The 144,179-nt window shown below is 41.5% G+C and overlaps 1 protein-coding gene across 11 annotated transcripts; it reads left to right on the top strand.

The window, feature by feature from the left end:
- Window positions 1-43,011: 43,011 nt before the first annotated feature.
- DTNA (dystrobrevin alpha) lies at window positions 43,012-132,040 on the top strand (the record flags this gene model as incomplete). 11 transcript variants are annotated; one of them, XM_082014514.1, is made up of 21 exons in its annotated part: window positions 43,013-43,079; window positions 48,125-48,205; window positions 71,559-71,772; window positions 79,787-79,872; window positions 81,398-81,552; window positions 86,631-86,736; window positions 89,265-89,431; window positions 91,898-92,022; window positions 97,353-97,433; window positions 99,330-99,419; window positions 105,809-105,886; window positions 106,506-106,598; window positions 113,490-113,577; window positions 116,028-116,143; window positions 117,519-117,632; window positions 120,899-120,995; window positions 122,466-122,486; window positions 126,563-126,722; window positions 129,514-129,603; window positions 130,139-130,307; window positions 131,059-132,040. In XM_082014514.1, 21 exons carry the CDS (start codon window positions 43,013-43,015, stop codon window positions 131,255-131,257), a joined length of 2,397 nt encoding a protein of 798 aa, XP_081870640.1. In that variant the 3' UTR covers window positions 131,258-132,040. The 11 variants fall into 11 exon arrangements, with proteins under 11 accessions (XP_081870639.1, XP_081870640.1, XP_081870637.1 ...); XM_082014511.1 differs by having other exon boundaries at window positions 105,788-105,886; XM_082014512.1 differs by lacking the exon at window positions 99,330-99,419 and having other exon boundaries at window positions 113,490-113,581; window positions 116,023-116,143.
- Window positions 132,041-144,179: the final 12,139 nt, after the last annotated feature.

Here is a 144,179-nt window from a genome sequence, read left to right as displayed (position 1 = left end):
AGGATCTATTTTTTTAGCGTTGCGTTTTTGAGGAAACGTAGGTTACTGTAGTTCCATTACACCTGCAGAACTGAGGCTCTAGCAAGAAATCAATAAGCCCTGATGACTTAAACGCTTACCGTTCACACGGTCTGTGTCTCTAAAATGTGTCTCATGTTATGCATTTGCCAAGGCTCATTTAAGCAGAAATTGGTTTGCTTGTTTTGTAGGAGCATTCTCCTGCAAATAAAAGATCATCTTGTCAAGAAGTTTTCTTCTGCTACTTCTATTGCCAATAGTACTGCCTCTCTTCACTATCCTGCTTTGCCTTTTCCTCCCACAGCATGTCTCAAAGTGCCATGTCTACATGGTTTTTGAACGCCTCCGGTGATGGTGACTCCACCACCTCCCTGGGCAGCCTGTTCCAATGCCTGACCACTCTTTCAGTACAGAAATTTTTCCTAGTATCCAATCTAAACCTCCCCTGGTGCAACTTGAGGCCATTGCCTCACATCCTAGTTCAGCCATCTGAGCTAATTTTGGCCAGGATGCACTTCCATTTCCCACGCAACATTGCACACATAAATGAGTCTAAGTGAGAGAAGGTGTGGATATTATGAACAAGGTCCCAACTCACAAACTTGGAGCTCTTTGGATATTGGTATGTGCAGTAATTAGTCATATAGCCAGATGAAGGGATTCAGATGTCCGATTGCAGTGCCCTCGACTGGAAAATGGAGAGCGCTTCCTCTTCTGCACAGTGACAACGTTCACTGAAACAAGATCATTACTTTACAATAGTTAATGATTTCAGATCACCTGTGTCATTCTGTCCTCTTCTATCTTTCCTTTTGTTCTCTATATAACTATGTATTTTACTGTACTCCCAACAGGAAAGTCAGGTTTGCTTTGGTTACAGTCATGTAAAAACCAGTACTGTGGTTTACCCACTGTTTGTAATCACATTTTGCTTAAAGGTTTCTCTAGAAAGGCTTTTACATTCATCACAGTGCTATTCCTCATACTTACCTTTCATGGTAATAGCAGAAAAGACACAGTTATACTTACACTCGTTGCTGATGGTGGCCTATTTAGTTAATGTCACTTCTTTCTGAGTAGCATTAGATTTGCTGAATCTGTCCATTTTTATTTTTGACAAATTAAAAAAAAAAGATGCACTAAGATGCTTTCAAAGAGATTTAAGGAGAGGGAAACCACTACATCCCAGTGCATGAATTAAAAAAAAAAAATTCAAATAGGCTCATAAATGAAAATTGAGTTGTTTTTATTTAATAGTTGCATCTCTGTCAATGCAAGATTTATTGGTTTCCAGTCCTCCCAAGGCTTATGAATGTGCTTAATTGGACTCACTTGATTCAAAAGCAGGGTTTCTTCCACACTGTGGCGCGGGGCCGCAGGAGCTGGCTAAGCTGTGAGCCTCACTTGTGTTCACATCACCAGCTTTGGCTTCCCCGACGTGGGGGCACGGTGACCTCCAGTAGCGTGTCTGTTCAGAGATACTTGCTTTGCTAGATGTGATGCTGGGCCTTCTAAAGCGTGAGTTTACATCTGATTTGCTTGCTTGACGTCAACCAGGTAATGGAGATATACTCTGCAAAATATGATGGGTTAAATGGCAGAAGTTTTAGGCTGGTACACATGGCCTTATGTGTGCTTGGCTTGTCTGTGATGGAGGTGGAGACTGCCTTGGGCCAGCACGAGCAGCAGGGTAGTGGACCAGGTAAGGCAAGGTCCAGTCTTTGTTTCTCTGAAGTCAATGTCTGAGAGTGTGGGTCTGGGTCCACTCCATAATGCTGGGACCAGTGAGGTCCTGTGAGCCCCATAGTCAGCAGGGCTCTTCTCCCCGTGTTAGGGCAAACCTATAGGGAAACGGCTGGCTCCGTGAAAGCAGTGAGGGGATGGAAGTATCTCAGACACGTTACTGCCTCCTACTGATCCTCCACATTTATTAAGGCAAGTTGCTGAAAAGGACAGAAGATGGCTATTGGCAAAGCACTATAAGTAAACGCATTTGGGGTAAGATAATAAAGTAATATGTAAAATTACATCAAAATCTGGCTCTTTTTCTCCCTTCAAAAATGTAGATGGGCCATGAAGTGTAATCAAATATTAAAGTAAGAGTTAAAAATAGTTTTACTTAGTGCACTTCCCTTAATCTCTTGTCCATGTTTTTATATCAAATTCTATCACTACTTTCTCTCTCCTCTGCTGTTATATTGAAAAGCTGCACAAACAGAAGTACAAAGTGCCGTTCAAACCATAAAGCAAACAAAAGAAATAAAAAAATATTTCTTTATAGAATTATTTTATTTGAAGTCATTTTAAGTATCGCATAATAGTAGCATATTTGAAAGTCAGAGAAGTGATTTTTTTTAAAAAAAAGGTTGATTGTCTCTTTTAAGGACGGTTCATATAAATATTTGTGGTTCTTTATAGTAAGAAGCATAGTCAGACAAAATCCTGTGCAGATTACTGTTGCTTGAGGGCAAAATAACTCTCATAGCATTCAGGGAGGCATGCTGTTGCAGCCCCGTAGCAGAATACACGTGCTGCCTGGCAGCACGGTAACATGGCAGCAAGCTTGAAAGGACACGTATAAAAGCAGATAGGTAGGAATTTGTTCTTGTTGCCATGGTGTTTGGACACTGTTTACTTCACCTATCGTCCAAGTCTGGTTCTTTCCGTCTCTTCTGGAAACCTGCAGCTGTAACCTATAGCCAGGTTCAGCCCCAGATAGGCAGTTAGGGCCCAGTAGCATATGGAGAAAAAAATTACTGATTTTTTTTTTTTTTTAATAAGGTTTCTGCATTCTTGGCTGAGGTTGAAAACTCCAGATGGTGAAGTGTGCATTATCTGTTCAGCAGTGCTCCAGATAGCCAAGCCCCACCTAAGCATGCCTCAGCTGGTCGCTGGGGCTTGCAGCCCCGGGTTAGCAGCAGGGACCCACGGAGATGGGTGCTGCTGCCTGCTGGGTCCTGCCAGGCAGGACGGTGCCACTGCTGCTTCCTCTGTCCCCAGGCCTCGGGAGAGGCAGCGGAGTCCTCCACCCTGTATTGAGATTCTCAGCTCCTGCAGGTTGGTGGGAAGAGAGGTTGGGGGGAGATCAGGGGTGGTCCTGGGGTCTGACCTAACTGGTGACCTCTTTGCCCCAGTCCCATTCTACCTGCCAGACCACAGAATTGCTCTCAAATGATGATGCTTAACTGTTGAAAATTTGTGGCAGCTTAATGATTATCGTAGAATCATATAATCTTTGGGGTGGAAGGGACTTTTAAAGGTCGTCTAGTCCATTCCCCCTGCAGTGAGCGGGGACATCTTCAACTAGAGCAGGTTGCTCAGAGCCCCGTCCAACCTGGCCTTGAATATTTCCAGGGGTGGGGCACCTACCACCTCTCTGGGCAACCTGTGCCAGGGTTTCACCACCCACACTGGGAAAAATGTCTTCCTCATATCCAGTCTAAATCTGCCCTCTTTCAGATTAAAACCATTGCCCCTTCTCCTATTGCAACAGGCCCTGCTAAAAAATCTGTCCCCATCTTTCTTATAGGCTCCCTTTAAGTACTGGAAGGCTGCAGTAAGGTGTCCCTGGAGCCTTCTCTTCTCCAGGCTGAACAACCGCAACTCCCTCAGCCTGTCCTCATAGGAGAGGTGTTCCATAATCCCTCTAATCATTTTTGTGGCCCTCCTCTGGACCCACTCCAACAGGTCCATGTCTTTGCTACCTGTGCTGAGGGCTCCAGAGCTGGATGCATCTCAGATAAGGGGTAGGATGAGCTCTCCACATCAGTTTCCCTTGTAGTTTGTGTCAACCTGTGAATATAAAATGCCAGGTTCTGGTTATAATAGCACTCATATATATAGCACACTTCCCTTGATATCCTTAAACTAACTGCAACAAAATGGATCAGACATGCATATCAATTTTAGCTTTTCAAGTACTAATGTCATGGTACTATTTTCAGTGACTTTGGTTTTATCATGGTGCCATTACTGCCAGTGGACTACTGTAGTTGAAAGGTTGTTGGCATATCCTTTGTAATTTTGAAAATAAAATATCCTTGTCTCCCTCTGGCTGAGTGGTTAAATCACACTACAGTGGCCCTACTTGATAATTTTCTCATGAAAGACTAAAATCCTAGGGTTAATTAAAGCATGGAATAAGTATCTAGGGAGGCACATATAAATGCTAACAGGATTCCTGCCACATATCTGCAGAGGCAAACATCACCATGTATATTTTATGCTAAGCTGAGGACAGAAAATCCTTAGATCTCTTACAAGGCAGAATTTTTATATTTTGTGACAGATGTAGCCAAAAAAACCCCCAAACAATAACAAAATCACACAAGATTTGATAGCAACGGTACATAGATATATCCCTAATAATCACAGGGATTAAACATTCTGGAAGATTATGTAAAGCTTTGTATTTTCAGGCATCTTAATACCTGTTCCTGTCAGAGGAACCTAGATCTAGGGTCAGAAAGTGGAGGACTGCTGTGTCCGACTGAAACTGCCGGGGAAACTGTAGCAACCAGAATTACCTCCTGGTAACGTAATCTGGCCAGTGCTGCAGGCTGGAATGTTATGGAGAAGAACTGAATGGTCCATAATGATAGCTGATCATAAATATTGTTTGGCTGTGAGTCCAGAGGAGGCCACAAAAATGATCAGAGGGATCATGGAACACCTCTCCTATGAGGACAGGCTGAGAGAGTTGCGGTTGTTCAGCCTGGAGAAGAGAAGGCTCCAGGGACACCTTACTGCAGCCTTCCAGTACTTAAAGAGAGCCTATAAGAAAGATGGGGACAGATTTTTTAGCAGGGCCTGTTGCAATAGGAGAAGGGGCAATGGTTTTAATCTGAAAGAGGGCAGATTTAGACTGGATATGAGGAAGACATTTTTCCCAGTGTGGGTGGTGAAACCCTGGCACAGGTTGCCCAGAGAGGTGGTAGGTGCCCCACCCCTGGAAATATTCAAGGCCAGGTTGGACGGGGCTCTGAGCAACCTGCTCTAGTTGAAGATGTCCCCGCTCACTGCAGGGGGAATGGACTAGACGACCTTTAAAGGTCCCTTCCAACCCAAACTATTCTGTGATACTGTGGTGCTGTGATTCTTGCCTAAAAGCTCTGGTTTCGAGAACATCCACTGGCACTCACCATCTGTCCCCTGCACCGCTGCGGGCACCAACTCAGAGGGAAGGGTGCCACCTCCTGACTGTTACCCTCCTCCTCAGCTGGCCTCCGTTTTCCCCCTGAGGTTTGTTTTTCTGTAGTGGCTTGACCCTCTTTAGTTTATGCTGGTTAGCTGAGGTAAGGGGAAGTAAATGAAAGTAACCTAGAGCTTTTGGCAGAAGCCCCCATTGCTCTTCTGTCAGCAGCTGTTTGGACCACTCTGTAATAAGGGGTTCTGCAGAGGGTCTCTCCAGCCCCTGGGTCGCCTGGATTAGGTCTACACTCCTGTAACTGATTTTGTTCGTTTTTAAAGAGGTTAGGGTTTGTCTACTTGAAGCAGCGCCTTAGGAGGTGTACTGATACCATCTGCTTTAAGCATCCAACTTGGATGCAATTCAGAGGACAGTGTTAAGAGCAGCAATTCCCTGTAACTTCATTATAGAGAGGCAGGTGTCTCTACACAGGCAATTCAGGTCATTCATGTTAGACGCTTAAAATAGAAGATACACAAATTCAGATCGTCTGCTTACTTCACCTAGTCCACTGCTTACATCTATTTGTGTCTGAAATGTGATTTCTCATTGAGCCGCGGAAAGAAACCTTGCACTCTTGTAAAATTGCCTGCCTAATATAAAAGAAAAAAAAAAGCATCCACATTAGATCATGACCGTGTGCCCATTACAACACGTGTGTCCCCAGCACACGCTAAGTTGCCTGGGAGGTGGTAGAGCAGGACGGCCGGGTAGCTGGTGGGGGGGAGTGGGAGCAGGAGGCTGCCGGGCAGGACCAGCAGCAGCCATGTTGCTTTCGGGTGAGTGGTGAGAGCCCGGTGGTTGGGCTGATTTAGCCCAGACAGTTTTTGAGGTGGTTTGAGCCTTTGTAGAAACATGTTAAAGTATAAATGAAGAAATGTGTTTTGAATAAAACCCTGTATACAGGTGCATAGAAGTGACCATAGTGGTAGGGAACCTAATTGCTCACTTACGGATGTTTTTTAAATGTGTCCTTTTGCGAACCATTAGAAAAGGGACGTTTCATCAAACAGCTCCCTGGCCCCTTGTGCTTGTATGTTTGTTCCCATGCTTTGGAAGTGCTCAAGCTGTCACTCTGCTGCATAGCTGTGGTCCAGTCTTCAAACATTTGCTCTCCCCAGCATTGTAGTGCTGCTTCATTCGGAAATCGCTGGCCTTGTGTTCACTGCCATAGTAACCGTTCCCTGGAAGGGCAGCAGGACGAGGCAAAGAACATGTCAATCACCCGAGAGAGAGAGAAACTGTGAAGCCAGACCTGTCAAATTCTTGACACGGGTGGCAAATATTTGACAATGCTTTGTGGTGGCCAGCGGGTTGTCCTTAAGGAAAGGAGAAGTAAATAAGAAATTCAGAATAGTGAGCAAAAAATTGCATGAGTGGCTCACCGGTATTTAACAAGGGATTGCACAGATTGGTGCCAAGTGAGCAGTCCTGTATGGAAGAGGATGCTTGTGGCAGCATGGGGAATGCAGGTCAAATCTCCCAGTTCTATAGGTCATTCACAGCCAGCACACTCACCTTGGGGAAGAAGTAGGAACGATGGGAAAGAGGCTGGAAGTGACGTATATCCGCCTTGCGTCCTTTCTTTCTTCCTCTCTCTTTTTCTCTTCCCCTGCCCATACGTCTGGTTCTCCCCAGTCGCTCAGCAAGCCTGTAGGAGCCGGCTGAGAAGCTGGCAGGCTTCCTGCCTGCGGCCGCAGCGGTGTGTGCAGGCAGGGTCCCCGTCCTTGCTCTCTGCCACGAGACAGTTGCCTGTTTGGCTTGGTGTGAGGGTGTACCTGGGTGGCACCCGTCCTCCCGGCCACCCCGCGGGCCCGTTGCTGGGATGTGAAAAGCGAGGCTGAGCGCAGCCTTCAGACTGAAGAGTTTTTGTTCATTCTGACCTGTTTTGGTGAAAGTGCTTTATTTTGCATTCAGAGTTTAATTGCAACCCAAGATACGCACCGAGCGAGAAAACCCGTTCATCAAGTAATCAAAATAATTTTTCAGGGCACGGTGGGTTCTCGCACCATAGGGCTTGCGAGGGCTTTTGGCTGCCAGCAGTGTGCACTGCCAGCTACGGGATATTTGGATCCTTGGGGAGGAGGAAGGAGGGGCTGTAAAGACTTTGGTTGTCACAACCCTTTTTTGGCTATTAGGAAATTAAGGCCGCAGTGCCGTAACACGAACGCTCTGGCCACCTGCCTCAGTGCGAGGTCTCCCTCGATGCCAAACTGTGCTCTCGCCTGTCTCTGCACGCCGCCCCCCCGGCACGGCCGGAACAAAATATTTGCGGTGCCGTGACGTGGCTCAGCCGCGGAGATGTTTCTGCCTTGTGTTTCCACCGCTCTGGCCTGAAGCGTTACTAATTTGAGGGGGGCACCCGCGTCAGCGTAAGCCCAGCCTGGCTCGCCGGCGCCGGCATGGCAGAGGCTGGGCTCCGCAGAGCCCTGGGGCTGTCTCTGCCCTCCCGTGCTCCAGCTGGCAGCGAGCTCCTGCGTTCTCCAAAGCCATGCTGGACCCACCCTGTCCTGCATCTCTGAGGATGAGATCCAAGCAGCTGTGTGAGGCCTTGCTGGGGTCCAGCGCGGCGGGCCGGGAGCCGGAGCTGGCACAGCACCTTGCTGATGCCCTCGGGAGCCAGCTGGGTGCCCTGCGCCATGCCCACCGGCCCTGCCGAGACACACGGGCCGGCTCAGCCGGGATGCGGCTTGGGTCGATGGGGCACAATAGTTCTGGCTCCTTGTGAAAGCAATTGAATGGGGGAAACAGAGTGAGCGCTGGCCTCTGATTAAAGGAAAGCCTAAAACTGTGATCACCTGTGGCTCAGAGATCAGACAGCGAACAGACCCAACCACGGGCGCTTACTTTTAGTATCTTGCAGTCTCCTGGAGTCTGCAGCCTGACCTTCGGCCATTTGGGCAGCACTAGGGAGGCCTTCCCTACCTACTGACCCAAGCAGCTGCCCGGTGCCGGGGCAGGGGTGCTGCGAAGGCAGGGCAGAGGAAGCCACGCTGTCTGTCAGGGAAGCAGGGGCAGTGAGAAGAGATGTGATTCCCTCTGCCCGTTCCTGCTCCGCTTCAGAAGTGCCGGAGCGGTGATGGAGCCGCGCTGCTACTCCGTCTCTTGTGCTCACACCGCATTTTAAAGGGCGAGTCGAGTCCTGACTGCCGCTGCAGGCTGAGTTCCTCCAGAGGGAGTCAGTTCTTGTAGGAGCCAGGCTTTACCTTTATTTTGCATGGCTTGAATATTCTGTGAGAGGAGCAGTTCTCCCACAGCAGTAGGAAGAGAGGCTTCTAGAAGGCTCAGCAGCATTTCTGATGAGAAAATATTTTGATGGAAAAGTGGCCATTCATCTTACAAGTCCAAATGGTCTTGATGCCCTCTGTGTAAGGCAGCCCCTGGCTAACAGGTGTTTAAAGAAAGGCAGAGTAACCTTGCTTTGAGTACGTTTGACATTGGCTCGATCTCCTGTTGCATTTTCCAGGTAGTGTATTAACTGACTCTGTTCCAGAACAGTAAGTACGCGATGATGCTTCAAGCCATGCCCGACCTTTTCCATACAAAAATAAGTGCCACCTGGAACCTGGTTCCCACCTTCATTAGGAGCACGTTCCAGGTGCCTACCTGTGTTTATAGAAGAATTCAGGGCTGTTCCTTATTAGTCACAAGCACAGTTTCTAAAACTGGCATGCTTTTTCTGCAGGTCCCCTGAAGTTTGTTACAAACCCATAGGAGTGAAGGAGAACTGGGTTTGGTGGGGGAACACAGCAGAAGAGATAAAGACTGTGAAAGCATGAAATCATGAGTGACACAGGAGGCTGCTTTTAGCCTTGGGACACCAGAGCGGACATGAATTATTGAAGTGATGGCTCTGTTAATCTTTGTGTTGTCAGCCCTTCTATAAACACTGAGCAGGTGCTGTATGTCCGCAAGTCCTGCTGAGTGGGAAAGCCCTCTGGTCAGGGAGTGGGGAATCTGCTGCTGCTGGGGCTCCAGTCTGCAGCTTCAGCTGTGTGACCTGCATCATTTGTTGGTTCAGACAGAGAGATACTGCTCTTCAAAAGCCTGTGTTTGTTTCTTTAAAACAGGTGATGTCCTTTAATAGTCCCTCAATATGTTTTCTTCTTTCCTTGTTCACATGCAATTAGAGTGAAGTCACTAAAAGTGTAGAAGACAGACTGTAATATTAATAGATGTGCATGGAAGGTTTGCTTGCCTTTCAGCTTTTGGGATTTTTTTTTCAATTTTGTGTGTAAAGTACTTATCACAGAGTTTGCAAACGACTGTGTAACAACTGAAGCTCAATCACTTTATACAATTTCAGGATGTGCTTTATGGCCTATTTGTTCTCCTGTTTGTCACTATTTGGGGAAGAAAATTCACCATGTGGTAACAATTAAGAGGGTATGCGTTGAGTAATTGTAGAAATTGTTCTGAGGAGAATCCTCTTGCACTGTGTGTTTTATCCCTGTATCCAGAATGCCAGACAGAATTGTAAAAGTGAATGAATAAATAAATAAATAAATACCTACTTCAAGGCAAAGTAAAGTGACTCCTCCAGGAGCCTGCATTGCTGTTTTCCATCCTCAGAGGTCTCTTAGAACAGCTGAAGCTCTGAAAATGTACAAAACTGGAGATCTGTGAACTCCAAAGCCAGCCTTTGCTGGCAGCTATGATAAGATACAGATTCCACAAACAGCTTTGGCGGGTCCTGTATGAAAATAGGGTAAAAATACTATAAATTAACTTGGACAGAGTTTGACTCTACTCATAAAGCAGTAAGAGAGAATGAATTAGTAGTTATGATTTATTTATTTTTAATTTTTTATTTTTATTTTGGACTCTAACAGGGTGGGTCGAGATCCATGATAGTAGTAGCTGTTTCTTCTGCATCTTCCATCACATTCAGACAAATGGAGAACTGAGTAGAAGAGTTGACCTTTTGATGATATAGTTGCAAGACTACATTCTTACTTAAGATGCTCCTGGAACGATAGCATCTTTCACACCTTGAACAGAGTTTTTATCTTGGAAACGAGAAGCAGTTATTCCAACTCAAAATGCCTAGCAGGTTTTGGGGGAGGCTGATTGCTGGGAAAACCCCATTAGGACCACTTCAGAAAAGCCTGGCACAGTTTGTATGGCACATATCAGGTTGCCAGTTCAGTCCCTGCTCTTGAAGAAACTTCCTGCAGGTGAAAAGCCTGGCTCCATTGCATGTTCAGTCCTTTTCAGACTGTTGAAACTGCTGGAGGAAGACTATGGCCCTGCTTCACAGGAAGAATTTTCTCAGAGATGCATCTGCAAGACTGGGACCTTCGAGGTGGTCATTCATGTATTCTAATACACTTCCCAAGGCAGACTTTGAGTCGTATTACTAAGATGTCGCAGCAGTGCAAGAATTCATTTGAAGCCGTAAAGCATCAATGTTTAACTCAAAAGGTTCTGCTATGGTTAGTACTCATGTTTAATGCAGTAAGGCAGTGTTAATAATGATTATTTAACATTTTCCTCATAAATACAATTCTGTTCCACAAGCAAACAATTCTGTAAAAGTTTTTTTCCAGGACAAGAGGGTGGAAGTGCATGGCTGTTTTGTTTCTGAAGGTGTAAATCTGGTGTTTGTCACCTGTACTGGCTCTGCAGCTGTACTGTTGCATTTCTGTCTGCGGAACATGATTATGCGATTGCAGTGCCTGTGGAGATAGGGACCTAAATTTTGAAACCAGTGAATGGCAGGAGCAGAAAAATAATGATCAGCTGTTTAAGGGATTAGTGGTGATTTCATACTATTAATTCATTTATTTTCTTAAAAATAAACCCCAAGTCCCCCAAAGCAAAACGCACAGTTTAATAGTGCCTTTCTTTTTACCCTTTGCCACGACGTAACTCTCACAAGGTGGCATGATTCTATCTGGATTGGATTTGCTGCGCAAGAAAACAACCCTGACTTTTACCGGGTGGGTGGACAGGAAAAAAAAAAACCAACTTTTTGTCAGTCTTTTGTGTTGCAGCAGCTGGATTCATTGCTGCTATGGCAACACACCACATGATGAGGTGTATTAGATTGCTCTGCGCGGAGCACGAGGGGGAAAATGAGCACAGCTCCTTGCAGAAGGTAAAGGTTACGCTGGAGTTTCTGCCGGAGCGCTGGGGAAGGTCAAATGCTCCAGTTCCCAGCACGTGCTGTGCTCGGCAGAACGGGGTAGCGTGGCGGTATTAAACTGCAGACCCAGGTAAGGTGCAACTGCATCGATTAACCCGAGCTCTTACCCTCCTCCATGTGGCAGCAGAACTTCCCAGAGAGTTTCCTCTTAGTTTTTCCAAGTGTGTTTTTTTAAACTCACTTTGCTAACGTGACAATGTGAATACGGTTGTTTAAACTGCTAGAGAGACTCTCTTACTGCAGAGAGAGCAGTTTTACAGATTAGGAGGTGATTTCCCTCAAATCAGTGCAAAACTGTATGTAGATTTTTGCTGTTGTTTTAGCTTTACGTCAAGGTGTTGAACAAAGTTTGGTTTTGTTACTATCTATATATGGTTCAGAACATCTCTCTCATCAGTCAGAATTAAAGCCTTCACCTGCTTAGTGATTTTTATTATCAGTATTTTTTAACAATCTATCTGCAATCTTTAGCATTTATTACCATTTCTTCCTCCCTCTTGATCTGCTGCATCAGGGTGCCTGAGTCTTCTTGGAAATGAATTTTCATGTCATTTCCTCCTTCAGATTTTATACTGCCTCCTTAAGTCTGGCAGTTTTGTTAATACAGTTAACCAAACTTCAGTGCACCTGTAAGGACATGAAAGTGGAAACAGGGCCACAGGATACTATGTTTTTTACCTGTTAACCATTTATCCACGTACAGGTAAATAGAAATAATTCATGTCAGCATTGAATTTATCTGTTTATTCAAAGAGATTATTATATCAAATGCTCCAATGTTCTCTGTGCATCTTTTTTTTTGCTTTTACACATCACTAGGTTAAATGTGACAGGGTTTCTGGTAGCATCTGTTAGGTGGAAGAAGACATCAGTACTTTAGAAAGGGAAAGGCTGAGGGACCAAAACGGTAGTGGAGAGGGTGGAGAGCATGTGTGAAGTTCAAGTTAGATGGTTCAATACTTTTCCTGCTTCCCACAAGGTATTTCCAACATTTTGAATACTTTCTATTATCTGCAACTTAGAACGTATTCTTCCTTATCACCGGGTTCCTGCTTTTTTCACCAGATAGATAGCTGCTTTTCTCTCCTGACAGTATAAGAGGTGTTTAAGAGCCTCAAACTTTTGCTCCGGAGATGATTCTGCTTGTCAGATAGCAAGAGGCAGAGGCAGAAATCCAAGTGCTTTTTGTGCTGGTTTAGGAACGGTGGTCAGGCTAAAGACTCATCCACTGCCTGGTTCCATCAGAAAGCACAAGACACACAGTATGGATGTGTGTGTGAAGCCAGTGCATGGGAAAGGCTTCAGTGTGTTTTGTGGTAGACAGATACAAAATATGAGGAAAAAATGGCCTGGCCCACTACTTTTACGTAGGGCATAGCAAGGCTGTGAAAATGTGCTGTCTTTCTCTACTGCGCTAAGTAAAAGATTTGAAGCGACCTTTCTGTTTCTCCAGATATATTGAGATCCCTGGTGATCCAGTGTTTAAAAGCTCTCTGTAGGCGAACGGGCAGCATTCCTGTGGAAACTGAGGACCAGCGTGAAGGTCAGCCTTCCCCCCACTCACCCCTTTTAGTGGTGAGAAGCGACAGCCTGAATTACGGTATAACTAAAACAAGTCTGAGTGGTAGGCAACTTTGCTGCAAGAAAAGAGTAAGTGTGCTTTATGCGACACTGCAGGTCCTGCATGGTCAGAGCTCAGATTTAAACGAGGCTCCTCCAGCTGTAATGAGGCGACTTTAACAGAGGTGAAGAAAGAAGCAGCTCTCCTGCCTTCCAGCTCCCAGGAGAGAGTTTGTGAAATAAAGAAGTATATAAATGAGCAGCCTGTTAATGATCCCAGAACGAGATGGGTTTGCAAGGAGCTCAGTCGGGATTCTTGAAAGCAAGGATTCAGAAAGGGTGGAAATCTTTGAAGGGGAAGATTAGAAGATCAAGCAAAGTAGGACAGTGATTTAGCTCTGATTCCACCAGTTCAAGCAGAGCAAGGAAAATCCAGACCAAACTATCTAAGCAATCAAAGAAGCTTAATCTATCCAGATTTAGGGACCTTGTTCAATTGGGTGAAGGAGGAATGTAACTCAAACACCCAGGAGCTCTTTATCACTAGTACAGCACATCCGTTATGGCCCAAAGCATAAGGCACCAGGGATGCAAGTGATCCATAGCGTACGTATCACTAACACACTAACTGACTGTCAGAGTGGATTTGTCCAGGGAATTAAAAAATTAAGGAATCTAGCTAAAAGGAGACAAAACACCCTCTAATAAGTACTTCCCTCTCCATGAGTTTCATTTGTCTTTGGAATCAGAGCTGTGATCATTTCTTGCAAGGCAGGGAGAAAAGGAAGTGAGAGTCTTAGGGCCTTCATTATTAAGCAACAACAGCAAAACAAGATAGAAGAGTGTCTAGCCAGTTGTCTTTGCTAGAGCAGCAAAACGATAAGAGATTATGGAAGTAGGGGTATGGAAAATGATATTCTCAGTGAAGCTTGGTGAACCAAAGGAACATGAGCACTGTCAGCAAAAGGTAGTTTCCTTCACCAAAGGGAACACACTTTGCATGATTTTTCGAGACTCTACAAATGTTCTTAAAGATGACAATCCTGGTCATGATTTGGTGAAGAATACTGCATTTTCAAGTATCACATTTTGTCCGTTTTTAGGATCTGTAAGTACATATGAACCTTCTCCCTTGGATTTTTGTTCTACTTACTTTCTACTGTCTCATTAGTCATAGAATCACAGAATAGTTGGGGTTGGAAGGGACCTTTAAAGGTCATCTAGTCCAAGCCCCCTGCAATGAGCAGGGACAGCTTCAACTAGATCAGGTTGCTCAGAGCCCCGTCCAACCTGACCTGGAATGTTTCCAGGGATGGGGCATCCATCTGGCAACCTGTGCCAGTGTTCCACCACTCTTGTTGTGAAAAATTTCTTCCTTATAACTGGTCTGAATCCATCCTCTTCTAGTTTATAATCATTACCCCTTGTCCTATTGCAACAGGCCCTGCTAAAAAGTCTGTCTCCATCTTTCTTACAAGCTCCCTTTAAGTACTGTAAGGCTGCAATAAGGTCTCCCTGGAGCCTTGTCTTCTCCAAGCTGAACAACCGCAACTCACTCAGCCTGTCCTCATAGGAGAGGTGTTCCATGATCCCTCTGATCATTTTTGTGGCCCTCCTCTGGGCCCTCTCCAACAGGTCCATGTCTTAACTGTGCTGATGGCTCCAGAGCTGGATGCAGTACTCCAGGTGGGGTCTCATGAGAGTGGAGTCATTGAATCTTTTGAATCTTTTACAAAACCTTTAAAACAAGGTACAGCATCTTATATGTCTATAGACTGCACAGTGTATTAATACCCAGTGCTAAATGAAACCTCTGAAAGGTGCAGTAAAACAAATAATAATTCTTTGTAACATGTGGGTGCCTCTTGTGTATGGACCAGCTGAGAAAGTCATGGAAGACTGCTAAAATGTACTACTGTACCATCAGAATAAATTCACTGTGTGATTTTGCTATTCAGATTTTACCCACCATTAAAACTGTAACTCGCTAGTAATGTCAACAAATCTATAAGAGATCTTGTCTGCCCACTCCTGCAGATTAAAATCACACAAATTATTAACGTAATAATCTTTTTACTGGCTTTGGATTCATGGAAAACAGCGGAAAAGCCAAACTGACTCCACTATAAAAAAAGAAGAAAAGTTAATCCATTGGACTGACATGACTGTGTGTCAGCCTCGTGAGAAGAAAGAAATCTGAGATCTTGATTAGTAGGAATCAAAACAGACACAAAATTTTAAGGCTTTATAATAAGCTGTGTATATGCCTTGTATGCAAATAATAACGTAGGCAAAATTCCAATATGGAACAACTTGCAGTGACTAATTGATGTAGGGATATGTGCACAGTAGGATCAGGCCAGTCCCTCAGCCATCAGATGGCCGAGATATTTTTCTAGGGATAAATATGTACAAGGATGATTACAGTAGCAGATGCTAACTCTTGGAGCTTGGGCTCCACATCCAAATGTTCATCTGGCTCAAATCAAAATGGGCAAAAGCATTTCCAAAGGGAGAGCTCACATCTCCAGGGGCACATCTCGGATCAAGAGTGGGTGTATTGACAGCAGTCCAGGGTGTCTTCTTCACATGCAGCAGCTGTGCTCTCAGGGCCAGTTATTTCCAGAAGGTCCAGCGCCTAAAGCACTTAACATGGAGAATTAAAGAAATCTGTTCTCTTTAGAAGGAGGTCCGCTATGAAATCATCCCAGAAGTTGATTCAGTTCTTCATAGAGCACAAGATCTTGATGCATCAGGATGTTTAACTTGGATGTCTGTAAGGCTAGCTCCAGTACCCATCTCGGTGTTTAGGATGTGCTAAAATAGGTCAAACACACATAACAACTTGTGGAAAATGAGTCTCTGGCTCCCTGACTGCCATGGCCACTGAGAAAGGAAGGGAGGCTTGTGTATGAAATGCCTCAGGGAGAGATGTAAAGCTGCCACCTGGCCACATTCGCCTGTGATCAAACTTCCTATAATTCTTCCTCTGAGGAACTTGCCTTCAATATTGCCAAGTCCCAAGTGCTCACAGATCACGAGTCTATACTACAGAACAGTCATGAGATGTTAGAGCTACCCTATTTTGTGGCTCGTTGCATGTTTTCTGCAGCCATGAACCGTGGAGAACTTCTAAGTTCACTGCAGAGCAAAAGAGTCTGTTCACCCCCTGCTTCCAGTAGTACAGTCTCTTAAGGAAAAAATGCCAAATGTTGTGACACCCTTAGAAGAGATCCTCTTTTCCTGATGGAGCAGTAGCGGTACAGCCAAAGGAAAAGCTCTCTGAGGTGGGTAAGGTGGGCGGATAGTGCAGAGACCCTAAAACTTAGAGACCTGTTTGGGAACATGTGGCAGTGATTACTTTCAGTGAGGAATTAACTTGCTGTAAAAGAAGGAGAAAACGGCTTCTTTAACGAACAGCTCCTTTAACCAACAGCTCAGGCATCTGGTGGCCCTTGGAGATGTTAGGTCTTTGAGTGGAAAGCAAGCATAGCTTCTTTCTACAGAGTTGTCCCGCAATAAACCTGTGCTGAGCTAGTCTTTATCTCTGAACATCAAAGACTAAAGTTTCTGTCCAGATCCTGTCCTAAGGAAAAGCTCCTCTCTGTGATGCTACTACCTCCTCCGTCAGCTTCAGGCTATACTAATTAATTAATCTATGGCAAGACTCCTTCTCCCTCCTTGCCTGTCCTGTGTAACTTAACCCTCATATACATGCTTTTGTGTGTGCATATACACACAGACACACTTAAAGTGAGTCATGTATGTCGCTAGACACAAATTATTGAGTTTGAGTTAAATTACTTTGGTTTTCATGATTTCCAAAAAAGAAAAAATGGCTGAAGAAAAGGTAAAATGCCATTAGCTCTTTTACTGAAGTGACGTAAGAAGTGCTATCACATTGGGTCAAGGAGAGTAAAACAGGCACAAACTGCAAGTCTCCCCTTCCTTTTACTGAGCAGGTAACCTATAAATTGTGCCACACCGTGTGCTGATCTTCTGCCACGCTGACGTGACTGTGGCTGCCTCTGAGGCTGACCACACTCACTGCCAGCTGCAGCCCGACACTGGACTGCAAGCAACTGGATTTGCAGGGCTGAGAGGCACAGTGCCACCTAACTACTAACTGCGATGAAGGATGCTATTTCTCACACATTTATGTCATGGAGTGAAGACTAAAAGCCTGTTAGTTGTCTTCAGTTACAGGTATTTTTGTGTGGAGTGCTGCTTAGAATGAAAAGTGGCAGATTAGACTTTCAAGCACCCTTTGACAACGGCAGCAAAGCTGAGGGTGCACTGAAGAATGCTAATCCTGGAAAACTAGGAACATCCTGATTGTTAATCCTGCTGAAGTTAGCAGAGCAAAGCAGAAGAACGGGTGGGGTTTTTTTTTCCTTTTCATAACCCCTAGGCTTCATAAATGCATCACACTTCCTTATTGTCAATTTGCCTGGGAAATCACTGCTGACATCTCACCTAGGAATTTATTATCATTCTAGTCAGGCTATCTTTCACTTATATTGAAGATTTCTTGGACTTCTACCAGCCTTAAATTATATTGAAAGTAGGTAGATGAACATTTAAATTAAAAGGTTAATTGAAATCGAAAGATTGCACTGGCACAGTTAATTTTTTCGGTTAAAATGTTTATTAGCTTAATTGAATATTTACAGAACCAAGGCAAAAAAAATTATGCATGTGTTTACACACACACACAAAAGTAAATGTACTTGTATTCAAAAGATGAATAGCCATTAATAACCCTTAAAACCAATAGTCTGTAAGAGTATATTTCCAAAACAAGGAACATTTTTCTGTAGCCAAAGACCAAATTTTTTATGGTTTCCAATCAGTGACCAGTTTCTTTTATGATTCTTCAGGATTTATGAGCACACTGAAGTCTTCAAAGGTGTGAAGAGAAAGAGCTTACAGTGTACAAATGCTTGGGCCAGCAAACGCTGGTAAAGTCTTCTGCCTGACAGAAGATGACCAAATGTATGATTCTTTTGTCTTCTTTGTGGACTTTTTGAGACTGATTAGCAAGATCCTTGTGAGGAAGAGTTGTTAGAGAAATCTGCTTTTTTTTTCCCCCAAATTGGAGAGTGGTCAGGCTCTGCTGGAGGCAGGAAAGGGAAACACTGATTCATTCTGGCTTTCCTGGAAGAAACCACATTTCAGTTAGTTGGCTTTTCTAGAGTACCTAATTTAAGAGTCAAATGAAGACTTCTTTTCCTTTGAAAGAACTGTATTCCCAATGTAGGGGGCAAATTCAACAGCAATAATAACAACACCAAAATTAAACTAATCAGATTATGTCTGTATGAACACAAATGGTTTTTTAGATGGAGCAAGTGTTTGCAGTATGTTTCAAAATAAGGAGTAACACATGTTATTTGGAATGTGTTTAAACATGAAAAATGTGCTTTAATTGGATTATTTTAAAGAAGTTTATGTTTGAAAACATCTAAGCTTAATAAAAATGATATTGTATAATTTCCTATTCAAAGAAATGTTATGGCTCTAAATAGCAACACAAATGGATTTTTTTTCCCCCAATATCTAAGAGATGGACTATTTTAAATTCTGCTTTATCCCCTGTATTAGTTTTCTGACAGGATTTCTGTCATCAGGCTTTAGGGAATACACTTAAGAACTGAGATCTTGAAATTATGGTAATTCTTAATCTTTAGCAAGAAACCAGTTAGACCTCATTGGCTTTATGGCATTCAAACCTCTCTTCAGATTTTACTAGGTATTTTAGCTATTATAGCACCTGCCTCGGTTATACAGATGGATATGCTGGGACAGTATCATACCAAAACACCGGTTTGTGACAACTGGGAAGGGCACTTTTATCCCCCAATATGATTTTGTGAGTTTATGCATCTTAGCTGCATTGCAGGAGAGAGACAGTAGGTAGTCTTGGGCAATGAGGTGGATGCGAAGGTCAGGATGTCTCCTTTTTCTCTGGAAGTGTGGCTGTACTCTCTTATAAAGCTAATAAAGAAAATACAGAGTATTATCCCACCCAATAGCTAACTGCGGCAGTTCTGAGCAACTTCAATGTGCTATCTCGTGCGGCTTGAGAAACCAAGCCTGGTCCTTTGGCCTCTAATCAAAAGAGTTACTGTTGATTTTGATCGTCTTTTGTCAGCCATTCGTTGTTTTCCTCGTGCAGTGCACGCACAACTCCCACATCAGCGGTCAGCCAGTAGATGCGAGGTGTCCGAATGCTTCTCTGGTGCACTGCTTCAAACTGAAGCATTGTTCATGAGCAGGCTCATCGAAAGCACCAGTCGTTCATGTTTTATTCTGTGAGTCTAGTGTGTTTGTTTCCTGTTAGAAACGTAACTGTTGGCTGCTGAAAACTCTGTATGCAAAGGTGCAATTCATTGTCTTCAGCAGACTTTGAAAACATTTCCAATGCCTTAGCGTGAAGGGCACTGATAGGTATCCCTTAGCTTCCAGGCTGTAGTTCATTGTATTTCCCTGCTCCTCTGGTGTTCTTACTACCTTTCCCTCTCTGCCTTGCCACTCTGTTCTCTCCCATCTGTCCTATTCTTTCTTCACCCTCACTATGGATGTGCAATTTTTTGCCTCTGTTGTGCTATTCCTTGGAGCAGACTTGCATTTTCTAATGGCCAGATGCTCTTCCTTCAGATCTGTCCCTTAACATTTATACAAGGCATCTCTTTTTCTAGCTCTCATCACCAGTAATCTTTGCTCCTTTGAAAAGAAAGGAGCAAAGAATGAAAACATTCCTTTCAGTTGTTTCCATATGTCTTGTCCTCTGTTTGGTGGCAAGTTTTTCCTGTGCTCATGAAGCACTGGTTACCTCTACTATTCTCTTGGGCATCTGCAGGACAACCAAAGGCTCAGGCCCAGCCAGCACGGGTTCATGAAAGGCAGGTCGTGCTTGACCAACCTGATCTCCTTCTATGACCAGGTGACCCACCTAGTGGATGAGGGAAAGACTGTGGACGTTGTCTACCTGGACTTTAGTAAAGCCTTTGACAGCGTCTCCCACAGCATTCTCCTGCAGAAACTGGTGGCTCGTGGCTTAGACGGGTTTACTCTTCACTGGGTGAGTAACTGGCTGGATGGCCGAGCCCAGAGAGTTGTGGTGAACGGCGTTAAATCCGGCTGGCGGCCGGTCACAAGCTGTGTTCCCCAGGGCTCGGTTCTGGGGCCAGTCTTGTTCAATATCTTTATTGATGATCTGGATGAGGGAATTGAGTGCTCCCTCACTAAGTTTGCAGATGACACCAAGTTGGGAGTGTTGATCTGCTGGAGGGTAGGAGGGCTCTGCAGAGGGATCTGGACAGGCTGGATCAATGGGCAGAGGTCAACTGTATGAGGTTTAATAAGGCCAAGTGCAGGGTCCTGCACTTTGGCCACAACAACCCCATGCAACGCTACAGGCTTGGGGAGAAGTGGCTGGAGAGCAGCCCGGCGGAAAGGGACCTGGAGGTGCTGGTTGACAGCCGGCTGAACATGAGCCGGCAGCGTGCCCAGGTGGCCAAGAAGGCCAACAGCGTCCTGGCCTGTATCAGGAATAGTGTGGCCAGCAGGAGTAGGGAAGTGATTGTGCCCCTGTACTCGGCACTGGTGAGGCCGCACCTCGCATACTGTGTTCAGTTTTGGGCCCCTCACTACAAGAAGGATGTTGAGGTGCTGGAGCGTGTCCAGAGAAGGGCAACGAAGATGGTGAGGGGTCTGGAGCACAAGTCTTATGAGGAGCGGCTGAGGGAACTGGGGTTGTTTAGTCTGAAGAAAAGGAGGCTGAGGGGAGACCTTATCGCTCTCTACAACTACCCTAAAGGGGGTTGCGGCGACGAGGGTGTGGTCTCTTCTCCCAAGTAACCAGCGATAGAATGAGAGGAAATGGCCTCAAGTTGCGCCAGGGGAGGTTTAGATTGGATATTAGGAAAAATTTCTTCACCGAGAGGGTGGTCAGGCATTGGAACAGGCTGCCGAGGGAGGTGGTGGAGTCGCCATCTTTGGAAGTGTTCAAAAAACGTGTGGATGTGGCGCTTCAGGACATGGTTTAGGGGACATGGTGGCGCTGGGTTAATGGTTGGACTTGATGATCTTGAAGGTCCTTTCCAACCTAGTGATTCTGTGATTCTGTGAATGTTGATTATCAGCATTGTGGCTGCAATTACGTTTACACTTCTTATAGGGCCAATTGCTGATGTTATTCAGAGATACTAATTAGGCTTCATCCATACTCTTTCATATCGTTGCTTTATGCCTGATTAAGGAAACTGTTTGGTGTCCTACATATCTGATTGAAATGAAGCATTGCCAGAGCCCAGCACTTACTTGTTGTCTGTTAGAGGAAAAGTGTTGAAACCGAGGAGCTTTCCCTCTGGTAGACCTTTCCCATAGCGAAGCCAACGTCACTCCTGAAGAGAAGCTGCTCTCAGGAGAGGCTCTGAGCAAAGCGTCCACCTTGGTCCACCTGCCTCTAGTTTGCATGGTTGCCTTGTGTGCATTGCTGGGCTGCGTAGGGGTAACAGCTTCTCCAGGTGGCTCACCCGGGTACCAAGTGAGTTTTGAGCTGTAGGCGTCGTTGGCCTTCCATCCTGGTCTGATAGGTGACCTTTAGAGGTGCTGGGAGCTGTGGCACCAGGTCTGGGCTCTGCACAGAGCCTTGTCTATAGGGCAGCCTCAGGAAGGTTTTTTTTTTACAGCGGTAGAGGCATACCCTAAAAAAGCATAAAACTTATTTCTGAAGAACCTGTATGTGCTTATGTGCTAGAGACTTGGAAACTCCTTCCCTAACTGCTGAGGTAATGTGAAATAGGGAAACAAGTCCAGTTTCTGCACCTTGAACACTGAACAATGATATTTGGGAAGGAAAATCTGTGGGTGAATGAGAGAAGGTCATGGTGTGGTATCGTGAGCACAGAGACAGGGGACTGCCTGCCTGTGAAAGGAGAAACCTCTTAGAGCTACACCATGTGTAAGGAGATGAAACCAGCTCCTGCTGTGCCTTCTTTTTCATGTTGTTGCTGCACCTCACTGCTGAGTCTCCTTTTCAGAGTGATTTTATTACAGTGATATATTAAATGCAGGAAAATGGAGTAATCCTGAGCCATGATTAGAAGGTGAAGAAGGAGGAGGTTTTAAGCTAGCCATTAGTAGGGTTTTTTTCTCCCAGCTGGCAACGTAAAAATCTGTAAAACACATAAATAACCTAGAAGACTAAAAGCAGAATGAAATAATTATTCATTTTGGGTCACTTTTAGATTTTCAAGAGCCTAAGTGTAATTATTCTGGCACAAGGGACCTTCTAATGGTTCAAAAGCAAACAGAGCTGGCTGCAACAGGAAATCTTGTGCCTTTGAACCTGCAAGCAGACTGGGCAAAGCGATGAGGCAGGATCCCACGGGCAGGAGCACCACGAGCTCAGTGCTGGGGCTGGGTGGTTGCAGGCTTGGGTAAGTGTAGCTGCCTTCCAGCTGTCAGGGGGAAAAAATTATTATCAAGCCTTTCACCTCCATTTTCTTTAAATGCCTGGGTTTATGATGAATATGCTATAAACCCCCACACTTTCCAACAGAATTAAGGGTTCTAAGTTGAAAGCTTGAAGAGGAAGTTCTTCCTTGCAGAAGAAATTGTGGTTCAACACACTCCAATTTTACACAATTGGCCAGCAGTGAAGCAGGCTCTTTGCAGGGCTTTTTTTCCTTTTCACTGCCCCCTCTCAGTTAAACAAGAGGCACATCTCAGCACATATAACTGAGCTGCATGGGGAGAGAGGGGTGATATAAAACTACTGAAATTGTAGGAGTCTTTTTTTGTAAGGCAGAGAATGTATCAGGTAGGTGCAGAAATAGATCTTGCAGTGCAGAAATAGGTTTTGAATAGAAGAACATCCCAGGCTCTTAAGTTTTGGGTGAAGTTCAAAGAAATCCTTCCAGAAAACCAATTCAGAATTTAGCCAGGCCATTCTGTTCCCATTTGCCTCTCTAAAGCCTAGGAAATAAGGAGTTTAACAGCAGTCCACCAGTGCAATTACTATTAGCTCGGAAAATGTTCCTGACTTTGGGGTGTGCCTTGGCAACGTAGAGAACAGCTACGGATCTGAAAGTAGTGAGACAAGGAGCAGAAAGTGCTTTTGCTCCCTTTTATAATGGTCACATCTGTATTTTGAATTCTGACCGAAACCTAGGATAATACAAAGTTGTAATAGCATATGGACAATGTTGCAATGATCTCAACAGTTTGTAAAAAAAATTATTTTCTTTTACCTGAAATGTGCTGCCCTTGTCCATAAAACCAAAGTTTTATGCATAAATTGTAATTTCTAATAGAAATAAAATAGTCTACACGGTGTATTTTGAATTGAGTGCTACCACATGAGAGAATATGTCTTCATAATGATATTTCTGATCTTGAGTTAACTGTCAACCTGGGACATTAATATTGTACAATTGTAACTGTTGGAAGGGGATGGTAAAAATCTGAAGTCCCATTCCAGTTGCTGAAACTCTTATCTTTCAGGGAAGTAATACCAGGGCTGTAAGTGCATTTTACCCGGGAAAATGCTAATCCATCTTCCCTTCCACTATGGCTGGTCAGATGCGATCAGAAAGGTCCCACTGGTGTGCTGGAGGCAGAACAGACTGTGACTCTGCCGTCTTCAGCGTATTCCAGCTGGCTTTGCAGCTCCTTGCAAAGGGCAGGGCTGTGTGAGCTACTGCTAATTAGAGTCCTGTCCCTTTAAACTCCTGTTGTATCAGATGAAAAATTGGTATGTGAAAACACCTGCAAGCCAGGAAGAGGAGTTCAAGTGGTTATGCCTGCATTTTAAAATAACATTCCCCCCCACACACAATGATTTATTGCATAAAAATAGCCAATATTTCAAACCTCTCTCTTCTGGGAGTGTCCCATGCAATCTCTGTGCCTTTTCATCTTCTTGTTTCTATATTCACTGTTTGGTAGTTACACTTTTCCTATGAAAATTCTGGACAGCTAAGGGATAGATTGCTTTCACTGGAATCAGTGAATGAAATTATTACATCAAGGTCATTAGGTTAATTTCCTATCTTTGTAAAACAGCATATAACTTTAAATCCAAAATTATCTAAAGTGGATAAAGATGTGGAAGAAATGAGCTGATATAATGATGCATAAAATCTCTTGTCAGTGAGTATTTCACATCTGCCACTTAAGGATGAACAAGATTGTGTCGCTTGTAACAAATGCCACCTTTTTCATTGAGAATCTTAAAGTAATTAAAGAACAGAAGTGACTTGATCCACACATTGCTGTAATTCAGTGCTTATCAATTGTTATTTCCAATGTTGCTGTTCTGTTGTCTTGGCTCCCCTTGATTGTGAATCTCTTCACGTTACAATTTAACCTTGCAGCATTCTAATTTTAACACAGCAACACTAAAAAATAGACAAACATACAGACTAGACTGTTTTCAAAAGATTATGTTTATTTTCATTGCCTAGCTTGATTTTTGGGGGGAGAATGAGAACTCTTCCTTTGTGAAAGGCAGGTGCCTAATGGACATCTTACAATATATCCAGAAATAGAGGTATCCTAAGCCACAGGTTACTTTTGAAAACACAAGCCATTACGGCTAAAATTAAACATAGGTAAAATCCTGGAAAAAATTAACTTAATTGTCACTGAAATCAATGAAAGTCTTTCCATTGATTTAAGTGGAACTGGGATTAAATGCTGTATTTTATATAGGAGATTAAGAGCTTTTACTTTTTTCACATGCAGACCTATGCACCTTTTCTATTCCCTTTTCTGCTCTAAATGTACTGTGCTGGAAAAGAGCCACTTAAAAGTTTACAACCTTTAGGAAAGATGGCATGCCAGCAGCCGAGAAGTGTTAATCGGGGCAGGCCAAGCGCAGCTGCGTACGTCAGCCAGTGCCTTTAGTTCCCAAACGAGAGGGTATGTCACTTGACAGGGCTGCAGCAAAAAAACTCCAGGAAGATTTCAACAGGTTTCAACTCCCAGTGTTAAAAGGAGATGTTTTAGACATATTTACTGAGGCTTTCAAGTTCAGTGCAAGACATTTTCCGTAAGACGGTGTGCAGGCTGCATTTGTGAAAGTAGATTGTTATAGCAACTTAAAACAATGTTTTCGATATAATCTCAAGGGATTATATGCAGCGAGCTAAGCCATAGCAATACTCGGAGTAAACGGCTTCTGACTTTTAAAAGTGTTTCTTTCCACGGGCAGGTGTTAGTTTTGCCCTTTCCCTGTGTGGCAAAAATCTGGGGAGCAGGGAGCAGCATCTGGTCTGTCTTGTTCCAGATGTTGATCCTGAGGGAGATTGCCTGGGGGCCTGCAAGCAAGGGAGCAAGTACTATTGCATTTTACAGTGGACGTCCTTAAGGGAGAAGCAGGGGTTGTACCAGGATGCCATGTTTTCAAAATAAAATTTGCAGCGTTTGTTCCAGCCGAGAGAAATTTACCACAATATTTTGCTCCAGTACTCATGGTAACTCTGGCTAGGAGCCCTCACACGCAAATCTCCCTAAGTGTCTGCTCATCCTTGTTCAGGGCAAAACTTTGGCCCAGCCCCTGAAAAAAACTGAAACTTTTATCTTAAAGAACAAACATTTACTTTCCCACACCATTACCTGCCTGGAATACCAGAGAACTGTTTACCGAGAAAAAAGAAAAAAAAAATTCTTTTTTAAAGTCACCATGTAAAAAGGATGAGAAGTATACGCTAAAGTCCCTTTCTTTCCAAATCTGTATTTTTCCTCCATAAAATACCACCATAAACTGATGAATATACTGCAGTTTGCATTTGTTGTAGGTAGATCCATGACTTCAAGAAGAAGTAGAGCACCTTTGTACCAGGACAGAGATGGTCCAGCTGCTGTATCTTATCTGTCCTGGAAGGACAGGAAATCTTTGTGGCAACCTTTTTCATGGATAGAGATATAGCAGAAAAGACTATTATGAGTATCTGTTGCCCATAGGAAGCTGAAAAAGTTGAAGTTTAAACAGTTTTCCATCCCATATACATTCAAGTGTTACCTGTTTTGCAGGCAGTGTTTGCAATGCTAGGGAAACAAATATAAATCAAACTCACTTTTATCCTGATGTAACCAAATGTGTGCAGATGTGATCTCTGTTTGTTTCGTGTGCATGAGGAGAATGGGAACATCTTTTCTTTGGACGTTTGAGAGAGTACTGTATTTAGGTTTTTTCTAATCCTTTGCCATATCAAAAACCGAGCAGTGAGGACAAAGATTATGTGATATGTCTTTTTGATACTAGCAAATATATTATTCGAGTCTGATAAAGTGCCTTTTTTAAAAAAAATGTTTGTACCTAGCATTTCTATTGAAATTTTAGAGGTGAACAGAAAGCATTCACATACGAAGTAATGGATTTGATGCTCAGTATTCTTCCTCTTTAGAGTAGCTCACGTAAAACTCTTCCAGGGTCCAAGTTTTTGTCACCATTGAAGTATTCAGCTGATGTCATGAACTGTTGCTAGCAGATGCAGTAACTTCCAGGGGCTTAAAAATGTTGATTCTCCAACTCTTTCTTTTTTAAGTGCATTAGTTTATCATTTTTATGTGTGTGTATTTTTATAGTTTTATATAGTTATAATCTTAAAAAATTCTAAAGCTTTGTAATAATTTCTAGTTTCCCCCTCAAGACAGGGACACTGTTCAGTCAGTACAATTTCAGTAGATCATTCCAAAATGATCTGCTGAAATTTAGCTACTTGTGTCTAAACCTTTAGTATTTTTTTTACATAGCTAACGCTATTATCAAAAATATGTATTGGTTTTCTTCACAATGCAAGATCTTAGATGAAAATAAAGTTTGAAGGATCCTCTTTTTTTTTTTTTTTTTTGCTCTCATTATTTTGACCTTATTAATGCTGCAGGTTATTTATAGCTCCATGACTGCAATGTTAAAACCTTCGCAGGCAGACTGGTTCTATCAGAAAGTGCATATTTGAAAGACTTCCAGGGTTGCTGATACTTTGGAGTAGGATCTGCTCCACCCTGGCTTCTCATGGACTAGGATCTGTTCCATCCTAGCTTCTCATGGACCTTTTGGGGCTTCTGCTCTGGGAATCCCTGCTGTTGGTAGCCAGCTCATATGACTGACATAAAAATGCTTCCTCTAGAAGTGCTACCCTGTAGTATTTTTCTACCTCACCCAATCTCTGTGATGTTGCGCATTAGATGATGCAACCTTAAATAGCTGATTGCTGATATAGTGAGGAATGACTGGCACTTGATGCAAACGAATCTCCTGGCGTTGGAGACTGCCGATGGAAATCACACAGAATCACAGAATCACTAAGGTTGGAAAGGACCTTCAAGATCATCAAGTCCAACCATTAATCCAGCGCCACCATGTCCCCTAAACCATGTCCTGAAGCACCACATCCACACGTTTTTTGAACACTTCCAGTGATGGCGACTCCACCACCTCCCTGGGCAGCCTGTTCCAATGCTTGACCACCCTCTCGGTGAAGAAATTTTTCCTAATATCCAATCTAAACCTCCCCTGGCGCAACTTGAGGCCATTTCCTCTCATTCTATCGCTGGTTACTTGGGAGAAGAGACCAACACCCTCGTCGCCGCAACCCCCTTTAGGGTAGTTGTAGAGAGCGATAAGGTCTCCCCTCAGCCTCCTCTTCTCCAGACCAAACAACCCCAGTTCCCTCAGCCGTTCCTCATAAGACTTGTTCTCCAGACCCCTCACCATCTTCGTTGCCCTTCTCTGGACACGCTCCAGCAACTCAGCATCCTTCTTGTAGTGAGGGGCCCAAAACTGAACACAGGATTCGAGGTGCAGCCTCACCGGTGCCGAGTACAGGGGCACAATCACTTCCCTACTCCTGCTGGCCACACTAGTTCTGATAGGCCAGGACGCTGTTGGCCTTCTTGGCCACCTGGGCACACTGCCGGCTCATGTTCAGCCGGCTGTCAACCAGCACCCCCAGGTCCCTTTCCGCCGGGCTGCTCTCTAGCCACTCCTCCCCAGGCCTGTAGCGTTGCATGGGGTTGTTGTCGCCGAAGTGCAGGACCTGGCACTTGGCCTTATTAAACCTCATACAGTTGATCTCTGCCCATCGATCCAGCCTGTCCAGATCCCTCTGCAGAGCCCTCCTACCCTCCAGCAGATCAACACTCCCACCCAACTTGGTGTCATCTGCAAACTTAGTGAGGGAGCACTCGATCCCCTCATCCAGATCGTCAATAAAGATATTGAATAAGACCGGCCCCAGAACTGAGCCCTGGGGAACACCACTTGTGCTTCTCCTCAGCTGCAGAAAAATGAGGTGTACACAAGGAACACCACCAAAAGGCCTTTCTTTGCCAAATATTTCAACACTTTACAGCATCTGAGTCTGTTCCAGGCAAAGGTATTTGTCCTCTCTAGCTGCTCTACAAATAGCATTGAGTGGCAAAATTGTAAATAAAATTAAAAAGTAGAATAAAATCTTAAGGAACTGGGGAAAAAAAGCCTTTCTGACTCTTTCAAGTCACATTTTCAACTCATTTGTGTTGTAAAACCACACTTCCACAGGTTTGCTTAGAACCAAGCCTGCAGCTAAATATTTACCCAGTAGATTTTGTTAAATCTGTTTCAGTGCCTCTGGAAATGAATTCACACCTCTAATTCCTAAGTACCCTTTGCCTCTGGGTATCTGTAGTGAAATGCAGGTATTAGAAGAGATGAAATTGAGTTGAGATAACCGATAACCTGAGTCAATAAGCAATGGATTGAGAAGACAGAATGATCTTTTGTCTCTCCCACGTTTGAAAATGAAAATTTTCAAGCTGAAAAGCTGAGCTGGACTCAGGTATTTCAAGTCCTTCAGATGATGCTTGAGAAGTATTTTCAGTGGCTGTTGTCAGGCTTCCTGCGCCCTCCAGGTCAGTTCCAGCCCTTCCCAAGTTGACTCTCCTGGAGAGAAGGCAGTGTGTGTGGGGAGGTGCCACCAGCCCCTGCAACAGTGGGCGAGGTGAGGAGGAAAGGCAAGCTCTTCTTGTGGGAAAGCAGCAGCAACACACAGTGACAGCCCACAGGGCTGGGCCTACAACTTGAAGGACAAGCATGAAGGACACAAGCATGAGGGACCTACAAGCATGAGGGACACTGTCTTCCTGGAAATGCCTTGGTCAGGGGACAAGGAGAAGCCCTGGTCAGCTCAGCCAGCCTCTCCAAGACCCTCAGCCCTGCAATGGATTGTATTCAGTCTCCTTGGCAGAGCAATCCCCTGCAGGCCAGAGACAGGTCGGGGGGAGCTAAAGGTTGGGCACTCACCCCACTAGAAGGTATATCAGATAATTCCACCAGTTTTCTTGGTGCTTAGTGTATTTTGCTGTGTTAATTCATCTCACCTGTTAGTCCTGCCCATTAGAAAAGGGTCATAGTCCTGGTTCTTCTCTGCTAAAAAGTTTTTGCTCCTCCTGCTGGCTTTGCTGGAGCTCTGTCTTGCTCATGCCTGGGATCCTGATACACAGGACACACCTGGTTTCCTGGTGCGGAGCCCCACCTCTGACCATGTCTGCCCCTAGACCCGAGCTTGTTATATTCTTGCTTCCCAGGTTTCTGATCCTGAATGGTTTTGACTCGGCTACCTGACTCTAATTTGGTCCCTAGGTCTTCGAAGCCAATGCCTCCTCACAGTGCCTTGTGACAGCAGAGCAAGGCTGATCGTTGTTTCTCCTTCCATCATGTAGCTTTGCCTTTCCCCTGTGCACGTTGCAGAGCACTGGGCAAATGTACCCCTGTCCACAGGCAGGTTTATAATTTGAGAAGTGGAAGAATTTGCTCCAGGAGGTTCTCCCATATTGGGGTTCTGCGTGCAGCTTGAGCACCGTGTAAAAAGTGCCAGTTAATTTAGCCCAGTGCAAAAAGATCACCCACCAGAACTTCTTTCCGTAGAAGGTGAAGAACATTCTGAGGAGGCACTTGTGCCAAAAGTGCTTTACCTGCTCTGTCTTCTAAGGCGGGGCGGGGGCGGCTTCTTCAAAACACTAACAGTGCTCCTAGTCACCTCATGTCTTTAATACACTTCACTGATATATAGGGTGCTGTGTTATTGTCATCTTTCTCACAGGTAAAAGGGGAGTTTGGCAATTCTTCTGGCTTTTTCATGTTTCAGCCTTTGGCGTCTGTTCAACACAAAGGGAGAGATCTGAGCCCAGTGCCCAAAATCCAGCCGTGTGGTTTGCTCCCTTCCTTTGCTCTCTGTTTACGTGGGTGGTTAACTGCCACTGAGCAGTCAGCTATAGGACATCACAGCTCTGTGATATAGCACAGAGAAAGTCTGGGAAATCAGAAGTCAGTAGAGTCAAATGGATGGTTTGGGAGGGAAGGGACAAAAGAGAGGTAATAGTGAAGGCAGAAAGAGCAATGGGGGAATAGGATGTGGCTGCTGAGCTGGTCTATTTTGAAGGCTGTATGTTTTAGAAACTAAATTATGAAATATGTTAGAGAAAAAAAACATATATACAACTGGGGAATGGAAGATGAACCTCTGCTGATAAAACTCTCCTACATGCTATTTTATACTATGAGGGTCTCATCCGGAAACAATTCTGGAGTCTCCATTTCACCTCATTGAAAATACAGTGTTGGGCCTACAGTATATATTTCAAAGATTTATCAGGATAGTGTTAAAAGCCACAGATGGTAGGGCATTCACCACATGGCTTGAGAGACTGTCCACAGTCTCATACATCTTCCACTTCAGAGTTTCCCTGTCGAGATCAGACATTTTCTGTGTTTAAATATCATTCCTTTTATTCCTAATTAATCCCTGCATATCACACCTAAGAATTCTCTCCTCAGCATGAACACAGATATCTATTTTATTCCCAGCTTATCAGCATTTAACAAAACTGTATAGATTTGATGTTATTCTCTTCCCAGAAATCAGACCCTCTGGTCTCCACTCTCTGAGTATTTCCCCATCTCCTCCTCACCCCTTCCACTCTGTCAACGGCTTCCAGACAACTTGGTGCCTAAACCAGAATGTAATGATTGAGTGTGGTTGAACCAGAACCAGAGGGAGAAGGTCTCTTGCTTCCTGCTTGGATGTGATGCATTTGAGAAGGCAGACCAAAAATACACCGCTGCTTTTTTTGCCAGAATGCTCAGAAGAATATTAGACATGGTCTCAGAATTAAGCAAATGACACCTGAGGTGCAAATGCACTTACTCTTGTTTGCAAATATCATTAAGCAGCTTAGCTCAAATCTGCTTATTACCAACTTAAACAACTTCAATTTAGGTGCCTCAGGACCGATTTAAGGATCAGCTCCATTTACCAGCAGGGTTCAAATCAGACATGGTTTTCTCAAGGCAGCATTGTGTGGCACTTCTAACTACACGGACTTCTCCTCAGTTTCAGTTTCCGTTGTCCTCTGAAGTAAACCCATCGCCGCTTTGAATGCGGTCGTTGGGTGTGCGGCCGGAGCATCACACTGGTTATACGCGGTGCCTCTGAGGGTGGAAGTGCCTGTAGCTACCTGCTGGTCGTCATTACCCGTGTGAATGCTCCTCTCACCTCTGACAGTCAATTCAAATACATTTTCTGGTCAAAATCCAAGCCTAGAGAGGTTGCTGCTCTCTGAGAGGATTCATGTAATATTCTTGCTCTCGTGGCCCAATTTGCAGTGCCCCTGCACTGGCCACGAATACGCCGGCAGCCCTGGCTGGGGTGCAGCCGCTGGGCTGCTGGGGTACATGGTTACAGGTGGTCAGTACCTGATACTGAAAGTGTCCGTACGATGTTTCATCTGCGCAGAACCAAAGCATTTCATGTAAAAATTAGCTTGTAACAGTATGCATTGGTACTCTCTCTCCCAGAATAAATCATGCCTTGCAAGCTGCTGGAGGCCTTAATGCCCAATGCTTTTCTGTGGGGTGTCTCTTTGTTTTCACGCTGACCATCCGTTCCCCTTCTTCCACCAGCTGTGAGGCTTTCCCATAGTTGGTGGCCACTGATGTTCGGTGACTGGTCTTTGTGAAATACCTCTGTAAGTGTGGTGGATCCTGGAAACGGCACCTCCACAGCTGGGAGTTCAGTGATTGGAGTTGCTCCATGGAGTGGCTTTTGAGACAGTTCTACCAGAACTGCTGTGTTATGTGGTCTTTGAAAAAAACTCCTACTGAAGGCAACCCTGACATAAGGACAGTAAAGTCCTTACTCATTCATTGAATAGCCTCACTGAAGTCCATAGTGGTTCTGCCAGGGTGAAAAACTACCTTGGACGGGTGAAAATGTTCTTGAGACCAGTAATTGCTCCTGGCAGTGGGAGACATACAGCATGTAAAGCATTCATTTTCCGTTACAGCTTTATGTGTGCATTTAAATGTAAACTCTTGAGTTTGTACTAAATGTATGTAGAATAATGGAGCTCAGCAAGAAATAGAAGGAAAATGAGATCTTTGCAAAGGAAGGAGGTATGGAACAATTAGTTTGAGGAAGTTTAGTCTTTGGTGGAACATGACAGAAGCACACACAGACATGAAGTGCTGTGTGACTGTGTCTTGACTGTTCTGGCACCTCTTGTAACCTGTCGTTAATATTACCAAAGTAATTTTTCCACGCAAGTTGATGCATTCTGTGCATCCTAGAGCAATGCTTGCGTAGGAGCGTGTCTTCTGTCTTGACTACCCTTAGATGAGTGTTTCTAAGAAGCTATCTACTTCCTTTTACATGAAGAAGAATATCTTCTAACAACCGTTTGGGGATTTCCAGGCACATCAGGAATCTTTGCAGCCATAGCTGCCAGTTTGATTAGCTGTGCTGCTTTTGGGCTTTTCTGTGCTCCCCTTGGCTTTCTTCACATTCCCTCCTCACCATGGGAAAGGTAAATTCAGGACATGGAAATTTATCCAGACAAAGGTCTGCTTACAAGTATATTTCTACCAGCTGAAATGTTTATGCTGCATTGGAGGGATTTTTATAACCTAGATGTTCTTTCACAATATAATTAATACTGTTTTATTAAAAATGTTCCTCTTCAAGCATATTTTGCATATACAACAGTAACTCGAGTTTAGGAGGGTCCAGCCAGTGTTAGAGGTAATGTGCATGTCTGAGGGGAAAGAACAGGATCAGTGAATCATATGTAGCAGCCTGTTTCTGCTGTGTGTCCGTTTACAAACATCACCAGCCATTATCTTTGCATTCAATATTTCAAACATTAGCTTTCTGTTCTGGGTTGGTGTATAAGGCTATTTGCTACATATTTATATTGTATTTCATTTTCTTCTGTACGCTATTGTAATAATGATATTGCCTAATAAAAGAATGTTCAGGTTTTAATTAGGTTAAAAGTAATTTGGTATATTAGGTTTTTTATTTGAGAAAATAAATTAGCCGACAGTGCATCTCAAGCTGTCCATTTTTTTCGTTTGTATTTGCTTTCATTTCCTGTTGCCCTTTGCCTGTTGAAACAAGGGTTGTTTTTTTCTTGAATTGTATTACAGCCCTTCACAGCCTTATGTCTAATACATTGATGTTGTAGTGAGGACACAAGATGCCTGACTTACTATTTACTAAATGGGTAGTTTTACAAAAATTCCTGCTCCTAATAAATAGCTGCACTGTATTAATCACTGAAATTAATTAACTAGACTGATGTGAAAGGTTATGGTAATATTGTATGGAAGTAGTCCAGCAAGGGGAGGCCTAAATTTTCTGGGAGGCAAAGACACAATAGATTTGCATCAAAGACAGTTCTGTAACAGAAAAGCTTATGCTAACCTTCTGTGGTGGGATACTTGAGGAATTACCAGGGATGTAGGAACTGACAAAAAATGTAGTTCTCTTCACAGTTCACTTTTCTAAGAGTGTCCTGAACAGCATCTCAACATACATCCAAATAATGAAGCGGAGAAGGATGAAAGGGGGGAAGATTCTTGTGCTTTTAACACCCTTCTCTTCATTCTTTAATGCCTTTTGCTTTCCAAGTGACCTCAGTACTCTGTAAACTTCCAGATCACAGGCGGAGGAGGTATGTTCCCCGTTAGATACGTCTCTGCACGTGACTAAAGCTTATCTTGTGTTGGGAGATATTCTGACTCCTCCTTGAAGTGCCATTTCCAAGTACATTCCCTTTCATATACACTGTTTGTAGGCTGTCCTTTTTGTTAGACATTTATTAAGGGCTAAACAGAAAAAACTTTGAGTTTAGCAGTCCATTCTTCTTCAGCTAAGTACTCGGTCAGCACAATGGAACTGAAGCATATGCTTTGAGTCCAGCATGTGTGTAAAGGCTTTGCAGAATAAGAACAGATTAAAAAAAGCTTTTGTTGAACTGGAGCCCGTCTGAGTTTGCCTTTCCTATGTGTTCACCCTTAGAAGTCGCAGAAATGGTCGTATTGGCCTGTAATTTCTTCTGCTCTTCTTTTCATCTCATTGCTTGGATTTTTTTCTGCTGTCTTCTGATATCACATGGTACTGCAAGCCTACCGGTTCTGTTTCCATTGGACGTAATGATTGTGTTGCTGTACTGCTTAGGTGAATATTCATGGCTATGCAGGCAGACAGTTATGGAACGAGAATGTACAGACACTGATTTTAATCATTCTGACTTAGGGACAGTTAGTATCTTAACTGAATATTTTGAGGACTGAACTATTATAGCTAAGGCTGCCAAGTGAAATAATTTTGACAATGCCTGTGGAACTTGTTTTCCCACCACAAACTTAAGATACTTAGGTATGTGTCCTTCAGTGTGATCTGGTACTTGAAAACAGAATTAAAAGGAACAAGTTGGCATCTGCTTGAAAAGAATCGTCAGCTGAATGCAGCCACTGAAATGATGAAATTGTATCACTTTTACCCAAGCCATCAGGCCACTCACAGAAGGGATATGGCAGGCTTAGAAAGAGAAAATTTCCCATTTCCTTATTCAATGACAATAGCTAATTGCTAAAAATGCCTTCTTCAGATATTAATTAGATCAGCCTGTAGGCTGCTTCTACTTGCATTAAGAATCTGGTTTGTCTCTGCATAAGATTCATACAGATTCAGTAATCAAAGCTTTTTTGTCTCAGAAGGTATACCTAACCCAAATATGCTCATAAATTCCTTAATTCCCATCCTAGTGCTGTTATTCTGTCTTAGTGCCCACTCTCACTGAACTTGAAGACAAATTAACAGTTACCACTCTGAAAGAATATATGTGAACAATTTCATCAGTGCCTCATCATCCTTTCATTTGTAATTTATTTTCCACCTTTACCCCAATTAGATCTGGAAAGACTTGGATTTCCATGGGAATGTTTTTAAAGATTCTTTTTTTAGTTGTGTTGTTTAGATGTAATTCAGACTACTTTTTCGTGAATCTATTTGTTTTAATGTTTCAGAAAATTAAAAAGTGGAAAAAGGCCAAAGGGGTCTATTTGAGGCATAAAGATAAAAAAGTTTAAATTCTTGGTTCACAGTTGAATAATGGAAAACTCTTCTCAGCTTATAGGTTTTTTCCAACTTCTCTAAATCAATGGCTATTCAATTAATTGTTTGGATACTGAAAGTTTTGACAAAAGCCAACTTTAACTACCCAACAATACTTAATTTTAGTGAAAGATTTTCATAGTACACACAAAGGAGCTCAATAATTTCAACTGCCTGGGAATGTATCTTCTCCCACAGCTACCATTTGGTTTATTTAGATGTTTTATAATTATAAAGAGATGAAAGTACCTACTGTCCTACAGCAAATAATCATTAAATCCCTACTTACAAAAACTGACAACTTGTATTATTAAAATTGGCAGAAGCCAGGAAATGCTTCCCAACACAGTTGTATCACTGACAGCTTACTCAAATGAATTTGTGTTTAATTATGGCAGCACAGAAAGAACTGAAAGGTCATTTTGACTAAGGAGGAGTTTAATTATATGTGAGAACCTGCAACCTCCTTTGTGTCTCTACAATGGCAAAGAAAAAGACCTGAGAGAAGACCAGAGTACCAAAGTATCAGAGTATCAATGACATGCTTCCTGTGATAAAGTCCTTATAACTTTTCATCCCTTGAGTTTCATTACAGTTTTCCCTATGAATTATTCTTTGCCTAACCAACTGAAAGAAGTAGAATTGCAAATTTGAGTGTTTAAAGGTGTTCAATACTTTATTGATCACGTTTTTTAGAAAAACAGTTTTTTAAAAAAATAACTTGTTGAAGGAAAAACTGTAATTTGGGTGAAATCCAGGTCCCTGATCACGCATGGCAAAACTCCATTAACAGATTAACACATCAGACAAGCAGATTTGGCATTGTATAGCGTCAACTTTTGTGTCTGTGAGTTTTGCAGGTTTCTTCTTTTCTGGAATGTGTTTTGAGTGTAACTGTTAGCGGAGGTTATATCTAACTACCCCTTAGCTGAACTAAGGCTCTGAAACATTGTGCATGTGTATAAAGGATATCAATATCTGCTTTATTTGTTTTAAAATATTTAATAAAACTTAGACAAAATTTAACTATAAAATAGCATTTGAATAGAACTTTGAAAAGCTGTATTTAAATCTGTACCAGTTAGCTAAAATCAATCCGTACAGTTTATCAGAAGTGATGGTAATGAAGCACTGGAGAAGAGTTTTTTAGAGCTGATTTTATTGGATCATTTTATACTCTCAAGGATGAAAATGTATTTGAAGCACAGAACGTTAGTTTTCTTTCCATGCTTCATCCAATGGAGCGGTTTCCTGTAATGCCAAGGAAGGCTGACTCTAAAAGAGGGTGGTTGGAAAAACATATCTAAAGCAACTCTTGTAAGACAATTTTGTAAAGTTTCACATATATATTGTAAGTCTCAAATACTGGTTTTCTTAAATGTCTTTCATGTCTGGAGTAGTAAGATGCTCTGTTATAAAAAAGAAGTCCTCCTTTGTGTTGCAGAGAAAAGCTGAAAATTTTACTCTACAAGGACCCATAAAAAGCAGAAAAACAATGATTTTGAGATATATTTTGGCCTAGTTAGTAACAGTTTGAACTCCTAAACTTGATAATGCCTAGTGCACATGGAGAATGACTGGTGGTTCCTTTGTTCCCTGAAGCCAAAAAGTCACGGCATCCTGTTAAAGTTCTGATTCTGTACAGTATTAAATATGAAATTAGTCTATTTTGACTCTCATGTTTTCCATCTTCAAATTGCCCTTTCTTTCTTTAGCGATGAACCTCTTCGCAATTTGTTTTTTAGACCTAACAGATAAGATTTGCATAGCATTCAGACTTCTTTGAAAACTGAGTGTTATGAAAATGAGCTGCAGTGGGTGTCTTATTAGGCATTTTTGACAGTTTTCTACTAAGGATGCAAAGCTCCCAACAGGGGAACTGATGAAAAATCTGTTGGAAGATTCTTTCTTAAAAACAAGAGACACATTTCGCTAAAGAAATAAATCAAGAGAGAATTTCAAATTTTTTGTAATATTAAAATTGCAAAACATGACAAAAATAACAAGAGGCAGACTTGCTGAAGCTTGTGTTGGAGATGAGCTTAGCAACAGCTTTTATTTTCCTCCTTCACTGTAAATGCTCATCTAGATAAAATACAAATAAGTACTGTAAGTGCAATGCAATTATACCTAGCCTCAGGAAAGAGCATTGAACAATTTTATTATAGTGCCAAAGATTAGTCCTGGAATGTAAAGCTGGGAGAGACTTATTAGGGACCTGCTTCATTAAAAGATGTGGAACAAGACATTCATAAGGCACCAATAAATCCATTAAGGGGAAGAGGGCTCTGAAATGGCCTTTCGTGGTTCTCATTATTAACTTCAAGGATTGCTGAGGTTGGTGACTTTGCAAATACCGTTTTAGCTAGCACTCACTGTCCCTTTTAACTCTCTCTTCTCCGGTCCGAATTCACTTTGAAATAAGCAGCCATAACTCTCCTCTAGTTGGCTGAGCAGCATCCACCTACCAGGGCTGATTTTGGAGAAAATGGGAGAAGCGGAAAAATGTACGGAAAATCTTCTTTCTCGTATTGCTGTGATTCCTGCATGAACAGCACACCAAACCTAGCTGTTGGCTACAGTTTTTAAGTTCCTCATAAAGTCACTGTAAGCTAGACCCTAGCAGGCTCTTTCATATTCATAAATCAAAATTTCTGATGCCAGTAAATCCTGAAAAGGAATAGCAGTTTGTTATGTATGATGGACATTTTGATAAAACTGTCCCGAGCAATGGCAGACAAGAAGCCTGTGCTGCTGAAAAATGTTACTATTGTCTGCTCAAAGCTGGGTTTAAATATTGACTAGCTGCATAGAAAATAGCATCTGATTTGTCAACAGCATGAAAAACAGCCACTGGGAGACCAGCACATTTCTCTGCATCCTAATGCTTCCAATTCCCGGAGATACCAAAGCGAATATTTTAACATTTGACATTTCATGGAAGGAAAAAGAATAGCTGTTTGTATCAGGAGTTGAAGATATCCTCACTAGGGAAATAGAGACCGCTTAGATAAAGGATGCTTGAGCCTGGTTGATATTTTCTACCAAATGATGGTACTCTTTCCAAAAGTGATCTCGAGATACCCACTGTTGGTTTTACCGGTCTTCTGGAGCGAAACTTCCAATGCTAGAAGTTGCATCCCAGAAAGCTCCCAAGCACTTCAGAGCCACAGCGAGCACGACTGGACAAGAGTCAGGCAGAGACAAGTGTTTCTCTTTTTCCTCTGTGCCTGCTGTGATAGAAAAAACAAATTTTATGCAGCCTGAAAGACTGGCTGGAATGTCACCGGTCAGGATTCGGACCCTCTTTTGTCAAAGACGTAGGAACGCATGGCTGCATCGCAGCCATCACATGGGACTTCATCAATTTTTCGTGCCACAATTAATCAATTTCAGCAGACGATTTTCCTCACTGGCGTGGTTCCCCGCCTCCCTGGGGCACTTCATCAGCCACGGATGAACGGGATGGGGATTTGTGGAAGTGTTAATGGGGTGGCTTTTCTCAGAGTTGTGAAGCTGTGCACGCATGTGTGTGTCAGATCGGGAATTTTTGACAGTCTTCTGGGAAGTGTACGGAACTCTCCAGAGGGGAGCTCCTTCTCCAGGTATACAGGCAATTACTTCTTTTGATGGTTTTTTTGGAGCTAATGATTTAATTGTGGCAGGCATTGCTTTTGCCACGCATAGAGATAGCTCAAGAAATGGAAATACAGTAATTACAAGAAGGACGACATAAAATGAGGGTTAATAAAATATGCTATTTACCCTATAAACACTAAAACAAGAAAAACACTTATGTGTGAGAGAGATTATTACGGTACTCATAAATAAAAGCAGCACAACAGGAAAGGAAAGAAAAATGAGGCATTTAGTTCTCACCTTATGTGTGATACTCCCTCCCAGATTTTATAAACAAATAAAGTACATTAAAAAAATAGACCAACTATGCTTCTGATACATGATAAGCATGAAGATGAAATTGTAATCAAAAGAGTTAAAATCAAGCTAAATTATTTCTTTATTTATTATTTTCCTTCAAGCACTACTAACATCATAAAAGTTTTCAGCTCGAAACACTGGTAGGAATGAAACATTCATGGTATCTTTTTCAGAGACTGGAAACCTTATGCTTGGAATGATTTCTGCTCTGGAATGTCTGTAATATACTGAAGCCTTAATACCTTGCTAATTGGTACCTTACTAATTAGCCTGTGACAAGAATTTTAATTAGATGCACAGTAGGTGTTCTCCCTGCCTGCAGTGGAGGAGCTATTTCCTGAGGAGAGAAATGAAAGGAAAAAGGTAGTGGAAGGGATCAATAGAAGACAAATATAATCTAAGCCCTACTATAGGATGAGTGTACATTAATGAATATTTTTCAAAATTATGTCCCTGTTAATATATTCTGGTTTGTAAAGGACATTAAAGTTCACTTTGTGATGTGCTCTTTTCCCCTGTAGAAGAAATTGTACTTTTTTTCTGTGACTTGACGCGTGTTATAAGCAAAATGAGAAATATTGGAACATGACTGTAGTCAATTATGCTCACGGCCAGCCCCAGGGACGGAGCTGAGCGCATCCCAGGCTCAAAGCATGAGTCTCTGTAATCTGAGTTAAAGAGCTGAGCTGTGTACATGTAAGCTGGATCAAGGTGAAGACGACTGAAAAGGGAGATGCCCAATGCCCATGACCAATGGCTTTGGTTGAGCCTGGGCTGTAGCACTCTTAACCCAGAGTTAAAAATGCATACAAAAAGCTTGGAAGACACAGTTGAGTGAATTCCTATCAACGGCGACTCAGAAATAACAATATTGATGAGCATCATCTATCATTTTTCTTCTATCAGGAAAAGATGCGAAAGAGGGGTAGAAGGTATCTATCTGAAAATGCTGCCACCACTAATGTTCTCATTAGCTTAATGACATATATCCCGTTGCAGAGAATTTTAGGATTGTCATTTGGGATGAAGGCTGTTTTAAAATCTGCAAAATATCTGGTGCAGTGAGAGTCTTAAAAACATAAATACAAAGTTTCTTCTCTCTCCAAGGAAGCCCGAGTTGTGTGTATATAAATATAAAGTTATTTGTCAGGCCTGGTAATCCCCATAAGCCCCAGCAGTGAAAAGGGTGATTCAGTTTCAGTAGATAATGGGATATTCTGAAAAATGATGATCGGGTCCAGGGAACATTTTATATAAGGAGCGATAAACAGGGGAGGATGAACTGCACAAAAGGGAAAACCAGTTAATGATTTTTACCCCACTGAAAGGACACTTTAGGAATGGGGTCTCTGAAGGTAGTGGAGAACTTGCTGTACAATTTGCATTATTTGAAAAATACCTTTTTTTACTTAATTTTGACTGGGAAAATTCTTCCACATGGTGAATAAGGTTGCAGGTGAGCCACATTCCAGTGGATGCTCTGTAGATATTTAAAAGCAATAGCTAAGGAATATTTTTATCCAAGAGGCTGTATGAGGGGAGAATAAAGTTGCACTCCTTTTATTTTTTATAAAGTTCTCACTTGCTGAGACCAGGGATTATTTCATGAAGGTTAGAGAACATTGTTATAATGAAAAGAGCAAATTAATAAATGGAGAAAAATCTGTAACATTTGCATGTAAATTGTTTCAAGAAACAGAAAGAAGATCATGTAATCCTTGTACTAAAATCAAAATAACCTGATCTCGGTCAATTAATATGAACAGTATACAGTCTGACATCCAGTTGCACATTGTTTGTAGAATAATTCTGAATAGAGGAGAAGTCAGAGAAAATTATGATGGCCTGTGACCCACTCTACAAATAATAAAAGTTGATGTAAAATTGTATTTACTCTGAATTATTCATTCAACTGCCCTGCCTGGTAAAAGATGCTATCTTTCTAAAGGGCTTTATTAAACCCACCTGTCCTACGAGATCTGGTCATTTACCATGGCAAATTTTTCTCCTACGATGAGTTCAATTAGAAACAGAAGGGAGTGGGGAACTCAAGATAGGGTTAGTGGGATTACATAGTTTTTCTTCTTCTATGGGCAGATTTAAGGCTGATCCAGGTACAAAAGATATTAGTACTCGCTGCCTAATTAGGACGCAGGTTGGGTCTGGCGTATCTTGACGTATATCCCGTTTTGCAGGTAAATGTGGGTCTCCCCTGACACCTCTAAGCTAGCAAGACACCCGCTACCTCCAGATCAGAGGCTGTGTGGCCACTTCTGTAAAGCACTGTACTGAAAGCTGTTATCTCTGCAGAAAGGCAGGATATATTAGCTCAGACTTAATGCCATGCTACACACATCTGTATCACTCCTGGCCAAATTAGAGCATAAGGGTGAACTTGAATATCCCTGCAAACAGGCTGCAACCATACCTTTTGTCCACTTCCTAGTGGGACTGCTGCTCACATCACAAAATGCCCACCATAGATAGCACTTTAGCAAAGCCTTTATCGGTACTCTGAGCGTTGAATAGGCTATTTGGAAAAGGCGGTTATAATGTACCACCACTTCATTTGAACAGTGCATTTGGGAAGGAAAAAAAAAAACCCACAACAAAACACCTCTTATGTGGTTGCCTGCCTTTCTCTGAGAAATAAAAGGAAACTGTTTCTTTATCCTGAGTCCTTTGGTGACGGTAGACTTCAGCATCCAGTACTTTTATCCTTCCTGTTCTATATATATGTGAGTTTGCTATGGGTTATGGTGGAATATTTTGGATTGCAGACCTCTACAGAGCATCTCCTTTATATCCCAGGTGGCCCAGTGTTATTTTACACAGTCTAGTTGAGATAAGGATGTAGATTACAATGCAGATCAGAAGCCCTAACCAGAATTGGCAGGGAGGAAAGGATATTGGTTTGCTAGAGTAATTACCCATAGGAAGTGGTGATGCTGACACTGGTTACAATTTTTGAGTGCTGCTAAAGATGTTAATCTTTACTCTGAAGGCTTTAGTCTTTTGTGGTTTGAATGCTGGCTGTGAAGGAAGCTGTCTCTTCTCTCTGTGCTCTATCCAGCAGTAGTGCTCTTTGAAATATTCTGAAGATTTTTATATCTGAAAACTGAAGGAAAATATATTCTTACTTCTGAGCCTTTTACTGGAACTCATTTAATCAGAGATGTACTGTCTGGAATTTGAATGAATATTTGGAGTGTATGTGCTTGAGTAAATAGAGGGTATTATGTTGTGGAGCAGAGAATTAGTTGCTGTTGTGTTATTTTTTTCTGTCTCCTCCACCCAGAATTGGCTAGAAAGGCATTTTCTAAACTATAAAATAATATCTGAATCTTTTATTATTTCTTCTGTCTTACATAATCTAAACTGAAGATTCCTTATTTAAGAAAACCGAAAATGAATTTCAGAGCTTGGGTTATGTAAGTCAGTTAGTTACATCAAGCAGAAAAACTGAACATTGCCTTTGGGGGAGAGAGAGAGAAAAAACAAATGCTTGAAAGCAGAGTCTAGGGAATGGAGGACAATCTGGGGACCAGCTTCTCTGCAAACCATGCCACAGAGAGGCTGGCAAAAGGCATTGGGTACACGTGGAACACCAGTCAACCTCACAAGTTCTCCTTGATTATGGATGCTTTTTGTACTTATGTTCAATCTGGGAATAATACTCAATGTTTTCACATGATTTTGTCTTCCAGAATGATTGAAGATTGTGGGAAAAGAGGAAATACCATGGCAGAAAGAAGGCAGCTGTTTGCAGAAATGCGTAAGTACTTCCCAGAAATGTTTCGCTGTGATAGACCAAGCCAGTCGCAATGCAGTGTCAGTAAAATTTCTGCAAGCTTTCCATCTCAAGTAACTGATATCTCCATTTCACAAATGATTTAATGTTGTGAGACCAGAACTACAGGAAAATGGGCTGATTTGACCAAATAGCTGGAGAGGGATTTTCTACATCAGATTTCGTGATTGTATTATTTTAATCAATAGCATCTTGAGACAAAAATGCTGCAATACACAGATAGCAAGTAAGAGGGATAAAGGTCTCCAAAAGACTGTATTTTTTAGGCGGAGTATCTGTAGTGGGTTGACCCCAGCCAGCTGCTAAGCACCCACACAACCACTTGCTTAATCCCCAACCAGCACTCAGCAGGATAGGAGAGAATACAGGGAGAGCAAAAGCAAGAAAACCTGTGGCTTGAGATAAAGACAGTTTAATAAGTGATGGAAAGAGAGAAAAAAAATGACAGCAAAAACCAACAACAAGTGATGCAAAGCTGGTCACTCGCCACCTCCCCAAAGCAGACCGATGCCCAGCCGGTCTGCAAGCAATGTCCACTTTGGAAGAAAAAACTCCCCAACCCCTTCTTTCCCTACCCCAGTTTTATTGCTGACTATGACGTTATATGGTATGGACTATCCTTTTGGCCAGGTGGGATCATCTGTCCTGACTGTGTTCCCTCCCAACCTCTTGCCCACACCCAGCCGACTGTCTAGAAGGGGAACAGAGTAGGAAACAGAAAGGCCTGCATGCTGTGCAACCACTGTTCAGCAATAGCTAAAACATTGGTGTGTTATCAACACTTTTCTAGCCACAAATCTAAAACAGAACATCATGCAGGCTGCTGTAAAGAAAGTTAACTCCATCCCAGCCAGACACAGGGACTCATATACTACATACCCCACTTCAGCATATTTTTTATAGTTTCTAGTGAAGCTTTGTGTTCCCTGCAGAATAGTAGTATGTTGGGGATGTACTATACAATGTTCTTGCAATCCTCTTAACAGTTATCTCTTATGTCTCTTACAAATAATCCACCATTTCTCAAGGAAGTTCTGTTAAGTATGAAGTTTGAGACTGCCACCCTGTTACTAGATTTACCTAAGTTCTGTCTGTAATTACTAAGCTTCCTATTATTTGTCCCCTGCAGCATAGTAAAAAATGACAGAACATCTCCCCCATCTTCTGGAGGAGACTAAGATAAGCATTACTGGGACTTGAGCAACTGTGCACACTGAAAGGCCAGGTCTGCACTAGTGAATTAAATGTGCTTGAGGCCGTTCCCCAGGCGTGAGCCCAGGGGCACCAAATGCCCTACATCTGCGCTCCTGAGCTCTCCACATTAAGGACTTCTCATTCAGGTGGCCTACTGAGAATGGTCTTGGTCCGTTCCACTGTTTCCACTAGCTCAGTTGTGCCCTGTAGTTATGTCAATATGACACAAGGCTTACTGTTGTAACTTAGATGGATATTTCTCTTGTCCCTTTTGTACAACATTCTGGACCGGTAGAGGGAGGGGTTCTTCTTTGGCCAGAAGGAAAAAAAAAAAGAAAAACAAGAAAAAAAAGGTTGATGCATTTGTCCATTATCAGAATATACTATTCTTTTAATTAGAATTATAGAGAGGACTTGAGCTTGTATCAGCTAAAGTCAATAGCACAACTTCCATTAACTTCAGTTGGTTTGAAATATTCCTAAAATGGAAGATAATTGCATAAGACTTTGCTGTGAGGATTTACAGTTTGTAACCACAGTTTTGAAGGCTGTTTTGCTGCTGGGTTGTTTTGGAGGAGTTAAGGAGGTGTTGGGAAAATTTACAATCAGTACTTGAGGCGGAGGAGGGTTTATTTCCCCATACTGTACACAAATAGTTATTGTCTACTATTTTTTCTTCCACATTTTAGTATTTTGACATATTACTTGCGCCTGGTTTATCTCATGTGTGCTTCCCTTTTCTATTTGCCTGCTTTCCTTCCTCCTCCTGCTACACATGCACACAGAGAACTGGGTTCCAACTAGGTAAAAAGAGGGGAAAATACTAAACTTTTGTGAAAAACTAAATATGTTTTAGGCAAAGAAATGTCCAGATTGATATAAAACAATCAATTTTGCATTTCGAGAGTCCGTTGGATTCTTATGTATATAAAGGGTGTGCTTCACTGAAACAGAAGCTTGTCCTTCTGTCCTTGCATTCAGGTGCCCTCAGCTCTGTGCAGGCCCACGCGGTCCATATTTAATAAAAAACATGCTCCACACGCCCTATATACTGTGGGCCATGCAAAGCTTCTTAACATTACAACAAATGTAAGCTTCTGGTAAAAAGTTAAAATCCACAACCTGCCAATGTTAGGAAGAAAATTCATTATATAGCAGACTTTGTCAGTGGGTTAGGTTCTTGCAGTCATGTCTGCAAGTCTGTGATTAAAACCCCACAATACTTTTAGGAAGTGGATCATCTTCCAGACTACACAAGACAGCAAAAAAAAAATTCCAAGTTTTCCTGCCTTTCTAAGTAGGAAGCTTGTTCTGAACAAGGAATAGATGGATTTGACTCTCACTTTAGATTTGGGCCACTAGGTTATTTTTCCTGCATTTAAAGAAGTTTAGTTTGACTTTTTTGTTTCCTTTCCTTCAGAAGAGACATCTTTCTAGTTCCAAATTACAACCCTTTGTGAATTAGTATCATAATCAATATCATCTTCCGTAGAGTCCTGTGGTTAAAGCTTATATTGTGTCTTATATCTCAAAATGCACCACTGGATGTGAAATCCCTAGGCTACCCTTCATCTTACCTGATATGCTCAGGTGTAGCCAGACTGATCAAAGTGTACATGACTGTTGTGCTGCCAGCACATATTATCCAGCAAGAAAATGGCAGCCAAAGCTTGCAATGTATCCCGTTATTATTTTTGCAAACTGCAAACAGTGTTAACATGAGATGAGCATATTCAAAGGAAACAGAGCAAAACACTGCCAGTGGGCAAAGGGAAGGAGAGGCCACTGGCAATCCTGTAGGCAAGTTAAAAATTCAGTGTCTCATTTGCCATGCGCAGTCCTGCACATTTTTCTACTTGTTTTCCAGGACTCTCCGTGTAGATGAAGTCCCTTTTCTACAGAAGTTATTTGACAAAGAGATCTCTGACTGTGGCAAGATGTGAATCATGATAAAATTAAATTGTCTGTTCCAGGGTTTTATCATCAAAAACACCTAATCCCAAAATAATATCAAACTAATACCATCCACTGTGTGTGTAAATAGTAAAGAAAAAAAGCAACATTATTGCCTACAAATTTGTTTATTTAGAGTTAATACTGCTACCTAGGAAGCTCAATGAGCTGGAGTCTCATGTTGCTTTGAATCTTTACATCTTGTTAAAAGGCTGATTAGTAGCTTTCACTAAAGTTAAGAGGGAAAAAGCTAAATTAATTTTACTCATCAGTCTTATTAGAAAAGGAAAGACAGAGTTGCAAGCATTATCTTCTCCTTTACCAGTAAAGAAGTTTTCCAAAAGCTGTCAATGGGATACTAATGGAGAAGAGAAAAACCTGTGTAATTTAACAATAAAGCATATGAGGAAAAAAAGAAAAAAAACTCGCTAGGCCTGATGTTAAGTAGTTATGGGTAGCTTCTCCCAGGAGCAGATGGTATTGACAGCCAACTGGCAAAAGAGTGTAGCTGGGAGCCCTGGGAAGATGGTGTGGGAGAATTTGGTCAGGAAAAAAATAGATTCTGGGGAAAGAGGAGAATATTGTTCTCATTTTCATCTCACAGGTCAGAGCATATTTGAAATACTTGTGTGCAAAGGATGGCAGATTGTTGAGAAAGCGTGGGTGAACAGAGCCGAGGTGGCCGTGTGTACAACAGTGCAGCTGAGCGGCCAGTCTAGTAACGTCGAGATGAGTCGTAAAGAAAGCATTCAGGAAGCCTGTGTAGAAGCAGAATGGGGCCATATTCCACTCCATTTCTCTTACTGCCTGGTTGTATCTTGTTTGGATGTGTTTCATGCAGACAGTTCCTTAGGAAACTGGTTTTTGTAACTTGGTGCCTTGCTCAACTGAATAGAGCAGGTTTTACTCCCGATACAGGGCCAACCACCACGAAAAAGCAATGTGCAAAGATTTAATTGAGTGTGTTTCCATGAAATGTGTGGTAAAATTAATAAGCAGTCTTGTATTTCATAGGCCAATATTGTAGCTATGAGGCAACGCTTCTTTATGTAAGACATGCCAGGCAAGAAGGAGAAGGATTTAAAGCACAGTCTCCTCATCTCCTTTTTGAGGTTTTGGGGAAGCGTTACGAGTGGTACACAGCAGCGGGAGGCCTAAAGACACTGTGCCAGGTTCTGCCGCCATCCTGGTCCCTCTCTGCTGCGCGTGTATGTGAAGTAGCTACCGGTCGGTTTATACCCATCTCCTGGTCAGCTGCTTTGGAAAGGTTGCCAGACCTTGGAGCTGGAGCAGCCGGGGCCAAGCTGTGTGTGAAGCAGAGAGCTGGCCCTTCCAGGTCTCCGTTGCAGAGAGCGTAACTCCGCAACACGGAGAAAGGCCTCACAGCCTTTGCATTATGTGTGCCCCCTTCTGCAGACTGCTACCGGTCTTTTCATTACGGCGTGATTTTGTTTCTGATCTGGTTTGCTGGCAACACCTTATTCTGTTCTGGCATGTCAGCCAAAGATATTTATTACAAGCCTTGTTGTTGAATATTAAAATTAGATGGAGGTTTTCCCTTGCTGTTGGAGCCTGGCCAGTGTGTCTTTTAGCCTGCAGCTTGACCAGATTGTTCTTCAAAGTGACAGACACAGCGGGCCGACTATTCCTTGCCTTCCTTTATAAAAGCCTTTTAACACTGTAGCTCCTGCCATTCTACTCCTTTCTCCTCACCCCTCTCTACTCTCCCTGCAAAGGAGAGAGCCTTGAAAACTATTAGACAGAGTCAGGCCATGTGTCCTCTTTGTTCTCTGGCTTCCCTGCTGGCAAAGATATGCACAGGCCATATTCCCTAAAATGTCGCTGTTGTTCTTTTCCACCAGGGGCTCAAGATCTGGATCGCATCCGCTTGTCCACCTACCGAACAGCGTGCAAGCTTAGGTTTGTGCAGAAGAAATGCAACCGTAAGTATGTCAGCGCTTCTGTCATACGCTGTCGTCGTTAGCTTTCCACTGCACCCCCCAGTCTGTCCTTCGCATCAGTCGCAAACCGGGGCTGTTTGATCTGGCATTGCGAGGGACACTGCTCAGGGCGCCTGGGCAGGTTTTAAATATTAACCTGTTTAGATAAGGAGCTTGTCTCAAACATGCCAGGCGTTCAGTTGTAGAAGGGTGGTTTGGGATGCAGGCCACAGCTTTAATTAGTACGTACATTAACTACATTCTCCAGTTTTCTTGTCAAATAACATTTGGGGGTTCCAGCAAGATCCTGCAAAATAAATGCTTTTATAGTGTTTCTATGAGAAGAAATGGTGGTTCTAGTCCGTGTCTGTTTGGGGCGCAGCAAAGTAAGTGCAATGTCAGTCAGCCCCCTTGGTTCCGGAAGGCCAGCTAGATGCAACCTCTTCTAAGAGGATGAACCTGCTTGTCATCTCTGCATGTCTGTCTTTCTCCATCTAGGCTTCATTCTTGGGAAGTTTCCCACTTGATTAGTGACTTTTTAAACATTTCTTCTGAGATTCAGGCTTTCTTCCTTTACAGCTGCAGTTTCTATTAGCACAGTCATGTGCTGAGAACTTTAAAGGCAAAATAAATACAAAATCTGTAACAGATTGTACCCTTTCTTCTCCGTCCAAAATACTTAGAATGGTAGGGTTTGGTTTATGTTTTTTACCAGACCTTTCCACGCTAAGTTTAAAAAAAATCCTGACAATCCTACATTGTCAGTAGTAGCAGTAGGGAGAGGACTAATGCAGGGAAAACAAGTGTTTTTAGTCTTCATATCTGAACTAGAGTGACAGCCTGGCTACGTTTGTGCTACGCACAGTGGTAAGTACGTTAAGAAATGCTCACTGTAAATAGAGATTAACCGCCCGGGAAAGAGTTCCTAGTTTTGAGGTTACATCTATCTGTGTTACAGAAGTGTTTAGCTTATCCTGTCCAAACATACTGGAGAGGCCAAGTTGTGGCGGAAAAGACTTTGGAGAGTATTTATTGGGTTATTAGCTACAGAGCTGGTCTTTCAGTCACTTTTGCAGCACATTTCTCATGTTTTTAATATGTGTTTAGTTGAAATATGAATTGAAGTATAATTAGTGTCACATTATAAACAGGCTGCCGGGCACCAAACCCGTGAGGGATTTAGTAGTACCTGCCCAGCAGCTGGCTTCTCCCATTCAGGTGGAAATGTGTTGAAAGACACTATTATGTTGCATTCAGTTGTTTATTTTAATTTTTTTAATTTTAAGGAGATGAAATTTTCACTGCATTTTCATGGTAACAGAATACAATAGTCTGAGGTGACAAAAGTATCGAATTAAGTTGACAGTCATAGCAAAGATAATACTAATTGCTTTGATAACTGTATACAAAGCAAATGAAAAACCTAAGGGTGCAATAGCCTCGTTGGGAGTGGCTGGCTGGCTAAAAATATCGGTTGTTAATCTTAACTTTGCTCCTCTTATTTATCAACTGTGATTTGCTTTTGTAGAACTGTTGCTTCTCTTCATAGAGAACCAATACACATGCCCTTCAGTTTGCCAGCTTGTGCCGAGTCGCTTAGGGACAGTGCTTGCCTTCTGTTGACGTTGAGAACCTAGGAGAAGTGATTTGGGTCTTATATCAAGACTTATATTTTATCAACCTCTTCTAAAAAAAAAATAAAGGGGGGGGGGGCGCTTAAACAAAAATGTCATCCTAAGAATTAGGTTCTGTGCAACTTAAGGAATAATGCCTGTTGCTCCAGAATGGGCTGAATTGCTCCAGAATGGGGTGAGTTTCAAGGACAGTTTCCTTATGGTTGTTTCTGCTAGACTACTGCTCTCCCAGGTGGCTTTCTCTTATTAGTGGGAAGTCATTCATTTACCTGATGCGATTTCAAGCAGTGGTGTCCAAGGTAGAGCTTCTAAACATATAGCCTCTGCCCCAGAATGCTTAATATCAGACCTCCTGCTCATGTCAGCTGCTCTTTTTTTTCCCCCCCACTTACAGAAATTGCCGTTATGCACCACTCAATAGTAAGTTCAGGAATTAAAAAAAAAGGAACATGGGAAAAAACCCTTTCTGCTGCATCTGAGCTGTTTCATTTAGGGAAGAATATAAAAAGTAAAAGCTCAAAGGCAATTCTGCTCCACTCCCAGTGCATAGTATCTCCTGTCACTCAAGCCATCCTTGCTTGCTTTCAGCTGTGCTCTCCTGCCCTGCCCTGGCACATTGGCCCAGACTTACTAGAAAAAATTGCTGGGAAAGAGTGCATTTAAGGGGTTCTTTTAAAGAGCTAATTTAATAAATTGTAGGGAGCTGCTCTTGGCTACAGGCTGAAGGTGTACGAGGATGGAAGCAGAGAGTTGCTTTGAGTGCCAGAAGTGGCTGTTCCAAGGAAAGCACAGCAGAGGTTTTATTAACACTATCTTCTTTACCTGAAGGTGCCCATTAGCATAGACAGTCTCGGGATATCATTTAAGAGGCAGCTACGTTTATCTCAAACAATGCACTCTTTGTTTCTGCTGTCTTTAATGCAGACACAGACACAGGTTCATCTCCTGGCGAATGAAGAATTTGCAAATTCGTCTCTCTGTACAAAAGGGTGTTTTGCTGAAACTTTCAGCAGCGGGCTGGGTTTTACTGGTGAAGCAGGCAGTGTGCAATGGGCAAAAGTGCCTTGATAATCTAAGAGCCATTCTCTCTTGCAGCATTTCTCCTGAAACTAGTCAAACTATCTGGCCAAAGATAATACAGGAGCTGGCAGTTTACCACCATTTACCAGAATACCACTACATATGTTACACTTTGAGTACTAACACTGCTGATCAAATTAATTGCTCTATGGAATTATTTCATTTTCAGAAGACAAAGACTACTTTAAAGATATTTAGCCAAAAGTTTTCAAAATTGCAAATACGTCTTCCTTATAATTCCATAAAATTTTAGGAAAACTACTATTCAAGTGAAAAGTATTTCTTTTATAAAAGTCTGAAAGGCAGTTTAAATAAAATCAGCAAAGTGAGAAAAATCAGTATCAGTCATTGCAATTATTTGTCAAACAGAGTAGAATTGAATCCAGTCCAGCCTCATTCTTCAGAAAACCAAGAAATTCTTCTTAAGAACTCAGAAAATGTTAAGTAGATAAATTTGAAAAAGCTCTACTGTTACGTTTCAAAGAAAAATTACTGCATTCCCCTTTGCCTATGTTAACACTACAAATAAATAACAATAACATTTACAAATTATTGTTGGCATACCTGTGAAGCTGCTAAGTGCCCAAATGTGGGATGAAATATGTGACAAAAATCCCCAAAGCAAGAGATCCACAAAGTTCTACAAGCAGAAATCGTAAAAGCTGGGCAGCTTTGTTAGTGCACCATCGATATAAACTCATTTTATGCTTCTTTATTTCTGCTGACAATTTCTAAAATTGGAAGTAATGAAAAGAGAAACTCTGTGGGTAATGTAGGTACCTTTGAAGATGTGGTGGGTACAGAAAGAGATGATTGCAGGCTCCTTGCTTATTGCTTTGCAGAACTCCTGTAGCAATAGACCTGTTGCAATAGCAGTAGTGTTCTCGTAGTCGTAAATCCTAACACAAGATGTAGATACCTCTTCTGTAAAAAAACCAAACAAGTACTAAAGAAGTGTTAAGAAGGTCTTGAGATTTGGGCCTGAATAATTGCAAATGAATGGCAAGAGTCTTGGACAGACAGACCCAGGAGAAAACATTGCTGGTGGTTACGTCGTCTTCAGTTCTCAGAACGTAAAGCAGGAGTGTGTGAGCTGACTGTGGCTGCTCTACTGGATCATATTGTTGGATATAGTCTTGGAAATAGCAGCACCCTAATCATTTGAAGTTAAATTTCATTATTTGGGATAATAAAACCATATAGGAAGCAGGTGCAGAAACCTTATCAAACATGCTACATGTTTATTCTGGTCTGTACAATACCAAATGTACAAAATGCGAATAGCTGACTTCATCATATAAATTTTCTAAATGTGCTTTAAAGGTGGCCCTAAGTAGTGCACACTGCAAGAATCAAGGAGGAAGATGGAAAAACTACAGGCGAGCACCATGAGGTCTGCAACAGTCACAGAACATGAAAACCCTACGAACCAATGTTGCACTGACAAAAAGTCAAACATTAGGGTATTGGCCTTCACTTCACCTCCAGTGCATTGGAGCAGGTTTTGGAGTATCTGATATACATTCTTACCATACAGACTCCCGCTCAGTTCTCCTTACTGCCAAGACCATGCCACCTTGACAAGGTTGATTTACAGCTGATTATCCGCAGCATTGAGAAGCGTAATAGGCTTTCCTAAAACAAGGCATGAAGGACCAACGATAGCAGTTACACATATCTCTCAACATTCACCAGTATTCAGGAACTGCCAAAACCCACAATTTATAGTTATCCCCAGTGATCATTGTGCAGTTGGTTTATTTTAATATTTGGGTTTTGGTGAATTTATTAAAATCCAATTGTTTATACAGAAAAATAAGCTGAGATGGAATATCGTGTTCACATGCAAATTCCCTCTGGGCTATGGTGGCAGCAGGAGTAGAACATAACAACATATTGTAATCAAAACCATTATACCATTAAACGTCACTCACTAGTACAGAACTGTACAGCTGGAAAACTATTGCTGTCCTTGATGAACTTTCCTGAATGTGTTGTGAGATTATTCTATGACACTGGCTGCAAAAAGCAGATTTTGCTGATTTCCCTAGATCGGAATAAATCATTGGCAGTTGAAAGCTTGAATCTAAAGCTGTGCTGGTGATAGTAATTTGTGGCTTAATGCAAACAAAAAAGAGCTTGATTCTCTGGCAGTTTAATCCCAACAATTTAGGGTTTCGGTGTCTTTGTTTTTCCCTTCAATATTCTGTGTGAGAGTTGTTTTTTTTACATTGTTTTGTCTTACCCAAGTTGTAGTACATCTGTTTCCACATAGGGAGCGCAGGTGCCATGACTGTGATGGAAACCATGTGAATGTCCAAGATGGTCTCCCTGACCTTCACCCTGCTCTTTCTCCTACCTCCCACTGGGCTTAAGTAGTCACAGCTGAGGCATGTAGGCATGCCAGCTTAATTTCCATACATGCTCTTGGGTGCCTCTCTGATCTGATGTGCCTTTTTACATTTAAGTTAGAATAATTTCTCACCCGCCTGAAATATAATAATTTCCCACTGAAAATGAATGACAGTTATTGGAAACATGCTATTTTTAGATGCTTTTTCCATCTTATACCTCTAGTAACGCTACAGCAAGCTGCTGAAACTGGCTTTGTCCTAGAAACTGACAATTTTGGGTATCAAATGCTATCAGCCTGTGTGAGCTACTGGCCCCCATTAGGATGGCAAGCACTTTCTAAAAATTATTTCATTAAACCTAAGTAAAATTACTAGAGTTTGGCTTGGGGTTTTTTTCTATACTGGGCTGACACGTAAAATACCATTTTATCCCACCCCATTCAACATGCCATTCACCACAAAATGAAAAGTCACAGTATCTGGTACTTGCTGTAAAAGGAAGGGATATGTAAGTCTTGATTCCACGCTGGAAATGGTGCTGTGACCTCTGTGTTATCCAGTGGCTGAGGAAGTCAGCAGGAGATCCAGGTTCAACTCTCTTCTACATGACAAAATAGGCACTGATCTTACATATCAAAAAAAGTTCCCTAAACACAAAGCTAGAGGATACTCAGGAGTGTTCCAGTCTGTCCTGTTGATATTTAACCACCAAATCTTTCATCTTTACATGTTAATTGATTTAGGAACTGACAACTGCTTCTCATTACTTAGATGACACCTCTTGCCACCATGGTATAAAGCCATTTTTTCTTTGACTCAGCAAGTGTTTATTTTCTTTGAAGTGAAAAGGAGTGCACAAGAAATGCTCGATGGCAGTATCCTTGGGGTGCAAGAATCCCATTAAGATCCCTGCCATGGCAGGAGGCATTCATTATGCCTTCTGCATCTGAAGGACTGTATAGCCTGTGCAATTTTGTGCTTGCCCCTCATTCTTTTTTCCTCAGGATGACCATCAGAAACGGAGCAACCAAATTATCATCATTTCAGAATTGTTTGGATTAAATAACTTAATCCTTCATCACTGTAGGTTTCCATGGTTAGTACTCTGTTCTCATTGTTGGTTTTTATCATGTTTTTCATTCCATCTCAGAAGCAATAAAGTGCAAGATAGATTCAAGATGGGTCACAGAGCAATCAAACGGAATGACAAGCAATGTTGCCTACTTGAGAAGTGCAAAAGGTCTGCTTGGCTGCAATTTGAAACATTATTTCCTGGGAAAACAATCTGCCTCTTGAATTTGTGATCGTGGCATTCTCATATTCTTCTAAACCCTCAGCGATCAGTCTTCTATGAGATTTGCCTAAAAATCCTATAATTTGGGGGAAAAAACCCACTATTTTGAGTTCTTATTTTTATTCTTCTCTGTTGATCATCTTGAATATTCTATGATCTGCTTAGTATTATTATTACATAAAGATAGGGGCTGGAAATATTAGCTGTGTTCTTTGTTTTCTATTTTAACAGAAGCTGAGTCTTATAGTTCACTTATAGTGAATGACATTATTCACATGGCTCCAAGAGATACAGCTTTAAAAAAAGAAAAAGCACTCTATATTATAAGAGTCATGATACCATTGTGTAAGTTGCTAATTCTGGTATCCTGCAGTACTTGAATAATGGAGAGGAAGATGAGTTAATGATTTTAAAAACTTTTTTTTGTTCCTTTGTCTTTACCAGTGACTTAGAGACTAAATGCTTCTGGAGCTGCTAATATCATTCCATATGGGTTTCCAGGCAACTATGGGGAAAGGATGCATATATTATACATTCTGCATTATGCATCAATTATTTAATCAAAAGTTCAAAAGGGCTTGATTTAGCATATTCCCTGCAGACAAATCTTTCATAAGGATTTTAATCTGTAAGTGTTCACTTACAGCACAATATCCTGAAAATGGGTTCAGATGTTCTTTTCTTTTCCTTTTAACTATCGAAGTTTATTAATACGCTTGACAGATCATAATAGCTGTTAGAGAGCTGAGGTATAACCTGTGTATTTGGCATGTTCATTGAGGGACTACTATTCAGCCTCTTCTTCAATGTTAGCGCAAAGTGGTGACTGTTTTTATGGAAAGAGGTTGTGGTATCTCAGATGTCCCTGAGTATTTGCTCTTAAAGGCTGCCACTTGCAAGTGTGGCTCGTACAAGATTGATACAAGAATTATCAGTGGACATGTAGAATTCATTTTAAGAGTGAACCAAACAAGGCTATATATCTTAAAACTCTAAATTTTAATTTGCTTAAGGATTGATTTTTCAGACATACCCAGGATTCTAAGTGGCTCCTGTTAAAAAACGAGCTGCAGAAGTTTGTCAGCTAATATTATTTTGCCCTTTGTGGAGGAAAATGACTGAATTGGCTTCCTTTGAGTCAGAAGTTGACAGACACGTAGACTAGGCCATGTCCCAAGTATACCTACATGCTGCCCTTTGCTACCCAGGTGGCTCAGCCCTGCCTTGATGCAGACAGCTTTTGTAATTGGATTATAGCTGAAAATCTCTTCTTACTGACTTCCTGAACTCTGCTAAAACTGCCATTCACTGTGCTAGTTCTGATGGCTTTCCTGATGCAGGTTTAAGGTTGGACAGTCTGTTCAGTTCCCCACTGCTGTCTCTGAACATCTGCTACTGGTAACAGGTGTCGGTCGCCTTTGTCTGGCAGGCTTTGGATTAGTTACCCAAAACCAGGAAGTTTGTGCATCTTATTTCACATCGGTCCTCCTAATGAACACTCCAAGCAAAATAAAATAAATTATTATTAGCTTTGTATTCTTCTAGACAGTGTAAAAATTGCAAAATACATGCAGACATACAGTCTCATGCAAACAAACTAATACCTTGGTGGTAACAGGATCAGCTTATCTTCTGAGGGATGCTGCTTCTTCACGAGAGCTTTTTCTTCTTTCACCCTCTTGTTTTTCCTCTCAAACAGTAACCGTGTTTTTAAGTCTCCATCATTTCCCTGTCCCTCCTTCATGTCATTACCTGTGGCATTTGCTTTACCTCTGACTTCTCTGCAACCCTCATTCTCTCGGCCACTCTCTCCTTTCCTGTTATCCTCTTGGCTCCAAGCACTTTTCTTCAGGCAAACCCTCTCTTACGCTTGAGCCTTTGTTCCCTTTCTCTGGGCTGTTCTGGTCTGTCCCATTTGGGTATTTCGCTGGGCCTGTCCCGAAGTCACACAAGCACCTCCAGAATATGCCAGAGTGCATTAAGCAGTGTGACTTAATGCCTGTCACACGTTGGTCTTTCTCTTAGTTTTTGCTGTATGACAACATATTTATGTGATAAAGGGGAAAAAAAAAAGTAAGAAGTCTTCCTTGGAGCAGATATCAGTGAGTTTGGTGATCATGATCCTCTGTTCCTAGGGAGTTTCAGTCCACCATCTTGAACCAGCCCTACCTCCATTCTGGACTCAAAGCGACAAGTCTTGAGGAATCATACATGAACTCAGTCCTTACATGCTTTCTGTAGAGAGTAAAGGACTGTTTTGATGTCCTTGCAGAAAACTGTTTTCCTAAGAAGGTAAGCTGCAGCATTTTGCCCCATCTATGTGCTGTAGCATCGCATTCAAAATGTCCTTCTCCATTGCGTCTGCTGAGTTGGGATTTTTGCTAAGTATTTTTTGCTTTTTCCTGGTGTTGATGCTGTCACTCAGCTCTGGAGAATGTGTAGGCACTATATAGCTTTCCTCCACCTTTAACTGCACAGTTTGCACCACCTTCTTGCCTAAACAGCGATCTCCTAGGATTATTTCCTGTAAGACTTAGTGGAAAATTTCATACAGCATGTATCTGGTATGCTAGGACAAATGGTGAGAACAGAAGATGATGGCCATAAAAATAATTTCCTGCTTTTATAAGTGTGAAGAGACTGCACAATATAACATCCTCAGTGTGCATTGTTATTAATATAGTTCTGGGACTCTACATAATGAACATTCAGCTTCCCAGCATCAATGTTTATGATATACAGTGGCTTTACAGAGGCTGTTTTCCTCAAGCTAAATTAAGACATTGCTAAGCTGAATTCAGACTGCATTATATCTGTGATATTGTTGTTGGCCGCAATGTATTTCTAGCAGGGTATTTGAGTGCAATTTTGGCCCTTACTGTGCAAAGTGTGGGCTAATTCCAGGAGAAGTTCGGTCTATGCTCACTCTTTCCTTCGGTCCACGTGGATGGATAGATGGATGTCTCCCTTCCTGACCGAAAGTAAATTGAAAGTAACTCTTGAACTCACTGACATTACTATGGCACAAAGGAAGGAATGAATCAGTCTCTCGCTGTATATTGTCTGAGGAGGTTGAACTCAATTTCTGATAAGTGAAGCCAATGCTGGTATCATACTGCATCTCTTGTAAAGGTGCCAATCTTCCCCGAGTTTAATTTTCCACATTTCATTCATATGTATTTTGCCTTGAAACTCTTATTTTGTCTTGAATTTGCAGGGTATCTTTAAGTATTGCATGTGTAAAATAAAGGATGACAGATAAGTGGACGTGTACACCGAGACTCTTACTCCATCTAGGGGCCCTGACAACATCATTAAAGAGCTTCTGTCACACAGAGGAGGAAGGATAGGTGTGGGGGACTTCACCTAAATCTCATTTATCTGTCATTTCACATTCTGCAGTCGTGTTTCTTTTCTCATTGTTGCTGATGATGTCAAGCTATGTTTGTGTCAACTGGAGCTTTTCTCCTTTTCTTGGCCTATTCCTCATATCTGTTTCCTTAAGAGATGTGAAGTTTTCATGTGTGTTATTGCTGCAGTGGGAGCCACTGCAGTTGCCACCTGGTATGGACGTCCTGGTTACTGAGCAAATCAGCTGGGGAATTGAGCACTGAGAGGCTCTTGCAGAAGGCATAACTTTGAATATGAGTGATGGCAGGAGGGCATATGTGGAAAGATTGTGTGAACACAAAGCCAGAGTTTAGTCAAATATTCTCTACAGTTTCTTTGAATGAGACATTGTCTACTCAAGTGAATTGGATACCCAAAACGTGGATCTTCCAGATACCAGGATCCATCTCTCCTTATCTCAAAGCTGATTATAGCTTGGATCCCAAAAGATTTTTTGGGCAAATAAATCCTGTTGTTTTCAAATGTAGTAGGTGTTTCAATACCTATGAGATCTTGAACCTGTGGCAGTAGTTAGCACCTCCATTACCAATCTCAGCAAAAAGTTAAATAAGATGAGACTCTGAACTGTGAAGTCACTGCCTGTGACTTCAGACATAAGATGCTTTTTCACCAAAGTCCTGCCTGCCACATGAATGTCCTACTTCACAGCAGTGCTCTCACTCTGAACAGCTGAGGTTGATACTGGGATTTTGTCCCAGAAACCCTCTGGATTGACTCAAACTGTTCAAAAGAGAGAAGTATATGCTGTCATTCTTTAGTATGTCTCTTCTGTTCTGGGGGTGAAAAACGCAATTGTGGTATCAGGCAGTTTTCCCAAGCATGAAGTTCAGCAAAAGTATTTCTCTAACTATTTTTAATAGACAAAAACATTATGGGCCAAATTCAGTCTACATTACATAAGAAATTATTAAAATAAGGATGAGTTTAAGAGTATGCATATATGCAAAATACTACATCTTTTACATTCAAAGAAATACGCAATTGATGTTTCATTAGTATTCTGTACCTTGTGTTGCTGTTTACAGTCCTGCCAACCCTAAATGATTTTTAAAAATACAATTCAGAAGACAAAATAACCATGGGTCAAACTCTGAAAAACAGGAGATGGGCCAAGGAGAGTTTTTGTCTTCAAACAGTTCTCAATGCATAATAGGTACTCATTCTTTTTCATTGACCTTTGTGATATGACTGAACATTAAAGGTTGAGAATGTAATCTCAACTTGTTTTCTGTAGCCACGAGGGAAGAAATTGTTATAAAGAACTTTTAAATCGTGTATTCTCCTGTCATCACAAGCTATTTTTTAAAGAAAACAGCAGTTAATATGAGATTGGGGGTAATAACCTACATCCTCAGAGCTGGTAACATGTACTACTTCAAAATTAATGAAAAATAAAAATAACCTGATTTGTTAACATTTACGTTCCCTTTACACTTGCTTTTTGCTGGTAACAGTGCCAAAGGAAGCCTCTTGTGGCATAGGGAGGTGTTTAGGGGGGTTAGAGGGAGCTGGCCGCGGTTGTACCAAAGGAAAAAAACTGAAGTTATTTAAGAGAGAAAGATGTAGTATTAGTCAGACTTGGCATTTGAAGAAACGTACTTCTGGAGGAGATTTTATCACTGTAATAAGGGCATTCAACATGAAGACATTGTGCCCTTTCCACCTCACAGCTTTGTTAGTGTTTGCCTGTCACGTGTGACCGCGACCGCCTGCATAGGACACCCGCACCGCCACATCTCCAGGCACATAGGCTTTATTCACCCAAATAAATAGACAAGGCCATTTTCTGGAGACAGCGGTTGGGATACACAGCCTTTCGATTTGTGTTAGCTCCCTTGACATTGTGCCAGTAGAGAGTTAAAATGTTGTAGCAGATGTGTGCTGCATTTACTAAAATATACCCAGTAGTGCCATCCTGTGGTCTGGGCTGCGGCTACCAGGAGGCTTCTGCACCGCATCCCGCCTGTTTTCCAAAAGCGATTTTGTCTTGGGTTCTTACACACAGTCAGAGTTGTGCCAGCCTTATGCCAAACTTATGGTTTTCTTCTCATATGTTCAGTCATTTCTGTTAATCTGCTAAATAGGAGGGCTGGAATATATATTTTTCTTTTCTCTGGAAACAAACATTTTTGGAAAGTCTCCATAATTCAGTTTCTGTCACCAGATTTATAGCAGAGATGGTACTTTGTAAATCAACTCCAGATACAGTACCACCCGGCCTCGGAGACTTTTTTTACCATCTTTTGGGAGTGCAGGAGCTTTTTCTTAATGCAGTGTTTACTGTAGTATAGTACAGAAGCTTTACACTTCATTAAAAATATGAAATGCTGTAATTTAACTAATTGAAATGTGAACCCGGATGTAAGGTAAATTAACCTTATTTTAAGAGCAATGAGAAAGCTGTGTCTCATATGTATTTATGGACCAAGTTTTGTTACCTCATGTCCCCATGAATTCTTTGGCTAATTTAAAGCTGATGCCTGCAAAACTCATTCGAAGGAACTATTTAGTCAGACTGAAGTATGATCACACTATGCCTCAAATAAAGCCTTTCTCATTAAAATAGTATTATGGTGGGATAGCAAAAATAATAGAGATGCATAATCTAGGAATACCATTGTCTGTCTCTGGCTGTGGAATACACATAGCAACAGGTCTGCTATTTATACATTGGTTTTTAGTTCATAAATATGTTTAAGTCTTAAAACAGGAAAAATATGTATCATCAATGGATTTAAACTATGTGGCTTATTAGCAACAGTGCAGAGTTTTAATTGAGTGGTCTTTCCTGCTTGTCGTCAAAATATTAAGCAGCGCAGAGTTAGATTTTTTTATTATTCTATTTTATACATGTCACATTTCATTCAGCAGTTTGAATAAATTATTTCAAAGTGTGTTTAAAAAAGGAAACACTTTCCCAGCATTTGGGTGACAAGTAGATGACAACAGTTTGCCGGCCCAGCACTGCAGGGTGCATCACCCACCGTTCCCTTTTGCAGAATTGGCTGTCATTAGTGCTGCTCCTTGGGGAGACTGATGGCCTCTTCTCCCACCCACAGAGAGCCCTTCAGGCTTCACTTAAATATAGGTGAGGCAGAATAGGCAGGAAATGACAGCAGGGGGAGAAGGAACTTTTATTGTAAATCGAGTTAATGTATAAGAGAAGAATTCTACTGGAGTCTTTACATACTCTTACACCTTGGTGGATTTGTCAGGTACCATGTCAACAGTAAAAAGACCACCTTTCAGTGTACTGTTATCCTGGTCGTTATTCCTCTTTAGTAGCACTTGGCCAAGTTGACAGACACTTCCAACAGGCCACGTTTGTTCAATGTGCTGTAGCGGTCTGAATCTTGGAAGGTTTTAGAATAGCCCATTTTTACTTCTGGGCAGAACAGTAGGTGAGGATACAAGGATGCAAGCCTGGGTATGTGAACAGGAGAACCTTCAAAACTTTTTCCCCAAAAGTTCTGTGCCTCAGTTCTATAAAGCACGTCCTGCCAGTCTCCAGACACCCAGCAGCCAGGTCTGGCAGCCGCTCAGAACCGTCTCCTGTGGACGCAGCGTGCAGCTGCCTAACAGGTCCACAGGCTGCCCAGCTCCTGCCGGGTGGGACGTCACTTGTGCAGACTGATTCCGCACACCATTCTGCACAAAGTCCAGCATGTCCCCCGCGGTATGTACCGCACCGACAGGTGAGCTGCATGACTTCAGTGAGTCTTCGGCAGAAAGATGTTTCCATTGGCTGGTCTGAATGTTTAATTCCTTATCCATGCCCTCCTGCTCACTCTGAGTGTCCATCGTTGGGGTGGGCAGGTAGAAGTAGATAGGCTTTACTCCAGTTTCCCACTGAGCAGGTCCATACCATGTACCTGTGCACTCTCACAATGCAGGCAAAGAGGTAAGGGGTAGGAGGAATGCATGCAGCTGACAGGGGGCTTAAATGAAACCATGACCTCCCTCTGAGGGATCCCTCTGAGATCCCTTGGCATTCAAAGGAAAGCATGAGGGGATGTCTGAGTACGCAGAGTGCCGTGAAGGCCCTCTGTACAATTCACACAAAACCGCTTGTGGATGTGGACGACTCTTTCCCAAGCATTCAAGGGGCCTCAGGGCAGGCTCTGTGGTTTTTTGTTTATTGCATGAGCCAGAAAAGGGACTTGGAGCACAGCTTACTTGAGAATGGCTTTACAGAAAAATCAGTGGGGCAACACTGATTCCTCTCCAGTAAGAGTTATTATATGTTTTTGCAGTGTAAATTCATGACTAGACAAGGACGTGACAGAATTGCTGAGGTTGGCAGGGACCTCTGGAGAGAGCAGGATCATCTAGAGCAGATTGCTCAGGGCTCTGTCCAGTTCAGGTTTGAGTATCTTCAGGGGTGGAGACTCCACAGAGTCTCCGGGCAACCTGTCACAGTGACAACCCTCACAGGGAAAATTTTCTTCTTATGTTTAGATGCTTTCCTGTATTTTATTTTGTGCCCATTTCCTTCTGTGCTTTCACTGTCCTTTCCCTGAGAAGAGTGTGGCTCTATCTTCTTTACTGCCTTACATAAGACATTTATACACACTTTAAAAAGTCCCCCTGAGCCTTCCCTTTGGTAGGCTGAACAATCCCAGCTCTCTCAGCCTCTCCCCATGTGACAGTTGCTCCAGTCCCTTTATCATCTTCATGGCCCCTTGCTGGACTTTGGACCCAGCACTACAGACGTGTCACCAGTGCTGAGTAGAGGGCAAGGATGACCTCCTGCCACCTGCCGGCAACACACTACCCCATGCAGCCCAGGAGTATGTTGGCCTTTTTTACTGAAAAGGCGTATTGCTGGTCGGCACCCAGCCTGTACTGGTGCGTGGGGTTAATCCTTTTCACGTTTAGGACTTTACATTTCCATTTGTTGCACTTCATGAGGTTTCTGTTAGCGTATTTCTCCAGCTTGTTGAGGTCCCTCTGAATGGCAGCACACACTGTGGTGTATCAGCCACTCTTCCCCGTTTTGTATCAGCTGAAAACTTGCTGAGGTTGCAGTCTGTCCCATCATCCAAGCCATTAATGGATGTGTTAAACAGTATTGGCCACAGTATCAAGCCTGGTGGTACACCCCTAGTGACTGGCCTCCAGCTGGACTTGGTGCCACTGATCACAAGATTTTCAGCTAATCTGTTCAGCCAGTTTTCAGTCCACCTCAGTGCCCACTTATCCAGCTCATACTTACCAGTTTGCCAATGAGGATATTATGGGACACGCTGCTGAAAGCCATGCTAAAGTCAGAATAAAGAACATCCACCAGTCTTTTTTGTCCTGTGAGCTAGTCATCTCATTGTGGAAGGCAAAGAGGTTGATCAAGCATGATTTTCCTGTGATAAATCCATGCTGACTGCTCCCAATCACCTTCTTGTCCTTAATATGCTTGGAAATTCCAGAAGGATTCACTTCTTCCCCTTTCCAGGGACTGAGGTGAGGTTTTAGTTCACTGGATCCTTCTTCTTGCTCTTCTTGGAAATAGGAGCAACAGTGGCTTTTTCACAGCCCTCGGGAACCTCCCCTGATTGCCACAAGCTTTCAAAGACAAGCGAGTGGCCTCGTATTGACATCATCCAGCTTCCTCAGCACTCATGGGTGCATTCCCCATCAGGTCCCTTGGACTTGATTACGCCATTCTGTTTAAACATCCCCTAACTGGGTCCTCCCCCACCGAGGTTGTCTTCTTTGCTCCGGACTGTCCCACTTGTTTCAGGGGCCTTCACCCTGAAGACAGAGCTTACCAGTAAGCCTTGACAAATTCAATTCCAGATGAGCAGTCTTCAACAAGACTTTGATTTTTGTGACAAGAAGTAAAATCTGTCTGTAGTTACTCTTGGTTATCAATATATCATCCTCTTACAACTTTTCATACTATTGTAGGTGTCTAATACACACATCTCTAAAAGCATTTCGGGATCAGAGTAACATGGCAGTAAATATTCTGAATAATTTGTTATTTTCTTCTTTAAGCTTTTAGTATTTACTCACCAACCACTGCATCTACAAAACCTAGAAATCAAGTGAAGTAGCAAGAAGATGCAATGAAATACATTTTGACATTAACACGTTCAAATATGTGCTGACAAGCCAGAAGTCCACCAGTCTTGGTTTTGGAAAACAATGGTGACCAGCCCAAGAGCTGCTGATGGCCTGCAGAGCATTCGGAAGTGGCTTGACACACACTAAGCTTATTGGATCGGCTGCCTAGCAGGTGCCCAGCTATGCTGAAAAACCCTGGGCTGTATGAACTATGTGAGGCAGCAGAGGTAGGCAGGTGAGGTAGTTGAGGAGCCCTGAGAGACATGGGAGCAGGAATAGGAATGTACAGGGCACCTGTGATTTCCAGATACAGACTGAGCGGAGGTTCAGATATCTGGGCAATGAGTAGCCTGGGTGTGCCAGGCTGTGTAGGGTGACAGCTGTCACCAGAGGTACCTCATTCTAACCCTGAGCAGAAGCAACACCCTGGTACCTTTTTCATGTAATTTGGCACCAGAGAGCATAAAAGATTGCAAGCCATCGTAGCTGGCACGTTATCTGCATAGTGGTGAGATGTGCAGATAAAGCTTTTGGTGATCATGCTACAGCTGACTGATTTGAGGGGCTGCTTGGCCACACACAGTTGTAGTGTAGTGGGAAAACATGCCTCGCTCAGTCCTCCGTTACCCTCCCGGAGCCAAACAGAAAGAGTGAGTGACTTCCCAGAGCTTCACAGCAATGATGATGACAAATGGCTCCAATACCCTGATTTGTGATGGGTTCATAGATTCTAATAAAAAAAATAAGAATCACCTAACGTATTTTATACTATTTTTAGGATTGTTAGACAAGGAAGCATAAATCTTTCCCTTTTAATGAAATGCACCTGAAATACCTGACATACATACATTCAAGTGCCATTGATTTCAAATGACAGTACTAGTACGTTTAACTTCAAACATGTCTGTAAGAGCTTTGCTGGACTAAAATTGTAATGAAATACTTCTTTTAAAGTTTTTCCTGTGTTCACCAACAAAGGAAAATCTATCAAGGAGGAATTCTGTCCTAACTGGGCATTTTTAACCTAGGTTTAGTTAGAGTTAGACCTACTGTATGTTAAGTAAATTTGGATTGATTATCAAAGCCCTAATTTAGTTGCTTCCCTTGTTGGATTAAATGTAATCTCCTCTTCCATGTTCATTTAGTAATAAATGGAAAGATAACATTGTAGAGTTCGTGGTTCAGGTAGAATACAAAAAATGCAGTAGAACAGATGAGGGGTTTTGCATAAGCAGATCTGTTTAATGGTAAGAAAGCTTAAGCACACAGACTGTTTTTAATTTTTTTTTTTTACTACTTAGAAGATAAACTTTCACTACAGTTTCCTTTTTTATGCTTGATTATTTTATGCATTTCCTGACAACTGATGTTTGAAGTAGTCTGCCTCCTTTGATATTAGTGATACATCCAAGATTATCTATATCTCACAGCCTTTCCATAATTCTAAATAAACTGCATGATGGAAAGAAGACTTCATTTTTCACTGCATGAATAAATTTCAATTTCTTTGCTTTGAGTTGAAAAAAAATTAAAGTCCATCCCTTCTCTCACATTTTGGCCATTAAGATACCTTTATGTACCAAACAGAAAATAACTAGTTGCAGGTAAATTAAAGTTACTAGTTGCAATAAATTAAAAATACATTGATTTCCTGCTAATGAAAAGACTAAAGAATGCTTAAAGAAAAGAGGAAGGATTCAAATCATTAAAATTGACATACCTGTTTATAGTAAACAACATAATTTTGTCCTAAATTCTCTCCATTTCTCCAAGGTATCCAAAGTTAACCTGTTGACAGAGTTGTAGAGTGGTGGAATTCTGCACAGTAACTACTAATTACTCTTTTTTATCAAAATAAAGTAGTAAAAGGCAATAAGAAGAGATGTTCTGAACACAGGCAAAAGCAGAAGGGCAGAATGTAAAACAAAGGGTGTCCGAAAACTTTTTAGTTTGAGGAAAATATAAAACTCATTTCAAACTGAGCCAGCCGTCTTCCATTCAGCCTCACACCCTGCCAGTGTAGTTACAACGCCCTAGCAAGAGACACTCTCCAAATGTTGTTTTAGCAGGTGAAGGGGTTCACCACAGGAAATAACATTTGTAATCTGGAGTATATTATCATGCATTAATCTTATTTCTCTGCAATTCAGCCAGTGTCTTCTCAAAGTTAGTAATGATTGCTGTGGAGTGAATGGCAGCCTTCTGTAATGCTGCTCGTCTGCTTCATCCCACTTCTGTCCAGATACTGAACTTTATTTGCATTCAGTAATCACTATCTGTTATGGAACGTGCTCAAATATGAAACCCTTCATGACTTAATATTACTTAATCTCATAAAAGTTAAATTAGCAGACAGTGTGTGCCATAAAAGATCTAATAATAATGCAGATGTTTAGCTTAGCTGTGACTTTAGAAGTCACTTAACAGGAAATCTAAGGGGAAATGTATAGTTTAGCAATTAGCCATTAGAAATCATCTACAAGTTTTTCAGACTTCAGGCAAATGAGGGAGATCTTCTACACCTGAATAGCTATGCTGTTTACAGAGTGCAAGGCTTTTCTGAAGGGTCCGTAAAGAATGGCTGGGCTGCGCCATTTTGGATTGCCTTACACCACACAGGTGCTAGGTACAAGTGGCTTTTACTCCTGCTGCCTAGTGATCATCTGCTGGTACTGAAGAAACAACTGAACATTTCTATAGCTTTACAGATCCAGTTCAGAAAGGGCATCTTTCTCATGCTGAGGGGTAATTCCTTTTTCAGAAGGAAATGTGGTTAAGGCAACAACACCTCCCCTATGAAGAAAGGCTGAGACAGTTGGGGTTGTTCAGCCTGGAGAAGAGAAATCTCCAGGGAGACCTTATTGCAGCCTTCCAGTACTTAAAGGGGGCTTATGAGAAAGATGGGGACAGACTTTTTAGCAGGGCCTGTTGCAATAAGACAAGGGGTAATGGTTTTAAACTGAAAGAGGGTGGATTTAGACTAGACATAAGGAAGAAATTTTTGACAATGAGGGTGGTGAAACCCTGGCACAGGTTGCCCAGAGAGGTGGTGGATGCCCCATCCCTGGAAACATTCAAGGCCAGGTTGGACGGGGCTCTGAGCAACCCCATCTAGTTGAAGATGTCCCTGGTCATTGCAGGGGTGTTGGACTAGATGACCTTTAAAGGTCTCTTCCAACCCAAACTATCCTATCCTATCCTGTCCTGTCCTGTCCTGTCCTGTCCTGTCCTATCCTGTCCTATCCTATCCTATCCTATCCTATCCTAACAAAAGCAGGAACAGCAACAAGAGATTAAAAACAAACTTATAGAGTATGACTTTGTTGAGGGAATTTAAGGCAGATTTTAGGAGAGAGAAAGCTCTCCTGCATCTGTAAGCTGTTCGTTACACTGCAAACTCTTGTTAGCATCCGCGTAGTACATAGAAATCAGGTTCGGGTTTTATTGTACTACATGTTGTGCAAACAAAGTACAGAAATATGCCTTCTTCAGTGAGATTAAGACAATCTCATGGATGGATAAATAAATAAATAGGCATAGCAGACATAGTAGAAAATAGGTAGCAGAGAGGATAAAAATTAAAATGAGAGGAATGTAAGCTTATGCAGAGTTTGCAAGGTTGACATTCTGTTACTACATTGAAGAGGCTACAGGTATTCATAATAGCTGTAGGCATAAATTTCTCTTAGTACGAATGAAAAGAGTAGAGCTTGAAGAGGCTTGTGTTTCTCTCTGCCTTTTCCCAGTGTTGATAGGTTGACCTGGCAACATGATATGTTATGGAAGAGTCTGCTTACTATGTGAGTAAACTTGAAAAAAATAGGATGAGTAGGGCACTACACCCAGGTGTAATCTGCACAAGGTTAAGCGATGCACTGTAAGAGGCCGTGACTATGACAGGATTGGTAGCTGTTCATACAAATTAAAGTGTTTATTATTCATATTTTATATAAAGCCTGAATTATTCTAGGCCATGTAGTAGTCAGAACAAAAAAGACATCTTCTCTTAATGTTTAAAGAGCAAGGTGTGGGATTCATCTCAGTTAACTTTACCTATTCTGAGGTTACATGTCTCATGTAAACTTGTCACTTTAGGCTTTGTAGTCTATGAAGAAATAATGACACCTTCAAAGCACTGTTCATCTCACCTCTCTCCAGACACATGCTTTAAGATGTCTTTTTTTTTCACTGACGTTAGAGGGAGCCTTGATCACCAGCTGACAGTAGACACCTAATTTTTGACATTTAAATTTAGGTGGGTGAATTTTTGTCCGTAACAACTGACTTGAGTAAAGACCAGAGACTTCGGTCCTCTGTACTAACAAACTCTCCTTGTGATTTTGGGCTAGACATTTCAACAGATATTTTCAAAATTAGCAGATCTTATTAAAAAGTCTGGCTGTTGTCCAGCTTCCATTTTATCCTCCTGGAAGTACTACTTTCCAGCCTCTGTAGAGACATTTGAAATTCATTAATAAAATGCAAAATCAAATGGTGCAGTAGGACTGTTGTTTGTTAGACTTCAAGTGGAACCAAAGTGTTTCTGCGGAAAAATAAAGCCCAAGTAAAATTATTTGTAGTACAAAGGCACAACAGTTCTTTGAGACTAATATTTCATAATAATAATATAAAATAATAATTAAAATAGTAAAATATAATAATATACAGCCCCATTTCAGCCTCATTCCTTGTGCCAGCTGTTTTCCTCTGTGCTGTCTTATTCAGGAGTTTCCCACTGCAAGGCTATAGCAATTAAAATTAAATCGCTCTGTGAAATTCTCACTGTTAGGAGTGATGTCAAGATGTCTGGTTCATCCTCCGCGGGTGTCCCTTTATCAATGCTAGGGAAACCATCACAGTGACTGCAGAAGTAAACTAGGTACACGTACGGTCAAAACAACAGGCTTATTGCTGTGTTCATTCCTCTGTGCTGATCGGGTGCAGGGCTGCTTGAGAGGCACCCCCAGGCAGCTCTGATGAGATGATTTGTTACCTTTTATATTCCCCTTTTCCACCCCCATGCTTCTTCCTCTACCATGCTCATGCACTCCCAGATAAACAGGCTGTCTCTGTTTATTCTTTTCCCACTAGCTTCAATGTTGCTGATTTTGCATCCTTATTCAGTATTTATGATAGGGTTGCCCTAGTAATTTCTGCCTAGGTCAGCAGCGCTCTTAAAGCTAGTACCCCTGTTTGTGCTGTTTCTTGGGTTGCTATCTTGTTAGCACAGCCTCAAGTCAAAGTTAGCCATCTGCATATGCATGACTCCCTTTTGGCTATTTGTTATGCCTGGTAATTTCTCATGCTGTTATCTTGTTAGTGTAGCTACTACCCAGGTTTGACCGTTTGCACACACCCAGAAGCCAGCCTGGTGAAATTGATGGTGGAAGCACCTTCTCCTTCATCTACTTGGTCTGAATTACCAGAGACAGTCTTCATGGCCAGCAGCAGCTAGACCTTGAGGGAAATATCACACTTAACCTTCTGCTTTCTGCCTGCCCTTCCCCTCTTAAATACGGTCACAAGATATGTGCACATGGTCCAGCATGATGCTGCATCTTCTGGCATATTGCTATGTTACTTCCTTGGCTGCCTTACAGTGGTGACCCAGAGTGGGAAATGCTCATTAATCCTTCAGTCCTGGACCAGAAGATGGCTTGCTTTCTGGTGACTTCTTCTGTCTCTGCCTAGTCTGGCTTCTGAGCCATGTGGAGAAGCTGCTCAGAAAGGGTCAGTTATTACATGCAGGCTCTCTTCCTGGAGATGGTTCATCTCCCATTTACCCAGATTACCTCTGTAGCAACTTGACAGTGAAAACTGGTTGAATGGAAATGGGAATGGATACATTAAAAGGATCTGAGACCTATGCCAGATTTTTTATGGGGAAGATGCTCTTCCCCCAGCTAGAAGACAAAAAGGAAGAGTTCAGAGAGGTTGTGTGCTCCACCCACCTGGCTTAATTCAGGGCGACGCTCTGAAGACAATCAGCCAGCATACAAGGTCACCTATAGAAGTTTCCTTTCAATATAATGGCCAAATAAATATTTAGGTGTCATGATGGAACTGCATCTTTCATTTTTTCCCAATTATTTGCTAGGGAACAGCAAGAAGAAGTAGAAAAGTGCCTTGTCCAGTGCCTGAAGTAGTTGCTGCTACTGTTGCTGCTCACCTGTATCGTGTAGCTTCCTCCTTGGGCTTACACATGCAGTAGCAGGGTGTTAGAGATTTTTTTTTTTCCTGAGGTAGAAGAATAGAAACCCAATCATAGGGAAAAATTCTAGACTAAGTAAGAGAACAGTATATCTGGTTTCATTTATCTATCTAGTATCAGCTTACATTTCCCTGCCATCAGACCGTCATGTCACATTGCAGTCTGAGACAGCACCTGCAAACCAAGCAAGTAAAAATATAATGATGAGGGTTAGAATTAAGTTTCCCTATTCATAAAAAAAACGCATCTCTTTCCACATACAGATGGCTCTTGATATGTCATAAAACAGATCACCATGCTAAGTAATAAGAACTATACAGTAGTTTCGCTGGTAAAAAAAAGAGAATTTGCACTGTGAACCTCATGATTTGTTTGGTTTTGACAGTTTAGTAGGACAGTAGGTAATAAGAGAAAAAAAAGAGATGATTCTTTGCATTCAGGTTTGAACTAATCCAAATTTTGAATGAGTATAGGGTTTTTATTTTGGCATGGTCCACCACTTCTGGAAATGCCAGTCTGCGACAAGCCGATCGTATGGCCACAATAACAGTGCTATGCAAACAAGATTTCTGTTTGGGAACAATATGAAGGGTTAGCAGAGATTGTCCTTTAAGCTGTCCTTGTAGGCAAAAACAGTCCTCATGAAATTCAATTTAGACTGTGACTTTATCAAAGAGAGATTTAACGAATCGTTTGGCAAATATATTTAGAAGACACGGAATATGACTTTGGGATCACTTCATTACGTGTTCTTTGTTTAAATGTAGCTTGTCTACCCTCACTCAATTACAATTCTGTTTCTGTAAAATATTTTGCTTTCCATACAAATTGCTGAATAGGATTTTCAAAATGTCAGTACATGTTAAGCACTTAGTATTTGTAGGATCTTCTGAAAAGCCCATCTGCTATGCAAATTAATATCTAAGAGTAATTTCTGAATGAGGATTCATAGAGGCATGGTTCAGAAAAACAATTAGCATATGTTTACCTTCCAGTGATTTCTGTAAAATACAGATTTTTACTTGAATACTTTATACAGTGAGGAATGATTTCCTGAGCTGAAGTTGTACTCATTGCAACTAATAACATCAATATATCGTTTGCTTATTAACAGGTTTGAATTTTATTTGCTCTTTCCTCTGCCACGTTCAATTCTCAGTGATGGAAAACACATTTGTTCACCTAACTATTCATGAAGTGTGTCCTGCTTGATGATGTTATTCCCCACCCTGTGGGATGAGGTGACTTCTTTTCTCAGTTGCTTTCAGGAGCGCGTGTCCCCACTGACCCTTTCTGTCCCATACCCTAGTGCACCTGGTGGACATCTGGAATGTGATAGAAGCCTTGCGGGAAAATGCATTGAACAACCTGGATCCCAACATCGAACTGAACGTGGCTCGCCTGGAAGCTGTGATTTCAACTATCTTCTACCAGCTCAACAAAAGGATGCCGACAACCCACCAGATCAATGTGGAGCAATCCATCAGCTTATTGCTCAACTTCTTGCTAGCGGCCTTTGATCCGTAAGTCTGTCTTTCTTCCCTCCTCTTTTGACTAGAGAAAGGTATTTACTTGCTCCAGAAATATCTTTGGAAAACAATTGAACAAGCTAAATTGTGACCCAAATAATCGGCATGTGAATGGTGCTAACTAGGGAGAGAACCTAAATTAAGGACCTCTGCTTTCCTTTCTGTCGAGCCAAATTCAGCACAAATGTGTTTTCATCCAGTTACTCAGACTTGTTCCAGTTTATATCAAAGAAGAATTATCTACAGAGACAAATTTACATCCACTTCTAATTTGCCTTGTTATTTATTGACACACCAGTGGCTGACACCACTGCAATGCCTCTGCAGCAGTGACATGGGTTAATAGCTCATTATTTTGAAAGAGCTCATTTTCCTGCAAGTTCTTGCAGCTGTAAGCAATTTTTTTTTTCTGGCTCATGCCAGTGCAGCATGATTTTGATAATATGACAGAAATAGGATAAAGACTTGGAGGTGATGCTGAAATTCATGTTGCTTATTACTGCATGGGACCCGTATTACAAAAAGGACAAGTTTGAGTTAGAGTCAGCCACTTACCTTAACAAGTATCCATATTACAGTTTCTGAATACATAGTCATCATCCTGTACTGTAATATTTGCAATCCTCAAAACTGAATTGTTGGAGAACAGTGGTTAAGTCTGACAGATGCAGATGACCTATTGCTTCTTTATGGCTTATATTTTGAAAATTCACCAGCTGAAAACAGTGGCCATGACGCATTAAAATAAGGACGCTGCTCGTTTCCCCCTCCCCCTTTCCCATCCTCTTGCTTGAGGGCCTTGGTGCTGGGTACCATCGAGCACCTTTTTGAGGAGCCAGACCAGACTCAGTTGCCATGGTAACAGGGAGAAAAAGTAGATGTTCCACATGATGAAGCTGCACCCAACCTCCCCTCCAGCCCCTCCGAGGGAAAAAAAGAAGCCAATCTGTTGTGAAACCATAGACTTCAGGAATACTTTTCTCCCCTCAAGGGAGAAGTAGAAGAAGGAACAGGCACTTTAATTTATGCCACTGTGGCTGTGACAAGAACAGTAAAGGATGAGGAAAACGTCTGGACACATGCATTGGTACATGCCACAAGCAAACTGCTTCCCAGCTGGTAAACACAAAGAATGACCCAGGACTGTGGAAGCAAGACCTGCAATAATGTGCTTGTTTTGTAGTTCGCTGTGGCAGGGGTGGAGATCTCAGCTAGATGTCAAGGCTGCTTGCAGAGGAGAGGATTTTACCCCCCTTATAGGGAAACAGAGAGTATACTTAAAGGGGCAAAGTTTTGCTTTCCCTGAAAACATCCCATGTGCTGTGGGTCACGACCTGTTTTGGGGCTACCATAAGGACCTCCTGGGGGTGAGGAGGGTGTCACCCTCACTCCATTTGCTAAGCCTGTCGTGCTGCCTTGAGCAGGGTGCACAGGATGAACTCCCCAGGACAGAGACACCCAAACGACCACCAGGAAGAGGCTTCCAGCTCTGGGGTCTGAGATGGGGACTGGCTGCCTGTCACTCTATTTCAAATGCAGCAAATGTCTGGGATGAGGTTCAGAGGCAATCTGAGATATCAAAGTTCAGGCTTCATGGAGACAGATCTCTGTCAACTAGATTTCTTTTTACTGTAACGGGAGTTTGGACACCTGTCAGGGATACAGCCATATAAGTATCTGATTCTCAAAATGTGCCCTTCCCTTTTGTATGATTCAGATTATTGATGTTATGTGTCAGGTGTTGGTTTAGCAGCCACTGGTGGTCCGAATTTCCCTGTTTCTGGGAAACAGAGGGAGGGAGGTGGCTCCTACGTGCTAGAGGGGCAGTGTGAGAGCTGCTGGGATTTAACCAGAGCTGATACCTCTGCTTCCCATGTGGCTCCTTTCCCTCCCTGCAGTGCAGCAGAAAGGTCCTTCTCTGCTGAAGGCTACAAGTTGGTAGAAGGAGGAGCAAGGTCTTTTCCTGTGGTCCCATGCTCAGAGGGGAGCAATGCACTGCATATAGAGGGAACAGGGGTGGAACTGTGAGGCAGGGTGGAGTCTTTTTATCACTCTCCTCCCATTTGTAGAAATTGGACAGTTAAACTGAATTGCCTGCAGTCTTCTCTGATGAAAAAGAGATTTTACTAAGTGCATGAATCATACTGAAATGATGACAGTCACCCCTGAAATAATCCTGTTATCTTTGATCTGGGTTCACTCCTCTGTTTCTTAGCTTTGTGTTTTAAAGAAACAGCTGGCCTGCAGAAATGCTATACAAATTTCTACGTAGCTACTGAGGAATTATTTTTCATATTTATTAATGGATGTTAATATGATCACATTTGATTGTATGAATGCAGACCGCAAGGAAAAAAAAACCCAAACCCTGAAAAACCCAGAACAGCTTTCTAAGACCGAAACAGTAGACCAAGACCAAATAGCTCTTCAGTATTAATGAGAAGAATGTTCAAAGTGACGATGGATGTTTTTGGAGTTTGTGCCTATGCAGAGCAATGGCTGTTCCTGCTCTGTTGTGGGCAGGTCCAGAACAGATTGTGTGATTTCTCATGTTCCATTTGAAATGCAAAGAAAGAGAATGGAGAAATGGACTCTTGTGACTTAACATATATGAAGGATCACAAAGGATAAGTTCATGTGTGATTTAAAATCTAATAACCCTACCACCATCTCGTTTATTTAGTTCTAGCCCTACATGTACTGTGCTGGCTGAAGATCCTCTAAGCTTTAAACAGAGCTTCTTCCTTCATTTATAACCTGCTGAAAATCTGGCAGGTTTCTCAGCCCTCTGGCACAGAGTATTTCCCTAGGCCTGCAATACCTGGCTAGCAAAACTTAAGAAGAACCACAGTGCGATGCCATGGCATGTGGGCCAGCTTGCCCACTGCCTGTGCTGAACTTTCATTTCAATTTTTTAATGATTTTTTCACAGCTTTGGGGATTCATTAGGCCTACAGATAATTATATTTCCCTGCTGCTCAACCCTGAAGGGAGGAAAAAATGGGGAAAAATTATAATGTATAAGATTTCACGTGATACTGACTCTAGTGCTCCTTCATACTAAGCCAAAACCAAAGTGCAACCTTCTAAAACTACAGGTCAACAAAATCAAAATTCACAAACAGAAATGCTGCTCCAATTAATTTGCTGTTAGTGTGTAAAAGTCATCATCGTGTAGTAGAGGACCCCAACAGACCAAAATCAATGAGCAGAATGAGGCGGTCAGACTTCAAAAGATCTAGGCAAAACCATGTCTGATTTGCATTTTTAACTGCATGTTAAAATTGAGCAATAGCTTTTGCTTCAAGGTCTAAGGTGATTAACTGGCTTTATGAAATAATAGCATGCTTCCTTCACTGGAATGCAAGTACTGTATAAAAAGATTACAAGTTCAAACCTCTCTGAAAAATTCATCCCAGGTTGGTGTCAAAGCCTGTGCAGGCGGGTAGGTGGAATGTCACCCTCATTTGAACCAGCTGTTCCCAAAAAGACTCTTTCTAAACAGACTGTAAAATATTCTGTGCTAGATCATTTTCAGCACTGACTCCATATTGCAATACAGCTATTCCTGCAGCAAAGTTTAACTGAGAAGATCATAGCCGATTTTTCTCCATCCCTTGACATACCTGTCCTATGAATGGAGCTGTGAGCTCTGGGCTGTGGAACAGACCCAATCTGGCTGGAGGGGCTTGACTTCTACAAAGACAAACGAAATATTCATGCCCTTGTTTAATCAAATGCATAACTGAATCATAGTGAGTTCAATACATAAAGATGTTCAATATCTGTTTTGGAAGTATAACTTCTTGCTCAGCCATCTATTCAGAGCTGTGAAGTGCTTAATTCTCTCTCTTCTCCACCTTCAGTGATCATTGAAAGCCGTACAGGCCAGCTAGCTTTTACAAAGGAAGTCCAGCAAAAAAATGCATTTTGGAGATTTGGTCATTATGCATTTTGTTCTCCTAAATGAAAGAATTTTGCTTGATTCCAATAAAATTTCCACTCTGAAACCTGTTTGTGAAAATGGGAATCTGTAATCTGTGGCATTTCGGAATTGGCTGCCCTGATGAAGGTGGGCAGTAGGAGGCCCACAAGCAGCCGAACAAATTTCGTTATTTTCGGAAAAGATAACTTAAAGCATTGGGGGAGCGCCACTTCATGCCTAGTTAATGAAAAAAAAATCACATTTTTTCAATGTCCATTTCACAGGACACATTTGCTATTTCTAAAGATGTGATATCTAAAGATGTTATTTCTTTACAGCTTTCCCCACCATATGGCTGTCTCAGTACGAGGATTGATAGAGATCCTGACAAATGTCAGTGTCATCCATTTGGTGGATGGTGGATTGTCTAACTGCACTGGCAGTAGCAATGTATAGAAATTAATCTCCCATCAATATTTCTGAAATTACTCTGTTGATTGTAGCTCATAACTCCAACGAACGAAATTGTGTTTGATCATGACTAAAAGATAAACTGATCCTGGAAAGACACACAGCCTGTGACTGTGTCTCTCTCTCTGCTAACCCCAGACCAGGCTAATACAGTAACATACACATACATCGTAGACATTGCTGACCCGAAAAACAAATTCAGGCCCTGGAGCTGGACTTAGCCCTGTATCGTGCATGGATTTTATCAGGCAGCCTGTGGGACTTCCTTGCTCTTGGGAGAGGCTCGCTCTCTCTGCGGCCATGCATTTGGAGACGAAACCTTCTGCTCTGCTCTGGTGTCTAAAAGCATGTATTATTTTTTGCCCTTTTTTTCCCCAAGCAGCAGGAGATAACCTTAAGCCCTGGCCATCATTGCCTTTCCGAACTGCTCCATCCTGTGCTGTCACTAAGTGCGTATCAGCTTCAAGGTTTGCCTCTGCCATCATTTAGGGTGCTTTGCTGTAGGGAGCTGAAGAGTAACCTCGGTAAGATGGGTGCTATATAAAATAAAAATATTTTATGTCCTCTTCTATTTCCACTAGTAAAATTTATATCTCTTTGCATTGGCCAATCTAAAGCTTCTTTCAGGGAGCACCAGCTTCAATAGGGATCCTCAAGCTGCTGTGAGCCACTGCTTCAGCGTATGCTTTTACACAGCAAACACTGCGAGGCCCCAGAGCTGCCAGTCAAGGGCATCTGTAGTGCTTAGACATAGCTTAGGGCACTTCTGGATCCAAATTATATTGGCGAGTCTTAGGCCCCATTATCCTGATCGTTCATCAGTCATATATAGTTATATATGCATGTGTGTATATGTATGCGCATACACACGCACACACATACATATTTGGAGGGCAAATTGAATTTATACTGGCTCTAGTGATGCTTTTATGAATACAAATGACCAATACAAAATACAGTGTCAAAACTAATCAACTCAAAAGGAGAGATTGAAGAGATAAATGAAATCTTTTCTCTTTCTGTTCCTCTGTTCCATAACTGTTTGAGTATGGGAAAAGCCGATGGCTCTGGGGTGGAAAGCTGAACACGAGTTGATATGTGTCTGCCATTCAAGAATATAATCCTATTAGTAAATGTAACTAAACCTACTGGGAAAAATAATCTAAATCTGAAGCACTTCCACATGGGCGCTTTTTTTTTCCCTCTAATTCTTCCATTGCTTCTTAATGACACCATTGCTTCCACTTAGCATTTATTTTTCTTAAGTATAGCAACTGTTTTAAAGGCAGGTGAAAACCTCATGATGAAACAGTGCATTAAAATCCCCAAAGGTCTAAAGGGTAGCATGCACAAAAAGAATACAAAATTACCAAATTCTCAGCTCTAGCAGTGCTAGGTCCTGGTTTACACAAATGAGAATCCAGTCAATGAAGTATGGAAATGCAGAAGACTGGAAATTCCTATGTTGTGATTTTAATCTTAGGAAGCCAGTCAAAGAGAACACAATATAATGAAAAAGAAGATCACAACAGCCAGGATTAAAGAACATAGTAGAGATTTATTTCTTAAATACTGAAGCAGTGTATTTATTTCTTTTTATCTCTATCTCTAGTTGATTTTCTGACAAAAAGCAGAGTTTTCAATGCATGTAAAGAACATTTAGAATTAATATTTAGAATCATGGGTTACACTGATGTAGAACTAAATCCAGTTTACCGAACTTTAAAGATTATTAGCTAGCCAAGCTTAGGGAACTGACTAATTTTCTAAAGTCTGAGTGACTTAATGAACATAGCAGTGAAGCATGTATCATGAGTATACCATTCCTGTCTATGATGTATGTATATGTTACTGTATTAGTCTGATTTGGGGTTAGCAGAGAGAGACACACAGTCACAGGCTCTGTGTCTTTCCAGAATCAGTTTATCTTTTAGTCATGATCAGACACAATTTTCTTCATTAGAATATGAGTGACAACAGAGTAATTTCAGAAATATTGATGAAGAGCTAAATTTCTATGTATTGCTATTGCCAGTGCAGTTAGACTATCTTATGTAAGACATAATTATGCATATTTTAACAGGAAATCTCTTATAAACATAATGTTCCCTGATAAAGACTGAAGGTCACGGAAACACCACTTCTAAAAAATGACACAAAACTTTATTATCTGGTCCCATCATTAGCACTGTCAGTAGAAATTAGAAGGAGACATGGATGCCGTTTTGCTAAGCTCACAAATATTGGCTGACTGTCTCTTTTTTAAAGCATGACAACAATGTATTCTCATTAAACACGATGTCATTAAACAGGCATATGGAAAGCTATCAAGTAATGCTAAGGAGTTTGGATGACAGATAATAGTTGCTCCAGTGCAACTGTGGACTCTTACTACCTTATAGTAAGACTCTGAGAATTCCAAGAAAAACCACATTTTACTGTTTGCATGCCAAAAAAATGAACATTAAAAAGCAGATGAACTTACAAGAGCATGTTCATTCTCATCTTTGGAAAGGGACTAAACATTACAGCATTTTTGTTCTGCCATTCCTGTCAAAAATGGACTTAGTTTTGGCTAAACTGGGGGATAGGTCTTTTAGGAACTAAGAGTGCCTGGCAGTGTGTGAAGTCATGTATTACTCATGCAGCTCAAATATACCACGGTTTCTGTAATGGCGGGTAGTCATTGGGGACCATCATGACTGTAAAGGGAGAATGAGGATAGCAAGAAGAGCAATAAAGTTAAGCCATTGCATGCTTCAAGGCAGTTGAAGGACAAGTTGGCAATGTGCTAAAGGTGAACGCTGCATCCTGAGAGTGCAGTATGTGGTCTGATCCCTCCAGGGAGAAAAAAAAAGCCCTTTGTTTTTACCTGAAAGTGACTGGATTTACAGAAAAAACTACATCTTTCTGCCCCAAGGCATATACCTGTGTGCATTTGGGGTTTAATAGCATTATGTGTTTTAAGTTGAAAATAGAGAGCCAGGCATAGCCTCAACTTGAACAAACCAGAGGCAAGACTCCTCTACATATCACAACAAATGTCCTTTGCTCATTCTGGGTGCAGATTTATTCCCCATTTTTCAGCAAAGTCCTTCTTAAAGGTTCATGGGGGTCAAGTGTATCATTTAAAAGGCAGTTGTCAGGACTTATTGACAAGTACAATGCGCAGCTTATGCAATCGTGTGAGCCCTTTCTGTTTTTTCATTTTTGTTCCCAGTGTTGATTTTTGCACTTAACTTGAAATCTTCTAGGGACAAAAGATACACAGTGCACTTAGGATGGGGAGACCATGAGTGTGATACGTGTCTTTCAGTGCTGCTGTAGCACAAATAGCAGTAATAATCATCACCTTAGTGCATAATGAGATAAACAGTTTAATACTGAGCTTCCTATGCATAATAAATCTGTTCTGAGATCTTTACAGAACAATGTACTGATGTGTGTTCCCACAAAGGGAACTTTGATTTTGACGGTCTTATTTCTTGGCATATCAATCCACATAGAGTGTACATTACAATATATCATGTCAATGATATACATTGTAAGTGGAAAGAGGTCCATATTATAAAATGGACATATAAAATATGTCTACTTTCTACTTTTGAACAGGGAAGGACATGGTAAAATTTCTGTTTTTGCTGTCAAAATGGCCTTGGCAACTCTTTGTGGAGGAAAGATCATGGACAAATTAAGATGTAAGTCTTCTGGGTGACACATTTTTTACCTGTTAATCATTGTTGCACTTGGAGAGATAACAGTACAGGTAGAAAAAGAGAGATAAGTTGCAGTTTTATGGCTGGGTTTAGGGCTTGCACTATATATATCTACAAGTAAATCCTGCTAAACGTTTGGCTGAACTTCACAATGGACTTCATATTTTTTAAGACAAACTGCATGTGTTGAGTTTGTGATTGGTGGACTTTGATTTTTTTTCTTTGGGATGATTGAATTAACAGTACAGGTAAGTGCCTGAAATTTCTTCAGATTTTTTTTTAATAACACCTCCCTCATTTCACACTTAGAAGTATAATATATTTATGCAGTATTTATATATCTTCCCATAGGGCACATACTAGTTCTGTCTGTTTTGGAGAACAGATTCTCATTTCACAGGATTTATTCCCAATTCCCCGATAGCCAAGGTATAGTTTACTAGTAGCTGCAATGAAAGACTTTCTATTTAGTGCTAAGATGTCTGTAGCTCACATCCAGAACACCTTTTTCCATACTTCTTGACCAAAGGATTAATGTCAACTGTCAGTTTCCTCTGAGCCTTCTACCACAGCTGAAGAAAACTGACTTTACAAATTGTTGATGAGAGTAGACAAGTAGAAATCCCAGGTGGTAATTTAGTCTTCCAGATTTGGTGCCAATTTTTAATATATTATTTCTATATAGAAACTCAAAACCAGACTGAACTTAAATTAGAAATTGAACACTGTTACAAATTGAATGCTGTTTGTTCCCTAGGCTGCTTTAAGAATAGGAGCAGGGTCCATCCCGTGGAAAGCTGGAATACAATGCTGATTTTTTGAGTCAGCAGTCCCAGAATCCTGTTGTCAGAAGTTTCCTTCTAGGTTCCTGGAAATGAAGCAGCTGACATGAAAGCCTGAAAAATCATAAATGTTCTCTAGTCTGTGATCCCCTGCTAAGCTTAGGATAATTTTAAACAAGGGGAAAAGTAAAGGCTGAGAAACATGCATCTCTGGAGTAATAAAACCATGATATTTTAGACATAAACAAAAGAGCAAAAAAATGGAGAAGAGTGAAAAGTAATGCATTTGAAAGACCTTCAGTGCTTTGTGTGTCCGAAACAATAATAACTGATTTAATGAACTCATTGTGAAGATTTGGATTTGTCATAGTAAGCTGGCAGTAGGCAAAAAGCTGATGTTGCATATCTTGTCAAATTAGATCCTTCTTATCTGATTAAATTACTGCCTCATGCCATGCTTCAGACTTTGCTTAAAAAAATGACCACATGCAATGGAAAAAAGCAGGAATATTTTAATATCAAAATCAGCTACTTTTTTATATGTAAATCATTCCTTTTCTATTGAGAGAGGTTATAATTAAAGATGCAGTAATAGTGAAGGTTTCCAAAAGCAGCACATGTTGTTTAGCACTTCTGGTTCAAATCAGATGATACTGAATTCAGAGCAAATCTGTAGCTCTCACTGAAGTTGCCGTGTCCTTTTCTTGTCTTTTCTACCCCCTCAGATATTTTCTCAATGATTTCCGACTCCAGTGGAGTGATGGTTTATGGCAGATACGACATGTTTCTGCGGGAGGTTCTCAAGCTGCCCACGGCTGTTTTCGAAGGGCCTTCCTTCGGTTACACTGAGCAGTCAGCAAAATCCTGTTTCTCGCAACAGGTAAATGAACAGTGAGCATCTTAGACACAGGATCCCAATCACACCTCTGAGCAGGCTGAGGCTTCCTTCCTTTCTTACATGTATGTCCATATTTGCCCAGGAAACATACGGCTGAGTGGAGGGGAGATCCACTTTGCTAATTTCTAGCATGTAGGCCAGGTCAATAGGAAGCTAGTCTCTATAGGTTCCCCCTATAAGCATGGAGGAGAGAAAGGCTTAGTCAAAAAGTGATTCAGTGCAGGATCTTATCTTACATGATCCTAAATGAGGAAGCCTGAGGAGACTAATGTCCTAATTTGAGCACCTAAATTGGATACATTTAGGTGATACAAATGCCCCAAGACATGCAGTCCTCCTCTGTGGTTAGTTGTTGTTGCTGCAAGCATATATGAGACTTCACCTTCTCCATACAAAACTCAATTCTCACCAAAAAATCAAACTATGTGTTTTTGAAGTGACACTGTACAGACACACAAAGTTCACAAGTGAGTAGAAAATTATCTTAAACCTTTATTGAAAATAGGAATCACTAGGTATTAGAAAATCTCTAGTCTCTTACAGATAACATCAATGAGCTAGGGTCAGGAAAGCAGTTAATTTATGCTGAATACAAAATTTTTCCACAACTTGCCAGACTCTGTAGGTGCAATGAATGCATATTGGCTGTATCTAATATCTAGCACTTCAAAAGATCTCATAATTGGGGCTGGGTGTCCACCTCTCCAATGGAGAAGGGGATCCCTCTGGCTCTTGACATACATCACACTGTATAATTCCATAAATGTGAGGTAAGGGAAGATGCTGAAACTGGGAAAATGTTAGAAATAAAGTGGTATTTTCCTTCTCTTTATCCTTCCATACACTAACTGAATACTGTTGAACAAATAAGTTGAACGGAGGAGGAATAATGTCATTTTCATGCAAAATTGAGTCTCATTTTTTATTTTCCCTCAGTTTCATCACTAATCAATAGGCATTCCAGTCAACTCAAAGGCATTTTTGAAATTAATTTATTGAATCATCTCCCAAATAATTTTAAATGGTAATGCTTGCATGTGTGAAACTAGTATTGTTTCACAGAGGGAGACTTAATGCAGCACCTCATCCTATGTTGAAGAATTTACATAGTGAAGTGATTTTTGGTAGTTTTGTGTTAAAATAATAAAAGAGAGCTTTGCATGGCAACAGGGCATTCAAGCTTTGCATGTTGGACAGGGTAATATTAAAGATGAAAAACACCATTTCTTTTCTTGAAAAAAAGTCATCAGGCCTCATTTTCTATCTAAGCAGCCATTAGAAAGAGCATTTTCATTGACATTGCATCGAAATGAGTGGACCAGATGTACTAAGGTACCTTAAGAAATAAAGTCTCCAAACAAGCATTAGATGGTTTAGTTCACAATCTCCATTTAAAGCTAACGAGAGTTAGGTCTCTGACTGATGTAGGTACACAGCAGATTTACAAAGCTGCTGTTTTGCATCTGTAGGCAGCCAAGTGCTCTTGTAAATCTAGTCTAACATTTCACTTAAATTCACTTTATGTAATCCTCATTACGTCTTAACAAGGGATGAACCAGAGTTTTGAAATGAGACTCAAAACAACATATCCCTATGACACTATGATAAGTGATATTTACAGTCTTAGTCACACTGAATCACAGAATCACTAAGGTTGGAAAGGACCTTCAAGATCATCAAGTCCAACCATTAATCCAGCGCCACCATGCCCACTAAACCATGTCCTGAAGCGCCACATCCACATGTTTTCTGAACACTTCCAGAGATGGTGACTCCACCACCTCCCTGGGCAGCCTGTTCCAATGCTTGACCACCCTCTTGGTAAAGAAATTTTTCCTAATATCCAATCTAAACTTGAGGCCATTTCCTCTCGTCCTATCGCTAGTTAGTTGGGAGAAGAGACCAACACCCTTGTCGCCACAACCCCCTTTCAGGTAGTTGTAGAGAGCCATGAGGTCTCCCCTGAGCCTCCTCTTCTCCAGACTGAACAGCCCTAGTTCCCTCAGCCGCTCCTCATAAGACTTGTGCTCCAGACCCCTCACCAGCTTCGTTGCCCTTCTCTGGACACGCTCCAGCACTTCAGCATCCTTCTTGTAGTGAAGGGCCCAAAACTGAACACAGGATTCAAGGTGCGACCTCACCAGTGCCGAGTACAGGGGCACAATCACTTCCCTACTCCTGCTGGCCACACTATTGCTGATACAGGCCAGGATGCTGTTGGCCGCCTTGGCCACCTGGGCACACTGCTGGCTCCTGTTCAGCCGGCTGTCAACCAGCACCCCCAGGTCCCTTGCCGCCAGGCAGCTCTCTCATATTGCACTTAACATTATCAGAATTTGGTACCTTCAGGTAAGTTTGGCACTTGCTCTGTTGTTCTCAGTATGGATCACTTTTGCTTACCAGAAGCCTTTCAGCCCTCTGATAGACAGATTCCTGAATTTCAGGGAAAGAAAAAATTCTGGGAATTATCTTCTGCTCATGATGTCAAAGCCATTTCATTTTGCATCTGAAAGGACTTTTCCTATTGCAGAAATGTTTTGTTATTCCGCATTGTACTGGGGAATTTTACTTCATCAAACTATGTATTTTCCTCTGTCTGTGAACCACTGCTAGATTGAATGGCTATTCAAAATAGAAACAACAGTGTTTCCTCATCAGCAAATTTATGGAGCAGAAATGCCAGAGCAAGTGACTTATTGTTTCAGAATATAAATCTGTGGCACAAAAAGGAGTTTTATCACCACTATAGGTAGGATTACTGTGATGTTATACTGTATTTGTATTAAAAAGTAGTGTTATTATTATAAAAAACCTTTTATTTCTCTTTTTTTATCCCAAACTAAAAAGATAGACACTAACTTCATTTTCTTAGCACTTGGCTAAGTGTTATTCCACAAACCTAGACTCCATCTGCATGTAGCGTATATTTAGAAAACAGCTTTCAGTTTCAACTTACCCAGCAGCTGAAAAAAAAAAAAAACTGCAGGAGGAAAATGTGCCTTTTAAAATGTATGGAAATTGCTCTGCTGGTGTCCTTTTAAGGGACACTGCTGTCTATAATCCGTAATAAAATCAGTGACCACCAGAGGAGTTCAGCCGTAAAGCTGTCAGTGAAGCTAAGTTGCTTTATTTGGTGCAAATCAACTTTTAAATTATAGCTGCGTTAAAAGCCTGTTCCATTGTGGAAGACCTGTTCTTGTCTCCCCATCTATTTGCTTGTTTAGACTGGTTGTGTGTTTGCTGCCAACTTATCTGCCTTCAAGAGTAGAGGGAAGACTTAAGGCTACTCAGCTCTGCAGTATGGGGCACTGGAGGACCCTTCTTTTCCGAGACTTAGTTCTGCCTTTTCTCCTCCTGTTCTCAGTTCTGCTGCAGACAGCACAGACATTTGTTGGTGGCATTGGTCAGCAAAGCCATGCCAGACATCCACAGCAGATCTCCAAAAGAAAGATCCTTTTCTGTGAGCTGATGGCCTTATAGCATAGGATGCCCATTCGGGAAGTGGTTATCCACCCTCCATAGCTGGGAAGATCATTCATACAACAAGCAGGTGGTAGCTGTTTGACTGGACTTTCATACTGCAGGTGTTGTGGGAAAATATAGTCTCTCAGTGAGATTTAGAGCTTGTATTCTGGCTATTTCTGTTCATTAGAGAATCAAGACCATTTTCACAGCTAGCCTGAAGTATTTTCTCTTCTTTTAGGGACAAATACCTTTATATGTTTCCCAATATCTTGCAATATTTCAGCCCTGAGACTGTTACAGAGTGAGATATTTTCAACTGATCACTCAGTTTATAAGAGAAATAATGATTTTCTTTACATCTGGTGGCAATTGTATATAAATGCAGCACAAACACTCCATTTGGAAATCTCAGCTCTTAAAAGCACTCCACAACACACGGAGATGATACATGTCACTGCATAGCTGCTGTTTTTCTTTCCTCATGGGATAACCACAGTTCTTTAGCAAGTTAAAGCAGTAGCTTATGCAATCAGATATGAAAATTTAGTGATCCCTTTGGATGTGGGGATCCTGCTTAAATATGTATGTCTATAAAATATATCTGCACACATTCTCAACAGGGCTCAGTATTGTTGCATCTTAATTTTACTTTAAAGGAAGGTTCAGTTGCTGATTTCTTAAGGACCCTCTGTCCTTGACCACTCAGTAGCTGTGTACTTTAATACACACTTGTGTAGCCAGTATACTAGGTAGGAAAGAGCAAGTATTTATGATGGAGGTATCTCAGGCTGAAATATCACCTCTAGGTCTGGAAAAAACAAATGAACTAAGATTTGTGCTGACTTTTTCCAGATGCCTAAGAAACTTAAAGCCCTAGATTGTATTTTTTAAATTGACAGGGATATTTTAGAGTTTAAACCTCTTTGAAAGATAAAGGGGCATAGGCCTTTAAGTGCTTACAGGTGTGGAGAGTTTAGGAACAGTTGCAGTCCCTGAGCATCTGCAAACATGTCATCCCAAAATCAGAGCTTACCCATAACCAGTTACCATCACTCAACAGACAAGCATAAGACAATTGCCTGTGATGGTTTGTCCTTACCCTCTATTTGTTTTGAATTTATATTCCCTTGTCATTATTTTCTTTAGTTTTCTTTGTTGGAGTACCACCAGTCATTCTCTGCCATGGCTTTTCATGTGAAAATTGGTAATACATAGTGATACCCTGCATGCAGTTGTACTCGTTATGGGGTACTCAAAACACATGAGAACATGAAGAGCTGAATGCCAACCTTATTCGCAAGGCATCTTCAGGCAATGACTTTATAAGAGAGTCTTGAAGTGAATGGGAGGTAGGTATCTCCAATTCAACCCAACCTTGTGAAAAGGACTGCTAGTCATCAGTGGTATACATTGTAACCACTAAAAATTGTCTGGAAAATCTTTGCTAGTATCACTTGTTCTTTTTAGTAAACCGGGGCTACAAGCAAAGAGTGTCTGAAACTTCTTTCCAAGTGTTTCCTTAAGGGCAAGATAAAATCATTTTGATATGTCTAATTACTGATTCTTTGTGCATGTTTGTTTGCTTATTTGAGCAGAAAAAAGTCACATTAAACACTTTCTTGGATACGCTCATGTCTGATCCTCCGCCACAGTGTCTAGTGTGGTTACCACTTCTGCATCGACTGGCAAATGTTGAAAATGGTAAGTAAGAGCTGCTGCCAAAAAAGAGTTACAAGAGTAAACTTTTTTGTGATGATTTTCTCACTCTGTAGATGGTTTTGCAGGAACTACTGTACTGGGTTCATTGATTAGATGTGCTATTTTTACAGTCACTGGTAAAATATTCAAAGAATCCAGTTGAACATTTGACCAGGAACATGGCTTAATTTTTGCTATGCTAAGGAAATTATCCTGATCATGTCCTCTCCTCCTGTGCTCTGGATAAGCAAAGAGTGATAGGACTTGATCCATTCGCACACTTACATTCGGTAAACTATCAAGGCCACAACTTTTATTAGCTATGACATATGGCAGCAGAGAAAGAGCAGCTTGGCTGTTTCCGTTCATGCAATATTCTTGGCAAGAGGTGTCCAGTGCAGTGCAAAATACCAGCCAAAAGATCCTTATGAAGGATCTCCTCTTAAGCCTACACTGCCAGAAAAAGTACTCTGAAAAGGAGCAAGGCAGTTCCAGATTTGTCCTTATCCTTTGCTTGTGTGGATGATGAGGATTTAACTATGAGATACCTCTTTCTCCTCAAGGGTTGTCTTTCACCAAAATGAGTAGATCACAGATTTTAAGACAGGAAGGAACCATGAGGAACAACTCCTTTGATTATTGCACAGTGCATGTTGCATGTCCCTGGACAGTAACATCTTCTTCAGCCTTCCAACTTCTTGAGAACTTAGGGAGAAGTTCGCAGACTCACAAATGTAGTCCTCCAGCCAAAGCCTTCACATACTGTTTCTGTAGAAGGTGCTGCCACACTGAAAGTGCAGGGGCAGCGTTAGAAAGCCTGTGCATCTCATCTCACTTGTGTGCACCACCAAATTGTAGCCCACGAACTGCACAGTTCCTTGTGTAGTTCTGGAAGAGTTCCCCAGCTCCAAAGCAGTCTGCTTCTGCTGTGCACAAGGACCGGCACTGCCAATATTAAATAGGGAAAAAAAGACAAGACAAGGAATGCCTTTTTACTGTCTTATTTAGCTGGGTGTGCTTGTTCCTAACGTAGAATTTCTTGCTATTGATCATCAGGAGGCAATGATGCTGACAGTCATTATTGCAATACTAAATCTGGAAAAAGGAAGATTTTTAAATGGGAGAGGTTTGTATGAAAGTGTTAAAACATTAATTTAGCAAGATAAATAGGTTATTTGTAAACAGTTTTCCAGCCCAATATTTCGCCTCAGAGGTTGTTGTGTAAGGGGCTTGTTGAATATTCCGGTGTTGTTGCTCCCTTGAAGGTTTACCTCTAGCATAACTGAAGGTTGGGACACTGTAGGGAAAAAGAAAGGGGGGAGCGGGCAGGAGGAAGAAAAGATCATACATACTTGTCATGTTGAGGAGTAAAAACATTTATACCATATTTCCAACACGAAAATGGGGCTGGAGGAAGGCTGGGGTGCTGGGGGGTGCAGCTACTTTTTGGTCATAAGAGGAGAAGGAGGCAGCTGTATGTGTTCTTGTACTAAATAAATCCCTCTTCCACTGAAAGGCATCAAGGAGGGTAAGGTGACCTTCCCAAGTCCTTCTTGGCTACAGAGCCGCCTATCTACCCCACTTCTCTCAAGCTCTTGTCATCCATCCCTGTCCCTCACCAGCTTCCCAGTTTCCCAGCCTAAGGCACTAACCCTTCCTGCTGCAAATTTCTGACAAGGAATTCAAACCTTGACACACTCAGCACTGATCCAAATCTTCCCAGACTGAACCTTACAACAGAAGAGCAGAAGGTGTCTGGGAAGAAGATGTTCAGTACCCCGTGGTGAATTGGGTACATGCTGTAGTGAGGAGAGAGGAACAGAAATAGCTCTATTGCCAGGAAGAGGCTTCAGAAGGCACCAGTCAAGTGGTGCCTTAGCGTGCTCAGTGACTTGAATCCTCGTTACTGTCTGCTTCCGAGTGGAACAGAGAAGAGGACCACATGGGTCCCTTCAATGGCCAGCTTTCCAAATCCAGGCATCCAACGCTAAGTGTTCAGCTCCGTATATAGGTACCTAAATGACGCCAGTTGTACAGATGTGACAGCAATAATTAAGAGACAACGACATGCCTAAGTACATTTTTGTGCTTCCAGTAATCAGACAGCTGAGTCTGACTCTTCCTCTGAGGCGCATCGTTTTATCTCCTCACAGCATGGTGAAACATTCAGCTTCTCCCAGTAACGCAGCTGAAGGGTGCTGTGGATTTTCCCACATACGAATTTCCTCTCTCACGTATTCTGTGGGACACTGAACACGTTTTTCGCTGCTGTGAGCAGGAGGTGCAGGCATCAGCTCAGAAGTGATGAAGGGTTTGGGGCCCAGCGTAGGAAGCGTTGCCCATGGCCGGGCAGCAGGTTGCTTGGGTGGCTACTCCAGTTTCTGCAAGTCAAAGCTGCAGGTGGCATCTGATGCAGCAGATGCTAGAAACAACGAAGAGATTCGCCCTTCAATTTGGGAATTTGTCCGTAAACTTGTGCTGGGGGTTTCTCTGCTTTGGTTTATGGCTTGGCGTTTCTTTCTCCCACACAGTCTTCCACCCCGTCGAGTGTTCCTACTGCCACAGCGAGAGCATGATGGGGTTTCGCTACCGCTGCCAGCAGTGTCACAATTACCAGCTCTGTCAGGACTGCTTCTGGAGGGGCCATGCCAGCGGTTCCCACAGCAACCAGCACCAAATGAAAGAGTACACGTCATGGGTAAGGGAAGGCTCGCGCCTCGCTGCAGACTGCTTTGCCCTCCGGAGAAGCCCCTGGCCGCAGCGCTGGGCAGCCGTCTGGCACAGGGAGGCCGGGAGCCGGGCCGCCGGGTCGGATCGGCAACCCCGTCGGGGAAGCTCCGGCCTTGGGAGCCGTGGGGAAAGCGCGGAGGTGGGAACGGTCTCTGTTCTGGGTGAGGACCCGGGGCGCCTGCGACGGTGCGTGCCGCGGGGAGGGCGGCGCAGGAGGGGCTGGCAGCAGGGCGCCAGGCGTGCGGCCACTGTGCCCATTCCCGCAGGGCTCGCGGTAAAATCGCCACTGGCTTGCTCTGTTTTGGCTACGTGTAAATGAAATGATGAATACCGAATGCTTGTTCATGAGTATTTTCAGTGGCTGCAGCATATGCGCAGCATTCGGGTTAGTCCTGGCACTGTAGATTTGAGCGTGGTCACAGGCTTAGATCCACATTAGTGTTTTCTGTAGTGAAAAAACACACTTCAGTCTTCCTGTTGTTAAACAAAATCATTCAATGCTTTTTCTAAGCTGAAAGAGAAGTATCAACAGCTATATTAACCTTCTCTGAAGGGCATCAGACCTGGGGGCTAAGCTCTCCACAGACTGGAGCAAAGCCTCAACAGAAGCCCTTGGTCACAGAGCATCCCCATCCTTAAGAGTTCAGATCCAGAGACCAGCAGAAAAACCCTAACTAATCTAAAATATTACAAAAGTATATTGTTATTTAAAAAAAGAAAATTATACATATAGCAATGACTCACGTTTGTACAGCACTTTATGTATATTTTTTAACAAACTTCTGAAGCTTAACACTTTTAAAATACTTGTTTTTCTGTTGATGGAGCAGGCAAGGGTTAAATTTGATGTGTTTTGCTCTGTATGCCAGTCACACAGCCCTGTGCTGCCTCCCAGCAGATCTGGGGATATAATTGTTTTTGTGGGTCCTAATTGCTGCTTGTTGCATAGACATGAATGGCATGAGTTTAGTCTCTGAATAGGAGAGTGCCCACTACCTAGCTCTGACTCCTTTCCTAATAGCAATTTGTGCTATAAAATCATTTTTTGGCATAGCCAGGGAGCTGTAATTATAGGTAGGAAGTAATTTGAAAACGTAAGATTTCTGCTCAGCGGAAGACAAAATGTGACTACATGCCTAGTGGTTGCAAATGTTTCCTTGTCAGAAAAAAATATTGTGCTTCAAGTTTGAAATTGCCTTTCTGTAGTGTTCATTAGCATTCATTCAGACCAGGTTAGCCTCCTCCATAATGCATCCATATCGAGCTCCACATGCAGATTAAAGGTGTTCATGGTCACAGTGGAACTCAACTGATCTGAATTCAGAGTGAAATCACACTTACAATGAAAGAGGAAAAGCCTGACTTTGCATATTTAGGTTGGAATTCTGTAATAGAAATATTTTACTGTTATCTCGACTACAGTCATAACTTGATGTGTGTGCACATATGTAATACAGCTCCTGTTCAAAAAAAGTTTTTAGATTTCAGCATGTAGAGCTGTGTTTTGGGGGGAGGAGACAGGGTAAGGATCACTACCCTTGTTTTACTGGCAGAGAAGCTGAATCACAGAGAGGTGAGTTGGGTTCCCTGAGAATCTGTCACTCACCCTACGTCTCTGAGTGCTTCCTTAGAAAAGTGCTCAGCTGCAAAGAGTGTCCAAACAAAACTAGAAAGCAGAAAAGATTGACTTTTTAATTTTTTTTTTTTTACTTGCTGATGGAATTATGGGGTTTCAGGGTTAGAAAAGCATGCTTCTTGGGCAGAGCCCATCTTTTGGTGACAGTGACAAGAACGTCAGCCTCTTCTGGAGCACTGTCACCACAATGGGGCAATTCCCACCACGTGTGTGTCTGAAATTTCCTGTTCCCCGGTGTGGCAGGGGCTGCAGCGGCCCCGGGAAGTGGAAGAGGCGCTTTAGAAGATCAGCTAAACAGTACAGGGTGCTGGAGCTGAGGAGGGAAATAATAGTGAGGAGAAAGGATATAGCAGCCTTGTGCGTGGCCCACAGCTAGGAAGGAAACAGTCCCCCCTACGGTGTATCTGTATGGACAGGCATACACAGATTTCTTCTGCTTGCACTCCCAAGCTGGTGAGGTATGAGCCAGCCCCGGTCCAGGTGACACTAACTTCGTGCTGTCCTTCATTCAATACTACCTGAGTGCAGCATTGCAAAGAAGCCATGGCAACTGCGTCTGTCCATATAGATATACCCCAGCAAGCCTACTTTAGAGGCCCCTGAAGGTAAACATGATCTTTCCTCCAAACTGAGCAGTCTTTGCCTACCAGATGCTCGGGGCGGGAGGGGGGCAAGGCGGTGTGTCAGTCGATAACTTTTGTAAGCCCATAGAGCTTCCTGTTGTTTTGTGCTTCCTATAGCAGAAACAGTTTGCACCTTACTTGTCCAGATTACCTCTACCTTCCTTGTTCCTCCCAGAAATCACCTGCTAAGAAGCTAACTAATGCGCTTAGCAAGTCTTTAAGCTGTGCTTCCAGCCGTGAACCTTTGCACCCAATGTTCCCTGACCAGCCTGAAAAACCTCTAAACCTGGCTCATATTGTGTAAGTATCAGTGTGCTGTAGAGAAAGTAAGCTTTGTTGTAGCTTACACTGAGTGTAGATACTATGGCTCTGAACAAAACGGGAGGCAGCTGTGGCATATCAAGCTCAATGCATCACAAGTGCAAATTTGCTGATAGGGATGTTTAGTATAAAAATGTTCTTCTGGTGTGACTTCACTGGAAAAGTCAGTGGCATATGTACCTATAATCAAATAGTGGGACACAATGTTGGCATGTCTCCATTCTCCTCAAGAGGTATCTGTGCAATTTCATAGAATTTCAGCACTTTGGGGTGTATTCATGCTGAGAACATTAGTTTTGTCATCTAGAGACTCTCAACTGCAGTGTATCACAGGTATGTCTTGACACAAGGCACCAGAGAAAAGTCAAATCCTACCAATTTTGTTGAAAACAGTGTCAGAGTTCTCGCTGACTTTAGTGGAGCTGTGGCTTCACCCAGCCTCGAAGACTAGCTACATGATTCTGCTTAAGAGTTGTGTCCTTAACTGCCAAGTCAATTGAAAAGGGTCTGTTATCTTTACATTTTGATATTTTGGGAAAGCAAAAATATTTTTTGATGTAGTAGTTTGTGTCACTACTTTTTCTCTGCAGGAATCAAGGAACTTAAGGCAAAGAGAAAACGTATTTGTACAGGGTGGGGAAATCATCACTTTGGAATTTTTTTTTTTCCTAAAGCATGTCCACTGTTCATAGTGGCAGTTGCTCAGATTTTCGCATTTATCCATTTTACCTTTGCTTCCTGGGTCCTTAAAAAAAAAAAAAAAAAGTTAAATTTTCCAGGAAAAGTCAAGACACTGGTTGGAAGAAAGTTACAAAGAAATTAACTTGGAAAAATTATTCCAGAGATACTGTCTTTAAAGTATTTCTCTTGTTCTGGTATTTGTCTTAAGATCTTTCTTAACCACCTTCCCAGGGGACCTGACAGAAGTATTTCAGGCAGCAGCCATTAAAATTGTATTTGCATGCAGCATAGCTGTGTTACTGCTAAAACTGTTCTGGTCTGTAATTATTATACATACTTACTTTTGTCAGTACTGAATGCTTGTATGTAGCATCTCTAAGGGCAGATGCATGCTGGCCGATGTGGGCTGTGTGACACCTGGAAAATTTATCAAACCTACCTAGTATTTTAGGGATAAATCATGCTAATGGTCCCCCTCATGTGGTTACAGCAGAACTTTTTCAAGGCATGAAAGATTGGTCTGCTCTTCAGACACGAGGTGCCTCCAACAGATGCATAGTGCCAAATCCCCATTACACTCGACTGTCAGTTAAAACCTGTGCACCTTTTTATGGAGGTGTAATGGGAGGATCTTGTTCTTTGGAAGAAATCATCTGGAGATGGGTCTGCTGAGCTGCCCCACAGCTGTGCGTGGTGTAAAAGCCTGGCTGTGCTGGCGAGTCAGTGAAAATTTCAGAGGGCGGATTTTGGCTGTCCTTAAGAGAAATGGAAAGAGACAGGGACCATGAAACTGAGAGAGAAGCCTCTGTTCCCTGTTGGCTAGAGGCCCTCGAAGGCCTGGGGGTATGTCAGAAGATAATGGGTAGTGAAAATTGGGCTACTGTGAATGGATTAAATGCATTTAGGCACGGCAAGGGGAAAGTACCATAATGGAGTGGGATCTGTTCCAAATCTTTGCTGTGAAATGAACACCTTCCCTTCTTCCTAACTATGCAGATATAATTGGATGTGAGAATGAACCACCATCTATTTTGTTTTATGATAGAGTTTCTCTTTATTCATAGATTGAAGGCAATGTAACTTGGCTATATATATATAGGCTCTAATAATACCTGAGTGAAAAACCTGTAAGTTGTGGAGGTAGCATGCTCTAGAGCATAATTCGCATAAATTAACTGAGGGGAAAGGTACGCTACAGTACCTCATTGAGAGTATCTTCTTGCTGATGTGATTTTTATTTTTAAACATAATGGAAGTTGAGAGAAACAGCTCTGGGCAGGAATCCAGGCAAAAAGGTTTTTATATGTGCATTTAATGGAAGAGTTTTGGCAACAAAACAGTATCCTTTTCTTAGCCTCTAGCTTAAACAGGGACAAGTAGTCTCTGCATTACTATACAGCCTTTCCTTTTCATCGTTCTTTCAACTTTGAGTGGTACCAGACAGAAAGACTGCATGGTTTTTCTGTTTTACTGCTGCCACACAAATTTTTCAATTAAGCAAGAAACACATCTAAGGCTCATCTAGAGAAGTAGTTATCAAGGTGTCATTAACCTGATGGAGGACCTCCCCACCACCCTGATGAAGGAGTCATTTTTCCTTTCTATACATAGGACTGACAACAAAAAAGAAACAGCAGGCTGCAGAAATGACAAATGGCATGGCCAGTGCCTCATGGAGGGATTTTCAAATGCATTCTGCAGTGGCCTGACTTTGTTTCCATCTAAGTTTGTGGGAGCATTATTTCTGACATCAGTATGAAGAGGCTAGACTAGGAAGGAGCACTTTGGAAAATTCCTCTTATTTAATTTGGTTTATTACTGTGGGTATGTGTTATGCCATAACATGCATTTATTACATAACATATTTCCATAGTTCTAAGTTTCTGCCTCCTTGGGGCAGTTGATTGAGTACCATCAGCTCACTTTTACCAGAAAGCTTAATCACTCGCTTCCAGAAGTTTAGAAATAACCTCACTCACTTCCACATCCTACTTCCAGAAGTTTAGAAATAACCTCAGAAAGATAAACACTTATAGTCAACAGCTGAGTTTTCCTTTGCATTGCCATAAAATCTGCTGTTCTTGTCTTTCACATCACACAATTGTGTATGTATGTTTGAATATCCATTTGATATTCAAGCTGAACCTGAAGAATGTGATAGTGGGAATCAGCCTTTAAGAAACTTGCCTTGGGAAAGCTCAGGTTAGTTTGATAGTAGTTTTCTTCATATACAAACTAACAAATTAATGCTAATCACAAAACCTTAGCAAAGCCTTGGAGTTCATAGACATTTGTACACAAAAATAACTCTGCATATGTAAACAAATCAATGACCTTTTATGCGTAGAGGCTCTCATGCTTTTTGCAGAATCAGGGCCATAAGAATGGAATATGTCCAATGCACTACTTAGACCACATACATATTAAACTGACAATTTAATTAATGATCTCTTTTCCATTTCATTTTGGCTGCAAAAGAGATACTTGGTAAGTATTTTTCTTCTTTAGTATACTTATTGGAGGAAAAAAACTTGGAAAAATTATTACTAATCTTTAACTTTTTATCAGAGCCCAAAACCAAATAGATAATTGTCTTTGAATACAAGGAAAGTGAAAGGGAAGAGCTCTTTTAGGGGTTATAAGTTTTCTCTTCTACCTGTATTTTGAGATAAAGCTTAGAGAAGACATTAACCTGAAGTGTGTATGTGGTGATCTGCTGAAGTCCATGGGTGCCACATACCTACTTCCTACTCAGCGGAGGTGAGTTGGGTGCAAGGCAAAGCAGAACTCAAGCTCTGCCAAAGGGCACTCTCCCTGCCTCCTTCCCTGGGACAGTGCTGGGTACTGGCCTCTCCTCCCTTCTCCTCTGCTGTTTAAGACTCCACTGCCCAGGGTTGGAGCCATCGTTCAGAATCCCCAGCCTGTGCCCAGTTAGTTTTTGAATGTGTTCACTGGCTAGTGATTGCAATGAGAAAAGGAAAAATGCAGTAGTCACATGTAGTTGGTGTGAACTACTTCTCTTACATCGATTACCAGTTTACAATTCCCAGGCAACAAAATACTGGCTTCTTACCCATTAAATACAATTAGTTTTCAGGTATTCCCTTGAAGTACATTTTCAAATCTCTGTATTTCGAGACTCATACCACAATGACCTGTCCAGCAGATTGGCTCTGATCATGGCTTCATCCAAGCTCTTCCTAGCTCTGATGAAGAAGTCCATGAAAAATAATATTGAACACTTCATAAGTACGTAGAGCACAAAGTGCTGCTTCTCAAATTCATGGCTGACCAGAACTGGATTTTTTTCATGTGGGTCTGCAGATGCAGGGTTAGGCTAAAACTATATTTTCAATATAAATAAATAACGTGCCAAATCCTACATCTTTCTACTCCCGTTTTTAAACTTCTTAAAATCAGTGTGGTATTGTCATGCTGAGAAATCCATTTGGACTTGTCAAAGACCACATTTATGCTTGTTTTCTAACAGTTACAAAATAAGAAAAAACATGTAGCAATAGTTCACTTCTGTGCAGAACTGGCTTTCTTCATTTCTTACAAATGGCTTGGGTGACCAGTTGTCCTGCTCAGTTGGAGCCCAGTGAATATTTTGCAGACAGCTATTACATTTTGATTTGCACTTCTGCAGAATGCAGAAAGCAAGACAGATCTTTCACTGAGCTTAAAGGGGTTATTAGCCAAATTGAAATTAGGCAATTTTGAAGCCTGAATTATATATGGCTTCAGGTTCTGCTCATATCTGATTGAAAACCCTGTGATTTCAAGAACATATTTTTTTAGTTTTTCCATAGTGTCTATATCTTTTGCCCAATGTTGCATAAGAAGTCTATTAAGAAGGAGAAATTTCTCCTTAATGGATACAGAAGAAAAAATTATGCACAAAGTATTTTTTAAGAGTAGACAATAAAAGAAAACAGAGGAAATACTCCTTCTCATTTCATTCGTAGTAAGAGCAGGAAATAAAGAATGTAGTAATAAAACTGTCATTATTAATGGCTCCTCTTAAACTAAATACTTATTTTAAAGTTTGATTTGGGGGTTTGATATAACAATTGAAAAGCTTCGCAGTTAAACTAGTTTAGTACTACGTGTATTTTATGGGACACTGAGGGCTGTGGGTACGCTGTGGTCACTATGTGGATATGATAGGATGGAGCTTAGTGCCAGGGATAAAGCTCATGAAAAGATGCGTCATTTATTGGCCGTCACCCGCTGCAGACCTCTGTGCTGCACAGCGAACTGCTGCCAGTGCTCAACCTCGCTGGCTGAAAGCGGTGACTGCACCGGGGACTACCGGCTCTGGAAAGAAAAAATGGCATAGTGGTTATTTTGCCAAAGCAGGAAAAAAAGTCAAGCAAGTTGCTTAAAACTCACCTCAGCACACATAAAAGCATTTTTTCTTTCCAGGCTTAAGTAACAGCGTGTTTTTATCGACTTCTGTTTAAAACCACAGCGTCTTTAATTTGGAACTATTGCTACTTAAAGCAGCAGATGCTAGTAGCAATGTTACTTTAACAAGGAGCATATTTAATTCTCTATAAATACTGTTGCTGATGAGTTTTCTTTTGTGCAAAATTAATGAAACTGGATATTTTGCCATCTTCTAGGCCCCCCCGACCTGTAACCAGCATGAACGACACACTCTTCTCCCACTCTGTGCCCTCAGGAAGTCCTTTCGCAAACAGAAGGTGAGTTCTTAGCTAATTTAAGTTAAACCACTATATGAGGGTGATGGAGGTTTCAGTTTTGAATTCTCCCCAGAAAAAAAAAAAAAAAAAAAAGAAAACCACACAACCAAAACCAAAATAAAATTAACAAACATGAGCAGAAAATGCCTTGGTTTTTTTGGACTGATACCAAGATATCTAGGTGGAGAGCTGGCATTAGGGCACCCCAAACTCCTCACAATGGAGCACAGAACTTCAGTTCTCATTTGAACCATTACATCCCACTAAATACACTCACATGTAACCCAGGCACCCCCCCGTAGGGGCTGAAAACGGGCTGTTGGTGAGAAGCCATTTTGTAGCAGCACTGTGGGAATAGAAACCGGGAGATGCCGTTGCCTCCTGGGAATGCCTACACTGGTAAGAACAAAGAGAAAATGTGTTCATGCTTGCAAGATATAGCAAGAAAACCTTACTGCTGTTAATCCATTCAGATTTTCATTAAAGTCTACAAGAAAGAAAGAGTTGTCTTGGCATATGGTCACCCTTCAGCAAACCAACCAGAAAAGAGTGGTCAGAAACATTAATCCCAAAGAGAAGGTGCTTGCAGCTGAGTGTACATTTTGGCTCAATGTTTTGTCTCATGTAGCCAAAATACATGTGTAGCATTTGGTAGTGGTTTCACCTGATCTATGTAAGTCTACCAATGCACATAGATGAGAAGGTGGCAGAAAAATAACTTCTCACTGTATTGGGGAAGATAAGTGGTATGTTTTCCTTGGGTGCATTTTATTGCTTGGTTCCTGCTGTACGTGTCAGTGCTTCAGTGTTCCTGAATAACCAAACACAGTCCCTTGAGTGTGCATGGCTACATTTTTTAACACCAAAACCAAACCCACAGTGTACCACACTGCAGTGTCAGAGTAAAGATGGTTTACTACTACTTTGATTTATGAACTTTGTTACCAGGAGCTGTAAACTGCAAGCTCTCACTGTTACCTTAGCGCAAGTAGCTGCTGGGTAACTGAGACGCTTTTTGAAAGCCAGTCCCAAAGCAGCCCCCAAGACCAGATCTGCTGCCTGCAGAGCGAGTGAGACTGCAAATGCATATTCATTTCTGTTGTTGGAGTATACGGAATTGTATGTGCCAGGGCAGGGCAGGATAATCTATTTGTGGCCTCTCCAGGGCAGGCCATTACGAGCGGTGCTCTTTAAGAGTGCAGCTGTTGCTTCTGTTTATCCCAAAGAAGTCCCTGTGCTCATTCAACAGAAGTATGCTTTGCCCTTTAGGTCAGGGACCTGGGGTAATAATCACAGCACTGTCTATTGTGCTACTTGTTTTTCTTTACATATGCAAAAATCCTGATTATTTCACTTTCGTGTTCTTTAGTAATTCAACTGACTGTCTTTAACTATCAGGGTTAAACATATATGATCCCTGATCCTTTTCTCCTAGAGGAAGAACTCCTTGATGGAGAATCCCCTGAAGGCAGGAGACAATAAAACCCACAACCATAGGTACCCAGACTTCCTCATAAGTGGATAGTATGACATCCTTACACAGCAAAATGTTTCCGTGATGCAGCAGTCAGCTCTGGCTTTTTTAGAGTTAACAGTACCCTGATATATAAAGCAATTACATTGCTCATATATTAAAAGCTAGTGTAACTTTTGTTTCAGTGACCTAGCAGGATTCTTAAGTGTTTGACAGCTTATTCTCATTATTTTTATTATCAACTCTTATGAATTTAATTTGCACTTTTTTATTAAAAAAAACCCACCCTACCAACTGTCAAGACAGTATCCTTTCTAAATGGTTACGAATTGCATTTATTGCCATGAACCCACTCTGAGCACATTGGTCTCTGTGTATACTTTTTGGGATATTAACAAGGTTTCATTGTTTGAATCATTCAGGTTACTTGGGGGTATAAATGCAGCCAGTCCTGTGGCTGATGAGCATTCTCTTATAAAGCTGTATGTAAATCAGCTTCACAACAATTCACGGTCAGTATGAGAGCACTAACCCACTAATCGCTGTAGTTCTGTAGCTCATGCACTAAATCACTAGCGATTCTGCTAAACTACTAAAGATGTTCTTTAAGGAAGGCTCTGGTGGGCTGGAGGGTTTCTGTGGCTCTAATTAGTCTTTTGAAAAGACTTCCTGCTGGCTGTGGGCTTTGCCAACTTCTCTTGCTTCTGCACAGCACAAACCTTTCATTTTACCCTTTCACGTAGGATTAATATTAACATATCTAGAGGAAGTTGGAAACACTGTTTTTGAAAACCACAAAAGTACACCTTTACGGTTTCATCGTCACTGTATGACTTGCCTGACGCGTTCTTGACCGAGGAACGAAAGAGGCTCGCACAAGAGTCTGGAAACAAACCCAGGTCTCACAGCGAGCCTCCTCTTCCACAGCTTTTGCTGCTGGTGGTCACTGTTCTGCTACTGTTAGCGCTGCTTGCCAATAACCTTCCCCAGGCCCCTTTGCTTTGCTTTTTAAAATGGCCACAGAAAAGGCAGATCTAAATCCTACTGAAGCTAATGAAGACTTCCCATTTACGTAGTGAGCGTTGGATTTGGACTGATGACTCTGGTTGCTGCATCTTTTTTCCAGCATTCCCTCTTATCTTAGTGACCTAAAGGAAGAGCCTATTTCATTCTGCATAAAAGAAATATGCAGCTGGATAAGAACAGTTTCCCCTTTTTTTTTGTTTTTTACTGTGGAATGTAATGACCTTTCTTTTTTTCTTTTTTGATTAATCCATGAGCATTAGCTGTAATTCAGTAAGAAAGTACTGAGACCAAGGTACTTTTCTGCTAAATGCCAAGTTCTTCAATCTGTATTAGGCTAATAACAGTATCTTCATTCATTCTTTTAGGTTTTACTATTATTATTGCCCTGGGAAAATCAGGCCTCATTAGTTAAGCTCATCCTCTCGTACATCAGAGAAACAGACTATGACAGCTCTGTTTGCAGTTGTGCTGATTTTATATTAAATGCTCCATGATTCATATTATAATAAAAATTGTACAAACTCAGGATAAAATTTCTAGCTGAACGTAATCAATGCTAAAAGCTCTGCTGGCTGTGTTTTCACTGCAGATAACTTATGGTTACTTTAATTTGTGCTGCAATCTAGTCCAGAGGTTCCAGATAGCTTTAAAGAAAGTTTTTATGTAATTAGAATGTTTATGCAAAGGAGAATTGGCACAGACTGTCATTTGTAGCATTCCCATGGTATTTATTTCAGCTAGTTGTGTTCACATAAGAACATTACCATGCGCAACCAGTTTCTCCCTGTAGCAGGAAATGCTGAATTCAGCACACTGAGTCATTCTGCTGCTGGAAATGGCTATGGTCTCATAAGTTCAGCATAATATCATCTTCATTTCTGGATTCATGGGTGAAAAAGGAAAATGAACTGGGAAGAAGAACTCTTCTTATTAGAGGAAAGATCTTTGATAACTAGTAAATACAATGACAAGTTGTGGGGAACAACTGAAAGGAGAATGAACATTTTGTGTTCTTTACGGTTTAATTGTGTCTGAAGCACTGGTTTTGGGTGGGTACGCAGTTATTCCAAAGCTCAGAGGAGGTCAGATTGAGGCTTTCCCTGAGATGCTGCTTAGTTTCTTCAAGCCACTTAGGATCAAAATCCCTTAAAATTTCTCTGCTTGCTTTGTTTCGTTTGAGCCACCTTGTCCATAAGAGAGCTTTCATGAGGAAATTGGCATAAAAATAACACGCACCTTTTTTCTAAATATATAAAGCATGGCAATTGATATCAACAATATGCTCTGTACAGCTCAAGAACAATTTAAAGCACTTACATTAGAAAAGAAGAAACAAAAAATCTGTGATCTTCTCCCAGATACCAAATCACAGTCATTTGCTGTGTTGACAGCTGATATGTGATTAAAACCACAACTTCTGTAACTTTTTTACTGTACCTAATATTCAGGTTTTAATCTCACATTTGTTTTTGTGATCTCTGATTCCCTAGAGGGCAGCAGAACAAGGGAATATTGCTGCAGAGTAGGTAATGCCCTTGCAAACGCAATGAACTGGATGTGTTATGTCAAAACAGGTAAATTGAGCATTACAGAAACTTCTGTCCAGTCAAGAGGAATAACTCTATACCCTGAATTAATGTTTTCTTCCTCATTTGGATTCTTTTGTTCCCCAGCTGCAGTCTGTCAGTGCTGCCTTAAAGTACATAGCTACCATGGTAATGGATACAATCTTTCTCTTTTTTGATAAATGTCTTCTTTAAGCTATCAAATGATAGGGCTAAGGTGGAATAAGATGAAACAGAACAATTTTTCTTGCATTTTCTCAGCCCCTCCTCACAGCTAATACATTTAGTTCTTCTAAAGACACCATAAACTGGAATAAATGGAGTGATGCAGCACATTCTGATGAACCTGAAATCACTTGGCAATTCTGTGGTAGGTGGAAAAAATTCATTATAGTATCAAATGCCCATAGCCAAGGAGAAAATGAGCCTTATTTAATGTTGAGTCAGAGTAGCTGGTGCCTTTTTTGAACTCCACATAAATGCTAGAAAGAATTGAATATTCTACCTGGACATAGCAAGACATTTTGGCCAAAGTTTTGGACAACAGCCGACTTCGGAGCAAAACATACTGGTTGCTGCTGCTGTCCATGTTTCTATTGCTAAGGAGTGTGGTAGACTTGAACTGCATGTTGTGTTAGTATGTTGTTTTCAGAACAAGATGAGAATCTTCCTTATTTCATCGGCAATATTCTGCCTGCTAGAAAGAGTAGTTTATATGTCAGGTAGACACTAAAGAGGGTATAACATTTACACCAATATTGTTAGGTCTACAACTTTGTAGACATTTGCTCAGAATTTGAGGTTTTTTCTCTTAATTTGGATGGGGAAGCATCCCTTGGCATCTTACAAAATGTTCCATTTTAACAGAAATATATCTTTAAAATATATGTTCCAGTTGGTAGAACCCAGAGAAGCTCACTGCGGCCAAAACAATCTGAATTAAGAGCTTTATTTTGGGAAATATGTGGAGGACATAGAAGGGTGTGGAAGAACAAGGGCAAGTGTCGGCTCTTCCAAATGAAGGAAGGTTGAAAGTGGAAACAGAGACAAAAGATCGAAGGGATTATACAAGAGACAGCCTAACCTTGGTATCCAAAGATACTGAAATTATGAAAGAATTAGTAAGCACCTGGAGGATAATAAACCAGTGAGAAATAGCCAGCATGGATTTGTCAAGAACAAATTATGTCAAACCAAACTAATTTATTTCATTGACAGGATAACTGGTCCAGCGGGTAAAAAAGAAGCAGCAGATATGATATGGGTTGACCTTAAAAGGACTTTTGACATAGTCCCAGATGACACAGAAGTACCCACAGGAAATATGGACTATGGGAAATTAATATAAGAGCAACACTGAAAATCAGTGATTACATTTTCAGAAGTTTGCTGTTGTTCTAGGAGGAGAACATATCATCTGGGATTCTTGAAGGCTATCCTAAGTCAGACACTTATGCACTATTTCTTGTAATGACCTAGTCAGAGCAATAGAATGAGTGTATGAAATTTGTAGATGGTACAAAGGTTGAAATAGTTATGTGAAGGAGTGCTTGGAGAGCAGTTTCTAAATTAAAAATTAGCTCAGTTGCAATGGTAGTAATTGACATCCAAATGATCTGAAATCAGTTAGAGGAAACTCAGTAATTATAAGTGAAAAGTGCTATAGCGAGGAAGCAAATAATCTAATAAAAGATGGAGCATAATTGGATGGACAGAAATATTTTAACAGAGGACCTAGCAGTTGTAGTAAACCACAAACTAATTGAAGTCAGCAATACAGTTGTTAGATTGCATCTGACCCTGGGACATTGTGTGGAAAGCCATTAAAACTATTCCCTGGAGGAGGAGACATCTTCCTGGAGGTTTGCAGCCAGTGTAGGGCAACAGCACAGGGACAAATATGCTAACCAGCATGACAGAGTCCAGAAGGGACACCCAAATATCAGAAAAGCTTAGAAAACGTAACTTATAAGAAGAGGTTGGAATACACAAGTTTGCTTAATGAACTAAGAAGGAAATGGACATTGATGGACATGATATCAATGGGTAAAGTTTGCTTGCCTGTCCCTCCACCCTAACTGTGTTGCTTCTGGAGAATGGGAGAAGAGAACTTATGATTGATAGAGGGGGCATCACACTGCGCTGTTAGAAAGCAAAGCACAAAATCTGCCCTGGGGTCTTTGGTATCCCATTGTGGCAACATACTTATCTTTACTTAAGAACCAAATGCTGCATTTTTGGCTGAAACGGCGCACTCTGTACCCCTTGAATACGTTTTCCTTCTGTAAATGGAAAGAAAACATCAGTGGAAAATGTATCCTTCTAGATGGCATGGAGCATGTTTATCTGCATGGATAAGTGATTACATCACTTTAGTGGAAGCACAACTCAAATAATATGCTGATGGGCATAGAAATGTGAAGCAAGCATTTTTTCTTGCTGTGCAGTACTGCATTTCACAGAATCACAGAATGGTAGGGGTTGGAAGGGACCTCTGAAGATCATCTGGTCCAACCTCGCTGCCAAGGCAGGATCACCTAGGGCAGGTTGCACAGGAACACGTCCAGTTGGGTTTTGAAGGTCTCAAGAGAAGGAGACTCCACAACCTCTCTGGGCAGCCTGTTCCAGTGCTCCATCACCCTCACAGTAAAGAAGTTTTTCCTCACGTTGAGGTGGAACTTCCTGTGCTGCAGTTTGTGCCCATTGCCCGTCATCCTTATCACTGGGCACTACTGAAAAGAGACTGGCTCCATCCTCCTGACAGCCACCCTTCAGATATTTATACACATTGATAAGGTCCCCTCTCAGCTTTCTCTTCTCCAGACTAAACAGCCCCAGGTCTCTCAGCCTCTCCTCATACGACATGTTCCAGTTCCGTAATCATCCTCGTGGCCCTCCATTGGACTCTCTCGAAAAGTTCTCTGTCTCGAACTGGGGAGCCCAGAACTGGACACAATACTCCAGATGAGGCCTCACCAGTGCAGAGTAGAGGGGGGAGTATAACCTCTCTCGACCTGCTGGTCACACTCTTCTTAATCAACCCCAGGAAACCAGTGGCCCTCTTGGCCACCAGGGCACATTGCTGTCCCATGGATAACTTATTGTCTTCCAGGACTCCAAGGTCCTTCTCCATGGAGCTGCCTTCCAACAGGTCAACACCTAACCTGTACTGGTGCACGGGGTTGTTCCTCCCTGGGTGCGGAACTCTACACTTGTCCTTGTTAAATTTCATGACGTTCCTCTCTGCCTAACTCTCCAGTCTGTCCAGATCAATTCATTTCATTCAGCTATCATCCAGACTTATTATAAATCAATAGAACTCGGGTTCTTAGGACACCCTTCGATAACATCCTTTTTAGAACCCTGCTGCCTACCTTGGCCTCCCAAAAGGAGGGGAATGGCACGCACCTCATCTTACTGAATTCCTTCTTTGCCCTATTAGCAAAATTTTTCAGTCCATCGTAGCCACATCTGCTCACATTTATCATGCATCACATTCGTGCAACATCATCTGCCTATATACACACACACACATGCATGCTCATGCACCCATCTTTTGATCAAGGACATTTACAGTATCAGTAGCCAAACCAAAAAATAAAGGTGAATAATTTTTAAGAAGAAGAAAGTGAATATACTTTTGTTTTGCTTTGTTGTTTTTTAAACCAAAAATCCCGCAGCATGAAAGAAAAACTAACATTTCAGTCTCTCCATTTCTCGCCAGTGTTATGTTGTTAACATGGATATTTTAGCATTAGGAAAGATGCAGTTACTGCAATGTATTAAATAATATATATAGGAAAAAAAAAGTGAGTTTGATGAACTATATATTTTTTTAAATCAACAGAAGAACAGTACTTCTGAGAAGTAAGCTGGTGTATCCCATCACTGGGTCTAAATTTCCATAGATGTCCATAGATTATTGAAACTATCTTATGGCAAATGTGGAGAAAAGCAATTTAACTGTTATGGTGAAGCCTTCGCAGCTTGAAAGCTGCATTTAAGATTATTTTTATCTTGGACTCCACCTGGAAACTACATGAGCCTTCAGCTCTCCATTTGTGAGAGAAGCACATTCTCTTTGTCTTTTCTGTAGTGAAGGCTTTATAGTTTGTGTTTGGAGAACAGGAGGGAAAACCCGTAATTCCTTATTTGGCATTTCCTGAAGTTTTCTAAAACTTCTTTAAAGCTTCTATTGTTATTTTTATTCAGTCCAGGGTACTTGAATGAGTTTCTCCAAACTCTGTTCTGTAATGAATTTCAGACGTCGCTTTTTACCCTCTTCTTAGTTTTCCTGTCTTATTAACTAGCTCTCCTTCCAAGAATACTGAAGTAGAGCAGAGCAAACTGCTGGCTAGGGCTGCTCCAGCTTTCTTGAAAGGCAAAGGGTAAGTTAAAGAGAGAGTATATTTGTCGCTTGCACTAACACAGCTAAACCAAAACCTTTTCCTCTATTCCTTCTGCTTTTAATATGTTCTATAAACATCTTTCCTGAGAAAACTGTCATAATCAAGTAACCCAGTGAGCGAAGTAGGGCATGTTTAAATATATTTATGTACACCTGGATGCGTGAGGTCTTCATCAGACACTTCCAAGCAAATCCAGCTTGTGATTTCAGTATGTTAATCGTGTGTGTAACTTATGTATATTTAATGTGTATTTACAATCAATAGTGTATTAGAGCAAATAGTGCTGACCTCACAATCTGCCGTACCTTGAAACAAACGGTACTGTACAGCTTCAGTCCCTGGCCCAATCTCGCATCTCACTGATTTCCGAGGCTGGCTCTGTAATCCTGTGGGATTCCACCATCCTAAGCCGTTAGATACTTAACATATAAATTACAACAATAACAAAGTAATTTCTGTACTTGGTAGTTTTTTTCTGAGAACGCTTAAGTATTCGTTCCTCAATTCCCATTTCACAATCTCACTTCCTCCTGCTTTCTCTGTTTATTTCCCTCTGTCTGTCCGGACTGCACCCTCTCTCCCCCCGACCCCGTTCCAGGTTACAGTACAGCCTCGATGTTGCAGACAGGCTGGCCGATGAACATGTACTCATCGGGTTGTATGTCAACATGCTGCAGAGCAACCCCAGACGGTTAGTGCAGGTTTGGCACCTTTGGGGAACCCAGGAAAGGGACGCTGGTCGTCCAAATGCTCTCACTGTTTCCTCCTGGCTACAAGCTTTTTAACCTAAAGGGAATGCATATGAATACGGGGTATGTCCTCCCAAAGTTGGTGGATTGTGGCAATTGCTGTTATGCTCTCTAGTGATGTTAAGTAGCAAGATATTGCAAATAATTGCTTAATTAAGAACGGCTATACAAATTGATTTTGGATACCATGCTCTAGTCAATGCAGGACTTGGTGATAGTACAGAAATTTGCATACAACAATGACTAACAAGTCTGTGTTTTCAAGGTAATAATTTTTGAGGTGATATATAATTTGGGCTTCACCTTACCTTGAAAGTAAGAACTGGTAATATTACATAAACGATGGTAATAATAATAATAGGAATTTCCTTATTAGCCTGGTAAAGGACAGAGTTAATTTCAATTTTTACAGATGTCAGACATTGTTTTTAAATCTGCCTGATTTCTGCATTGTTTGAATCTTGTATATAAATTTGTCCTTATCTGTCATTCAGACTCAAGTATGACAATTTTTTAAATGAGTGTCTTGAACATAGTTCACTATTTCTGCTGGAGTGAATACAGAGATTTGTCTACTAAACCCACCTGCTGTCCTAGCACTTGTGGATGGTGGCATCACAGCAGGCCATCCCAGGGAGGGGAAACGCTGGCTCAACTCTCCCGAGTGCAACAAAACTCCAGACTTTGTAGCCCTGTACCGGGAAGGTGGCGAGCAGTGTGGTATAAGGCCCTAGAAAATGTGGCACTGAACAGTGTTTCTAACAAAATTATGCTCATGAGGTTTCTGTGGCTCATAACAAACTCTTTGGGTTCCTGTACTGCTGCTGTTGCAGAATATTTCCCAAGTTAGAAGAAACTCTTCGTTTACTCTTACGTGTAGAAGGCAACAAGCAACTTCATTTGAGAGAGTGAACGCAATGATTCTCTGCAGTCATACAAAATTCACTTCTGTTTGTAGCTCCAGTTGAAAATGGGAGTAATTTGCCATGTAGCTATGTCCAGTGGAGAAAAGAGCCTGCCTGCATCGGTCTGGATCTGCTTCTCTACTCTGCAGCCCACTGGAATGTGCCGGGATGTTTCCCCCCATGTGTGGGGAAAAAAAAAGGCAAATTGTTTTTTAATAAGGAAAATGAAAAACCTTTCTTGAATACAAAGGCATTGTGAAGGGGGATTTCATTCCTGGAGCAGCACTTCCAGAAAGCAGGCTTACTGAGCAGTATTTACACCATGGCTATGGAAACAAGCTGCTGGGGGCATGTATGTAGACCAGTCACTGCTCACCCACGACTGAAGAGGAGAGGAGTACACTATCAACGTTGACAGGGAGAAAGAAATGTGGCCCTGCCTACCACAAGTGACTTACTTGGTACAGTTGTTCAAGAGGCCAGCAAAGATGACATGGTTTAGAATAATTTTTGATGCTAGGCTACTGATGCCATGTTTGTGATTCATTTAGCTTCACGGAGGACCACCAGTTAGATCCCCTTGTGAGTGCTTAGCTTCATCTTTACCGTCTTCATCCTCTAAATTTTATCCAATATAGTCCAACCTGTTTTTTCAAGCTTTTGAGCCAACCTCACCAAGTCATGGTTCATTTGTATCCAAATATGCACATGCAAATTATGTGCCATAACATCTTTCAAATTAAATGTTTTTGAGGGAAGAATGGAGAGTGACTGATAACGGCCTTAATTGTTTAAATAACCAATGCAAATCATAGTACATAACATCTGATTACTGACATTAAATCACTGCAGTCACAGAATCCTCAACAAGAAACAGTCTCAGTCATTTATGTAAGATACCAATTAAATTTTGACAGAAACGTAACCAAGAGGGACAGCAGTCTTAGTCGTGCGTCAAGCTATGCTGCATTGCTGTTTTCTGCTTTGCTGCAACGAGACTGGTAGTACAGAAAGTGAGTGGTTATGTTTTGGTAAAGACAAGAACAAACAGAACGTGGCCATCCTGAAGCTCCTGTGTAAAGCCAGTTTCCAGGAGCGGTAGGTGAGGCCTCTGCAGGAGGCTCAGCTGCTGCATCTCACATAGGCTGGGGTGGCATCTTCAGGCAAAGGTGAACTCCTTCTGCCCGTGCCCCTAAGTGGCTGGATGCAGTTTGCTCAAAACCCACGCAGCTGTGTTAGGATGATGCCGAGCTCAAGTTACTTCACCCTGCAGCTCAACAAGATTTGGTAACTTGATTAAAGCACGTAGTTAACCATAATCAGGTAGCTTCTGATTTAGAGGAGGCTGCAGCTAGCCAGCTCAACTTTGTGTCTGCCTGCAAAATACCACGTGTACACACATACCCATGGGTGCCATCACATATTTTCAAATGATATTCAAGCCAAAGATAAAAAGAGGAATGATTGTAGCTGGACCTTCATTTGCAAGAAAAACTTACAGAATGTTTTGTGAACATAATACATAAAATTATCTTAAGAGCTATATAGTAGCATTTCAAAACAACATGAGGTGGGTTTTTTTAGATATTGAGTCAGGCTAATTTATAATAGCTAATGATCAATCCAATATAGACCAGTATACTTTTTTCCTGTGTTAAGTGTAGCTAGTATTTATATTATGGGATTTTTAAAAATTAATTTAATTAATTTTCACCGTTTAGCTTTATTTTTCATCTGCAGTTACTTGATATCGCAACTAGGCGTACAAGTTTTCCTTCCCATCCCTCACAGGCTAATAAGCTACTTGAGGGTTTTGTAGAATCCAGTACTCCAGGGCAAATTAAGAAATAAGAGAAAGACTTAGTTCATTATTTATAGTAACTGTATGGGTAGAAATAGTAACCCTTAGCCAGACGTTTAGGTTAGTTTAATTGTAAAGTGTGTTTTAGCCTGTAAAATCAATACTTGATATTTAATTTAGTTCATCTTTAGTGTCTGATTCTAAAAAAGAACTTTTAACTGCAAGTAGTTTTCCTTTTTGTTCATGTAAGTTAGAGACCTTGCCTAGTTTTGAATATTAATTCCAGATATTTCAGTCCTTTTCTTTTCAGGTGCAGAAGAAAATAAGATAAAATACAAGCAGGAGGTTGTTTTGTTCCATAGGAAGTTACTTTCTGCTTTTTTTGTGTTACACTCTGTAGTATTGTGGTGACTCATATTTCTGTACTATGAAAGTGTCATGCTATTCTATGGTATTTTTAAAAATGTTTATTAAGGGGGTGTGCACAACTAACTCTAGCAAGGAAGGCTGGTCGAATCTTCCCTTGAAAGAGGAAAAACATTCAGAGACCCTCTCTTTACAGAGGGGATGTATAGACACTTGTCTCCCTCAGATTTATTTTTTGTGATTATACCCACATACCTGAGTGTTATTAACATTTTCATGGTAAAATCTTGGTGATTCTAAAGTAAATTAACCATAGCAGAGGGCTCAGGTGATGTGTCTCAGTTTAAAGTGCCTTAAAACCAGGACGATTTTGAAAGTGTCACAGATAAACAATCTTCAGAATACGTTTGGTGGGTTGCTGTTAGGACATTGTTCTTACAGCCCTGAGGCTTAGAAACCTACCCTTTAATTTGTCATTATTTTCTATAGTAAATTATTTATTAAGTGAAGGTTTGTAGAATAAGAACATGTGTTGAAGACCACACTGATATCTCTATTGCAAAAATTTCAGAGGAGACTGACATTTCTGAGACTATTCTAACCAGTGGTGACATAATTTTAAGACCATCAGGGGACATCCATATCACCTATTGCAGGGTGTCTACTGCAGAACAGGCTGATTTAACATCTAAAGCCTGAGAAATAGCAAAGATCCTCCAGTGTCACTCTGTTCACAGGCTATCATATTTTTCATCGTTTGTCTGCAGTTTTGAGATCCTTTTTTTATGAATCTCCTTTAGACGGTAGAATATAACACAGATCAACTAAAGCCTAAAAAAGAAGTCCTGTTGTACAGGTGATAATATTGGATATTCACTCTACATCTGAATGATAATAATTCTTCCAGACCAGTTATCGCTAGTAATTATAGTGTCTTTAAAGAAATGGTCACTAATGGAGAAGCAGTGTTAAAAGTGTTTAACTTTTTTAGAAAAGAAGGCTCAGCAGCAGGACATTTGTATGCAAAATGTTAATTTTCTTTCAAAAGCATGTCAGAATCATTCTCTTGAAGGTCCCAAATTCTGCACACGTATTCATAATATTTTAAAGCTTGTGTGTATTTCACTGCATCATTGTCCATGAAGTTGCTGAAGTAAATCAGAAATGAATTATGGCAAATCAGAACTCTGAGACATAAAAGTCTTGGTAGTCGAGGCTAATGCTGCTGTGCATACCTCTTTGCTTCCTGATCACGTAGAATAGGTACATTCCAGAATTAAATTTATCTCAGACATTGAAATTTAATTTACAAAGCTTTGGGGCCAGTGATTTGTGGCATTCATAGACCAAATCTGACGGGCTGCTACATCTATTTTATGACATCCACCTACACGTAAATATATAAGACATTAAACAGCAAGGAAGAATCAAAAGGCTGCAGTGGCTTGATTCATTCAATAAAGTCATTGTCTCAGGGTCAGCTCACATCTCAGAACTATGTTGCAGATTGCGTTATGCCAACAAGTGGAACCATAACCCGTTATTTTTGCAGGATGGATAATGTGGTTGCACACCGGTGTAAAAAGGAGAGTTGGTGCTGAATGCTTGCTGTTTTCACAGCCATCTGCTAGGATGGGATGTTTTAGTCATTATGGAAAGATTAAAAATTAATTAAATTTATTGTCATGAAAGTAATGCTTATTACCTGGTTTTCATGCTTTCATGAGAGAGTTTGTAAGAGTTGTTTCCCCCTTTCTTTGGATGACATATCAGGACAGTAAGCATGAGTATGTAAGAAGCAGAACTGTATAAATTTAGAAAAATACCTTTATGGGTCTTTTCAGAAAGTAAATCAGTTATCCCTCAAGAATCTGAGTAAGCATAGAATTAAGCTATATATGTAGCAAAATAAATTAAACATAACCAAACCCAAAAAGTCAGAGTTCATCTACCACCAGAAGTCTTACGTGCGGTCTGCCACACAAGGTTCGCTTACGCAGAGCCCTCTGGCTCTGACTTTTCATAGCTTTACTGTTTTTCTAAGCTTCATATTTGTGGTCTCACAGGTTATTGTCAGAATGAGAAAAAAGATGATGTCTGTCTCTTTTTACCCTTACCTCAGCAAGCCATAACAAATCCACAACTCCCAGCTTTAATGATCAATGAATGTCAACCACCACCTATCTTTCAGACATAACTTCTAAATCCCAGTGAACTTAATCAAGCCAACCAAAAGATGCACACTGTAGTTCCCTGAGGTACCTGGGGATATGAACTCACTGAGAATTTTTGGGGAAATATTTCCTTTTCCTTTTGAAGATGCCGATTCTTCAAAAGCAGAATTTTTTGCACAAGTGCCATTTTCATCTAGAAGGCTTTTCAAGTTCACGATACAATTTCTGGCAAAAAAATCAGAATTAAGATGTCCACGCCCAAAATAACCCTTGTTTTGCGCACTGTTTCGAAACGTGAAGCTTGCTTGCCAGCAACCAGTTGCATGCCCTGAAGAGCAATGGAGATAGAGAGGCATGTGCCTGTCTCCCTTCAGCCAAAACATCAGATAGTTGCCAAGGCATAAGAAAAGAGGTCAGATTTACCTCTGTCTGGGCTAGTCTGCAGGTTTTCTCGTATTCCACACAGCAAATCATTCTTCTCACCTCTTCTTAGGGGCTTCATTTTTTTTCTCTTGTATATATGAAAAGTAAAGTAATGCGATAGAGAATTCTAAATCCCAGGATTGTCCAGGGTCAACTAAGTCCTCTTCATATTTCAATTTTTTGTCAGTTTATTAGTTTTGGTGGTTCTCTGCAAACTTCTAAATAGTTAGAAACAGTAAAGGTTCTCACTATATTACCTTTTTCCTGCTCCTCTGACTAAATAATAGCCTCCATTTAAAACAAGGACAGCTGGCAAGGGATTAACCTGAGAGAAATATTTGCCTTTGATATTGTTAGGAAAAAAGAAGGTAATAAATTGCAATATTTTTAAGGAATTTAGCATATTTGCAGTAAGTTCTTACACTTTCTGAGTAATTTTTATGGAAATACTGTGCATGCGACCAAAGCAGACGCTTTCCATAGCTGGTGCTAGTAGAATCCTGCATCCTGGCAGCAGGAGTTGGCTCCAGGTTACAGTCAGTCCAAGTCCGGGATCAGTGGTGCACTGTTATGTGATTTTTTGAAATCTTACTCCCAAATATCAAGAAACCAAGAATAAGAGTCTGATTATAAATTCCTGGATCAGTGGTTCCAAACTGTGGTCCATGAGGCCTTGGTAAGTGCCCTGCAAAGCTGTCCTAAATACTGTTTTCTGTTCCAAATCTGACAAAGCTTCTAAAATTGACCTCAGCAAACACTGAGGTTGCCACTAATCCATTGTCCAAAAAGTAATCGTTCTTCTAGGTGATATGGCAAAGCTGAGAAGTAAAAACAAATGCTGACTGGTGGTCCTAACCACCTGCCAGCCCTCTGTGGACAGAGTAGTCTGAGAGTTGCGTCTTGCATGGCCCTGGCCAGGGGTTGCAGACCGCTGCTCTTTCCCCCTAAGGGATCGTGCTGCCTGGCCCCTAGAGCTGAGCCTTCTGGGGAAATTACCCTCCCACTTCTCCCCTTTGCTCAATTAACACCTGCCATTGTTAATTTGACCACTTTTTGCTTCTAAATTCTGTAATGAGGGTGTGTGAGCTGACAGTGTGACAGAGCAATGGTCATTTTTACTGTGTATTAACATGTCTTCCCTCCTTCCTCTCCAACCTTGAGCAGTGTTCTCGACAGCGCAAGTCGCCTGGATGAAGAACATAAGCTGATCGCCAGGTATGCAGCAAGGCTGGCAGCAGAAACTTCTTCATCCGTAAGTGTTTTAATTAAAGGAAGGTACTTTCCTTCTGTCATGTTACAGGGGCTTGGCAAGATCAGAGAAATTATATCTGACAATCTTAATGATTAATGGATTATTTTTCCCTATCCATCAGATGCTGTTATGCTTCAGTAATAACACTTTTATGCAGTCCATTTAAATCAAAGAATCCACATCATAATGCATATAATCTATATACTAATACAATGGTATTTAAACAATTACAGCAAAGGGAATCTGACATCTTGAACTCGGAAAAGACTAGAAAATATTGTCTGGACTAGCTTTGGTTAAAGGTTAATGATTTACTACAGTGGAAAAATGGGGTGCTGAATCCATTTTACTCTTTAGTTCAAATATCACACGCACTAGGGCCCTAAGTGTTGAGGATTTTAAAGAACGATCTTCAGCAGGATGATTGTAATGACCCCCTGCATTAGCCCTGGCTCCCATTTTCATTTCAGAGCAATGATTATTATGCTCTATGTATCCCAAGATAGAAGGTGATGACAGGCTAAAACCTCACTAACTATATTCAGGAATAAGAGAGAATGAAGCAGGAACCTAATGGAAGTATATAAAATCTTAAATGGCAGAAATAAGGTCAGCCTGGTTACTTTTTTCCCATCTCAGCACATTTGATAGAACAAGGGACCATAAATGATGGGTAAGTGAAAAGCAGCCTGCCCAGAGTGCCTGGAAGCATATTTTCACACCGAGATTTACACTGCGAGGTCAATTGAAAGGGCGAAATCAGGCACCGCTCTTGGTGTAAAAACATAGAGTCACGTTCATCCCGGGAAGACGAATCTGCCGCCCCGTGCAGCCGCCTGTCGTGGAAGATTTCACAGTACAGGGGAAGAGAAGGGTGCACGGGTGCTCCCGGTCTGCCAGCCCAGCTCAGATCAGTCCCTTCCAGAGGTGTGACAACAGTGTTTCAAATTTAAGGCAACCTGTAGGTTAATGTCCTGTTTCTGAAGGATGGTAATTCTTTATGGGACCAAGATTTCCCATTAGTAATGTGTCTGGGTAGAAACTGGTAGAAATCAGTTGTATATAACATGTGTCTGTGATATGGGGGAAACTTAGGAAACAGTATTTAAGTAACTTTTAAACAGAGCTGGTTTGAAGGAAAATACTGAAATTCTCTTTGCCATTGTGGAATTTGCAATTGTGCTTTTTGAACAAAGGAGACAGAAGGAATCAGTATACAGAAATCTTTCCGAGCACAAGAGTGGCACCACGTTAGGAGCACAGTGGAAGTTTTTAAAGCTTTGCTGATGGCCATTCTGTTTTTTAAGGAACAAAATGTATTAATAACACTGAGCATTCAGGATAAAGATCCTGTTTCCCTCTGTATCAGTCATGACACCCACGAGCATGTGTCAGTTCTTTATGCACTCCTCTGCTTCTGTATGGTTGGAGCGTACCCATAGCAGAAAAAACAGTAAATTGTTACAGGCATAGCGTAGTGTCCTTTCCCCACAGACAGTGCTAGCCTTTGTTATGAGATGTAGCTTCATCCTTGCTGAGGGGCCATTCCTGCGAGGTGCCACCTCCGGGAGGAGGAGGTGGCTGGCATCACATAAAATTGGGCTCCAGAGTTACACTTCATAGGGCTCTTACGGTGAGAAACGCTCAGATCACAGCAGGAGCTTAGCAGAGTCCTTTTAATGTCCAGTTCTTTCAGGTTGGAGTTAGAAATAAATGGATATCTTTGATAGCTGTGAAACTTTAAATGTCTTGCTCTGCATTGTCATTGATACAACACTGAAATACAGGAGCGTCAACAAACAAGCCAATATTTGGTTATTGCCAATGAACATGAAAAAAAGAGCATAGTCCAACGAAGCTGTAGTGAGCACTGCCTCATTTGGTAAGAAATAGTTTAATTACCACTTAATTTTATTGGGGGAAAAAAGGTTCTGCTGAACCTGAAGGACTGGGGAAAGAGCTTTCCTGAAGTATCACCAGAGCGTATAAGAAAAATTGGCCAAATGGGCCACACAGCCAGACTGAAAACTGAGTACAGCTTTCAGACTGAAAGTAAAACCACACTTTCAAGAGAAGGAAGCATCACTGCACTGGAAACACAGCCTCTTCTTTTTGGAGAGGAACGCTGTTTTTCGCTTCAGTGTATTTCTCTTGTCTCTAGTGTCAAAATTAACAGCCATATTACAGCAACTGCCTGCAGCAATGCCATTGCCTTTTACAATTGGTTCAGAGGAAGCTCCTTGAAGCAATGAATGACAGGATGGTAAACACTGAGTCTTATTTACTCTAGCACTTACCCTGCTTTTACTAGAAATGGAGCCGTACTGGTATGAGCGCAACATGGATAGTCTTTTTTTTAGTGTAGGCAAGCCTGGTACTGCATTTTCTGTAAGCAGATTTCACAGAGCAGATCTGTGTTGGACATGTTGGCTATTCCTCCTTCAGTGCAGCCTTCTCTCTTACAACAGCAACAGGGTCAGCAGAGAGGGGCATCAGATATCTCCTTCACCATTGATGCAAACAAGCAACAAAGGCAGCTGATTGCTGAACTTGAAAATAAAAACCGGTAAGCATTCGCAAAGTACCTGGTTTTGTTCAGTCCCATATATTGTGTATGTTTGGTTTTTTTACCACCTACATTTTTACCACCTACTTCTGTGCAATATGTTTATACATGCACATACACCCCCCCCTACAAAAAACACAAGGCACAAAAAGGTCCACAGAATATGACAAAGACTGAAATCCACAGCCAGCCTGTGTTTTAATGGGTGTGCTGTTCAATGACGTGATATAACCATTGATACTTTACTGTTTGCAGCTGCTGTTTGTTAAGAGTTTAAAAAAAAAAAAAAGCCTGTCCTGTTTCAAAACCAGATTAACTTTGAGCTGGATCCTCTATAGCACTAAAACATGAAATGAAAGGATCAGTCAGTCACACTGGTAATGTTATGCTCCACTGCTTTTATTTGTGAAAAAGATGATTAAAGCTCTCCAGAACACAGTCTGCCTGTGACAGGTTTGCAGAAAGGTTAGCAGCAAGTTAGGCTGCTGATCAAATGAGACAGTAGGTACAAATGGGACCGAGACTGAGAGACAGTGTCCAGGCAAAACAGGGCAGCCAGCCCCAAAAAGGAATGATGCCTGTTTGTTAGGAGCAGAGGATCTGGCCCTGGGTATCAGACTGCCTGATGCCATGAAATGTATGGCAGCAGAGCTCTGCTTTTATTGCCGGACTGTAAAACAGAGGCCAGCCCAGACCAGATGGTTTCCTATTCCAAACTCGGCACTGCCTTCTGTCACCATGTAATGAGCCACCAGCTCCACTCTCGATTTGCCTTTCGTAGTTCGAGGCTGCCTCCTGACCGTCTGCTATCCAGCACGTTGTGAAGAAGAGAAAAAATCCACAAAGGTTTCATCCTTCTGCTGTGAAGCTTTGTATTAGCCTTTTGACAGCGCTCCAGGGCTGGCAAGCCAGCCATAACAAGTCCTGTTAAAGGGCTTCTGCTTGAATTGTTGACTTCTCTCAGATATCTACTTATATTAAAAGTATTTTTTAAGTGCCAAATATTTTCTCTGATACTCAAGAGGGGACCAATATTATTTTACTTTTTGTGAAGTTGATGTGATCCTTGAAATGTTCAGGGGGAAGAAGTAGAAGGCAGCTATTTAAGGATATTGCTATTTCACGTCTACCTCTGATTTTGCAGGGTCTTGAAGAAATATTTCCTGTCATAGTGGAACCCTGAAAGTTTATTTAAAAAATAAACCAAAGACCTGTCTCAGTGCTGAGGGCTTCTTTTGCTGGTTGGAGCCCAGTCATTATATCCACGTTGATGAAGAGCTACATAGTCACACTTTTTCTCCTCTTGCAATGTCCAGTGATCTGGTTTTGTGGAAAATTAGTGACTTGTGGTCTTCTGCTTATTCTCTTCCCCAAGAGAAATCCTACAGGAGATCCAGAGGCTGCGACTCGAACATGAGCAAGCATCCCAGCCCACACCAGAGAAGGCACAACAAAATCCCACCCTCCTTGCAGAGCTCCGGCTCCTGAGGTAAGTCCACAGCAGTAAAACCTCCAGCAATGACTGGGGCCAGCCAGTCATTCTCAATAAGAGAAGAAATAAGAGATAAGCCTGGCTTACAGTTTTGGGGGCTTTTTTAAGTAAATAAGTACCCAGTGTGTATTTTTTCTCCATTTTCGGTGCAGGCTGTAGTCCTAAAAGTAATTAAGCTTATGCTTTAAACAGCATGCATGAGGAATCTCACATATTACTCATCTACATTAAATTAAGCATGTGCATTACTGTTTGCAGAGTTAGGCCCTTAGGTCATTTGGAATAGGTCCCCACAGCCCTGTCCAAATGCCATTAATTATATGGGGAAAAATGTTCTGTCAGAACAAATGCTTCTACAAAGACTTCTCGTTTATGCTAGAGTAAATACAGAGCTACATGAAAATAAAGGCAGAATTAGACATTAATTTTTTGAAATTTCCCCCATGTGTTGAACTCTAAGGAGAGGTCAGTTCTCTTCACAGTGCAAAACCAGGCTGCAGAATGATCCTCCTTGTCATGTGGCAAGTGAGGAGTAATGTCGTCTGCAGCAGCTGAAGATTTAGAGGATCATTTCTCCAATTATCACACCAAGCTAAAAACATTGATATGGATGTGTCTGCATGTTAATTAGGATACTCTATATGGATATACTAATTGCCATGTATATCACATTGAAGAATTGGCCCAGATCCATAGGCTCCCTGCAAGTCCTGAAGTTCCTGTTGTGAGAGCCAGAGAATCCAATAAGAACTACTCAAAACACTTCATGTGAATAGAGAATACAGTGTAAACACTTTCCTTCTAGTGAAACAATGCTAGATTAAATTTTATCCCCCCCTCATAGAGCAGTTCTCACATCAAAAGACTAAAGAACATTTTTGGCCACTTAGCCGCTCCTCACACAAGTAATACTTCAGTGGTCTGGTTCATAACTGAAGGAAAATACTCTAAGAAATTGTGTTACATTTTTTCTTTACGGATACTGTGTAGTTTTATTATTGAGTTTTCCACACTAAAATATTTTTCTGTTTCATAAATAATTACATTTGCTTTCCAATCTGAAGACAAATTAGCATCTTCATTTCTATGACTGATTTTAGTATGTAATTACTTCTAGATATCTACAGGCAAGTGACATTGTGAGACATATAAAAGTGACTGTGATGAAAATGTGTACGCTGCATAAAATATACCAAAAACGTAGCTCCTGTGCATCAAGCCTAAAGTCTATTTTAAGCAGGTTTAGGTTAGCTTTCTATGCAGTTGACAAATAAAATTCATTATCCTTAAAAAAAAAAATCAAATTACTGTGCAGTGTTGACTGACTACTTAATTTTTCCCTCTTTTCAATTTTGCTACGCATATTAAAAGCATAATAACCTTATTTGAATTTCCTGACATGGGATGTCCCTAGGGCAGTGATGCTGAGTTCTTCAATTATTATATCTTCTCCGATTTAATGTGCAGTGTCAGAGTCAGAAAATAACTTTTAATCTGTGGGTCTGTACTGCTTTGCATACCTTCTAAAATGTTCACTATTTGAGAGGCAAAAGATAGGCTTTTGATTTACTGTGGAGTTTCAACACCACCTCAAATTCCTAGACGCTTAAGATGTCACAAGGCTGTTCTTACCATGTGTAAAACAGCAGCACTGATTCACGTCTGTTACCCCACAGATTTTGGGGGCTTGAAGCAATTAGGGCAGTAGGGCAATTTGGTTCATATAATGTTAAAAAATGCTGGAATCTGTAAACTATGTTGTGGGTGCCTGGCCCAGCATCTTTCACCAGCTGCTGTAGTGTTGCAGACTCGGGGAAATAGGGTTCTGAACACAACATTCCCTCACATTACCAGTGCTGTCTTGGAGACGGGTTAGAAAGCCCATTACTTCCAAGAACTTGCTCTGGAGTACAGCTGGAGAAGAAAGCCAGAGGAGCAGTCTGTACATTGCACACTGCTTAGGTCCTCTCTCCCTGTAGAATGAATCTGAAACCCATCAGAGGTCTGTGTTAGGACCTGCCACTTTGAATTACATGGATAAGGTATCTTCCTTGTATTAGCAGTTTCTTCAACTCAGTTGCCTTTGTACAGTTCATAGCATTTCCAACCATTACATGCCTGGAAAAGAAAAGCCAGCACAGGCAATTTGTAGCAGAAAATAGATTAATCCTCCAGAGGACTAAATACAACCTGGCAGTGTTACTATATGATCCTATTATATAGGTGAGAGAGAGCACACATGAGCAATCTTGTAGAAATCAGCGTTGTTTATATTAATAACTGCTCACTTACAGAGAAGGCTCAAAATCAGGGTTTCATAGTTCCCTAAATACAGGAAATATACTTAGTCTTGTTGACTCTGGTGCTTTTCCACTTAGGATTACGTTGTCCTATTCTACAGGTAGTACAAGGCTAACAACATAGTGTTTTTATGTTATTTGCAACGCAGTAGTGTATAAAATACACCTAATACGTGTATTTTTCAACAGTAATGTTGTTAATTACGTCATAGCTTCCAGGAGGCAACAAATTTGTTTCGTATTTATGTGGGGACCTCTCACACAACATGTGCAAGTGCTGAACCCCTGTCCTGTGCAGTGGAGCTGTGCAGAATCAAAGCTGTTCCCATTTATTATGTGGGCACAAACTGTCACACTTGGAGTGGCTCAGTATTCACCCTGTCACAGGACCAGCACTGGACTCCGAGTCCAAAGAGCTATTTTCAAGCAGTTGTATCTCCCCTATGTGATAATCTTACTCTTGCTTTGAGAAAAAAATAGAAACAAAAGCAGATCACCATGGTTTTCTGGCTGAATTTCTGGAGTCTCTTAGCTTCTCTCCTATCTTGCTGTGTTCAGTGCCCCTGCTGTAATTCCCTGTCCTTCAGGGCATGGCTCTCATTTCTCCTGACGGCTAGTGAGGTTATTGACTAGAGAGATCCAAAGACAAAAGCTGCCAAGCATTCCCACAAGGGAATTTAATACAAATTTGTTTGAATCTCATTTGTTCTTTGGAGGAGGGTCTGTGCCAGTGTCTCTCTTTTTCCTAATCACTGTATTCAGTCCCATGAATATTTTCTGTATGAGGGAACTCCCTAGCTTTCACGTAGCCCCGTTTCTAAGCACTATGCTGAATTCACACAGTGAGTTTGCTTTCCTGCAGTCTATAGGCACACGCCTCATAGTTGGGCTGGGGAAGCGATGCAGTTAAAAGCTGCTGAAGCTGTCAGGGGTAAGTTCTGATCCGATTTGCTTGTTTCTCAGACAGCGGAAGGACGAGCTGGAACAGAGGATGTCTGCTCTCCAGGAAAGCCGGAGGGAGCTGATGGTTCAGTTAGAAGGCCTCATGAAACTGCTCAAGGTAAGGAGCTCCACCTGATACTACCAAGGACAACAGGCGGAGTGAAGCAAGAGAGGAGAGGCAGGAGATATGACCACAAAATTGTGCAGAGCTTGACTATTTCCACCCATAAAATTTGGCTTTTTTTCCTTCCCTTTCTATTTTTTGCCATGGTCTCTCAATTCAGAGGTTTCAAATGATGTTGCTCCTGCAGTAACAGTGCATCATCATTGTCACCTACCGCTAAGTGGATGGAACACTAGAGGCAGGCTCTGAACTGTTGAAGAATTAATACAGTCCTTTAAATAATATTGCAGCATGATGCAATACAGTCCTATTTTGTTGTTTTTGCAGAAGGATTTGGTCGTATTTCTGATTTCAGGCTTGCAGTCTCTGGATCAGCCATTTGACAATGTTCAAACACAAAATATTTTGTGGTCCAGTTTCAGGTGGTTTTAGAGTTTTCTCTGTTGAGGACATAAAATAAAAAAAAAGAATAGGAAAAGAAAGAAACCGACACGTAAAATGAGTTAACTAATAACGGTGAGAAAAACAACTCGGCACTGTACACTGTTATCTGCTCCAGTTGACGGTACAGAAGTGTTTTTGATAGTCCTTTCAGATGTGCCATTTGACAACCACATCTAACTCTGATCTTAGAGATGCTTCCCCAACAACACTTGGTCATTTTCATAAATACAGAAACTAGCCTTTGTTAAACAGATGAAACGTGCATCAACAAAGGATTTCAGTTAAAAATGGAGATATCAAAAAGCATGTGCATTTTTAAGACAGACTAGGATAAGATGGAAAACGTGTCTTTATTTGCAGAGTCCAGCCCTATTTTACCTGATGTACCTCAGGACAGATGATGCCAGAAATTCACATTGGAAGAAAGTGCTCTGAATAGCATAAGAGTCTGTTTTATCATTGGCCATGCCAGATAAAATGAGTGCATGGAAACTCAGTGTAACTTGGGTCAAATAAAATAAAATGCTTTGATAAAAGCAGAAAGAATTTCACTGAAATCCATTTTGCAACATGTATTTGCTTCAAAGGATGAGTTTGACCCCTTATATCATTTGCATCTCCTCAGGCCCAGGCTTCTGCAGCCACAGTGCAGGAATTGGTGGCACCTGCGCAGCAGAGCCCACCATGTAGCCAGCAGATTTCGGGGAGCTGGGAGTAGACAGGATACTTTTCACTTGACCTATGGTAGAGCTGCTGCAGTGCTACAACTAGCAGTGAGGGCTGCCTGCTGGCATTGCGCTGCCTGGACAAAGAGAATTTGGGGTAGGAAATGACAGTAGCTTTCTGCACGCTTTGCACTTTTCTGGTGTTTCAAGGTGTGCAGAGTTGGGACCATAATCTGGCCACGTACCTTCAACTATCTCAACTGTAGGTTTAGCCCTGTACTCCAAATTTGGCTTTGTTTTCTGTTCTTTACCTACCTCTTGGCTAATCTCATGTGCTGATCCTCTTTTTCTTTAGGAAGAAGAATTGAAACAGGTAGTAAGTTACCTCCTTGTTGGAGGCCTCACTAACTCCTAAATGTGATTGTGTTCCTGTGATTTATTTTACTTCCTTTGCTTGAAATGTGTGTGTGTTCTTTTGACCAAAATTAATATTTTGCAATTCTTTCACACATTATTTTCAAGTACCTTGGAGCAATTTTCACAATTAAACCTCTTAGACCTCTAGAAAGGGCGGCTTTCATGTCTAGACCCTTCTACAAGGAGTCTTGATCTTTTTCTCACTCCTCTAAATAAGAACATGGAAGATATGGAAACCACCAGCCAAATGTAGTGAAACCAACCTAGAATATGAATTAAAGTACACTTTTACCATAGATGACATTTTGCAAATGTAATGAGAGTTCTAGAAGTTTAGGAAAAATATAGCTGAGTTTAAATTAGATGAGGACAATGAGTTTGAAATCCCACTTTATGCAGAAAAATTCAGGGCATTGTGTGCACATTTTTAAAAGTTGGTATTGATACTAATAGTCACATGAATCTTCAGGAAAATAATGTAGTTTCTAGGCTTCTGCACCCTAGATCAAAAAGAGCAAGTATTTGTATTACTAATGATATATTTTAGAAGATTTAATTGTTTTGGAGCTTTGTAGTATTGAAATGGATCTTGGAAAGATATTAGGCTAAAAAAAAGCACTTGTCAGACAGCAGTCTGGTTTATGAGTCCAATAAACATGTTTCGTTTTAACAAAACATGCTTCCTTCTGGTTTCATCAGCAGAAGTACAGCAACACATCTGATGTGTTCTCTCTATGGTAGAGCATGCAGAGTTTGTAGGTAATGCTCACCTTCATAAAAGTAATATTTTGGCTAATTTTTGTAAAGCATTTATCTGTTGGACCCAAAAAAAAATCTGACCAAGCATCACCTCCGTGTAAGGGCCATCTTTTTGATCCTGCATAAAGGTATTGAAAGGTCTTCCATTCATAAAAAAAGAAATTTCCAACGTGACAAGAGTTTCCCTACCATATAAAATGTTCACTGGACAGTGTAAGTGAAAGCACATTTTCAGGCTATTATGAGATATGATTTTCTTCTTCCGAGAGTAATAGCCTCGCTGAATACCAGGTGATGATGCTAAGGAATTACTCGCACATTTTCCATGAAATGATCCCCATTACACTATGCCATTTCATGATCTGTTGAGAGAAACAGTATTAAATTAATTTCTGGAGGAATTCAATTGGAACGAGCAGCCAGGCAATTCATCTAATGCATATGAACTTTTTATTTCTCTACTGCCCTTCCTTGAGAAAGGATAGTAAGTTCTTCACATCCCTGTCACTTGATGAGGCTGTGAGATGGGCTTTCCCCATATGTCATCCCGGTTCAGTTCCAGCAGAGGGAGCAATGGGCTAAAGCGCCTGTAAAGCCAGTTTTCATTTCAAGCATTTTATCCTAAGTATGACTTTTGGTAGTGGGGAATGTCTAGCAAGGGTTGACTTAAAATCAATAGCAGGTTGGCCAGGGATCGTGAATTAAACATGGAAGTTTTCCTGGAAGGCATGAGAACATCGATAGCTGCAACCAAGTGCAACACAACAGCAGAAGCCATCCACATAGCCGTGGTGGCTGTGGTAGCTCCCCTTTCAGCATGCCTTAGTCCGCAGCTGGCGGGGCTGCTGAGGTCTGGGGCAATTCGGTGCTCCATTTCTCTGCTGAGATTACCAGGCAGTCACTACTGATCGTCGTAGCAGGTTTCAGGCCATTAGCGCTAGCCTGTGAAAAACATGTTTCTCCTGATGACCACGAAGCAGGAATTCAATCCTAATGGCACTTTGTTCCCACAAACTTCGGCTGAGGTGGCTCTAGATGAGCTAAATATAATTAAGGTATTCACCTCTCTGAAATCAGGCATTCCCTAATACCCTCCTATTTCAGCTTGCTGTTCATCAGTTCTGTCTGATACTGCCCCAATAGTATAAAAAGAGAGATTTTACTGGACAGGGGACTCCAAATGCTTCATCTCCCTGTGCTTCTCAAACAGTTTGTTCCAACACTGAAAGCTACAGATAAGAGAGCACTGTTTATCATAAACACAAGATCTCAGTCATAGCTGCAAAGCAGACACAAGGGTAGGCACTGGTGTGCAGCAGCTTTTACATTTCTCTTGTGGGAAAATTCCAGCGAAGAAGTACTGGCAGGCATCTGTTATTTTTAGTAAATAAAATGCCTATTCTGAAGTTGATTCCTTAAATGTGACTTGACTATAGGAAGCAAATTTTGTCCATTTTTTTCTCGTCTTCTCTGAAAGTTCCCACTGTTGTTGGTGTTCCCCAGAACCAACATCAAAGGTAAAGGGGGAGCTGAGGAAAAAGGGCAAGTGAAAAAGGGAGCTGGGAACCAGAAATTCTTTCACAAGTTTGTTTCGCAGAGGATGAAACATGCGCTGTCAGGGCATGAAAGGAGATAGCTGTAGCTCCCAGATCCCCTGCCTTGATGTGCAAGGGGTGTGACCTCCAAGGACCTTGGAGCATCTCCAGGTTGCTCTGTGCCCTGCCTCTGGAGGACTAGAGATCTGCATTTCTGCTGCAGTGCGTACAGATGATTCCAGAAACAGGAGAGCATCTGGCTCTCATATATTCGACTTCCCTTTCATCCATCATTTAAATGTTCTAAAACTGATCATTAAAGAAATTATAAGTGTTAAATCCTCCGTTCTTCCATCAGTAATGTGCTTATTCCTCATAAACCTAATTTGCCCTTGATGTCTCTCTAGTGATAATGTCTCTTAGAAAGGGGTGATAGGAGAAAAGAACAAATAGCTTAGTATTCTGATACATTATTTATGGTCTGGGGCAGGAATTTATAAAAATCTCAAGGGCAATGCTGCACTCCTGCAGTGGGCTACTCTTGTCTTTTTTAGAACGTATATTTGCCAAACCATACCAGGGCTGCAATGGCAGCCACTACAGGAGTCAAAAGAAGTGGCATGGGAAGAGTTAAGAAATCCTTCTGAACTCTCAAAATAAACCCAGGGTGAGGGAGACACCAGTCCTCGGGTTACTTTTCACCGTAAACAACCACGGGCATGTGTTGCAGTTCCTCTGTAATAGCACTCAAGCCACCTCCATCCCTGGCATCTACCAAATACAGGTTTTCAGTCAAAAGCTGTGTGCAGTTTGGTGTGGGCTCAAGCATTTGTTTTTCTTGCGTGGATACATGTTCCCAGGAGTTTTGAAACAGTGGATGAAAAGAGCAATGTGTCTCTTGGAATCACTCACCCAACTGCATTCGGAAAAATGACTATTTTATAAAGTCTGCTTGAATTTCAGCTAAGTAATACTAACGGTGAGGTGCTAACAGCATGACATTTTATATGACTGGTGTTAAAACATTTTCACTTCCAGCAGCTGAACCCATAGCAGGAATTTATATTGCCCAATCCCCACAGTGTTTTGGGAGTGCCTGAGTATATCCTGTAGAGCGAACAATTTAATAGTGTATGATTTAATAGCAGCTTAAAATAGTTCTCTGGCTCCGAATAAAAAACAGAAAGCTATATTATTTATTGCAAGTGTCAGACTTTATGTGACTGAGAGGCTGCATGTACCATGAACAACTTCTGCAGGGATGCGGAGGACAGGGACGTGATCAGGTCTCACGGCAGCGCTCTGATGAAAGGGGGTGTTTCAGTCCCTTGCCCAGGCTGGAAGCCACGTTGCTGCCAGCATCTTTCCCCTTCTCACAGCCTGAACGGGCTATGTTTCATCAAACATGCATGTGAACTGGGGGAGTGAGAGAGGGAAGAGGGCAGAGAGAAGGTCTATACTTTGGTGTTTATTAACTCGGACTTTTTAAATTTAGCTGCCTGACATTTTCCCATGCTTAAAGGAAGTCAGATCTCGACTCATATTTTCCTACTTGCTATTTTTCTACATAGAAGTGTTGCTATCTGCTAACAACTGACTTCAGTATATTTCCTTTAGCAAAGTTAACATTACTCAACTGATTACAAACAGCATGATGCCTTTAAGCTAAGGGATGGATGACAAGGACAGCAGGTGAGGGCTCTTGCAAAGACTTGTTTAACCCCTTGTGATTGTTTTGCAGACTCAAGGGGCAGGCTCCCCACGTTCCTCACCCAGCCACACTATCAGTCGACCGATTCCAATGCCCATCAGGTCTGCCTCTGCCTGCTCCACCCCAACCCACGTACCTCAGGACTCTCTGACCGGGGTGGGAGGAGATGTGCAGGAAGCCTTTGCACAAAGTAAGTCTCATTAATAGCTTGTCTGAGGTACTCAGAGACTGTCTGAAGAATCATTATTTCTTGTGGTTAATGCCTAAATGAACTTGAGCTTCTGAGTTGCATGCAGTGAAACAAAACCAGATAAAAAAATCTGCAAGAACTGTGTTTTGCCATTGAAAATCAACTTTGTCAGCCATCAGATTTTGCTGTCAAACTGAGCAGGTAAGCAAAAACTGCACAATGATGCTAGTTAATGGATTTTCTGGTAAGAGGGAATTTTGACGCAAGATGGTCAGACCTGTTATCAATGCTCTGTTATCCAGAAGAAGAAGAATTGCTATTGACCTCAGCAAGGCGTTGTCAGTGTGTTTAGTTTTAAATAAAGACTTTGCTAGGAATAGGTGATACAAGCATAGAATTAATTCAGGTGGAAAGGGCTCTTGTAAGTCACCATGTCCTCCTGCTCCAAGAAGGAGGACTTCAAAGTGAAATCAAACCTTAACGAGTTGAGTTCTGGATGACTCCTGGCACGCATTTTCCACAGCCTCTGTTGTAGTAGTTGACTATGCTTACTGTGTAAAATTTTTGTCCTTGTGTCTGATTGGAATATTCCTTGATGGAACTTGTGACTGTTGTCCCTTGTCCTTTTGCTTTGGGTCGCTGAGAAGAGTCCAGCTGGACTAGAAAAGAATTGAGTCTGGAAGTCTAGGTGCACCCTTCCTTTGCATTTCCAGAAAACTGCCATAGGCTGCACTGTGTTTCTCACTCCTCTTTCCACTCTTTTGTCAAGTAACAATAAATTTTAAATTAGTTTTAATTTCTAAGACCACAAATTAAATGATTATGTTGAATACTAAAGAAAGTAAGTAGTGTATGTGATCTAAATGAAGAAATATTCCTTCTTTTTCTAATCTGCTCTTTCCTAAAATATTTACATAACTGCAGTTCTTTTATTTTAATACTTTTTTTCCCCTGTTTCCCTACTACAAATCAAATGTAAGCAGAGCTCTGGAGTTCCTCTGCTACAGTGGAAGCGTGTCTGTTCCCTGGAGCCCAGTTCAACCTTCTCATACACATTTCCCCTTGACTTTCATGTCAATTGTGTCTGTGTGTGTCTTATGTCAAGGTTGAATCTATAATGCAATCAAGAACTTTCTACCAAAGTACTAGTGGATTCATGTATTGAACATGTTTTACCAAGGCATAATTCCTAGTCCCAGCATAACAGGTTGCTGGATATCTCATTTTCTGTGGCAAAAGAAACAGGCAAGACATATTTTTCTTTCTGACGTGAAAAAAAATTGAGACAGGCAAAAACCCCTATGCTGTTATAGGACAGTTTCTTCCAGAGCTAAGAGTAAGAGAAATAATGTAGTGACCACAATAAAATATCCATAAATAATACTAAGGCTGCCTCAGGCAAATGCTTTTTAAGTATATAAATGTGTTCTGTTCAAGAGAAAAAGCAATATAAAAAGGTAAGCGACCACATTTAAAAACTGCGGCATTTGATAAATATCTAGCTTTATGTCATTATTTGCCATATTCCCTAGATGGGAAGGTCAAACCTAAAGAACTTGAAGCCAGCTGTTCTGTCACATCTTGACATACGATTTGGCGGGGGGGAGCTGAGATTTTGTGGCTCCATTCTGTGCTGCAGAGATCTGCCTATATATACACAATGCAGACAAGCCATGGTTAAAGCATGGTTTCTCTGGTTTTTTTCTCTTTCATAGTGTTTGCAATAGTTCGGAGATACAAAATTGAGAAGACTTTAGAAAGGGAATGCCTGTCTGAGTGTGTGTGTGTAAGAGAGACACTAACTATATTAGTTTACATTCTAGTAACCATTTGCTAATGGATATATTAGGAAAAAAAAGTCTTTAGGATTTGGGGAATTTTTTTAAATGTATTGTTTTACATTCAGCCAGTTTTTAAGAATCTACAGCAGTCGAATTGTGCCAATTCCTGTGAATAATGCAGTATGGAAGATTAGAGATTCTGTGGGATATATTGATTGTTCAGCTACAATAGGAGCTATGTTTGGGACTTGGGGGAGTTAAGCACGCGTTACCCACAGCCTGCTCCTAGGGAAGGAGTATTTCATGCAGCTCACAAGAATCTTTCATTGATTGATGGTTAAGGGAATATTGCCAGGTTCAGCAGGGAAGCACTTCTAGATCCATTATTAGAAAGAGTTTAAAAGCAGCCCAGGGCTGTTTAGAGAGGCAATAGTGCTTCCTTTATTTAAAAAAAAAAAAGAGAGAGAGAAAGTAAATTATGGAATATACAAGAAAGTCCTTGAGCTACAGGAGAGGCTGAGAGGGAGCGGAGAAGAAAAATCCGTATCAGTCTTGATGAGGTCAAGTATGTTTCTTCAACATTTGCCATAATTATCTGGCAAATACCTGGCAATAATGGTGTCATTAAACAGAGCTGTGGGAACTTAGAGAAAACACTTCATTTCTTCCTCCTCCCCCACAGACATTTTAAATGAGTTCATGCTGGATTTAATCTCCTAGGCCTGGTCTGCTGGTGTCACCACACAAATGCAAGCTTGATGGCAATGAATAATCTCCACATATCTGGCATTGTGATTAAATGAAGCATGAGAGTAGGCTTCTGCTCTTGCATACATCATAAGTAAATGAGGCCATTCTGCAGAGAACTCTTCTGCACGTGTCCCTCATAAGGACTTTGATACCCTGAATTAGCACAATGGCAGCTTTCCGCAGGGTTAAAACTGCTTTCAATAGGAAAACATATGTCTTGTGAGGAATATTAACACTGTTTTGTCTGTCTCTTGCTTCAGGTGCAAGACGAAACTTAAGAAATGATTTGCTGGTGGCAGCAGATTCAATCACCAACACCATGTCTTCTTTGGTAAAAGAACTGAATTCTGGTGAGTGAGGCTAATGAGGGTGGATAGTCACCACACTGACATTTGACATATGTTTGAAAAAATGGGAGGTAGGAAAATATAAACCAACAAAAAAGACGTGTAATGTATCTTCAAAGCTTTTTATGCTTTTAGAAAAAAAAAATCCCTAAATAACAGCTTCAGGAATACAGCAGTTCTGAAAGCCATGGACGTAGAGGTGCGGCTGGATACAGTGAAAATTTTGAGAAGTTTGTTTATGATTCTACATGGAGTGGGATTTCGCTCTTTGAAATTTCATTCCATATAGAACATATAGGACCTGTCATAAACTGCAGTCTGTAGTATTCTCATAAAAATATACTACCTAATAACCAAGATAAGGAAAAGCTTCGCTATTCTGTCCCACCACAAGAAGAAGACTATTAACTCTGCGGATATATGTAGAATAACGTACTGTCATTCGCTATGAGGAGGTGTCATTGTAAGTGGGAAAGACAAAGAAAGGCTTAGCAAAATAGGCAAGTATACTTACTCCTGTGTCACCTTTTCTTCACAGAAGTGGGCAGTGAGACAGAAAGCAATGTGGATTCTGAATTTGGACGGACTCATTTTGATGACCTTGTTCCGTCCCCAACGTCTGAGAAGGCTTTCCTTGCGCAGATCCATGCCCGGAAGCCAGGGTACATCCACAGCGCTGCTGCCACCGGCTCCATCCGCAGCGACATGTGGGTACCTGCTCGATTTGCCTTCTTAATCTCATTCTTTTTCTGTCAAAAACAGGAAGCAGCATGTAATATTTTCTCTCCCTCTCAACTATTTGCTTACCAAAAAAATGCCTAAATCTAAGTGAAGACAGCTTCATGGTAAGATAGTAGTGAGCTCTGTAAACAATAAAGGCCAGAACTTAGGATGCCCTCAGGAGTGAGCTGTCTCACATCCCGTCTGGTACACTGGAGCAGCGGCAATATGGAGACTGTGGGACAGCTGTGCTTCCTAATATGCCCTGCAGTCCTATTCCCTCAACGGCCTGTTGGAGACCACTGGAAAAAGAGAAGTTTTTAACTGGGAAAGACAGAATGCTTTTTATTGACCAACTCAATTGATCAACAAACCGATTTATTTTTAGAACCTGAATCTTCCTATCAAAGACAATAAGCATCTTTCCACTTATTTTTAGTTCAACCTCTTACTCTTTGTATCACTCTCAAAGAAGTTATTGAGGACTTCTGTTACTCAGTTTTGTACCCCCAAAATGCCTTCAGCAGAACATGTCCTTTGGTCTACTTCATCAATATCAGACCACTGGAGAGGGGAAATAGCAGAAGTGTTTTCAACTGCCAGGAAATACTAACTGATGGAGCATGTGGTTGGACTGAAAATATCCCACTCTTCTCATAGAGTACAATAAAGGGAAGTTTTATTGACTCTGAATGTCATTCATCTCAGGAGGCTATTTTTATTAATAATTGTGTTTAGGGTTACAGAAGATGGAGACCCCTATGTCAGAGCAGATGATGAAAATTATGAGAATGACTCTGTCCACCAGCTGGAGAATGAACTGAAGATGGAGGAATACCTGAAGCAGAAGCTGCAGGATGAGGCATACCAGGTGGGAGAAGGCAGCCATATTCCAAAAACTACTGTTGTTCAATTCCACAGACACACGTGCATCTAGCCTTTGTGCACATCCAGGAAGACCACACTACCTGAGGCACAGAACAGTAGTCCTTAAGCTTACCAGGGCATCAGGTAGGCCAGAGTTGCCTCTGAGCTTCTACTCTGCCAGTGCCTACAAAATCACTTAGACCTCAGTGCTCCATACCATAGAAGCTAGTTGGTGGTGTTAAGCTCAGCTCTTGCTATATTTTTTTTTTTTTTTTTTTTGTCCAGTAGCGAAAAACATTCATTATGGTTTCTCCACTTAGGTGGAGTCTGTGTGTCATTGGCAGAATCTAGAAGGAAATGACAGGATCTGGAATGAATTGTATTCCAGAGAACCAAGTATTCAACAAGCATCTAGTATAGAGAAGCCTAGGGATTTGTCATTAAACACCCCCTGAGAAAAGCCAGTTTGCCAGGGGGAGCTGGAATTCTGCAAATCTCCTGTCCTGTCTGCGTGGCGTCCACTGAAAATCATAGAATCACATAATAGTTTGGGTTGGAAGGGACTTTTTCAGGTCACCTAGCCCAACCCCCCTGCAATGAACAGGGACATCTTCAACTAGATGGGGTTGCTCAGAGCCCCGTCCAACCTGACCATGAATGTTTCCAGAGATGGGGCATCTACCACCTCTCTGGGCAACCTCTGCCAGTGTTTCACCACCGTCATTGTGAAAAATTTCTTCTTTATATCTAGTCTGAATCCATGCTCTTTTAGTTTAAAACCATTAACCCTTGTCCCATCGCTACAGGCCCTGCTAAAAAGTCTGCCCCATCTTTCTTATAAAGCCCCCTTTAAGTACTGGCAGGCTGCAGTAGGGTCTCTTCTCTTCTCCAGGCTGAACAACCCCAACTCTCAGCCTTTCTTCATAGGAGAGGTGTTCCACCCCCTTTTGGTGGCCCTCCTCTGAACACACTCCAACAGGTCCATGTCTCTTCTGTGCTGAGGGCTCCAGAGCTGGACGCAGGACTCCAGATGGGGTCTCACCAGAGCGCAGTAGAGGGGCAGAATCACCTCCCTCGACCTGCTGGCCACACTTCCTTTGATGCAGCCCAGGATGTGGTTGGCCTTGTGGGCTGCGAGCACATGTTGCCGGCTCATGTGCAGCTTTTCATCCACCGGTACCCCAAGTCCTTCTCAGCAGAGCTGCTCTCAATCCCTTCATCCCCCAGCCTGTATTGATACCAAGGTTTGCCCCGACCCAGGTGCAGGACCCTGCACTTGGCCTTGTTAAACCTCATGAGGTTCACACGGGCCCATTCCTTGAGCTTGTCCAGGTCCCTCTGGATGGCATCCCGTCCCTCAAGTGTGTTAGCCGCACCACTCAGCTTGGTGTCATCTGCAAACTTGCTGAGGGTGCACTCAATCCCACTGTCTGTGTCATTCATGAAGATATTAAAGAGTTCCAGTCCCAATTCAGACCCCTGAGGGACATCGTTCGTCACCGATCTCCATCTGGACATTAAGCCATTGACCACTATCCTCTTGATGCGATCATCCAACCAATTCCTCATCCACCCATCAAATCCATCTCTCTCCAGTTTAGAGAGAAGGCTGTTGTGGGGGACCATGTCAAAGGCCTTACAGAAGTCCAGATAGACGACATCCGTAACTCTTCCCTTGTCCACTGCAGTGACTCCATCGTAGAAGGCCACTATGTTGGTCAGACAGGACTTGCCCTTGGTGAAGCCATGCTGACTGTCTTGAATCACCTCCCTGTCCTCCATGTGCCTTAGCGTAGCTTCTAGGAGGATCTGTTCCATGATCTTCCCAGGCACAGACATGAGTAAGGCTGACAGGTCAGTAGTTCCCAGGGTCCTCCTTGCTGCCCTGTTGAAAAATGGATGCCATGTTTCCCTTTTTCTGGCTGGTGTAATGGACTATCGCCAGATTTTAAGTTATTCTGACTCAGATCATCCTTACATAAAATTTATTACTTCTTATAATGTTGGTAGTAATGAGGGCACAACCAGTTAGGTTGTTTGGTAGCGGAGCTGAAGCAAGGAAAAGTAACTGTTTTCCCACATGATGATCAATTAACATTTGTAACTCACCACTATAGCATCTAACAAAGACCAAAAGTATAAATGGGTTAAAAAAAGGATTAAGCATGTTCTGAGAGATCAGGTGTATGGAAATGAGGTTCAAAAGCACCTTCTGGGCAGGAATTCTTTAAACTGCTGCTTGCTGGGAGCTAACAAAATGTGGCGTTTTCTTCTGGTAGTTTCTTTCTAGTGTCCACTGCTGGTGACTTTAGAGACAAGAATCTGGGACTGACAGGCTCGTTATCTAATGAAGAAGGGCTGTTCTTTTGGTCGTCTTTCCTGTAAAGCTGCTAGGATAAGTTACTCTTGTAAAAGTTCATTGACTCATATCAAAATTGCAGGTAGTTTAGAGGTTGATGTGAGCTTTTGTTGTTGTTGTTTACCTAGGTCTGCTACATGCCCATGGGAGTCTGCCAAAAGTCATTTCATTGCAAAGGTCTTTATGGACATGACAACAAGAGCAGAGTTGTTATAGAATATCTGCTAAGACAACAGTGGGTGGCATGGGGGGGTTTGTCACAATTTATTATCCAAGATAGGAAATGGCAAAAATGACAGCCTTTAAAATTATGAACAGGTTGAGCAGCTACTGCTGATGTAATGGAAAGTAATTGTCAGTTATAAAGAAGGAGTACCTCAACAGTGACACCTGTCAAGCTGCAAATAATAAATGTTATTATTGCTAGTAAAAATTCCATTTTCTCTAGGAAAAACAATAGACCAATTTGACTGTACTTTGATTACAGTCTGGAAGTGCAATATATGGCAACAGTGTTACCCGAGTTCCACAAGTTACAACAGGATTTTTTACATGCGCAAAATGGAGTATGCATGTGCACTGCAAACTAACTGCATTCGTTGGGTAGTAGAAGTTATACATGTCGCTCAGTAAAACTGGGTGTTGCTCTTGCTTCAGTCAAAATAGAACTTCTCTACCATCTTCCAACAATCCTCCCAGAAGAAGGGGAGGAAGTCTCCCCATCGATGTCAGAATAAAACTCCTTTTCAATTTAGGTCAGCCAAGGGTATGCCCAGGTGAACTTTGTTCCCCACTGTTCTACATTATTTGTTTCCACTAGGGGGAAAAAAACAGAAGAGAAAGGCTTTTTTTCTTTCAAAAAAATATTCACCAAGGGAACAGAAAGTCCTCATTCTGGACAAGTTCTGTTTAATAGCATTTTTCCAAAAGACATTTCATGATGTACTTTACTGTTTGTGAGATTGTCAACTCCTATCAGGCAATGATTTGACGGTAGTGACTTTTAAGTAGAAACTATTTTTAGCTGATAACCACGGACCCAAAGCATGCCACACATGAGAAGTCCTTCCCAGTAAATGACTGATGCCCTGTTGATTAGGCAACAGGTTTAAAGCAGGCAAGAACAGGTAGTAAGCTCATAGGGACCATTAGGATGATTAGGAGTTGGTTGAATAGTGTCATGTATTGATCCTGAGACATGTTCTTTGGCTTTGGCTCATTCTCTACACTTTACACTTGATTTGTGGTATTTTGCTATTCTATTCCTTTTTCTGCTAGCATCGCTGAGTAGTCTCTAAAGATAAAGACACAACTTTCTACTTGCAAAGACAAAGGAAAGCTGGGAAATTTCTATTTAGGGTATCCTATTGAACAGTGGCCAGGTCAGCTGTTCTTATTTTGCATCAAACCATTGGAATTTATTACAGGCTATTTTACTATTTGTACTCACATGTACTCTGCATTCATCTGGATAGCCAAAAAAAGCTGGTGGCTGTAGCTATCGTAATGCAATTATCAGCTGAAAAAATCCATGGGAAGGAACTCCTACTAAGGTTACAGAATGGTAACCTCAATAACTATGATAACCATTTTTATGTTATTAAATGTCTCACTTGCTATAAAAGCAGCACATTTAGGAAACCATGTAGATGTAGTGTAGCATGGAGGATGGGTCAAAACCCACTCTTGTTATTTCGTGTCATCTTGTCTTCAAGCAAGATTTTCAAGCAGAACTCTAAATTAGCGTTGAAGTATGAGCAGAAAACCCAAAATATATAAGGAAATCTGGGACAGGGAACCTCAAAGGAGGCTTCTTTCTCTTTTTTTGAAGCATGTTGTAAATAACAAGTATATGTACCAGAAAAAAAAACACATTTAGTGCACAAGTGTCAATGCTAACAGTGCTTATTCTCCCACCTCTGCTACCGGTTGTGTTCTTGTTACAGTCTTTGGCTGGGTGTGTGGTGTAAGACACTTTTCACTGGGTTTATTTTCTGGGTCCATAATTGCTCCCTTTATTTCTAGGCTTGTGCATGGCTTTCTTCAGAATAATACACTGCCTGGCTGCTCACTGGCTTAATTTGTCATCTTCTTGTTTTCTATCCTCTGTTATCTACAGGTCAGTTTGCAAAGTTGAGTGCAATATCCTTCTCTCTCTCCTCTCAAGTAAGTATCATGATAATTCAGAAGCATGTTTGGAATTAATCATAATGTGTATTTCAGTTGCAACACAACTTGTGCTGCCTGAGTGTATGTATGTGATGATGCTGTTTCTTTCTTCTTTTAACCTGTTAGGATGCCTAGGAATGTCTCTAAATAATTTCTAATAATCTGTTTGAAATGTGGTTCTAGTCCTGAGGGTTCCTGTTAAACCACCACTCTTTTTATCTTCTTCCTTTGTTGACCGTAAGAGTGAGAACATGGGCTTTTCGTCCCTGGGGATGATGACAAATATATTAGCCATTACAGAGAAAATATACCCAGAAGGTAAGGAATCAGGTTATATTTCAGGAGACTTGAGTTCAATTCCTTACAATGCTTTAGTCTTCCTAGGATAACTGAAATAAATACTTTCTAGTGAGACTAGAACATCTACTCCGGTGTGTGAAATGGAAGTTAGGCAAACATTAAAGAAAGCAATCCACCAGCTGCTTAACCATAGAGGTGTCCTCAGATGTGTTGTGGAAGTTTAGAATGCCCAAAAGTGTAAGGTACTCGGCTACTAGCTAGAGTCTGGCAATTCAGAGATAAGGCAAGAAGGCCTGTGAATTCCCTGCTGGCCCATATTCAGGTCACATTCCTTACATGTGCCAACCTCACAGTTGCAGCACTGAGTTTAATGCCAAGTTCAGCAATGCTGTTTTTATTCAGGAACACAGATAATTGCTATTTTTGGAAGTAGCTGTTACTCTGAACATTTGCCCAGGAAACAGGAGACCACACATTTCCTTCTTGCCTCATCTGAAGCTGTGGACTTTGCATTTCCGACTTCCTAGGAGAGTGCAGTGCCCTGCTGTGAAGATGGGAGTGAGGTGAAGCAGTCCATCCTACTGTGACACTGAACCATGGGATAACAGGGCCAGAAAGGAGAGAGAAATCAAAACAAGGGTCTGACTCTGGTCTGCAAACTGAATCTCTTTCTCAAAGCCATAACTAAAAGCAACCAAAGGTCAACTATCAAATGGGCACTTCAAGTTGGGAGCAAGGTCATGTTCAGATAAGCAAAACCAGTGAACTAGCCTGTGCCAACTTTAGCAGGAATTAATGTTGCTGGATTTTGTATGACATGTTTTGTGCTAGACCTCCTTATTTATATGGCAATTTTGATGGCAAAACTTGACCCTGAATCAAGGGGTTTGCAACTTCTCATGACAATAGAATCTGGATGTTGAAGTGTGGACCTCGTGAAAGCAGCTGCTGGTCTTCAGTGTTAAAAGTTTTTAGATATTTCTAAAGCGTCTGTCTCAGTGTCTCTAGCAGCTAAAGCAGAATAAATGCATGTGAAAAGCAAATAAATGGCAATACCCAGAGTACTATAAACACCAAGTAGCTGCTCATAAAAGTTCTCCTAATGTTGCCCCTCAAGTTACATTCATTTTCTCAGTAGCCTTGTTAAAAACATGAGCCATGTAGAGTTTCCTAAACATTGATAGGTGGAAAAATAAGTTTTCTTCTTCTATTTTGCTGCAGTTGTCAGTTATAGATCAGGTCACATAAAAAGAAAATAGATCTTTCAACAACAAAGCATGTGTGTATATGTATATAGTGGGAATGTTATATATAGCTGAGTTTAATTACAATTATGAATAACTATGACTTTAAAGGGTAGTAGCATTCAGACAAACCATTTGCAATATTAAGTGGAAAAAAATCCTTTTCATTAGAATTATAAATCCCATTTAAGGTTTCCTTTTTTGTTAGGAAGCAGTGTTAACATAGTGATGTGGGGAAACACATACTGCCATACAGCCTAGCTTTCTTGGAAATATGTATCCTGTTTCAAATTAGCAGAGATCTGAGTCTGAGCTAGCATCTCATCTCCTGGATGCTTTTGAAACCTATTGAAACCCTGTTCAAAAAGAAATTTTTTAAAGCATTGTGCTCTAGTTTATTCCATAGTGAAACTCTTTTTGGCTCCCAGGGGAGCACTTCAACTAGTACCAAAGATTGAAACATTCCCACCAGTTGTAAAAGCCTGGCCCAGTTGAAATCAGCAACAAAAAATCAGTGAACATGGCACTTGACCTGTATCCACAAGGACAAACTCTGTATTATGGTACATTGTGATAAATAACATTTGCACATGATAAGCGTGACTTAGTCTTCTGAAGATTCATTCTGTTGCAACTATGGAAGACTAACATACCTTGTGTATTTTAGTTGGTAGCAGTATTTCATATCCTTGGAAGATGAAATCCGAAATTGCTCATACCGGTTGCAATGTCTAATGTGCTTTTGCTGTTTAAGTTGAGTTCTTGCTTGAAGCTTAGCAATTGCATCAAGACTTTTGCTTCTAAGATAATATTATTCAATCAATGATGATACAAATACAGTCAGTATTAGATTGCGTAGATGGCCATTTGAGGTAGAAAGACAACAGGCTTTCTTATCTCGCAACAGTATTACATTTATGTTTTTTTAAAAAAAAGTGGGAAAGTAGGGTCAGTTTACTATAGCTTCTTATGAGTGATATTACCACTGATGGCCAGCCACAGAGTTGTGTTCATTTCCTCATTCATCAGTCATGGACAAGTGGTGCTGATGTCATTTAATTAGGGCTTTTTGCATTCTATTTGCATTCAGATTTTTAAAAGTGGTATGTACAGTTCTCTAGAATTGATTTTGAAATAATATCTAGTAATAGAAATTCCCCAGGGAGCAAGTGGTTCCAGTAATATATAAAACATAATTTAATCATGTTTTCAGTTTACTTTTTGCATTAGATGTACTTTAATACCACTTGTTTTATGTTTAATAGAGTAACAGAGTGATTTTGAGCTTGGTTTCAGCAGGCTCTAGGCAGATCTTGAAATCAGGTGAACGTGCAACTTGGACGTTCTTTTGCCTCTATCTCCCTCATAGCAGTTGCTTTTTTGCCAAGGATGGCCAGTGGGAGCAGAAAGCCTCCATCTCTGAAAGTTGTAATTTTCAATGAAGAGCTGTCGTCTTGTGCAGCAGACATGTTCCCATGAGACCTACAATTAGCTAGATTTTCTAAAGCAATGCTTTCTTAGTGCTGGCATAGCAACATTTTAGTTGGTCATGTCTAATTCATTTATATGCATTATTATAACAGAAAAGGAGGTGTGAAAAGCTAATAAAAAGCAGTCCTAAAGCATCCACTTGAGAGGGAGTACAGGGACGAGTCTTTATTAGAGGTTTTGTGCTCAATTTTTTAAATGTGATCACATTTTCTCTGTGTTGACAAAACCTGTAATAATTTAAGTTGAAGACCCAGTTCCATTTCCACTCTAAACCCTTTCACTTGCTCTAAACCTTATCACGCAAATTGTGGGATCTGGGGCTTTGAGTGGCCAGGGGTGACATTTTCCATTGCAAAAGTGACTGAATGGTTTTTATTGAAACAGGTGGAAATTTTTCAAACACAAAAACCCCAAATCCCTTCAACTTTTTTTTAATGTATTGTTAAAACATTATTATTTATTCAACTTTGCTGTTTTTCCAGGGCAGAAGTCTTGTTGAGTAATACTTTTGTGTTTTTCTTATCTTTTCCCTTTTTCTCCAAACTCTGTTTTCTTGTTTACCAGCAGAGATTAGGAGTATTGCCAAATGTCAGGTGATAAAACCCGTGGGCCGAGGGAAGTGGTGCAGTCAGTCCAGCCCGCCTGGTGTGCCGCTGTGAGAAGGGCTGTTGGTTAAGCTGAAGAGCACAGACAATTCATTTAAGTGCTGTGAAGACACAACTGCCCTGCATCTCTGTTTTTTTCTGGGAAGGAAATAAGATTTTAGAGCTAGCGTGCACTTCACTGGCCACTGACGTTTTCAGACCTTCGTGTCGTGGACCTGGCCATTTACTGTTCGGGGAAGATGGGACGCAGGATCCGTAGCCCAGGGTCCAAGTCAGGTTACTGGCCCACGGTTAATGGATGTGTGGCTTTCAGATTTGCTGTGCCCACTGCCTGAGGTCACCTTTCCCAGCTTTGCACTGGCCTCTCTCTGGCCGTAGGGTCCCAAACACTGCTAGTCAGAGTTGACTGGCTGCATTTAAAGCTCATGCACTGTGGTTTGTTCCTAGCATGGGCTTCATGCCAGGAGCTCAGGAGATCACAGAAGTGGAGGCATGTTGGTTGCTTGGACCCGTGGGAGGTCATTTGGTCCAGTTTCCCACCTGACGCAGGTCTAGTTCCAACACGAGACCATGTCAGCCATGGCTTTCTCTAGCAAAGACTTTAAAACCTCCACGGATAGAAATTTCACCACCTCTCTGGGCATCTCCCTCCAGTGCAGTGCCACCCTCCTTATGGTTTTTATTTTTCCCTCATGTCCATCCTGAATCATCCAAAATGCAGTTTGTCCTTTTTGTGTGCTTCAGCACTGCCAAGAGTATTTTGGCTTTTGTTATCCTTGTAACTACGCCCCCAAATAGCTGCTGACTGATCCTCCCTTGCCACCTCTGTCCCAGCCACAGCAAGCCCAGTTCCTTCAGCCTCCTCCTCCTGAATTAGTGACGTAGTGGTGAAGAAGCAGGATACAGGCACTAGATGAACTACTCACATCCATGTCACACCCTACTAGCACAACCAAATGATTCAGCATTATGTGGACCATTCCATTTGAAGATGACAGCGGGGTGACAGCACAGTAATTTTCAAAACTACATTCACTCAGCTATATTTTGGTTTTCCTCTGTTTTTCTTCGTAAGTCCTCCTCTTCGTAGCATGGAGGCATAAAAAAAGCTGTAAAAGAACTGTGACCGAGTTAACTGGGAAGAAGCCGCTTTAGTTTTGTGAATTTGATTCTCAAATTATACAAGTGATAGGAATGGTTTTTGAAAATCACTGAATGATATGTAACAGAAAAGAACCTGTGGATTAAGTTACAAAAAAGGTCAAGAGACAGTTTTATAACATGACAAATTATATGAGTCTTAACTTGGAATTAATTCTGGCATTTCCAAAATGGTGCAATGAATTTAGAGTTCTGAGGTTCTTTAGTACTCATTATTTCTTGTATGAAAATCTCTCTAGCCCACTGCTGGCTGTGGAACAGAGAGAAGCCTTGAGAATTTAGAATAACACTCACTGCACTCCACCAAAGAGAAGTAATTTATCCAGAAAATGCAAAGCAAACCCAAATACTTAGCAGTACTATCAATGCATCTTAATGCACCCGGTGTTTCACAACCCACTCTTAATTTTGCTCTTGTGGTTTATAATGATACCATCAAGCAATATGAGATGTACCTATATTTACATAACCCTGAAACCGATTCAATAAAAATCAGTCTCGGGCAGCTGAGAACTGACCTCTTCCATGCCTTTCATTTGCATTTTTTGGCTGAATTGTGAAATTCAGAGCAAAATGTTCCTTTACTAAGATTTCCAAATTAGTTTGCAGACTTAAGCAGTACAGATGCATGTCTGATTTTTAAAAAATACTTGTTTAAAATGTACCTCAGAAATTTTTAATGAACTTCTCATTAGACTTGCATTGCAGGTTTCCTTCCATTTATCGACAAAACATTAATGCTAGGTCTTCTGTAACTGCCTGACACAAGGAGATACTAAATTAAGATCATCTAACCATTTGGCATGCTGAGGTATTAAGGAATCAGATGGAAGCATTTGTGCTTGAATAATTAATACAATCAAACGGTGTCAGGAAGGAGTAGCTAAAACTACCTGACCTTTCTTCATTCATCAGCTTTAATTTAACTCTTTTTTGCTGAAGTAATTTGCATTTCATCTCTCATCTTCTAGACCAGCTTTATGCCTGAAATGAGTAGAAAAGAATTCAGTCAGTAGGGTTTGGTCTTTCGTGCTGTTATTACCAGGTCTCATGCAACGCGAACTGGTTTTCTGCCTGAGGTAGCTCAAAAGAAGAAGGATGAGCTCCTTAACTCTGAAAAGTCAAGCGTGTAAACAATGCCTTTACAACAAATATGCCAAAAGCAGAAGTTTGCAATATTACCTGACTGTAGATCCTGATGTCGTTCTGATCTACAGTCGGAATATTCTGAGATAAAACTTTGATGCCTCCTATATAGAATTTAAGATAGTTGTTGATGCTTCAGGATACGGAGGAGCACCAAGGAGAAATCGGTGCACCAGCAGATGAGGCTGTTTATGAGCTGTAGCACCCAGAATCATCCTTTTAAGTAACTGCATTTCTTTTTAGATATAGGAATGTAAACTAAGGATGAGACATTCGCACGTGAGGGGGGCTCCTGGTGGTGAGTGACTCTTAACTAGGTGGCTGAACACTGTGCACAAGGGGAATAACTCGTAGTTTCGCTACCAATAATCTATTTGTAGAGCAACCTGGAAGGGTAAAATGGAAGGAAAAATGGGAACATCTGCAAATCGGTGTCAGTGCAGACCCAGTTACCCCGGGGTCCCGCAGCAGAGCAGGCAACGGGCTTCTCACCTGTGGTAGGAAGTTTCCAACTTCCCAAGTGCCCTCTAAGTTTCTGTTTGCAGCTCAAATACCTGTGGCTCACAGGTAGCGTGGCTTTTTCACTTGTTTAACTTCTTCAGGGAAACCACAGGAGTTGGCCAGATCCTCCTTTTTTCTCTCAATAAAGGAGCAGGCAGAGGCTTTACTTGCTCTGCCTGTGTGGGTGCAGTGTCTTAGACCAGCACTCCTTTTAAAAACCTTCCCTAAATGTTTCTTAACAGGCAAGCTGCAGTCAGACAGACAACGAAAGCTACGTAAGAACTGATGATGAGGAGAGCTGCTTTCGGACAGATGATGAAGAAAACTCTGCTGCAAACTTCACAGAAGAGTGGAACCAAGAGGTGCAGCGTCTCTTGACAAAAAAATCACATACCTAAGTTCTGAGGACTGTAGCACAGTACTTTTGTTCTAAGAATTGTAGTTTGTAGATGTGTGTTTTTGACAACAAGACTTTTGTTTGAAGCTAACTTACTAGCTACATCTTCTGTACCATGGCTCATTACCGGTGAAGAAAACAGACTGACATACGTACTGCTGTTATAAAGGATGGCGGTATTAATAACTCACGTAAACCCTTTGCACATGATATTGAACCTGTTCAGTTTACAATGCCAATACTGTTTATAGATAGAAATTTGATTTCTGAATACTTTGGGATTTTAGTAGATCCGTTTACTATACACTGTACATTTTTTCCACAGAAGAAATAAAAAGCTACAATTATGCATTTAACACTGAATGATTATACTCCTGAGTGTATATATCTAGCAGCCCAAAAAACAATGTACCAGACTGTATTTGCAATTTGTTTGCAAGTCTTTAAATTAAGACTTACACAAAATGTACTAAAATAATAATAGTAATATAATTAATAATAATCATTTTAAAACTCTCTAATTTAGGGCTAATGTGTAACTTAGGAATGTTTCTTTCAAAATAATCTAACAAATCAGCCATAGAAGTTAGTGTAAATATTTTTTTTCCAAATAGATATCATATACAAAAGGTGACATTCAAATGATATAGAATCTAGTTTTTAAATCAGCACAGATCTTCTTAAAACTGTGAACTATGTTTTGAAATACTCGTTGCTAAAGCTGTTTATAAACCACAGGTGCCATAAGATCCCTGAACTGACTGATGTTATGTATAATCCTCCACGGTATTGTTTCATTGATGTTTTAGCTTTAGTAAGCATGTGTTCAACAAACCGGCTCTTTCCATCTCTCTGCCCCTCCTACTCCCCCCCCCCCCCGCTTTCGTTATTTTCGAGGCCTTCAGCTTTAAATGTACAGGCTTAAAGTGCGCTTGCAACTGTTTTCTTTTTATTTCCAAATGTGTATTGCCTTAGCCAGCCACCAGATGTTCTGCATGCACTCTTGGAAATGTGTAGTGAGACTCTTGCGGAGCTGGATGGAGAGAGAGCGATCGGTGAAAAGCACAAGAATAGCGGTGTTTTTTTTCAAAAGGACAGGCATACAGTTACAGAATTGGAGTTTTGTCCGGTTTAGTATTTTTCGAGTATAAAGGCATTTCAGGAGCGAGGGGACTTACCCGGCCGTTTTGGACTAGGCAGTGAGACTGCCCACTAAAAGGTGTTTGCTCTGCTGTGACTCCAAACCTAGGGATACTCCTGAGCGGGGACTGACACAGCCTAGCTGTAACTGGGAAGTGAAGATGACACCGGTGTGGCACATAGCACTGCCACGCAGGGGACTCGGAGCCAGACCAGGAACAGCTAGACCAGAAGCCGGGCGGTGACAGCGCAATGTTTCATGCCGGCCCCACAGCCCTCCCGAGAAGGGACGACCTCTGCGCTAATGTAATTTTGCTGCCCTGATACAATATTGGGGCTTCCAGTATCTGGCTGACCTGAAGCAACACTGTCTGACGGCCGTGAAAACAGAAGCGTTTCATACAGGTGTTTCACACCAGTGCAGCGTGCCTACAGCAAGCAGTGGGATACCCATCTAAAGCAGGTTAACATGGTTCGTC

This window comes from Phaethon aethereus (genome assembly GCF_964289735.1).
Source record: "Phaethon aethereus genome assembly, chromosome: 2".
NCBI classification, from domain to species: Eukaryota; Metazoa; Chordata; class Aves; order Phaethontiformes; family Phaethontidae; genus Phaethon; species Phaethon aethereus.
The sequence above is the reverse complement of the archived record's forward strand: the minus strand, read 5'-3'. Positions and strand labels throughout refer to the sequence as shown.